At 38.5% G+C, this 144,179-nt stretch overlaps 1 protein-coding gene, 1 non-coding gene and 1 pseudogene across 2 annotated transcripts; all 3 read right to left on the reverse strand.

The window, feature by feature from the left end:
- Nucleotides 1-882: 882 nt before the first annotated feature.
- FAM81B (family with sequence similarity 81 member B) lies at nt 883-77,290 on the reverse strand. The gene is made up of 10 exons (XM_010340365.3): nt 77,217-77,290; nt 65,619-65,781; nt 62,651-62,715; nt 42,886-43,129; nt 31,696-31,814; nt 23,233-23,362; nt 15,949-16,055; nt 4,835-4,970; nt 3,039-3,234; nt 883-1,350 (listed from the first exon to the last, which is right to left on the reverse strand). Exons 1-10 carry the CDS (start codon nt 77,288-77,290, stop codon nt 1,217-1,219), a joined length of 1,368 nt encoding a protein of 455 aa, XP_010338667.2. The 3' UTR covers nt 883-1,216.
- Nucleotides 10,670-14,358, reverse strand: LOC120363370 (RNA transcription, translation and transport factor protein pseudogene; annotated as a pseudogene).
- Nucleotides 77,291-92,761: 15,471 nt separating the features above from the next.
- Nucleotides 92,762-92,868, reverse strand: LOC120365639 (U6 spliceosomal RNA). The gene has a single exon (XR_005580525.1). It is a non-coding gene; the product is annotated as a U6 spliceosomal RNA (small nuclear RNA).
- Between the last annotated feature and the right edge of the window lie 51,311 nt (nt 92,869-144,179).

Raw genomic sequence — 144,179 nt, forward strand, 5'->3', positions numbered from 1 at the left:
TGTCTTAGCATGATACTTGGTTACAAAGGACACTTACTATTGCATTATTTAATATTTCCCACTTTTTCACTGGACACAATATCATCACTGAAACTTGCATTTTAAACTTTTAAATGAAATTCTGCTCTGTAAATCCCTTCGATTATAGACCCAGTGATGCTGCATGTGGATTATTAATAGCAATAAAAGGAGATATTTCATGCAGTTAAAAAATTATAGAAGTGAGCATTAGTCAGAAATTTACTTAGGAAGTTAACTTGTTCTGTATTAGGGGAGAAGTTGTCACTTTTCTTCCCTAAGCCAAGGAAGGAGCCTAAGTCTGAAACAAAAGTCCCCTTGCCAAGCTTACAAAAGTTCTGCGATTAGAAATTAGTCCTTGTTACAGCAGAGTGCATACCATGAATAGTTCGTTTTTATTTTTCATGAATTTCCTGTTCAGTATTAGGCTTTACATTTAATGTTTATATCTAGAAAAGTTAAACAATTTTTAATTGTATAGGAAACTAGCATTTTTGAAGTACTTCTGAATTTAGCACCTAGGTCAAATTACATTGGATATGTTTTCATGGAAGCAGTTGTATTCTCTTATTTTGCATGGGTTGGCTCTTAATTGCTTATAATTCTGGTACATATTGAGTACAAGGGAAATATATTTTAATATGTGTAAGTTAGATTTGCTACAAACATTGAGATTAGAAGTTGCAAATTGACCACTGAGTATGTCTGCTTTACAAGCATGTCTCTCATAGTTTGAGAACTACTTTGATCTAGCTGCTAACACTTAAAAATGGAGAGAGTTCTCTTGAAAAATGGAACTTTGGATAATAGTGGATTACATATATGTTAGTCATGAACTGTAGCTACATAGTGGCTATTATTTTTAGACAGAGTAAGTGCTCTCCAATTTGCCAGAGCTCCTGTAATTCTGTAATGTGCTGCAGCAGGCCTACTTCACTCATGTACCTTATGGAGATTCCTCTTTTGTTATTTGTAGCTAAATATATAAAAGGGAAGATGAAGAAATTTCTTAATTTTTTCACTAATAAATTCAAGAGATCAAAAGCTTCTTTGCTTTATTGTTTTTCTGGTACATTCGTCACCTTAAAAGGAGACATTAGAAGCAGTAGACACCCCAGACATACTAACTTTCATCTTCAGAACTTTTCCCAACAAATCACTCCATTGGCTGGTGAAAAAAAAAGAAGATTGGAAAGATTTATACTTCCTGGAGTTCCACTATCTTACGCTGTAATTTCTTGAGGTCTTTCTGGACTTTATATTTCTCTAAATCCATCTTTGTTTTCTGTATTTGTTGGAGGGAGCTGAGAGAATCATGAATTGATTTAAATCCTGTGAGAAGGTAAAAGAATAGGTATACTTAAAACAATACATTAGAACTTAAAAAGCAAAACAAAACAAAACAAAAAAAACCAAAGTGGGTAATTGTCAGTCTTGCCATAATTATCATTTAATTGAAAGCGCATTAAATTCTATTAAGACCAGCCTAAAATTGTACATAATCTATGTCTTGTATGTCATGAAAATCCATTCACAATAGTGTTTCAACTTGTATCTGGTTATCTGGTTTCATTGTGAAATTTAATTATTTTTCTTCTCCTCTCCCCAAATATATTGCATAAATTTATATTGCAAGAATAAAATTTAAAATATTTTCTTCTTTCTGTGTGCTTTGACAAGAGATTTAAGTGATTTCTTTTTCAGTCTTGTTACCAAATTGAAGGCAAAGACCACAGATGAGATTTTAAAACTTCTCTGAAAGTAACCTATTTGAGGGACCTAAGAGTGGCCACCTGTTCCCCTCCTTTCTCCCAGCACTTTGTATCCGTCTTATGCATGTCTAGTCACTTATGACCACAGACCTACCAAACCTCAAGGTTTTGTTATTCACTGGGGTCTTTCATATAGTCGTTTCTCAACATATTTTTATTAAAGGCATAAAGCAGCAACCCATTAATTTGGAATTCCCCCTTTCTAGAACTCCTCTCCATAGTAAAATGAAAGAACTTGTAGATGGTAAATTTCTTTTCCAGTTGACCCTGAAGTTTTACTAATAGAATAAGTAAAATTAAATCTCTGATAGTTAAAGCAGGGCCTTTAAAAGAAGGGCCAGTTAAGTTTGGGACATGATTCCTGGCCAGATAATTCATTATTTTGATATGATGGTGGGAGTGGGTGTATTGTGAAGGTTGAATTTCCAGGTAGCAAACTCTACTTATATGCCAGGAACATCTGGCAGATTGAGACCATCATGTCCTCCCAAGGTACCTCCAAGGTATCTACACAGGACCAAATTTGGTAGAATTTACACATGAATTTTTCTGAGATCTAGAAAAAAATGACTTGGAGCTTTCTCTAGTAAAGAAACTCTCTGAGTCCTGGTAATTCCCTCAGAATTATGACTCAAGGCAGATGGTTGCTCTACAGCATCTATCCCATGTGCTTCCCTTTGACAAATTAGATGAGCCTTTCAAATTAATCCTCTTTGATGTTAGCTCAGCTTGACACTGCTGCCATTAGCCTCTTTAAAAGAAAAACAGTCATTATACTGGACTCTGCTAATTCATCTCTCTTTCTCACTTCTAAAGGTCAGGTCTCCAGTCTGACATCTGTCCCAGCTCATTATTTGTAGTTCAATGAGAAGGACATTTGATTTAGACTTCTAATTTCATAACATACCCACAAGTCACATCTTGGGTATCTCCAAGGATTTTCCAAGTCTGACAATTCCATGATTCTATGATCTTAGAGAGAAACAACAACAACAAAAAACAAACAAACAAAAAAACCCTCATACCAATGGCAGGCCTATAACATTGCCAAGTATGAATTAAGAAAGTTTATTTACATGCCTTCCTGTATAATAGTCACATTCTACAGGATATTTAGAAAAGTGCATTAAATACATAAGGATATCACTAAGGACAAGATTAATCCCTGGCCATTAGCTCAAAGTGGAAGACTGAGGGATTGAACAGAAAAGGACGATACTCTTTACTTAATAAAAGGTATCTGCTCACCTGATTGATATTCATTCTGCATTGTCTCTAATTCACCCCAGATCTGCTTTTCCATTAGTTCCATCTTTTTGGACAATTTATTTTCCATATGCTTTACTTTACTTAGTTGTGTTTCTTGTTTCTGTGTGTTAATGAAATTCTCTACTTTGCTTGAAAGCTGCAGCAGTTTTTCTTCCATTTTATTTTCAGACTTTTCCTGTAAAAGATTATGGGATAAAGCTTCAGAAAACTTACATGGATTTATCCTTCAGCTTAGAGAAAATGTTTTTGACATTCATTTTTCCATGCTAAGCATGAAAATTCAAACCAAGTTTTTTTGTATCTAAGACTGTGTTCATAAGTATGAGAGTTTTAATCCCTTTGGCCCCGTTCATTTGTAGTTTCTGGAATTCAGCATGTTATGGGATAAAAGAAAAGGGCTGTAGCATGGCTGAAATGTCTTGCGAATTTGGTGTTTTAGTCTAATGTTCAAAGACGTTTTAGATACCGCTTTTTCTGAGCTCTCTGGATGTGCCCCCTCAAATATCATACCTCTATGTGGAGAGACTTCAGCTACAATAGTGACTTGCCATGCCGGTAGTTTATTAGAAACACCTGGACTATACCCTACCCCCACAACTTAATTAAATCAATCAAATCCAGATTTAATTGGTCTGTGATGGAGCTCAAGACCTGATACGATTTAAACACTCTCCAGGTGATTCTAATGTGTAATCGAGGTAGAGACTGCAGAGGCAGCCTGTAGGATAATTAGCTGCTTTTCTCCTCACTTCACGGGGAATCTGGGAACAGAAACTGGGCATGGCAGGTATGACCCCCTTGGTTCTCCTCTCTTTGGTCCCATCTGCCTCAGGAATGGTGGATTCCAGTCTCTGTGTTCCTTATGGTGGGAGGTTTCTGCCTGCAAGATGACCCCATGGTTAACCTAGTGCTGCCTTTAACTGGTAAAGAAATCTGCCTAATTCAGGAGTGAAGAGCTAGCAGGCCCACCTGGCAGCTGCAGAGCTCACCACACATTCTTCGATAGCCTTACCAGTGATAAAGCTTTCTGTTTATGTCCAATTCTTGGACTCCTTTGTCACTCTATCAGCTGTTTACAAACTCAGGTTGGAGCTGGGGACATTATTTCCTGAGCTGCCTCTGCCTGTAGTCTCTCTACCTCAAGTTCTTGAAACATCTTATTTTGGTCATCTTCAGGGCTGGCAGTCATTTACCACAGTCATGGCGCTGTGCTGCCCTTCCCATTGGGTAAGATGTGCTGGTTGCAGTGGGAGAGGGGGCCCCTGAAATAAGTATATTTCTCATATACCTTGGTAGCCTCACCCCAAAGCTTGGGTTGTCTTTACATGGTCTGATCTGAAAAAGGAGTTTTGAAAACCTTTAATCTACTAACGGATCTCCAGAAAAGTGAAGTGACTTACCTGCAAATGACCCAGGGAGTGAGCCTATAACCACTGACTCTCAGGGGAGGCCCCGAGAGAGTCAGACTCCCTAGGTCTGGGATGGCAATCTGTATTTTTTTTTTTCTTTTTTTAAAAAAAACCTCTTCAGATTCTTTTGGTACAAGTAGAGCACACTCAGAGAAACACAGGTTTGTAGAGCTGGGCAGTAGCAAACAGGACCAGAAGGCAGGCCTCTGGACTCCTATTGCAGTGCTTAAAAAAAAAAAAAAAAAGTTGCTGAAGCAGTGAAGACTACCATAAATATGGAAGTGCAACCTCCCAAACCTTTACTCATTACTCATCCAGACAAGGACCATGCAGGTGTTTACTTCACAAAATAACAGAACGCCTCACCAGTTTCTCCTGTAGGACCTTCAGACATTCATTTATATGGCCCAGGTGGTCTTTTCTATATTTGATAAATTGGTTTTCTGTCCATTTTTTATTATTCTCAACTTCTTCATACAGATTACTTGAAAGTGAATTAAATCTAAGGGAAAAAATGTTTTGTTCCGTTTTAATAAGTGAATTTAAACATAAAACAAAAAAAAAATAGTGTTGAAAAAGTCTGCATTTTATGAGGCAATTGAGACTCCATGTGCCTAGCCAAGTATTTGTGGGGTGATATGGGAGGTGGAGAGGCAAGGTAAGTACACTCTGTGTTCCTGTCCTGAGCTTGAGTTCAGTCCAGCTACTGTTACATACCCTAAAATACATCATCACAGTGACAGGAGCTTTGCTGGCTAGGAGCTAACCACAGCCACACCAAAATTTAGTGTTATCCATGCAGAATTCCTCTCATGGCCTGGGGCTCTCTCATGATAGGAGTTGTCAGTCAAACGCCAGATAGTAAGTATTTTAGGCATTGCGGGTCATTTGGTCTTGGTTGCAACCACTCAGTGCTCCATTGCAGTGGGAAAGCAGCCACAGATAATATGTAAAGAAATGAGTGTGGTTATATTCTAATCGAACTTTATGTAATATTCACATGTCATGAAATAGAATTCTTTTTTAATTATTAGAAAGCATAGAAATTGTTCTTAGCTGTGGGTAAATGTGGCTAAGGGTGATAGTTTACTGGTGATAGTTTGCTGATTCCTGCTCTCTAAGTGCCAGTGTGTGGCTGGCTGGGAGATGAGCAGGGGCGGAGAGGATCTGCATTGTCTAGCAGAGGAGAGAAAGGTCAGAGGCAGGAGAGTGGAGGGAGAAAGCCCTAAGAGAACCTGGGGAAGGTGCCAAGGGGGACTTTAGGTTGCCTTTGTCGGGCAAAATCTTCCAGAAAGTCCCTGTTCTACCAATGGGTCTGTGTGAGTGGATTTTTTTTTTAGGGGGTGTTTAGAGAGGCCCTGAATGACTCATGTGGGGTAAAAACAGAAGTAAAAGGGGTACAGGAGAGGGACCTACGGGACTATCAAGATGATGCACCATAGAAGTGTTAAATAACAGGGAATGAAGGATTTTTAAAAATGGAATTGGATCAAAGGGTTGGAATCACGTATCATCAGTTGAAAAGTCTAGAGTGGCTGAAGGTTTGAGGAGAGGAAATTCAGTCTGAATTAAATGCAGTATGGGACTGGGAAGAGGTGGGATAGGGAGAGGACTTGTGAGTGTTTCTGTGTGTATTTTCTGCATATGACTTGTTCATGATAAGACGTTGGCTTCAAATTCCCTTTTAGAATAGGTAAACTATTAGGTTGGCAACAACGATGTGTGTTATTGAAAATATTCATTCTACCTTACAATGTATGGTACAGATAAAGTAATTGCTCTGGTGTTTTCAGGCAAAATTATATGCAGATAATTTAGTTTGCAATGTTTATCATCGGAAATTAATTGCTTAAGTCATGCTGGACTTAGACTGCATGTACATGCCTCTCTTGCTCTCTGGAAAAAGCATTTGGGCTAATAATTAGAAGATACAAGTTCCCTGAAATCATTGTTTTTAGACTAATAGCTTTCAACTGGGAGCAGTTGCCCCCTCCCACCTTCTCACCCCCAGGGGACATTTGCTAATGTCTGGAGACAATCTTGATTGTCACAACTGAGAGGTGTTACTGGCTTCTAGTGGGTGGACAGCAGGGATGCTGCTAAACATCGTATAATGCATAGGAGAGACCCACAACAAAGAATGATGCAGCCAAAATACCGACAGTGCCAAGGTTGAGAAAACTTGACTTAGACAATGAAACCAAGGAATGGGAAATGTAAATTAATTTTCCAATAGTTATATGAGTTACGATCTGATAGCTAAATTCTGATCTTTGTTCTCTGAATTCTCACATTATTTTGGACTCTCTGGTGATATTTTTCACATAGATATGAAAGATATCTTGATTGACTGTTGAATACTTCAGCACTGAAGATGAAATTGGTTTCTATTAGTGTTTTTAGTCTAATTATGATTCCCAATCACCTGTGCTGTTGGTTAACAGTTGCTGGATCTCAGACAAATAAGCCCACCCACTGAATATATAGGCTCCTTCATTTTAGCCAACTGTTTTCTCTATTCTTCTTCAGAATATCCATTGGCTCCTGCCCTCATTTCATTCAGATTTACATTCATACACCACCTTAAAAAAATAGAATTCCTTCTCCTTACTGGAAATTTCCTATTCTCTTACCCTGCTTAATTTTGCTCCAAAATTTTCATCACCATCTTACATACACTAATTTGTGTTCCATCTTCTCCACTAAAACTTAAGCTTCATTTTGCATTGTTGATGGCTGTGAGCAATGCCTAGAATATAGTAAGTGCTCAATAAATAGTTGTTGGCTAAATGAGTAAATGGACCATTCTTTCTCATTATCTTTTATTAGCATTGCTGACAAATAACGAATCAGGTTTGTCAAGCTATTTCGAAATCTAATCTGCTTTGGTTTTCATCTTCCTTTCCCTGTCTCTGGTGGCAGTATTGATTAATAGTCATAGGTAAGGGGGTCAGTAAAGAAATAGTTTTATAATTGAGAATCCAGCCTTCAGTGCTCACCTTTACTGTAGAATAAATAAATGAGAGCATTTACTCTTTTATCACTGAGACAATATTAACATCCTTTTGAAAACCAAGAAACCATTAAATATGCCCATGTAATATCTCTGGAAAGGCATATCAGTAATTGAAATTCTGAAATTAAAGCCATAAAGAATGAATTACCACTTATGATACTTTTATTACAAGATTTGCTTGCCATTGGGAATAATTTTCCTAGTAACACTCAGAAGTTGGACTCTGTTGGTAGTTTATTAAAATTTGGAAGTCTTTTTGAATCAGCTGTCTTCTTGAGAGATAGAAAGAATAAATAAAATAGAGGTTGGTATAATGCTTTTTCTTTTTCTTTTCTTTGCATAGGCTTTTCCCAGGCATAATGGACATGATTTGCCATAATATATTAATTACAGAACTTAGAAATGTATTAATTACAGAACTTACAAAATCTCAGCAGTATGAATCTATCTTAGATGACATTTACATTTTAGATCCCAAGTCTTCTATTTCAATAGGTATAAGAGTATTTCTATCAGCTGTAGATAGATACGTGATTAGATAGAGCTTTTTCTTTCCTTTTCCTCAAACGCAAAAGCCAGACATTTAAATTATAGCTAGAGACCTCACTAGAATGATGAGGGCTATGGGTTGTCTTTATGTTTTTGTTTTTAAATGTTTATGCTGATTTAATCAAGTTAAAATATACACCAAGAGCAATTATAGGGGAGAAAGTTACAAAAGAGTGAAGGAAAGCTGAATGAAGATCTACAGAAGGCATCCCCAAACTTTTTACACTGGGGGCCAGTTCACTGTCCCTCAGACTGTTGGAGGGCTGCCACATACTGTGCTCCTCTCACTGACCACCAATGAAAGAGGTGCCCCTTCCTGAAGTGCGGTGGGGGGCCGGATAAATGGCCTCAAGGGGCCGCATGCAGCCCGCGGGCCATAGTTTGGGGATGCCTGATCTATAGGCATAGCAGAGCACAGGGAAGAGAGCTGGGTGAGGGGTTGGTGGTGGAGGCAGCCAGGGTCTGCCTTTCTTGGTCATGGTTGACATACAGAAATGAGGATGTAGCTCCATCCTAGGCCAGTTTTGCCAGTACACTTACATCCCAAACCCAGTGTCGTGTGTTAAAAAAATCTACTGAATGAAGCTTTCCAAGAGTTTGAATTCTTGGAAATTATTACTGCTAGCAGGCACTCAAGAACTTAGATAGGGCTTTGACCAAGTGTGAATGTAAGAAGAATTAGTGGCTTTTCATTTGCTGAATAAAAATAAACAAGATATTTTTATTTTTTGTAATCATATTTGAAAAAGAGCTTAAGACCGTATGCTATTATTTCTTTAGAGTTTTGAGTCTAAGATTCTAAGTTTCACATCAGAAACCAAAAATTCTAAGACATGCTATTTTTCTACTGACTTTACACCTATAGATAGAACTCTCAAACTAATTTCTTCTTAATTTTATATGATTTCTAATTAGTGATACAAAAAATCAATTCTACCTCCACTCTGATAGAAAGACTTTTGTTTCTTGGCTGTTCCAAAGTGTTAAAATCCCAGTACATTCGTAGCCTGTTTCTCAGCCATCCAAGCAGGTCTGGTCTTTCCCTTTTTAAAATTTCTGTGGCAGAATTAGTTTACAATAGGTAGAACTGCGAGATGGAGACTTCATGAATTTATAAAAACCATTTGAGCTTTAGAGTCAGATACTTTCTAGCTATGTGATTTTGGCAAATTAATCTTCGTGATTATAAATCTCCTAATATTTAAGATGGGGACAAATTTCCTGGATGTCAGATGAGAATGAAAACAAAAAAAAAAAGATAAGGAAAAATAAGACCCACCCCGCAGAGCTGAATGCATTGAGTATCTTCAGTGCTAGTGGTTGGTAGGCATTCATAAATGACAATTACTATATTTATTATTTCTGCCTGTTGATATCTCATTTAACCTTGTCTTAACTTTTACTTTTCCTGTGTTTAGCTTTTCACTTCTGTTTTTTCTTCCCAAATATAAGTGGCAAGGATTATGTTTGGATATTCTAAAACACAATTTACATAATATAGGTGCTCAGAAATCTTTCATTCATTCATTGCCTTCTTCTTGTGTTTCAATGTGCTGGGTGCTAAAGATACAAAGGTGAATGTGGCATATCTCCACCGTGGGTAATGTTTAACTTTCTACTGTGGTAGAGTTTTCAAAGTTGGATCATATTATTTGGGTCTATGCATTTGCCTCATTGACCAAATACTTTTTATTTTCTCATAAATCACTGTCTATTAAACAAGCGTCAGCAGTAAGAGCTATCTAGGGAGTGACTGATAAGTGCTGTCCCCGCCAAACAAACCCTTGTTAAAAGACAGCTTTATTTCTTGATGGCCAAGACTCTTGCTATGTAAGCACTAAGTAGTTGGCTAAGGACATTACTTAGCAGAAGCTCTGAGGAGGAACCTTCTGAGGAGGAGGCACAGTGGAGGGGTTCAGTGTGTGTCCTTTGTCAGATCTGATCAGTGCCCAAATCCCATCAATTCACTAGAAAACCCTCAGAAAACATTGTAGCTTTTAAGTTCAATGTAAGTTTGGTTGGCCATTAAACTTGAATTTGTAAATGTTTCTAAATGGGAAGATTGCCTATTTAACCTTATTTTTATTTTTATTTTTATTTGCAGACACACTGTTTTGATTTTGAAAAATGCGCATGTAAACTTTGAGGTGCTGCAGCTGCGTTTCTGGTGCTCGGTCACCAGGAATGGTGGTGATGGAAGCCAAGGCTCTTTGTATATTTTAGCCACTGGTATCATTTTGACAACCTGTCTGGACAGGTTTTAATTGTATCTTGGCAAGTGAGGTGACATGAAAGCCATCATCTCAGGTTTCAATTTACTAATGAGGGTGGTGGTGGAGATGGAATTACCTCTGCATTTTGAAGGCATTTGCTTCTGGGGTCCCCGCCAAGACACCTGGGTGTAGGTAAGGTGTGGGGAAACTTTTTCAGTATTGCTTGCCTCTTCTCTACCACCCTCAATGCACCTGGGTCATTTTCCTTGATTGACATCTGGTAACTACAGAGGGATCCTAAGTGAAGGTGGCCCCAGCCTGCAGCAGCTCTCCTGTTTTTGTTTGTTTGTTTGTTTGTTTGTTTGTTTGTTTTTTCCTACTTTTCTAAACTTTATTAAAGAAAAGAGCAATGGTGGTAAATCTCTAGAACATAGTCATTTTTCTGGGATTCCTCCTCCCAAAATGTGACATTTGATTTCCAAACATGCCAGGAGTGTACATGGTTCCCAGTTGTACTAATAGGTAAGTTGTACTAAATAGGTCAGGTGTTTGTCTCTCAACTTTTCCCAGTCTGTGGTCTGTCCTTAGATCAGCAATAATTGTCTGAACAGCTACTATGGCTTCATTAATTTTTCTCTGTAGCTCTTTGAGCTCTTCTCTATGCAGCAATTGCAGAATTTGAGCAGCTTCATTAAGAACTGCATCTCCTGTGTCAAAACCAATAAATGTTCATCTAAACAGGCAAGCCCTCTTTTGTTTGATTTGCCTTGGTAACTGCATCCTATGTCAGGTGCTTCTGAGCCAAAATTCAAATGGTCTTAACCTTTATCATGTAATCATCATGACACTGAATCTGAAACAGTTTAGCCAAAGCCATCAAACCGGAATTAAAATCAGGATTATTTACATCCAAATTGATCAATGTTTCCGCATTTTTGGTTGCATTATCAGCAGTTTTTGCATTATCACGTACTAAGTCCTTGTATTTTTCAGCATTATCTCCATATTTAAGCCTAACAGCTAAACCAAGAAGCCTATCAATGGCTTCTTGCTGATCTTAAATCTTGAAAGGATAGCCAGCATCTTTCAGGTACTTTTCTTTTCCTTCTTCTTTTTTTTTTTAAATTTAAGTTCTGGGGTACATATGCAGAACATGCAGGTTTCTTACATAGGTATACACGTGCCATGGTGGTTTACTGCAGCCATCAACCTGTCATCTCCATTAGGTATTTCTCCTAATGCTATTCCCCCCAGACCCCCAACCCCCAACAGGCCCTGATGTGTGATGTTCCCCTCCCTGTGTACAAGTGTTCTTATTGTTCAACTCCCACATATGAGAACATGCAGTGTTCGGTTTTATGTTCTAGTGTTAGTTTGCTGAGAGTGATGGTTTCCAGCTTCTTCCATGTCCCTGCAAAGGATATGAACTTATCCTTTTTTATGGCTGCATAGTATTCCATGGTATATATGTGCCACATTTTCTTTATACAGTCTATCACTGATGGGTATTTGGGTTGGTTTCAAGTCTTTGCTATTGTGAACACTGCTACAATAAACATGCATGTGCAGTTGTCCTTATAGTAGAATGATTTATAATCCTTTGGGTGTATACCCAGTAATGGGATTGCTGGGTCAAACGGTATTTCTGGTTCTAGATCCTTGAGGAATCACCACACTTGTGAATCACCACACCAGCTTGATGAATCTTCCATAATTGTTGAACTAATTTACACTCCCACTAACAATGTAAAAGCATTTCCATTTTTCCACATTCTTCCCCAGCATCTGTTGTTTCCTGACTTTTTAATGATCACCATTCTAACTGGCATGAGATGGTATCTCATTGAGGTGGTTTTCATTTGCATTTATCTAATGACCAGTGATGATGAGCTTTTTTTCATGTGTTTCTTGGCCACATAAATGTTTTCTTTTGAGAAATGTCTATTCAAATCCTTCACTCACTTTGTGATAGGGTTCTTTGTTTTTTTCTTATAAACGTATTTAAGTTATTTGTAGATTCTGGATATTAGCCCTTTGTCAGATGGATAGATTGCAAAATTTTTCTCCCATTCTGCAGGCTGCCTATTCACTCTGATGATAGTTTATTTTGCTTTACAGAAGCTCTTTCATTTAATTAGATTCCATTTGTCAGTTTTGGCTTTTGTTGCCATTGCTTTTGGTGTTTTACTCATCAAGTCTTTGCCCATGCCTGTGTCCTGAATGGTATTGCCTAGGTTTTCTTCTAGGGTTTTTATCATTTCAGGTCTTACTTTAAGTCTTTAATCTATCTTGAGTTAATTTTTGTATAAGGTGTAAGGAAGGGGTCCAGTCTCAATGTTCTCTATATGGCTAGCCAGTTTTCCCAGCCCCATATATTAAATAGGAAATCCTTTCTCCATTGCTTGCTTTTGTCAGGAAAGATCAGATGGTTGTAGGTGTGTAGTGTTATTTCTGAGGCCTCTGTTCTCTCCACTGGCCTGAGATACTTTTCAAAGAACTTGGGCCAGTCACTGCTGTGAGTGTTTCTTAAATGACCTCTGTTTTCAATCTTGTGTCTGGTTTTCTGGTCTTCAAGCCAAACAAAGGTTAACCTCAACCTTTGTTAAAAGACTTTTTCAGAGACAGGGTCTTGCTTTGTCATCCAGGCTGGAGTGCAGCGATGCCATGACAGCTCATTGCAACCTGAACTCCTGGGCTCAAGTGATCCTCCTTGCCTCAGCCTCCTGAGTAGCTGGGACTACAGGTGTGTGCCACTGTGCCCAACTAAACTTAACCTTTAATGTTATTACAATGTTTTTATTTAAAAGTTATTCTCTTTATTCAGAGACAGTTCTTAAAAAAAGCAAATTCTATAGACTATCTACTTTATTTTTGAATTTATATGTACCTCAAAATCATAACATTAGCAGCAATTTACTTTTTTTTTAAAGTAGAACTACTTATTCTTATTTTTGTTCAAAGTTAACCTTGTTAAAAACTAAATATAGTATACTAGATTGAAACAGAAGTCCTCTGATTGAAAAAAAAAAAAGCCCTGTGTTACTTTCTCTTTGAGCAAAATACATTTTCAATACATATCTCAGTCAAATGGTTAATATCTCTAACATGAAAGAATCCTACAAATTGATAAGAAAATGACAAAAATCCCAATACAAAATTTGATAAACAATAATAGGCAATTCACGGAAAATTCAAATGGAAAAGGGAATGCAAATTAAAACAGATGCTTTTTCATCCTTTGGCCAGTATTAAGAAGAGAGCACATTCATTGTTGGTTAAAATGCAGAGACATATATTCTTTAACCTAGGAAGCTTGCCTATAGAAATAAAAGTGCCAATATTTAAGGATATCTAAGGATCTACACATAATACTTTTTTTGATTTTTCTGTGGTGGTCATAAACTAGAAATAATCAATTCGGCAATAAGATAAATGGTTGAATTAATTATGGCACATATGTAAGTTAAAAGGTTGTATAGCTATGAAAAATAATGTCGGAATAATATTTACTGATCTGGAGAGACATACAGGATGTACTAGAAAAATCAAATAATTGAGTAATATGTATAGAAATTATTTTTTAAATCCATGCTGCTTCTATACATATAATAGATACATATCCTTTCTCTGTTACATGTTTATATTAACAAGGAGGAAATTGAGTTAGGATACGTCCCTGGTGTTAAAGTTGATTACAATAGAAAGCTGAGATGATAATCTCTTTTTTCACTTTTTTTTGGTTACAATTAATGCATATTGTTAATTTTTAAAATTGAAGAAAATTTAAATATAAAAGAGTTAATTGTGTCACTAAATGATTTATTAAGCCTCATAAGTATTTGCCTGAGGAAAAGCATGGTTTATAGATTTACTGTCACCTACTGTAATACTACTGAAATGTTAAGACTTCATTACTTAAAGTGAGAAAAAAATTCAAGTTTACACTATTATTAAAAGTGTTCAGATTCTGATTTAACTACTTAGATGACTTTCTATAAGCCAAATTCCCACAATACCAAAGACAGAAAAAATAAGCATCATTAGTCCTGAAGCAGTTAGCCCTCGATCTCAAACATCTTTTTCTCTCTTTTCCACTTGTTCACAAACCTCATTCCTTTAAGTCAGCCTTTCATTTCGGTTTATCAATGCCATCCCTTCCCTACACAATCAATTCTTAGTCTTTATATCTAGAAACATATTACTTTTCTACTTTTCCTTTGGAGAGTGTTGTCTTAATTACAAGCTAAAGACATTAGATCTAGTATCACACAGCTATTCACTGAACATCCTCATTGTGCTAGAATTTAAGAATGTAGAAATGCTTTCTTAGAGTATTTTCTGTTTACTCAAGACAACTGCTTCTCCAAGTTTTAGTGATGACTATTGTTTTATATTGACTTCTAAGACACACATATTTCCCATTTTATCATCTCCAAAATCAAGAGATATCTTTAAATGATGATATGCTATGGTTTAATTGTTAGCTTCATATCTTACAGGTACAAAATTATAATGGTGCATGTTATATTCAATGGCACTTAGATTTAATAAAATATAGTAGTGACGGGGGAAAAATGGAGAAAGTAGAGTACTGTCAGGGTACTGGATTTGACCAGGGCATTAAACCCAAATGGTGTGAGACATAGAGGAAAAAGGATAAGAGCATAAGAGACAGTACAATAGTATCCAAGTAACTAGAATTTCCCTCTGCCTGCACCATGACCCTGGGAAATGATGATCATTTGAACAAAAGAGGGAGATTTGATAATAAGGAAGGTAGTGATTTGAACATTTGTGGAGCTCTGTCTCCTTTACTGCTTTCTCCATTGAGTGGGGGGGGGGGAATATTCAGTTTAAGATGGGGTAGAGACCAGTCTTAAAATGAAATAAAGTAGAGGAGTAAATAGAGGATCTTAGAAATACTCTTTTTATTATTATTATTATTATACTTTAAGTTCTGGGGTACATGTGCAGATCGTGCAGGTTTATTACAAAGGTATGTATGTGCCATGGTGGTTTTCTGCATCCATCCCCCTGTCATCTGCATTACATGTTTCTCCTAATGTTATCCCTCCCCAATCCCCAACCCCCTGCTATCCCTCCCCTAGCCCCTCCATCCCCCAACAGGCCCCAGTGTGTGATGTTCCCCTCCCTGTGTCCATGTGTTCTCATTGTTCAACACCCACTTATGAATGAGAACATGTGATGTTTGGTTTTCTGTTTTTGTGTCAGTTTGCTGAGAATGATGGTTTCCAGCTTCATCCATGTCCCTGCAAAGGACACGAACTCATCCTTTTTTATGGCTGCATAATATGGAAAGAATCTTAGAGGAAAAGCTTGCATATCAAAATTGTTTTTAAAAATATTTGATAATCTTGGAGAATGAAATTATTTTCTATAGTGTTTTACATTGAGACATTTTAATATGCAATTTATAATAAGTAAAAATCACAGGAATGCTAAAAATGTTTCAATTCAGTTGAGATATCGTGCAAAGTGAATGACAAGATTAATCTTCATAATTCTTTTATAAATATTATATAAGTTACTTTAGTGTAGAATATTCTCTGCATTAGTTCACTGCTTTATTTCTTGGCCAGGTTCAAATTCCTGGGATAGGTTTTTATTTCATGCCAATGCTTTCATTAGGCAAAACTCTTTGGAATGCACTTAACAGAATTAAAAATCTTCTATTCACTTACTTGAATTCCAAAAGGTTCATTTCGTGGCGATAATCCCCCTGGACCATCTTTAAATTTGAAGTTTGCTCAGAACTGGCAGTCTCTATCCTTCCTAAGAGCTGCATCACCTAGTGAAAGTACAAGAGAGTTTTTTTGTGTGTATGTGAGCAAAACCACCAGCATTCACATTAATATACTTCATTCCTTAAGGAGCCAGGAAACAGACTTGAACCTAAAGCATGATTACGCTTGAAAATGACCTGCGTTCAAATGAGTATTATAGTTACAGTATCCTCAAGGAAAGGATAATAGAGGTTGTTCCATTCTGTTGTCTAGAATATTCTTTTTGATCATAGGCCATCTAATGACATAACAAAAACATGCTATTTCTGTTAGTTTGTTTATTAATCTGTTAATCTGATTATATCTCTACTTCTCTATTGTTTCCTCAGTTACAATACAAGACACTGTATGCTATTACCACCATATCCTCAGTGCACATTAGGTGATCAATGGTAAATGCTCAACAAACACTTACTGAATAAACCTTTAAATGCACAGTCAGGCTCTGAGGAAAACACACGTGACTGGCCTAAGATTCCAGACAGCATTCTGACACGAGCACAGGTTAATCCCAAGTGAAATGACTTAGGGCATTTAAGGATAGGAAAAAAACAAATTCCAGTTTTAGAATTTAAGATTAGAGTATCTTCCAAATTGCCAGAAACATTGAGAAAGTTCTTTTACGTAAAAGAACTGGATTAAAAAATAGATGCAGAATTGCAGCCCATAATCATGTCTCAACTAGTCACTGCAGCTCTTAGGAAAGATAGAGACTGCCAGTTCTGAGCGAACTTCAAATTGAAAGATGGTCCAGGGGGACTATCGCCACGAAATAAACCTTTTGGAATTCAAATAAGTGAATAGAAGATTTTTAAATAAATGAAACTACATGATTGGCTTTGGTTAAACAGAATTGAGCTCCTAATATAGATGGTCGTATGGAGAAGAGTGGGCATTTAATAAAATCTGAGTTCTTATGAAAGAAATGCGAGTAGCTGGGCGCGGTGGCTCAAGCCTGTAATCCCAGCACTTTGGGAGGCCGAGGCGGGTGGATCACGAGGTCAAGAGATCGAGACCAGCCTGGTCAACATGGTGAAACCCCGTCTCTACTAAAAATACAAAAAATCAGCTGGGCATGGTGGCGCGTGCCTGTAATCCCAGCTACTCAGGAGGTTGAGGCAGGAGAATTGCCTGAACCCAGGAGGCGGAGGTTGCGGTGAGCCGAGATCGCGCCATTGCACTCCAGCCTGGGTAACAAGAGCAAAAACTCCGTCTCAAAAAAAAAAAAGAAAAAGAAAAAGATGCGAGTAATGGAAGGATTTTAATAGGCAAGTGTTGGATGGGCAATCAATAGCACTTGAGTGGCTATTTACAGGAGAAACATACACTTGAAACAGGCTAATGATGGAAATGTTTGAAACAAAATAGTAGGCATGGAAAATACAAGAAGGAAGGTAGGCAGCCTCTGGAGCAAGGAGCTGACAGACAGCTCCTTGCTGACAGCCTGCAAGGACCTCAGTCCTACAGCTGCAAGGAACTGGATTCAAAAGTTAGAATGAACCTGGAAGAGGATTCATCTCCAAAGCCTCCCCAAAGAAACACAACTCTGCAGACACCTCGATTTCTGCCTTGTGAGACCCTGAGTAGAGGTCCAGTCTAAGCCCCCCAAATTTTGACCTACGGAAAGCATGAGATAATGCATTTGTGTTGTTTTAAACCATTATGTTTATGGTAATTTGTTAAGGCAACAATGAAAAACTAACATACAAACATTTTAAAAGTAAATGAATAAAAACAAAAAGGTATGGGATTGATGTATAAATCCAAGGGCTGTTTTTTGAAAGGATAATAGACAAAGTTTGTTCTACTCTACACATGAAAAGAGAAAACTTAAGTATTAAAATTATGAATGAAAAAAGAGTAGTTGTGAATATCTGTAAGCCAAATAACAGCAGAAACATTCTCAAAACTGAAATTATAGATGAAATGGAAGTCTGATAACCAGAGGAGACTTTAATTGACCTCTCAATCCAAGACAGCAGTAGACTAAAAAATAAGTAAGAATCAGAAGATTTAACCATTAAATTATTCCCTATAGGTACTGATTAAAGTTTGTATCCTAATAATACAGAATATACATTATTTTAGAACATGTACAAAAATGGACTATCCAGCCACCAAAAACAACCCTCAAAATATTCCAAAAACCAGAACTTGTATACATGAAAATTTTTACTTACAATGAGATGAAACTAAAAATGAATACCATCATAACAAAACAAAAAGTACGTAACTCAGAGTGTGGGAAAGAAACTTCCTTGATATGGTTTGACTGTCTCCCTATCCAAATCTCATCTTGATTTTTAATTCCCATAATCCCCATGTGTTGTGGGAGGGACCCTGTGGGAGGTAATTGAATCAAAGGGGCAGTTACCACCCCCCCCCCCCCCCCCGCTCCTGCCATGCTGCTGTTCTCATGATAGTGAGTGAGTTCTTATGAGATCTGATCATTATATATGGGACTTTTCCCTCTTTTGCTAGGCACTTCTCTTGCCCGCCATCATGTAAAACATGCCTTTGCTCCTGCTTCACCTTCCACCATGACTGTGAGGCCTTACCAGCCATGAGGAACTGTGAGTCCATTGTTTCTTTTTTTAAATAAATTACTGAGTCTTGGGTATGTCTTTATCAGCAGCGTAAGAACAGACTAATAAACTCCTCTTAACTATTTAAGGGAAAATACCACACACAATTGCAGAATTTCTAGGAAATAATAATGAGAAAACTACATGTCAAACTCTGGGGCATATAAGGAAAAAGAATAACGGGATGTTCAGAAAAAATTCATAGCCATAAATGCTTATGTCAGCAAAAAATACAAATACATGTGGTTTAAAAAAGTTTTAAAATGTGCAACAGAACACACTGTAGGCAATAAAGATAAATGGTGAAATTGGTGAGCTAAAAAAGATAACAGAAGCAGAACTAAAAAAATATATAAAAGGATTGGTTCATTGTAGAACAACTAATTAAGGCACATCTAGACTAATCAAGGGGAAAAAAGAAAAGCACAAATATACAAAATAATAGAATAAATAAAAGCAGAGAGAATTAAAACCATCCTAAAGGCATTTTGCATAACTTTATACAAATTCAAAATCCGAAAGAAAGATTTTTTCCAAGAAAAAGCAATTTATTAAAGTTAACCCTGAAGAGATAGAAAGTTTAAGCAGACTAATCAACAGAAAGACACTTTGTCTCAAAAAAAATACAAAAAATGAAAGCTATCAAACAACTTCCTTCCTCATCAAATCATCAATCTCAGATAATATATCAGAAGCAAAGCTACGAAATCTTTAAAGTATATTTATAATACTCGAAACTATTTCAGAACATAGAAAAAGAAGGAAATCTTTCAAATTATTTTTGAGTTCTGCCTAACAGTGACTCCCAAATCTGAAAACAATGGCACATAAAATAGATTAATTTCACTCATAAGCACTAATATAAAATTCTTAAGTAAAATGTCAGCAACATTATCCAGCAGCACAACAAAATACATCATAATCAGTGTAATTTATTTTAGAAAACACGATAGTTTAATAACAGGAAATGATAATACTAGTATACCAGGAGAGAACACATCATTCCATAAATGCTAAAAAGGTATTTAATCAAATTCAGTAATTGTTTTTTATTTCTAAAAATATTTAAAATATAGGAATAGTTGGGTATTAAACATGCTTAACAGGGAAACTTACCTCCCCCACCATAAGAGGAACACAGGACAGTTCTGTTGACGTTAGGAACAAGACCAGGATGTCCACGATTCCCACACTACTATCTAACATTGTTTGGGGTTATTATAGTCAAAGCAATTAGAAAGAGAAATTCTGCATATGAAAATGAATAAAGATGAGCTAAAACTATTACCAATTACAGAGCCTATGATTGTGTTCCTAGAGAGGAAGGGAAACTAAAAATTTACTATAATCAAGAGAATTCACTGTGGAATATGAAATTAATATCGCCTTCATAATGCACAACTAACAATGAATTAGAAGGCATATTGAAGCCCCGTTACAATAAACTAAAAAGAAAAAGATTATAAAATCTCAAAATACATTTAATAAGAAATTATACCCAGTCTATAGTATTTGAAAATACTGCTGAGGAACATGAAAGCAAACTCGAACAAATGAGAAGCACACTACTTTCTTGGATAAAACAGCATTATGACGATATCAATTCTAAAATTTATTTACAAATTTAATATGATTCCAATAAAGACTGAAATAGAGTTTATTTGTTTTATTTACTGAAACGAGGTAGTTTGATTTTATAGGTAAAACCAACTAATTTTACCAGGAAAACTGAGAAAATAAAGTAATGGAAAGAATTAGCCCTAGCAGATATAAAAATACTATAAAGATTCAATAATTAAAACAGTAATTAAGACACATATTAGGAAAACTACAAACGGATCAAAAGTTTATGCATACACAGTAAAGCCATGATTCTTTCAAGCCTCTGTGCAGGGAAGCTCTTTCTAACTGATTTGAAGTTCCAGAAGCCACAAAAGAACTGATAAATTCAGCTACAACTAGAGAACTATTTGTGCACGTCAAAATCAAACACCTATGACAAACTGGGAAATGTATTTGCAATTCATGTCATAGAGAAAACAGCTCATTTCCCTGACATATAAAGAACTCCTAGAGATAAAGAGGAAAAATAGCCCTATAGAGAAGTTGGCAAAAGACATGAACAGATAACTCACCAAAAAAGAAATACAAATGGTCCTTAAATATGTGAAAAGATGTTCAACTTCTTCCATAATAAAAAAGGCCAATTAAAACAAAGATACTGCCTTTTTCCTATAAGAATGGCAAAATTCAGAAGTTGAACAACACTGCATTAGTGAGGCAATGGAGACACAGGACATTTTACATATTGCTAGTGGGTGTGCAATGAGGTAAAAGCTGTTTAGAAAGCAATTTGGCAAGATCGTTCAAAACAACACACATGGACCTTTTGATCCAGGAATCCAACTTCTGGATATTTATTCTACAGATACACCTATACACATACAAAATGACATATGTGCAAGGTTATTTATTGAACAAAATGTTTAAAAGAACCCAAATATCCATCTATGCAAGAGTGGTTAAATGAATTATTACATACAAAGGAAGAGTATACCATTGTAAAAAAGGGTAAGGAAGGTTCTCTATGTATCAACATGGAAAGATCTTCAGGATATATTTGTTTAGTGTTTTTTTTTTAAGGCATAGCTATATATATGTACATACATATATGTGTGTGTGTGTGTGTGTGTGTATATATATATACACACACATACTATCTTTTGTGCAATAAAGGGGGAATAAAAATATGTATTTACATTTGCTCATATCTGCAAAGGGCATACTGAATGCATCCACAATAGACTAATAAAAATGGTTACCTGTGAGGATCATGAAAAAAATGTGATGAATGGTTAAGGGGTGGGAATAAAAATTCTCTGTCCATATTTTCTTATGTAGTTTTGATTTTTGAGCTATATGTATGTGTTATCTTTAAAAATATATTAAACAGAGAGTAAGAAAATACAGTCCAATGTCACTTTTGAATCCTGATGCCAAATTAAATATTGAATTATTATGCAATAACTGTATAGCTTTCATTACAGAAATGCAAGAATGCTTCAGTATTGGGAAATGTATTAACACATTAGAAGGCCAAAGAAGTCAACAAACAACACACCAATCCCCAAACCAAAAAACAACCAATATGGTGGCTCTAGATATTCGTTGATATCTAAAAGGCATTTGATTACAGTAGACATTTGATTCCTATAAAAACCTAATTAGGAATCACTGGATACTTCCTTAACATGAATAAAAAATATTTCAAACCAATAGCCAGCTGCCAACAGCAAAGACATTTCCAGGATAATCAGGAAGGAGAGAAGCTGCCTTCTATGACCACTTCTATTTAACAGTGTTCTGGAATTTCTGGTCAAGACTTTAAGAAAAGCGATTAAGAATTAAATCAGAAAACCAGAGATAAAATTGCCATAATATGTTGTTGATATGATTGAGTATATTGAAAAACAGAGAATTTTAAAATTATTGGGCCTAATAAGATGGGTGAGAAGGAGGCAGATAAGGAGAGCGAGATGGGACTGGAGTAAATTGTGTACTCAGCAATACCTCCTCCGGACTAACGGGCTCCCACCCACAAATGATCAAACAGACTTTCATATTCCCAATTTCCAGAAGATTTCTACTTCATTCTGCCCAAATTTGTTATAACTCATATAACTAAGTTAATATCAAGCTGAAAATGTAAAATTTCCCTAAATTTACCACAATATCCCCATCTACACTATTTCAAGTTGTTGCTCTGGTTTGGGCCAATACATTCAAGCTGGTTTCTCTCTCATTAGAAAGAAAAGAGAAAAATGAAGGAGAATCCTGAATAAGTCCTCCTGACTTCAGAGGCGAAGTGCTTGTTGTGCATAAGATTTGCGACAAAGTGGAGCACAGAACACTTTGCATTGGGCTCCACTTTAGTGAAACCATTGACTGGGAAGATGAAAAAGAGACACTTCAGGCAGAAAACTAGGGGAAGATGTGAAAAAGAGACACTTCAGGAAGAAAACTAGCATGAACTAGGGGAAGATGTGTAAGATCTTGGTGTGAGTAGGGACCTACTTACAGGGAGCTCAGTATCACTGGGCATAAAGAGTGAGTCAAGAAGCAGGGGCCAGTGTAGAGATGGCTTTTAAAATCCAGACCAACCAAAGGACTTACATGTTGTTTTATAAGAGATATAACCTATTGCAGGGTTTTAAGCAGGGATGTGACATAAACAATTCACATTTATGTTGGACTTTTAATAATAATAGCTTCCATAGGAAATTCTTTAGTTTATATTCTTTGGTTCCATAGTCTTTGAGCAAAAATAGTTTTACTACTTCCATAGAGTAAAAAAATAACAGCAATGGTAGACTCAAGCAATGTATGCTTAGAGTAGATGGCTGTGTTGGAACACAACAGACATCCATTAAACATTTGTTGCTTAAACTGACTGTTCCCACAGAACATATGAGTTAGCTGTCAGAATTAAACCCTTTGGAAGAAGAGTTCTCTTAAAAAATTAGCACCTGATTGGGCATTTTGATAAGGTAGAATGATCTTATAACACGAAATATGAGTCCCATCTATTTTCAGTTACCTTCATGTCCAAGTTCTTGGAAAGAGTTTCCAGGGCGGGCATGAATTCTTGAATGACTTTCTCAATTTGCCGATACTCTTGCCTGATGAAGTGAATGTCTCCAGAAAGCTTCACAATGCTTGAATCACATCTAATGGCAAGATGGAAAGTGGGGTGAATTCGATACCTTTATAACATTTTTAGTACTATAGTAGACACCTGCACATTCATTTGATGGCTGAAGTTCTAAAGTCATTTGAAGAATGAGTTGGTAGATAGGAGTTTATTCAGGAATCTCCTTTATTTTTCTTCTCTCTTTCTGATGAGAGAGAAACCAGGTTGAATGCACTGGCCCAAACCAGAATAGAAATGGAAATAGTTTCGATGGGGCTATTGTGGTAAATTGAGGGAAATTTTAACATTTTCAGCTTGATATTAACTGAGTCTTAGGAGTTATAACAAACTTTAATGTTTCGGAAATACAGGCTGCTGCCTATGATTAGGCAAAATTAAAATGTGTTCCTCTTTTATATCACATTCTAAATCCACTTTCCTCTCTTTATCCTCTTTTCTTGGCCCCCAGACTATCAATTCTTCTTTGGCTAGAAAAGGTGTCCTGGCAAACCAAAATCTTCCAATCCATCTTCTCCAATTTTTCACCCTCTTAGCCTCAAGCAAAACTCCCGTTCCTTGAATGGTCTCCGTCAGGCATTGTCATATTAGGACAAAATCAATTCACACTAACATATGAATGAAGCTTTGGTCCATAAAGTTGCATGTGGTAATTAAGGGAAGGAATTCTGGTCAGATGGAGCTAGTGAGGTGAGCTGAAGATTAACTATCTTCCCAGTATGAAGCAAACACACAACCACATCCCACTACCATCACCCATGACCTCTCTTGAGAGACAGCAGATAGCACAGTGTATTAGTGGTCAGCTTCTGTATACTTTCACATATGCATGAAGGATAGGTTGAAGAGCACTGAAAGACTTTCTCTTTTGTATATCTGAGTTATCTGGGATCATTTTGATATTTGTCATTTTATAAAATAACTGTTTTGACTGTCATCAAATAATATTAGGAACTACATTTTCATATTATCATATGAAGTGCTATAAATATTGTTTGCTTCACGACGTCAACATTTTTAGGGTCCCAGAATGAATCTTTTTTCCTTAAAGTTTTTGGTGCTAAAGATTTGAGGTAAAGGTGAGTCGAGATGGCAATTTTGCCTAAGCATTCCTTTAAAAGGATGCTAAAGGTATTCCTTTAGCAATGCCCTTAAAGTTGACTGTGGTGGGGGTAAAGAGGCTGCTGGGAGAAAAAATTAGGAATTAATTTGATCAAGAATGGGAGATGGTATGCACAAAATTACTGGTCTAAAGCTATTTTACACCTTTGCATATACAAACTGTCATTGTCAGAATGGCACCTCTATTGTTGGTTAGTTAGAATGTCCTGATGTAAGTCCATATTAAGACCCCCAAAGACTACTCAGGAGTGGCTGCTGCTACCACCACTTCGTGACATCTCCCTTCCATCCTTCTCTTGTTTCCCATCTTCGAGGACAGCAGGGCCTGTGCAGTGGAGGCTACTGGTTAAAAATGTGGTTTCTGGTGTCAGATAGACCACACTTTGCATCCTGCTTCTGCTACTGCTACTTGCTAGGTTTATGATCTGGGACAAGCTTCTTACCGCCTACAAGTTTCACTTTTCCTCATCTGAAAAAAAAAGGGGTAATGATGCCTTGGTTGCACAATTTGTCTACCACACAACTCCAGGGGTGCCAGAAACACATGGTTGACAATGCAAGTAGTGTCTTCTAGAGGGCTCATCCTTCAAAACTGTTAAGTGGCTGTCCGGAATAGTATTACATTGCGAGGTTATTTAGGAATGGAAGGAAGTGATGCACGCGAAGCATTTAGCCAGTGCCTGACACAGGGGGGAGCACCCACACAAGATTAGCAGCTACGATTTATTTACTCATCTCGAGAGTTGCCGCCTGTTCATTCTCACCTCCCCTAACCACCCACCAGCTTAATCCCACATGTTGAAGTCAAGGATTCATTCACAGCTTTCCCAAGCTGCACTTTACATTCCAAAAAAAGTTCCTCTGCCTACGCCTTCTTTAGAATGATTTTATTGTTTCTGTTAAAATAGTACATGATCATTACAAAAAAATTTCATGCCTAAAAGAACAAAGAGGAAAGTTAACATCTTTCTAAATCCCTCTTAAAAATAACATTGTTAATATTTGATTATCATTCTGTTCATAATTATACATATATACTTAAAATATGTGTGTATAGATACACAGAGATAGGAAAAGAAACATAATTTAGAATACTGGGATTATATTATATTCATCAACTTTAAAATGTTACATTTAATTTTACTTTAACTTAGGAAAAGGTAACTTCTGTGGTTAATTTCTTAGTGAGAAATGAAGAAATTGTTGAATTTCAGTTATGTATTGCTTCACTATGAGAGAGATTTTTCTCTAAAAAAAAAAAAAAGGAAGCTATAAAAAGCTGTTATAGATTGGAATTGTTATACTTTTCACAACTACCATCTCAATACCAACTTTAGATATTACTAACTTTAGACATTGTCTGTTGACCATATGCCAAAAAATGAGAAAATAAATAAGTTTATATACTTGTGCCTTCAACATTTTAAAATATAATTTACTAATTTTAAAATGTTAAATTTTATGACATTTGCACGGTGTTCTGTCACTAGAATGCCTATGGTTATTTAATGTTCACTCTATATGTACATTATATGTTCATTGATAATCCTTTCAAACCATGACTTCTTTTCTAAAATCCTTATTTTGATTTATTCCATAGTTGGCCAGATTTTGTCATCCAGATTTTAAAATCAGGGCTCAGGAGTGCTACAGTTCTCAAGTTCTTGAGTGCTTGAAAATGCCCAATTTCTCTTGTAATTGAAAAGTAACTGGCCGGGCGCGGTGGCTCAAGCCTGTAATCCCAGCACTTTGGGAGGCCGAGGCGGGTGGATCACAAGGTCGAGAGATCGAGACCAACCTGGTCAACATGGTGAAACCCCGTCTCTACTAAAAATACAAAAAATTAGCTGGGCATGGTGGTGCGTGCCTATAATCCCAGCTACTCAGGAGGCTGAGGCAGGAGAATTGCCTGAACCCAGGAGGCGGAGGTTGCGGTGAGCCGAGATCGTGCCATTGCACTCCAGCCTGGGTAACAAGAGCGAAACTCCGTCTCAAAAAAAAAAAAAAAAAAAAAAAAAGTAACTTAGTTAAGACAACATTTTTTTTCTTTCATTTAGAACAATCAGTCCATTCTTTTCTGGCATTGGTTGAGGTGGACAAGTCTGAGGTGAGGACATTTCTTTCCTTTTTTTTAATGAGACTTGCTTTGTCTACCTGGATGTTCTGTGAGTCTTTATCCTTGCTGTTCAGCAAGTTGTACCAGGATATCCTGGTTTCCCTGTTCTTATATAATTTTTTCCATGGTCATAGTTTTTGCTTTTAATCTATAGACTCAAATCTCTATTTCAAGAAAGCTTTCTTCTCTTATGTCTGTGAATTTTTTTGAAGAATTTCTGTTTCTTCTTTAGGGCCTTGCATTATTTCTCTGTTGGATGAGTTTTCCTTGTCTATCACATAACAATTTTTCTACAATCACTTTTATATTGAAAAGTATCTATATTCATTTGGTGTGGTTTACTCATGTTTTTACTTTTTATAGCTTATTATTTTGGGTTGTATTTGTTTTATTTTAGGAGTTTCTAAAGTATATTAATGTTCATAATAGCTTAACTTTTTCTTTCACTTTATCCATGAGCAATTCCAGTTTATCTATCTCCTTTTGTTATCTGATAGTCTCTTTTGAGGGAAAGCTTTTTATACCTTATTTTAAAAATTATTATTCATTTTATCAAAGTAAAACATGCCTGTAATTTGAAAGATAGTAATAACTAAAAAACTAATAATAAACTACAGTGGTTTCTGACCCTTCCTCTCACTGCCTCTCTTTGTTCCTCTCCCTAGAGGCAAGGGCCTGAAGCCTTTTGAGAATTCTGTTGCACAGAGTCAGGTTGTTCTCAGCTTATCTTACAGCTTTAAAATTGGCCTTAATTCTGCTAAGGCAGCTTTCATGTTTCCATCTGCTTTCTAGGTTCCAAGACTTCTATGCTGACATCCCCTGTTTTTATGAATTTATATTTTAAAGAGAAAATCTTTTTACTGTAGATTCAGTGAGGCTTTTGGAAGGACCAAATTATATGTAACTGTTCACAAGTAACCTTATTAAAAAAATTCTTTTTCTTTTATTCTTAATTTCTTTGAAACCCGAACTTTTGGTTTGAACTCTTCCCATACTTTTCTGGTAATTCCTTCATGAAATGTATTCGCTAGTCTTTTGCCTATGTTTTTATCTATCTATTATCTGTCCGTCAATCTGTCATCTATCTGTCTTCTATTTATCTGGGGATGATAGTGGAAGTGATTCACATGCATGACTGCATTCTAACAATCACTATGACGTATTTGAATGTTTCTGGCCACCTGGAGAGGATCAGTGAGTGTGTTTGGTGGCAGGTAGATTGCATCCTCTATTCAGGCTTGCAGTATCAAATCTCTCTCCCTCCTCAGCCTGTTTCTCTCAGATAGAAGTAGGCAAGGAGGGAGGTTCTAGATGACAGAAATGATAAAGAACATGGTTGCATCTTTGGCTATACCTCCCAGCTGTTCGGTGTTGCTGACCTGAATCTCTAAGGGGACATCATGTCCCCTCTCTCTGATGACCCACCCGAGCCTCTAGGTAATGCTGCTCTATTACATTTTACCAGTGTTTCTCAAAATTATAACTGTTGACTAGTGGGAAATTATTATGTTTAAAATCTGAGAAGGACTGTATCAGTCCAAATGTCATAATATTTGATAAGTGTGCTCTGTTTGTGGTTTGTGGCTGCAGCAGCTTCCGTAATATATTAATAAGTTGGAGTTTTTGTTTTCCTTCTTTTATTTTTCACTGACATTGAATTGTCTCAAGTAAGAGAGTGGAATAAAATGTCTTTATTCTGCTCTATATAACCAGGCATGCCTCCTCTTACATTTTCAAAAGTTGATATTCAAGCAATTCTCCTGCCTCAGCCTCCTGAGTAGCTGGGATTACAGGTATGTGCCACCATGCCCAGCTAATTTTTTTTTTTTTTGTATTTTTTTTAGTAGAGACAGAGTTTCACTGTGTAGGCCAAGCTGCTCTCGAATTCCTGACCTTGTGATCCACCCACCTTGGTTTCCCAGAGTGCTGTGATTATAGGTGTGAGCCATTGCGCCTAGCCTATGTTTCTTTAAAGAACATGATTTTGCTTTTAATCACAAATTAACAAAATTTATCTTTTTTCCCTCCCACATGTAGGTTTGTTCTGGAGTCCTAAAGAGCCACATGAGGCTAGAGAGTTGGCCTCTCACTGCTGCTACGAATTGTAAGTCACATCCATCCCTATGGGTGCCCTTTGCATGCTCACCTTTTTCTTTGTTGCACTTGACACTAGTCTATCAAATAAAGGACAGGATGTCAAAAGCAGGCTGGCAACTTTGAGAAACTCATCTTATTGGGAGCACTTACTTTTAAACTGCAATGTATTACCGTAGAAAATAAGGTGTAAAATTCAAATCTCATTGTAGTTATTAAATATTGAGCTTGATTTATGAAGCAGTAAAATGTTTGCTAATAATTATGTTTAAAAAAATCAATTTTACTTATGCCAAAATGCTCATTGGAATTGAGGTCTGTCCCTCTATGTGGAAAGACAGTAATCAATCTGCCTTAGCTTGTCCATTAGTCATTTGCCTGGCAAAAGCACAGAAAAGAAACAGGAGAGGGAGGGTGAATTTAAGTCTCATGGCCGTTAGCCAAATTCTGTCTCAGATTGCCAAATAGATTTCAGAAATTTTCCATAAAAGGGAGACATTTCAAGGAAAAATAAGACCTTGTCCTGAAATCACTGCTTATGACTGAAGGGGAAGGTAAGCAAAAAGTAACAAGAGCAAAAAGAATTGCACATCTTCTTGATGGAATTTCATTGATCTCTTAGTTTCTTTCAGATCCATTTGTTATTTTGTCTTACAAATAAAACAGGATTTACAAAAATAAAATAATATGTTTGTAAGTGGTTTGCAGAAAGAAATAGTAGGAGTGTCACCACCATACCACCAAATTATATTTCATTTAAAACATGTTTGAAATTAGCCAAGCATGGTGGCATGCACCAGTAATCCTGGCTACTTAGGAGGCTGAGGCATGATAATTGTCTGAACCTGGGAGGCAGAGGTTGCAGTGAGCCAAGATTGTGCCACTGCACTCCAGCCAGGGTGACAGAGCGAGGCTCTGTCTCAAAAAAGAAACAAACAAAGAAGCTATGTTTGGTTTTATCTTCTTGAAAAATCTTGGCACACCTAAATAGGGTTGTGGGTTTGCTGGTATTTGTTTTACCTTGTTTCATAACTTACCCAAATATTATAAAACTTCTTTGGTATTGATTAAATATTAAATAATGATATATATATATTCTATTTATATGTTTATATATAATATAAATTCATCTGTTTATTTTCTGGACTGGCCAATGGCTATTTTTTTCTCTGATGAGAGTTTTTCAACCATACGTATTATTTCCTAGACAGTATCTCATCTTTTATTTTTAAGAGGAATGAAGCCACACTCCAGAACTACAAAGTCTTTCCCAAAGCCATTAAGTCATTTATGTTGTGGGCCAACCAGAAACCTGGGCATCCTTGACACCTCCTTCCTTCTTCCCCTTTGAACTCCATGCCCATTCCAGTTAATAACCTGATGACTTCTCATATACAACATGGTGGAAGCCAAACACATTATTACTCCCTGTTTCTCTTTCTACTTCCTTGTTATAACTGCTCTTTGTTTCCAATTTCCTTCTCTGTGGAATAAAATTAGTATTCAACCAGTCTCCAAGCCCAGAAACTTTGGTTGTTATCCTTGACCTCCACTGCTTAATTCATCTTCCATGTTCATTCATGCACTGATCCTATAGATTCTATTTCCCTGGTGTCTGTGTCGTCTGTCCTCTCCTTTGGGCTTTTATGACTAGTGCCTTGGTTTAGGCCCTGCTACTTCTCACCTGGATTAATGCAATAGCCTTCCTCTGATTTCCATGACCTTTTTTGTATCCTAGCAATTCAGCTAAAACTAGAATGTCACAAAATAATGATATGCCATTCCCTTACTTAAAATCTCCCCACCATCATTTATAACCTTCTACATAAAGTTCAAACTCTACCTTAACCTACAAGACCCCACGTATTCCAGGTCTGGACTGCTTCTCTGGCTTCATCTCCCAACTTTCTCAAAATTCCTACTGCAAAATACCGTAACTAAAATGCCATTCTCACAGGTAGCCCATGAATATGTCACAGTGATCCTTCCCTCAGTTCTTTTGCACATACTATTCTTCCAGGTAAAGTGTCTTTCTCACTCTTCCTTGTCTAGTTAACTGTTATAAATCCTTCAAAACTCAGCTCAAGTGTCATCTCCCCTGGGAAGCTTGTCCTCCACATGGGCCTGATTTGGACATTTCCATAGTATCCCAAACTTTTAGTACAGCATTCACTTCATTGGCTATTGACATGGCTTGTTTTCCCTGGTAGACTATGAACAACTATAGGAAGGAGTTGTTGATGAATTCAACACCACGTTGATGAATTCTAACACACTACCTGGCATAAGATGAGTGCTTAATACATTTTTGTCAAATCGAATGGGTAAATACCCTAGGAGAGCTTTGTCTTAGGTAGTAATTATCTAATTCTTATTTGGTCATGAACACGTCCAAGTGGATCAACCAGATGGAGATGCGAGTGTTACAGGAGAGAGGAATGAGGGGCAGAAGATGTAGAGAGGGAAAGGTGTCCACAGTCAGCCATTCACAAGTAATCTTTGATGCATCTGACAGAGTGGTCCTGCCATTCTCAATACCTACACATATTTGCTGAACTGCAGGCCATTAATTCTTTTGATTTAGAAATCATGTACAAAAGAGCTATTCAGAACTTTATCCATTTGGCAGTAAATCCCTTTTGTTAGACTCTTTAATATAATTCTTGTATATTTCCAATGTTTTACTCATTAAGATTTGACACATATGGGTATTTTGTACATGATTGTGAAGGTGTGTCTATGTATGGATGTTTGTATTTGCACAGTTGAGGATGTTAAGACAGAACTCTGGTCACTTCCATTGGAACCAAACTGTGTAAGGGGTCTTTACAGAAACTTTGAATCTGACAGGTAGCATGAGGCATTCGAAGGTCTATGGTACATTTTCTCAATTGCCATCTCATTAGTTTAGCTTAATGTGTAGACAATATCTTTTTTCTACAACATGGAACTTGTTTGGGAATGAGAATTCACTGGTCAAGAATTGACTGTTAAACATTAGTCAGTAGGCTTCTTCTCACCTGGCTACTCTTCCTCGAAGATCTCCAACTCCTTGTAGGTGTTTGAGGTTTATCTCCTGTACTGCAAAATTAGCTCCTGTGGCCGCCTGATCGCGAGCTCTTATTTGATCTTCTAAAATCTGTCATTTTGAATTAAATAGTCCATTAATTTTCCATCACACATAATAAGGAAACATCATTTAAAGCAGGGGTTACCTAATTGAATGCATTTTGTAGTTAGGCTGATGGTGTAAATGGATGAGAGAGTCCTATCTCAGATAGAAGTGATCACTGCCAATTTATCTGAGGGAAGCTGCAGTGGTTTGATTCTAGCTGATTATTGCCAGGTGGAAAAGATGTCTCAATAGTGTTTTAAAGAAAGCTAGAAATCCAGATTTTATATGAAATTGCTCAAATTAGCAATATTGGCATATTATTCAAGATCTTTTATAAACACTATATGGGCCAAACAGAGCATATTTATTGTGTTTATATGGTCATGAGTTGCCATTGGCCATCATTGACATAAAAGCTTTTCACAAAAAATGCATTTCACAATTGGTGCCATAAGTTTATAAAAGGATTTTTTTCAGTACGGCATCAGGCAAGATTTTTAACGGATTGAATCAGAACCACAATGAAGTTAATACAAAGCAATCAAATCTGAATCAATCTGTTTCATACACATTGAAAAAGAGTTTATCTAGATTTCTTAGAAAATATGAGAGATTTATGAATCACTTGTGTCCAGATTTTGACCATGAGTATTGTTAGTCACGTCTTCATTGTGTTTTGGCGTTCTGGAAATTGAGCCGACGTTCCTGTACTACCAGGCTGGTGGTCCTGAGAACCGTGGTTTTTAATTTTTTGGCACCCATTTATAAGTATTGATTTAAAAATAAAAAAATTATGTTTGTCCATAGAAAACATTATATTATACTTGACATTTAAATAAATTCCAATGTAAAGTGAAAACATATAAGTAATTGGTATTTATTAAGAAAAAAGTGAGAGTTCTGTGTAGGCCTTTGGAAAACACAAATCTGTTACTTGGGGAGACATTCCAGCTTAAGTATTGTGTTTGACAAAGTCCTAAATTATGTTTAAACTATGGTTATGAATTTTACTAGGAAAGGAAGAATTTTTGTAGCAAATAAATTATAGGAATTTCAAAGGCCAGAGATAGACTCTTGCTCATTTTTTAACTGGTAGACTGAGACAACCCAAGAATGAAAAAGCCTTAATTGAAGATGTAAAAATGTCAGAAACACTGACTAGAGTTTAGCTTTGTCTTTTTGCGTGTTTGCAGGCATTTTATTTTCTGTTTTGGTAAAGATAGTGATGAAAAGAAACTTATTCTACTATATACTAAAAGATTTTCTAAAATAAGGATGAGTAAATCAGTGTTGTAAAAGTATGTAGCTAACTGTAATGTAATGAAGATCTTGGTAAGCATAAGAAAGGAATATGTTCTACATGTGACTCACAAATCAATGGGGGAGTAATTTCACAAGTGGGTTGGGTCCCTAGTTACTTAGAAAATAATTAATTTAGAGCTTGGATCCAAGATGGTGGATTAGACACAACTCCAGCTTACAACACCCAGCAAAAGAGAAGCAGAAACCCAGAGATCTCCTAGCTCCAACTCAGGGACCACAACTCCTCAACAACACAGGATCACAACTTGACTGAGAAGGAGTGCAAAGAATTGACAGAAACAGGATTCAGAAGGTGGATAGTAACAAATTTTTCAGAGCTAAAGGAACACGTCCTAACTCAATGCAGAGAAATAAAAAACCTTGAAAAAACATTAGACGAAATGCTAACTAGAATAACCAGCTTAGAGAAGAACATGAACGACTTGACGGAGTTGAAGAACACAGCACAAGAATGATGTGAAGCAAATACAAGTTTTAATAGCCAAACCAATCAAACAGAAGAAAGGATATCAGAGATTGAAGATCAACTCATTGAAATAAAAAGAGAGGGCAATACAAGAGAAAAAAGAATGAAAAGAAATGAACAAAGCCTCCAAGAATTATGGGATTATGTGAAAAGACCTAATCTATGCTTGATCGGTGTACCTGAGTATGACAGGGAGAATGAATCCAAACTGGAAAACACACTCCAGGATATTATCCAGGAGAACTTCCCAAGTCTAGCAAGGCAGTCCAAATTTCAAATTCAAGAAATACAGAGAACTCCACAAAGATATTCCTCAAGAGCAACCCCAAGGCACATAATTGTCAGATTCACCAGGGTCGAAATAAAGGAAAAAATGCTAAGGACAGCCAGAGAGAAAGGTCAGGTCACCCACAGAGGGAAGCCAATCAGACTTACAGCAGATCTCTCGATAGAAACTCTACAAGCCAGAAAAGAGTGGGGGCCAATATTCAACATCCTTAAAAAAAAAAAAAAAAAAAAAAAAAAACTTTCAATCCAGAATCTCATATCCAGCCAAACTAAGCTTCATAAGTGAAGGAGAAATAAAATCCATTATGGACAAGCAATTATTGAGAGATTTTGTCACCACCAGACCTGCCCTACAAGAGCTCCTGAAAGAAACACTAAGCATCAAAAGAAACAAGTACCAGTCACTGCGAAAGCAACCCAGTTGGCAAAGACCAAAAATGCAATGAAGAAAATGAGTCAACTAATGAGAAAGAAAACCAGCCAGTAACAAAATGGCAGGATCAAATTCACACATAACAACATTAACATTGAATGTAAATGGCCTAAATGCCCCAATCAAAAGACACAGACTGGCAAACTGCATAAAAAGTCAGAACCCATCGGTGTGCTGTATTCAAGAAACTCATCTCACATACAAAGATACACATAGGCTCAAACAAAATAAAGGGATGGAAGAAGATTTACCAAGCAAATCGTTCACAAAAAAAAGCAGGGGTTGCAATCCTAGTTTCTCATAAAATGGACTTCAAACCAACAAAGATCAAAAGAGACAAAGAAGGACATTACATAATGGTAAAAGGATCAATGCAACAAGAAGAGCTAACTATCCTAAATATATACGCCCCCAACACAGGAGCACCCAGATACATAAAGCAAGTTCTTAATGACCTAAAACGAGATTTAGACTTCCACACAATAATAGTAGGAGACTTCAATACTCCACTGTCATTATTAGACAGATAAATGAGACAGAAAATTAACAAGGATATCCAGGACTTGAATGCAGAGCTGGACCAAGCAGATCTAATAGATGTATACAGAACGCTCCACCCCAAATCCACAGAATATACATTTTTCTCAGCACCACATTGCACTTACTCTAAAACTGACCACATCATTGGAAGCAAATCCCTCCTCAGCAAATGCAAAACAACGAAATCATAACAAACAGTCTGTCAGACCACAGTGCAATCAGACTAGAACTCAGGATCAAGAAACACATTCAAACCCATACAATCACTTGGAAACTGAACAACTTGCTTCTGAATATTGACTGGATAAACAATGAAATGAAGGCAGAAATAAAGATGTTCTTTGAAACCAACCAGAATGAAGACACAACTTACCAGAATCTCTGGGGCACCTTTAAAGCAGTATCGAGAGGGAAATTTATAGAAATAAATGCCCACCAGAGAAGAGAGGAAAGATCTAAAATTGACAGCTTATCATCAAAATTGAAAGAACTAGAGCTGTAAGATGAAAAAAACTCAAAAGCTATCAGAAGACAAGAGATAAGATCAAAACAGAACTGAAGGAGATAGAGACACAAAAAATCCTTCAAAAAAATCAATAAATCCAGGAGCTGGTTTTTTGAAAAGATCAACAAAATAGACCACTAGCCAGATTAATAAAAAAGGAAAGGGAGAGGAATCAAATAGATGCAATAAAAAACGATAAAGGGGATATCACCACTGATCCCACAGAAATACAAACTACCATCAGAGATTACTACAAACAGCTCTACTCATATGAAGCAGTAAACCAGGAAGAAATGGATAAATTCCTAGACACTTGTAATCTACCAAAACTAAACAAGGAGGAAGCTGAAACCCTGAATAGACCAATAACAAGGGCTGAAGTAGAGGCAGCAATCAATAGCCTACTAACCAAAAAAAGTCCAGGTTCAGACAGGTTCACAGCCAAATTCTACCAGACATACAAAGAAGAGTTGGTTCAATTCCTTCTGAAACTGTATCAAACAATACAAAAGGAGGGAACCCTCCCTAACTCATTTTATGAGACCAACATCATCCTGATACCCAAACCAGACAGAGACTCAACTAAAAAAGAAAACTTCAGGCCAATATCCATGATGAACATCGATGCAAAAATCTTCAATAAAATACTGGCAAACAGATTGCAACAGCACATCAGGAAGCTTATCCATTATGACCAAGTAGGCTTCATCCTGGGGATGCAAGGCTGGTTTGACATATGCAAATTCATAAATGTAATCCATCACATAAATGGAACCAAATACAAAAACCACATGATTATCTCAATAGATGCAGAGAAGGCCTTCTATAAAATTCAACAGCCCTTCATGCTAAAAACTCTCAATAAACTAGGTATTGATGGAACATATCATAAAATGATAAGCTATATATGACAAACCTACAGCCAATATCATATTGAATGGGCAAATGCTGGAAGAATTCCCTTTGAAATCAGGCACTAGACAAGGATGCCCTCTCTCACCACTCCTATTCAACATAGTATTGAAAGTTCTAACCAGAGCAGTCAGGCAAGAAAAAGAAATAAAGTGTATTCGAGTAGGAAAGGAGGAAGTCAAATTGTCTCTATTTGCAGATGACATGATTGTATAGCTAGAAGACCCCACCGTCTCAGCCCAAAATCTTCTCAAACTGAGAAGCAACTTCAGCAAAGTCTCAGGATACAAAATCAACATGCAAAAATCACTAGCATTCCTATATACCAATAACAGACAAACAGAGAGCCAAATCAAGAGCGAATACCCATTCACAATTGCTACAAAGAGAATAAAATACCTAGGAATACAAGTAACAAAGGAGGTAAAGGACCTCTTCAAGGAGAACTACAAACCACTGCTCAACGAAATAAGAGAGGACACAAACAGGTGGAAAAACATTCCATGATCATGGATAGGAAGAATCAATAACGTGAAAATGGCCATACTGCCCAAGGTAATCTACAGATTCAATGCTATCCCCATCAAACTACCAATGACCTTCTTCACAGAACTGGAAAAAAACACTTTAAACTTCATATAGAATCACAAGAGACCCTGCATAGCCAAGACAATCCTAAGCAAAAAGAACAAAGCTGGAGGCATCACACTGCCAGACTTCAAACCATACTTCAAGGCTACAGTAATCAAAACAGCATGGTACTGGTACCAAAACAGAGACATAGACCAATGGAACAGAACAGAGACCCCAGAAGAAACACCACATATCTACAACCATCTGATCTTTGACAAACCCAGCAAAAACAAGCAATGGGGAAAGCACTCCATGTTTAATAAATGGCATTGGGAAAACTGACTAGCATTGTGCAGAAAGCAGAAACTGGACCCCTACCTGCCACCTTACACTAAAATTAACTCCAGACGGATCAAAGATTTAAACATAAAACCTAACACCATAAAAATACTAGAAGAAAACATAGGCAAAACCATCCAGGCCATAGCATAGCAATGACTTCATGACTAAAACACCAAAAGCAATGGCAATAAAAGCCAGGATAGACAAATGGGATCTAATTAAACTCCAGAGCTTCTGTACAGCAAAAGAAACAATTATTAGAGTGAATTGGCAACCAACAGAATGGGAAAACATTTTTGCAATCTACCCATCTGACAAAGGGCTAATTCCAGAATCTACAAAGAACTAAAACAGATATACAAGAAAAAAACAACCCCATTCAAAAGTGGGTGAAGGATATGAACAGACACTTTTCAAAAGAGGACATATATGAGGCCAAAAAACGTGACAAAATGCTTATCATCACTGGTCATTAGAGAAATGCAAATCAAAACCACACTGAGATATCATCTCACACCAGTTAGAATGGTGATCATTTAAAAATTGGGAGACAACAGATGCTGGAGAGGATGTGGAGAAATAGGAACACTCTTACACAGTTGGTGGGAGTGTAAAGTAGTCCAACCATTGTGGAAGACAGTGTGGCAATTTCTCAAAAATCTAGAAATAGAAATTCCATTTGACCCAGCAATCCCACTATTGGGTATATACCGAAAGAACTATAAATCATTCTACTATAAAGACACATGCACATGTATGTTCATTTCAGCCCTGTGTACAATAACAAAGACCTGGAACCAATCCAAATGCCCATCAATGATAGATTGGACAAAGAAAATGTAGTGTATATACCATGGAATACTATGCAGCCATAAAAAATGATGAGTTCGTGTCCTTTACAGGGACTTGAATGAGTCCACAAACCATCATTCTCAGCAAACTGACTCAAGAACAGAAAGCCAAGCACCACATGTTCTCACTCATAGGTGGGTGTTGAACAACGAGAACATGTGGACTCAGGGAGAGGAGCATCACACACAGGGGACGGTTGTGGCGGAGGTAGGGGAGAGACAATGGGGGATGGGGAGGGATAACATGGGGAGAAATGCCAGATATAGTATGCACCTAAAGTAAAATAAATAAATTTTTAAAAAATGAAAATAATTAATTTAGATTCTTACCTCATTTCATATATCATTATAGATTTTAGAAAAAAATAGTCTTCGAAGTACAGCAGTTCCCGCTTATCCAAAGGGGATACGTTCTAAGACTCCCAGTGGATGCCCAAAACCTCAGATAATACTGAACCCTATATATATTCTTTCTTTTTACATACATACCTATGATAAAGTTACTTATCAGTAAGAGATTAACAGTATCTAAAAATAGAACAATTATAACAATGCACTGTAATATCACACACACTGTAGCTGTAACTTGAAGTTTGAAGTGAGAAAGCAAAACTAGCATGAATTTCTTTTTCTGTTTTTCACAATTGCATGAATACAAGATTTGTTCTTACCATACATTTTAGCAAGCTCAGCATATGTTTTTTTTTTTCCTTATTACATTGAGAACTTTAACATTGTCACGCAGAGAGAGCACTTTACGACTTCTCCTTGCCATAGTGGAATTGCCAGCATCACTGCTTTTGTGCTTTGGGGCATTATTAAGTAAAATAAGGGTTACCTGAACATGAGCATTGTGATATCTCATCTCAACAGCTGATCTGATAACCAACAGGCTACTGAGTGACTAACAGGCAGGGAGTGTTGACAGTGTGAATGTGCTGGACAAAGGGATGATTCACACCGTGGGTGGGATGAAGCAGGATATGCAGGATTTCATCCCACTACTCAGAACAGCATGTAATTGAAAACTTATGAATTACTTGCTTCTGGGATCTTCCATTTAGTATTTTCGGAAAAATTTGAAATCACAGAAAGTGAAACCACGGATAAACAGGGACTACAGTAATGAGAGAAATAAAAGAGCAAAATATTTGATTATTTACCTTACTGTAAAACTTGTGAAAACATTATAAATACAATAAGGCTAGAAAAAGCAAACTGGAAAAACATTTATAGCATATGCTGTTGCCAACGGTTTCAGTGATATACTGCAAGCAGCCTGCATCTGTCTGTGAAAGTGAATTATATACACCTCTTCTCATCTTTGTGGGCAGTGTCATCTTGCTGATTGTTTGAAATCATAGTAGGAGTATTTACACCATAGAAATAGCCAAATGCTACAAACCAGGCTTTCTTTTCCTGTAGAAAAGAACTGATTGTTGATTGTTAAACACTTAGTAACATATTACCAGTTATTATCTCTAATATGTAAAATAAAAGAACTCACCAAATCAACAAAAATTAAAATGTACTAAAACCCAAAAAGATAAATTAACAAAAGACATAAATAGATCAAGTAGATCATTAGCAGAGGAAATGAAACTGTCACTTTATTATTATTATTATTTTGGTAGAGACGAGTATCTCTCTGATGCTCAAGCTGGTCGCAAACTCTTGGCCTCAAGCAATCCTCCCCACTCAGCCCCCAAAACCACTGTGCAGGTGTGAGCCACAGCACTCAGCCAAAATCGTTACTTTAAACAGTCACTTAAAAAAGTGGACTCAACACTTTTTCACTAAGAAAAAGAAAATCTTATTTCTGTTCACTGAGGCTAGAAAACTTAAAGTAATAAATTTTAATTCTGGCATAGATAAAGTGAAAAAAGCACTCAAATAATGCTAATGAAAGTGCAAATTAGTATAAACTTTCTGGAAAACAATTTGGCAAGATGTATCAAGAGCTTTCACAGTATTCATACCTCAGTAATTCCACTTCTAAGAATAGATGCTATAGAAATAATCCAAATGCAGATTCATATTTATACACAAAGACATTTCTTTTTAAAATAATTTTTATTTTGAGACAGGGTCTCACTCCATCGCCCAGGCTGGAGTGCAGTGGCATGATCATAGCTCACTGCAGCCTTGACCTCCTGGCCTCAGGTAATCCTCCCACCTCAACCTCCCAAGGAGCTGTGTCTATAGGTGTACACTACCACACCCAGCTAATTATTTTTTCTTTTAGACAGGATCTCACAATGTTACCCAGGCTGGTCTAGAACTCTTGGGCTCAATTGATCCTACTGCCTCAGCCCCCTAAAGTGATATTTTGACATTAGGAGAATAATTAAATAAATCATGGTGTATGCACCATGCAAAGAGGTTTTAATGAGATATGATAGAGTTTAGGATAAATGTTATAATAAAAATCATCCTTACAAACATAGTCTCAGCCTCCTAAATGGAATATTTGGAAGGACTAGAGAGAGATTCATTTCGCTATTTGTAGACATCACCATTTGGTGGTAGAATTGTGAGATAATTTTTCCCCAAGTTTAAATTTTTTTTTCCTGAACTTTCAAAATAATTATGATGAACAGGTATTGCTTTTGTAAGTTGAGGAGAAAACCCATAGTAAAACAATGTTATACATAAAATTTTCTTTGAGTTAAAAATAAATTAATTTTAAAACTTGTAATCAACGGCCTCCTTTAAAAAAAAGGAATCATTTGATTTTTAAAAAGAAATAAGCACTTTGACTGATGCAATTATGGTAGATTTTAAAAAAAACATTTCTTTTAAGGACCTGTGTTAAGCTTTAGCTCACACTTGACTTAATCTGGCTAGCCAACTTGCAAATGGGCTGACTTGGTTAATGAGGTTAGCTTCCTTTAATATACTTGAATAGCATCCATTTCTCTATGAAGTGCTTACAGTTATTTACTAAAGTTAGCCCAAATAGTTTCTTCTTCATATGTTTTAACTATGTTATCTACAGCCTTTAATGTATTTTCTAGTTCAGTTTTCCATACACTCAAACCAGTCCTTTTTAGTTCCTCATATATGCCAAACCCTTAACAGGATTGTAGGTATTTTGAGGTTTTTGTCTTTGTCTTTTATTTTAGAAAATGTTTTAGATTTTCTTTTTCTTTTTCAGAGAGCTAATCTAAGATACCAATTATTATAAGAAAATAAACTGTTAACAAGATTTCTAGAGGTTTGGAGACTTTTTTTTTCTTATTATTGCTAATAGTGTTTTACTGGGGCATATTAATATGTATTGAATGAACAAGTCAAAGTGCATATCTGGGCGGATCTTGACCCAATGTACTGTAATCAACTATATAACAATCCAGATCAAAATATAGAATATTCGTAGAAACAGTTCGATGTTTCTAAGAATGTTGTTGGCTTTTTCAGTTACCAGGAAGTTTCAACTCCTAAATTGGAACCTTATTTTAGCACTATGCTATACTAACTTGGTTTTCTAGTTATTTCAAAAGGCACAGAGCTTCTTGCCTCTTGTCACTTTCATGATACTTCATTATGCATGGAAATACTTCCAATCACTTTTTGAGTGGCATTGACCTTTGAGGCATTGGGGTCAATTCAAAATGTGCTAAATACCAATAAAGTGCCTTTTAAAAGTTCACTGAGAGTTTTTTTTAACTTTTTACACTGCCCCCCATGTATAATGGGGTCTGCTAAACTCTGCAGATGGAAAATAAATTAATAATTTTAGTCAAATCCAGTATTCTCTCTGATAGTAGAAAAAGACAAGTATTGTGAGAGGGCACTGTGGTCAATTCTCATGATAACTCCACAAGTTTTGGGTCAGTTTCCTAAAGTATATTGTTTGCAGCCCTTGCATGAAAGTTGTTAACCCAGATTAATCACACACATTAGCACCTTAACAACTCTGAAAGACCTGTTGTACAAGTGTGTTTATCTTGATTTAGACAAAGAATTTTCTTTTTTGATGAGAAACTCTATTTTCACTTTAATGTCTTAAAAATCACTTATTTATTCACTATCTATTTGAGAAATATTTAGGGTGCTGGCTACAATAGCACTGTTGTCTGGTCTGGGATATGGGATTTAGCATGAAGAAAATAAACTCTATGCCTTTACAGAGATTATATCTTAGAAAGAGAAAACAAACAAATCAAATATAGACCACGGTAGTTTGCAATGAGTGTTATGTGACAAAAAAATAAAGTAGGCTTTAAGGTAGAAAGAAACCATGTGGGGAGAGGTGCTATTTTATAAAATGTCAAGCAAATCCTCTCTTATAAGGTAGTATTTGAACAGAGAACTGAAGGAATGAAGGACATTGCATAGGGGAAGATGATCCAGCCGGAGTGAATTATGAGTGCAAAGGCCCCAAGTCCAGAGAGTGTTTGGAATGCCCTTGGAACAGCTGGGAGGTCAGTGTGGCCACAGTGAAGGAAAGAAGGGTAGAAGATGGGGCCAGAGAAATTGCTGGCATCAGATTGCGCTGGCTATTCAATGGAACATAATCAATGTGCATCATGAAAACCTGTATTTGAAATTATAACATTAATATAATCTTGGAGATTTATGCTAACATAAGCACCTTAGCACAATGTCTGACATAATGGCTTTGCTGTCACAAAATAAATATACAGTAAATATTTCTTGAATAGATGTTCCTTCTACTTTTTGTTATATATGAGCAGCTGAAAAATTGAACTGTTTCTCTCAGGCCACTAAAAGGTAATTATCTAAATTTAAGCAGTAGCGACGTTTCTGCACTTGAAAAATGACACTGATGGTTAATAATCTTTATCAAGCAATGCTACCAAAATACAATAAACAAATAAATAAAAACAGAGAACTACCTCAATGTTTTGGCTGAGTTTTTTGACGATGCTGGTGATGGTCTGGATGTGGCTTTCCAGTAACTTCCTGGCGAGCGATTCTTCTTTCCGAAAGCCATGGGCCCCCTGTAGACAAGCAGAGATGTCCTCCTTGATGCGGAAGGCTTGTTCAAGGAGGAAAGCTACAGTACGCTCCTGGTTGTTCAGTCTGTCTTCTAGCTGACCTCTCTGGGTGTTTGAAATGAGAGGAAGAAAAGGATGACTCCTGATCAGAAAAAGGAAAAGAAAGCACCGGGGGCATTACAAGAATGAGCTGGAGGAGCCAGGAACCAGAACTAGAATGCTCACTTCTGCTCCTTTATTTTTTGCCCTGTGAGGAGTTCGATAGGACTTTAAACACTTGCCATGGTTAGAATTTGGCATATGTCTCATCTGAGAAGCAGATGTACTTTTCATGCTTTAAGCCAATTGGTGATAGGCGGATTCATGAAATAAGATACTAGAAGACTTCTTCCATGACTGACATCTTTATATACCCCTTATTAAAATTCTACTTTAATCTAGAAAAAAAATTAATTTTTTTAACTGTAAAGATGCAACAGTGACTGTGATAGAGAGTTTTCCAAGGTGTGAGTCCTGGAATAGCAGTCAGGAGGATAGGCTACCGCAAAAGAGTTCTATGATCAAATATACTTAGAAAACCTTGCATATATGTCTCTCCTTTGGAGATTCACATGGTGCATTTTCATATTGTCTAACAAAATTATTCTAATTTTATAGATAGGGAAAGCAGTTCATGAATGGCACCAATCATAACCCAAAAGACATACTCCCAAACACTGAAATTCCTAAAGTCTAAAATCCCTTGACTGCATTAAAGAATACCTAGAACCTGGTGAAGCAGTGTATCTGTGAGGGTGTTTCCAGAGGAGACTAGTGTGTGAGTCTGAGTGCACTATGCAAGAAGGACCTATCCTCAATGTTCTGAGTGTTTTGAAAATCACAGAAGTAAAAACACAGTTGAAAAATAAAAAGTCCCCTGCCAAATGATTCAATCATGTATGACTTCTGCCCCTTCACACATAGTGCCATGCTTGCCTTCCCAAAACACTCTTCATCGGAGAATAAAAAGAATTTCACAAGCCGAGCAACCTTCGGAACCAAAGACGCTTGCTGATATAGAGGTTCCTCCAGTGTTCTGAAACTCACAGAATGATGAAATATTCTTAGTTAGGGATTTGACTGTCAAAGAAGATAGATTTCCTATATTTGACACTAAATCTAACATAGACAAACTACTGCATGCTTTACTTTGGCTAAAGAATGGCACTTTCAAAATAGTCCCCATATTATCAACTATATACAATTCATGCCCCAGTTGGATCCAAATATTTTGGAACTTACGCTTGTTTATATGTTAATGACTGGAAAAAGTAAAGCATTTTATAAACAATTATTTGAAGATTTTGTGGACTTTGTGGAAGAAAAGGGATTTCAGTAGAATCCCCAAACCATAACAGATTTGGAATTAGTTCCCCTCAAGACTTCTAAATGTGAATCTCAAGGTGTCTTCAGTAAAATTTGTTTTTGTCATTCAGCCCAACTCATTTGGTGAAAAATTCAGACAAGTGAATTGGCCACCCCATATGGATTAAAAATACTTCATTTATTTGCATTGGCATTCCTCCTAGCTAATGACATTTTAGAGGATTTTAATGAATTAAAGCCACATTTGCCTGAAGAAGCCAGCAAAGTTACCAACTGGTTCAAATATAATTATGCACATAGTAAGATAAGAAGACACACAGTAATGTGACTATTTGGTTATCAGTATTGCTTCTGCATATGAGTGCATGTGGAATGAATTTCTGTGTACCCAAACACCATAGAAAAATTATGCAAAGATGGAAATATTTAATAGGAAATGCTTATGTTGGTGTATATTGAATCACAGAAGAATTTCAAAAAGAGCAGTGCTATGTCAAAAATGAATGAAATTATGAACATATTCTCTGAGGAAAGCCATGTCTTAAAAGAAAAAAACTAGCAATTCATTGCCATGCAAGACTTCAAAATATGAATGTGAAAGTTGGCCAGCTCTAATGGACCACCTCCATGCAATTATTCATAATGTAGCCCTGTAATACACTTTTTCAACTGTTGAATTTTCTTTCTAGTTTTTCCCCACTATTTAAAATGGTCAGCATTGTTATTTTTACTTTTCACAATTTGCTATACTATGTATTTCGTCACATCATTTACAATATTGCAGTATAAATTATATAAAGACTTTTAGAAAGTTCTAATTTGTTTCATGCATTTTTTGCAAACTTGACTCCACAAAAGTGCATCATCACAACATTGATTTTGTGTAAAAGCATTGTGTATGTAAAAATGTTGAAAGTTTCCCAATGAATGAAGAGATGTCTTTTTTGTACATCTGCATTTGTGAAACATAATATTTCTCAAGATCTCAGCTCTTTGGGCAATTGCATATGCCATGGTGACTCATTGAAGTTTTTGATCAGTCTTATGAAAAGACAGATTATCTGTCATGGTATTTCAGATGTCTAGTTATAAAGTGTCCACAATTACCATCATAGTGTTGTGTATTTATACATTTTGAATTTTGGTTTATTTATGAATATGGTTCATCCGCTCATAACATTATACTCATGTGACTGTTGTTGGTATACCCACGTGTTTATTCTTGTAAAAATGCAAATGTTACTATTGCCTATTTTATTGCGTAAAGTGGCCTGTGAAATGCTCTGTCATGTTTTCATATGACAGAAAACAAGTAAATCAATCTCCTTTTACAAATGTAAATAAATGTCTTTTAAATTATTTTTTTTCCAGAATTATATTTTGGGAATTTTGATCTTTTGAGATTTCAACACTTTTAATTACGGCATTCAGGATTGTGTTTTTTGGGAGCATCAATCCCATTAATGGGATAGTTAACTGGTCCTAGGTCATCCAAAGCCTATGTGCTAAAACACTTGGTTATATAGTTCCCAAATACAGGTCATTTCCCAAGGCCTGTGTGCACTGATTTCGGATCTCATACCAAGTCACATTTTGTATACATGAACATGGCAACTTTCCTTCAAATCTATGTAACTGAGTTAGAAGTTTACTTTAAATATTTCTGTAATGCTATTAAATTTCTTGGGGATTTCTTATTATCCTATGACCCACTAGAAGGGGCTGTAGGTTTTTTCTCTTCAATCTTACCTGCTTAGTACATTGAACTTCAGCATGAGTTTTTATTTGAAGAAATGTTTCACTGTCCCAGAACTGTTTATTTGGCAGAGCCAGGATTAGATCTAGGTCACCTGTAACTTAGCCTAGGATGTCTTCCATGTTTCCACCTCTGAGTAGTAGCAACATATGTTGTGAATATCACTGGGAAGAGAAGTCAGCTTTAAAAGGAAAAGGGGGCCTGAGAATAAAATGATGAATAAGACAGATAAAGCCCTTGCCTTCTTGGAATATATATTTGTATCTGTATACTTAAATAGATGTATACGTATATAGTATATATCTTTTAAAATAATGACTATTATATATGCTGGATCAAAAGAAGCCAAGGCCAAATAATTCATGCTTATTCTTACTGCATGAGCCAAAATAACTATTTGCTTTAGGTCAATAGAGATGAATTTTCTTGGAAGTGAAAATGTCCTTAGGACAGCAGATTTTAGGACCAGATTGTGAACATTAGCATTTTCTGGACTGCAAGTTTCAGCTGGGGTTGTGTTTAGCTATGTTTATGAGAAACCCAAAGAGAGTGACTTAAACAAGTAACTTTTATTTGGCTCTTGTAACAAGAAGTTGAGAGGTAGATGGACCCAGGGCCAGAGCAGCTGGCCAAGGAAGTCATTGGGTGCCCAACTCCTTCTGGCTTCCTGGCCCACTCGTAGTGTGTGACATTTACCCTCAGGTCTCAAGCTTGTTGTTCCACCTTGAAGTATTGTGTCTCTGTTCCAGATAGGAAAGACAGAAGGAAAAAAAAATGTGTGCATCCATTGAGTTTGTCCCCACCTGTCCTTTCAGGAATCAAGATAGCCTTTCTAAAAGACGCACCATGACACTTTTGTCTGTATTTCATTGGCTGAAGCTATGTCGTATGGCCACCTCTTATAACGTCCTTTGTTTTTTTGAACTATGTACATTGTAGCCTTAAACAAAATTGGGACTTCTATTAGCAAAGAGGAAGGAGAAAATGTGTACAGGACTGACTACTGGTGGTATTTGCCATATGCAATTTTTCTCCTTTTTATTTTTATTTTATTTACCATTGCAACTTTCTCCAATTTGATATCAAGTATCTCTGGCAAAGGAATTTAAAAAAGAAGAAGTTTGTTTCTTCCCTCTTGGTTGGTTGCTGTCTGAGGATTAATCTGCAACTAAATTTTATTGGGCAGTCATAGAAGCTGGCTAAAGTTGGCTGCAGTTATCATTATTATGACCCTAGTGATGGATGGTTGGTCACAAGGATCAGTGTGCCAACAGCAAGGCATTAACTGCCAGTGAAGGTCAACAGAAACCGGTTCGCTCATAAAGGAAGAAGAGGGGTTCATTCTATGCAGATAAAGAAAGCATAGAAATATATTATGTCTTTCTAATTTAGTAGCTCTATAATTTTATGTTTACAATTCCTCCCAAAAGAAATATAATGCAAACCTTATAGACAATTTTAAACTCTAATGGCCACATTAAGAAACATTTTTAAAAAACCAATGACAGGCCAGGCATGGTGTCTCACACCTGTAATCCCAGCACTTTGGGAGGCTGAGGTGGGCCAGTCACATGAGGTCAGGAATTTGAGACCAGCCTGGCCAAAATGATGAAACCCCATCTCTACTAAAAATACAAAAATTAGCCAGACATGGTGGCACATGCCTGTAACCCCAGCCACTTGGGAGGCTGAGGCACAAGAATGGTTTGAACCTGGTAGGTGGAGGTTGCAGTGAGCCAAGATTGAGGTACTGTACTGCAGCCTGGGCGACAGAGTGAGACTCCATCTCAAAAAACAAAAACGGATGACATTAATTTTAGCAATATAATTTATTTAACCCATTATATAAAAAAGTCACTGTAACATGTACTCAGTGTGAACTTTTTAATGAAATATGTTACATTCGTTTTAAAAATGAGTCGTCGAAGTCCAGTGTGTATTGTACACTCCTCAATTTGGACAGGCCACATTTTAAGTGCTCAACAGGCACATGTGGCCCGTGGCTACTGTTTGGAATAACATAATTCTAGAACCTGAGAATCGGAAAGAGGGAAGAAAACATCACTGAGCAGTCAAAAGTGTTACCACCATGTCCATACACTACTCCTGCACTTTACAAATAGTTATAGCTAATATCTTTGAGCATTTAATATAAGCCAGACCTTGTAGCTAGCACTTTCAATGATTCATCTATTGAATCTTCATGATAACACCATAAAGGATCTATTAATATTACCCCAGTTTTTACAATAATGAAACTGAGGCTTGAAAAGATTGAATAACTTGTCCAATTTTACCCGGCTAACAATGGTGGACTGGTATTCAAGCCTAAGCAGCCTGGAGTTCATACTACATTACACGCAGAGAAGTGGTCCCTTCCAAACTCCGCCTCCAAATCACCCTTGGAATGTACTTCCTCTTCAATGTACCCACTTTCTAACAAGCCAAGTGGGATGATTTCTGGATCCATATAAATGTAATACCTGATAATTCTATGTTGAGGAGAGGGCTGCCTACTAACAGCTGTCAGAAATCACAGATTAAAGGCAAAGATGAGCAAAAGAGTCAGAAGTTCAATGAAAAGTAAACAAAGTAAATCAAAAACTGGGAAAAGACAAAGGCCAGGGCTATCTTGTGTAAGAGAAAAGAAACATAAAAATCCTGATAGCCTCTCTTGGCATTAGTATATTACCCTTTCCCTTCACAGATCAGCTTCTTGAAGAAGCAAGCTAGTTTTGCTGTGCCTTTCTGTATTTGTGGTTTTCTCCTCACCCTGTGATAATCAGATTTCCCCTCTCTCTCTCTCTCTCTCCCTCCTTCCCTTCTCTTTCTCTCTTTCTCTCTCTCTGCCCTCATTCATTTTGGTGGAAGCCAGCTGCCATATTGAATAGCCCTATGGAGAGGTCCACATGGTGAGAAACTGAAAACTCCTGACAACAGCCAGCAAGAGTCTGGGGTGTCCTACCAAGAACTATGTAAGTGGACCATCCTAGAATTCCTGATCCTGAGAAACCGTAAGATAAATATTTGCTGCTTTATGCTGCTGAGTTTTGGGATACTTTGCTACACAGCAATAGATAACTAACATGGACAGTAATCTACATGAAAAAATGAGGAAAGTCAGAGACTCAGGGGGTGATCTTGGACATAAAAAGGGAGGATAGCTGTTACAGATATTATGAACCTAGAAGTTATAGAACTTTGAGATAGATTGGAAATGAACCTGAAGGAGGGAGAGATTCTGATGTTTTGGATTTGAGCTAAATGTATGATGCCACTCTTCATCAAGACTGAAAATTCCAACGAAAAAGAGTTAGGTTAAGGGGGAAGAAAAGAAATTTGAGATTTTGTATATAGTATCCATATCGAGATACCCCTTGAACAGTCTGAAATGTGTCTGGAGTTAGAGATTTGGATGTTATTAGAGAAATGAATGATGGTTGAAGACTTGGATGAAGAAAATGAGATTGCCTGAGTTGGCATGCGTGCATGCGTGTGTGCGTGCGTGTGTGTGTGTGTGTGTAATAGAGAACAGGCATTTTTAGAATCATTTAGGTAGCTTTCAAAAGGAAGAGTCATACCACTTCTGCCCGCCTTGGCCCCTTCCACATCCCAGTACTGTAACTGTCTTGTGGGATGGGGGCTTAGGACGTGAGAAATGATGGGGGATTCTGTGGGACTCACAGAGCGGACTTTGGTCCCATGGAAAATACTGCCGTCCTCCAGGCCCAGGGGTCCTGTTGTCTCTGCAGAGCCAGCCAGCACACCTCTGCTTGGCTCTGGCTGGGTCTTCAGAGGACTCACTCAGCTTCAGCCTCCTGGGAAAATGAAGCTTTTAACAAGGGACACAGAATTGAGGGTTAGCGAGAACATGAGAGCTAAGATAAATCGGCCCCAGAGGGATATGACAGCTCACGTGAGACAAAGTGCAGAAAGAAAGGAAATGAGTTACACAGTTATTCAGAGGTTAAAAAAAAATCCTGGGCTGACTCTGGTTTTGACAAAAATGTTAAATTAATGTGGCTTCCCATCCTCTCTGTCCCATAAAATCCTGGAGGACTTGGAGAAATTGAAAAACCCCTAGGGCAGTGGGGGCTATTTTAAACTGGTGTATGTGTGGGTGGTGCTGTGGTTGCCGTGATGTGCTACCCAGCTCCCTGTTCAAGAAGGAAGGACTTATCCCCCCCAACTGTTAGGAGTGCTGCCAGCTGGCGGACCTCAGCTGTTGGCTTTCTCTGGGAACTGCCTTGGTGAAGGGTGTTACCTTGTCAAGGTCATGCCCACTTTCTGGGGCAGCTTCATTCAGTGATTGGCCAGTGTGTGGGTATAAAGGCCTGGCATGCTCACTCTTAACACTGAACAACTTTGAAGGGCTGTCGCAGCTCCAGAGCTTCCTGTGAAGTTAGCTGAAGTCTTCATCAGCTCAACTACTGGAGCCACGGTACCTATATATATATAGTCTATATGTAACTAATTGAAGTGAGTTGGCTCAACTAACTTTATATCGTTCAAGTATTCCTTCTGCCCAATCCCACTCCTTTCCCTTCCTTTCCACAGGTGTTGATCCTAGTGTGCTCTGCAATAAGCCTTCTAGTCACCAATTTCCATCTGAGAGTCTATTCCCTGGGCAACCCAACCTGAGTCAGATGGCTGCATTAGCCTGGGGCAAGAGACAGCTTGGCAGGGCTGTGGGAGGATAAAATGGGGAAGAGGAACGACAACGTAAGCCTGCTCTTCTCTGTTGCCTTGGGACCAGTTGCTCTGACTCATGTGAAATGTCAAACTGTTCTAGGTGTCCTCTAAAGAAAGATCAGGCAGGGCAGATTGCCTGAATTGGCAGGGAGTTGAAGCAGTAATAATGACCACAAACTTGGGAAACAACTGACTTTGGGGAGTTGTTGCCACCTTGTTTCACTTCTAAATGCCCCCAAGGTGGGAAAGCAACTGCCCTCCTGAACCTGCTTCTTCCTGGGGTGCAAAAGGTGAAGACAGGAGAAGTTATTTTGTGGAGCACGAAGTAGTTTTCCGATGCCTGGGGCTCATCCACACCCCGCTCCTGGACTTGCTGGAGCTAACAAGGCTCCATTGGAGACCAGGGTCTGGCTGAAATGCCCAGGGGAAAGTGAGTTTAAAGGCCAAACTAACAGGACTTTTGAGGAGCACAGCCTTTTCAAAAGTAATTAACCTACAAATAACCTGCTAGATTACAGATTCCCACAGAAGAGAAATAATAAAATGTATACAGAAATGTTTAAAGGCTAATAAACATATTAAGAGAGAAGACAACAGAAGGTATTAGTAAAATAAGAAAAACTAGAAAACGTAAAAAGTAAACAAGTAAACATTAGGTATAGAAAATATAATTTAAATAAAAAATAAAAGATGGGATAAAAATAATAGGGGAAATAGCTAAAGAATGAATTAGTGACTTGGAATACCAGACTCAGGAAATTTACCAGACAGAACAAGGAATACTCATACAACTTGGAGATGTCAGGGTCACTATTTGAAGCTCATGGATTTTGAAATCAAATGTTAACATTAACGCCTACATTTTCTCATCATTCCAACAATAAGCAGGGGACACTAATACTACTCATGTGACCTAATAGGGTAGCTGCAGAAGTAACACTCAGAAGTGTTCTTATGCTCCAAAGGCACAGTTTGCTTAGTTCTTTCTCCTTTTTTTTTTTTTTTAAAGACAGAGTCTCACTCTGTTTCCAGGCTGGAGTGCAGTGGCATGATTTTGGCTCATTGCAACCTCCATTTCCCAGGTTCAAGTGATTCTCCTGCCTCAGCCTCCCGAGTAGCTGGGACTACAGGCATGCACCACCGCACCCAGCTAATTTTTGTATTTTTAGTAGAGACAGCATTTCACCATGTTGGCCAGGATGGTCACAAGATCTGCCCACCTTGCCTCCCAAAGTGCTGGGATTACATGCATGAGCCACTGTGCTCAGCCAGTTCTTTCTTCCTTTCTTGAACCTGGCCACCCTTATCTCTTCTACTTTTGCCTCCTAACAAACAGCACATCCTCCATACAGCAGCGAGAGTGGTCTTTCTAAAGTGTAAATGGTAGCACTTGACTACTTAAAAGCCTCCTATGGCTTATCCATTCTCTCAGAATAAAATCCTCTCTCTCTCCCTTCTAACAGCCCCTCCCACTCTTCCCTCCATTTATCTCATTCAACCACATAGGCCATACCCCATTTTATCTTCTCCGTAGCACTTGTCATTACCTAAAATTACCTTATTTACTTGTTTCTGTTTATTTTCTATCCTCCATCACTAGAAGGAGAGCTCCCTATGGGAGGCACTTTCTAACTTGTTCCACACAGTCCCCCAACACTGAGAACAGTGCATGACACCTAGTAAGTGGTCAATATATGTTTTTTGATTGATGGACTGATTTCTCTACCTGGACTGTACCTGTAAGGCTCAGTTGTTGGAAAACTGGACAAAAAAAATGGCTCTATGAAGTCATAGCTTGTTGGAGCCTCAAGACATAGTTTACTCTCTTGAGCAATATAAAATAGTCTCAGCCTGGGTGAGATTCCTCTTTTCTTTTTCTTTTTCAAATTTAATTTTTTATTAAAATAGTAGTTGTCTTTGTAACATGTGCACACATGCTCGCACATTCAGAGAGATTCTTCTTTTCTATCACCTGTAAATTTGAAGAGCAAAGAAAACTTTGCCAAGTGGTTTTGTTAGTCAGATTCCATTTACCACTCATTTGGTTCACAAATGTTCTTCTGGAAAATCACCAAATGGTACCTACCATATATAAAATCCATTCCTCTAAAACCCCCACCATGCTGATAGTGCTACCCTGGATTGGATGTATGAGTCAAAGGCAGAAGGGAAGAAGACACCAGGCTCTGCTGAAGGTGACACATAGCTTAGTGGTGGACTGCAGATTTGCTCATTATTTTCTTTGAGCCAGTGATGCTTTGTGCCCTCTAAACAGTCTATAGCCCACATTTTCCAGCAAAGCATTTGATCTCTTAGTTTTCAGTTCTGTACAGATACTATACTTATACATGATGCTGCATTTCCCCCAAAATTTAGAAATTGTTTTCTCCTAGATGTTCTCAGTATGGCAGATACTGTTGGTTACCCTCCCAAGAGCTACCCCCAACTTCTGCCTGACTTGGTTTATCCTTCCTGTCCCCCATGTCCTTCTGAGGGGGCAAACTAATGATGATTCCATTCTTGTGGATTGAGATGCAATTGGTTATGGTAAGAGCATGTGAAGCAATTCTGGCCCATGAGATGCAAAGAGAAACCTGCTATGGGGCTTCTGGGTAAAGTGTCTTTGCCTTCAAGAAGGGATATGTAATAAGAAACTTCCCCCTTCTTTGGTGACTGTTGTCCTGTCTGCGCACGATGCTTGGAACTACCAAAGCCATCTTGTGATCATGAGTAAAAAGGAAATGGCAGGAAAAAAGGATTAAAAAAAAAACCCACCTGGCTTCTTAATAATGTTCTGAAGCTACAAAATTTACCAAACTCTGGATTTTCTTTTGTTGTATGAGCTAATCAGGATTCTTACATTTAAACCATTTTTGGTTAGTGCTTCTATTATGTGCAGCTGAAAGCACTGTGTCTATATCTAGTCACTTACCAACAAATATGTCATTTAAAATAAAGATATATTAAGTGTTTACTAAATATTTACTCTAGTTCATATACAATATTTACTCTAGTCCACACCTGCAATACTACATATTTATGTACAATGGCTCTGTCCCTCAAGGAACTTAGATTAATTCAGTATTTCTCATACTTAAATTGGTATCACAGGGGAGGGTGAGGGAGGGAAGTTGTTAAAATATAGATTACTCCACTCTAACACAGACCTACTAAATCATAATTTTAAGGTAGGTGGAAAGAGTAAAAATATGCATTTTAAGCAAGCACATAGGTGATTCTAATGTATCCTAAACACCACTGATTGGTTTAAGATTGGTCATGTGAATCAGTGAATAATATAAGGCAGGATATATAATGAAATGCTGAAGTAGTGAAATATGTAATATGAGCTTTCAAATTCTGTTGACATAAGCAGCTTGGCAGATTGGAAAGCGAGGTAGACTGAGGGTAGAACACAGGCTCTGGCACTTACCAACCAAGTGTTCTAATTGCTTCATCTGCAAACAGGGAAAACATTTTGCTGTGTGGTTGTAAGTTCTGAGATAATAAGTGAGAAGTGCACAGTAGCAGGGGTTGGGCGGTGGTGAAACCAATCCCATACAACTATATGTCTGGGGTTAGGAGGGTCCCAGTGTCTCACTCTTGTAGGGTGAGGTGCTGTTGGCTAGTGCCAAGATTGTATCCAGAAAGGGCAATGAAGGGGCAAACGCAAGCTAGCAGGTCTGTGGTCCTGTCAGGGCTGATTTCAATGCTGCGGTTACTTGGCCCATTGAAGGAAGCCGGCACCCACTGCTATGCAAAGCCATTTGCTGGCAACCATGGAGACATGAAGTGGCATGCAAATGCTGGACTGTAGTTATTTCTTTTCCTTAATTTTAAAAATTTATTTTATATTTAAGTGGAGACCTTTCCTTTCAGAAATTTCTTTTCAAGCCTGGGATTTACTATTAACTGGAGTCTTATTATTACTGCTAATTCCTAACATTTAATGAAGCACCAAATGGTGGCTCTGTTTGGTTTTATTTACATGATTCCTGCAAGATCAACAGAGAGCTTGTATTTTTTCCCTATTTGCATTGCCACAAGGACAGAGAATATTGGTTTCCAATTGACCTTTCTACATCAACTGTGGAAGAACAAACACAGGAGCATGTCTTAATTTTCTAAGAGATATTCCGGATAATGCCATTATTCAAATCATTAGGGATTCCTAAGGGTTAAAAACGGAGGCCTTTCCCTAGTAGTAAGATGTAAATTTAAGAACCTCACTGCTTTCTTAGTATGTTATGTATGTCAGTGGGACCTATATCTAAATTTAACTATGAAAGGAAAGAAATAACTGAATATTCCAGACTACTGCAGATGGAGTCACTAATCACAGGAGGAAAAATTCCTAGGGGGCCTTTTCGGAAAGAGATTTGGGCTTCACTTAGATCATTGATTATGTAGCTGACAACTGAATCTGAACAGATTTTTCACAAACTCTGAGTTCTATTTTTCTGTACTTCGGTGTGACTTACACCAGCTGTGCTGTAGCTGGCAGACTGGCCGGTACATGGAGCCTCTCACTTCCCTGCCTGTTCTGTTCTTGTGAATAGAGCCCTAAATTTACTGCGGAGATTCTGATAACCATTTTGGCAACCTGTAATATTCAGACATCAAATTAGAAAATTTAAACCCTTTTCTAGAACACAAAAAGGCATACTGAAGAAAAATTTCAACATTTTAATGAGATCTAATATATGACTTGTTAGTCTGAGTGCAGAGTCCCACACACAAAAAAATGTAAAGTGAAACCTCAGAGAATATATTGATGCGTCACAAAAAGAATCTGTGAGTGTGTGTGGGGAGTGATGAAATAGAAAAAACCATTTTCTATAGTTGCCATGTTGCTTGTTTATAACCATCCTGGCAGATGGATGTTTGTAGCCGGAGAAGCCTCCACTGCTGAGTTTTAGGTAGGGCTGAATGCTCTGCGGGGCAATGAGCCCCATCCAGGAGGAAATCCACCAGGCCAAGGGGCTGGGCCAGCACAGAGCACCAGGAAGGACCCAAAAAAGAGGCAACTCCATTTAGTGGCACATTTCAGAAGAGACTGGAGAAAGAACGAGTTGTGATTCTTTTCCAGTGAAAAGTGATGAGCTCTATGAGACAGGCTGCTCATGTTTGGTAGAATTTTTTAATAAGATTGCAGAATGAGTGTTGTGCCTGGTATGATTGGTTTTCCGTCATGTGGAAGCATCAAGGTTGACAGTTTCCACATAGAGTCCCTGTGTCAGTGAGGGCAGGGTGGATGTTTGGGTCATACTTACAGGTAAAGCATATGCAAACTGCAGTAGTAAATTGTTTCGATGATGTTGGGAGCTCCTGTAGCATTTTGGCCCTCTTGAGATACCTTCCCCTATTAAGTTGCTCTCTGCGGGTAGGAGTGTTTAATGTGAGTGTCCAGGGGAAAGAACTCTGTACTCAGAGTCAGAAGACCTGGGTTCAAGTTCTATCTCTACCACATGCTACCTTCAACTTCTCAGAGGTTTCCCAGAAGAGGGCTGCCTCTCTGTCCTGTGGAGAGAATGATTCCTGACCCTCCCACCCAGCTGATGAGATCAAGTTAAAGGATGCGTACCTGAAATACTTTGCAATGTCTTATAAATATGTCTTGTATGATGTTGTACATATATGTTCTTATAATTATTTATAATTATTAAATGCTATTATGGATTGACTTGTGCCCCCCAAAAAGAAATGTGGAAGTCTTAAAGCTCAGTATCTTAGTATGTGACCTTATCTGGAAACAGAGTCTTGCAGATATAATTAGTTAAGGTGAGGTCCTACTGGAGTAGGGAGGCCCATAATCCAGCATGGCTGGTGTCGATCTGAACATGGCTGTGTGTATGTGTGTATGTATGTGAAGAAGGCTGTATGAATGTGTGTATGTATGTATGTATGCATATGTGTGTGTATGTATGTATATGAAGATTGGCTGTATGTATGTGTATGTATGTGTGTATGTGAAGATGGCTGTATGTGTGTTTATGTATATGTGTGTATACATATGTATGTGTGTATGTATGTATGTGAAGATGGCTACATATATGTATGTGTATATGTATTTGTGTGTGTTGTATGTGTATGTGTGTGTGCATGCATGCATGTGTGTGTGTGTGTATGTTTGTGTGCATGCATGTATGTATATATGTGAAGATGGCTGAATGAAGACAGAAACAGAGAGACACCATGTGAAGATGGAGGCAGAGATTGGAGTGGCACATCTAGAAGCCAAGGAGTGCCAAGGACTCCCAGCAGTCACCAAATGCTAGGCGGGAGACAAGGAACAGATTCCCCTCGGAGCCCTCAGAAGGAACCAATCCTGCTGGCACTTTGATTTTGGACTTCCAACCTCCAGAATTGTGAAGTCATACATTTTTATTGTTTAAAGCCACCAGTTTGTGGCAGGGAGTTCCTAGCCCAGGAGAAATGTAGGGAACTTATTCTAACACTATCTTATTTCTATTTAGTGCTTATAGTCAACGTATCATTTTCATTGCATTCCCGCCACTACCCTGTGGCATAAGTAAAACTGGTCTCTACTTAGGAGGAAACCGGCTTGGCAGCCATCAGTAACTCAGCAGGGAAACATTTTAGCCTCTCCTCTTCTCTTATATCACAGCAGCTTTGCTTAGGCCAGTTAGTGGCTCTTCCTGTTACATTTGCACTTTTCTCAGAGGAGAAAGGTATGTCTTTCCCTCTGCTTCTTAATATGTAACTTGCTGCCAATATCATGTAATTTTTCACCAAGTCACCTTTCCTGCCTGGCTCACACCTCTTCTTGGAGTCCTAAGGGTGCTCTCAGAGGCCCAGAGTGTGGAAGGGGCTCCCTCTCTGCTCTACAGAACTGAGATCCGCATCAGCCCAACCTCAGTGGAGTTCTCACACTTGAGCAGAAGGTCTCAAATGGGGCAAGAATCTAGACAACCTCCTGGGAGGGACTGAACATCATTTGGGCAGTCCCTGCCCTCACTAATTGGGGGTCACCATGGGTAATATCCAATTCCTGTGACTGTGTCCACTCACGGCAGAGCCTTGAGCATCACAGGTGGGGGGGCATGAAAAGAGAAAGAGAGAGAGTAGAAGACTGCACTGTGGCCGATAGCAGTGCCATCCAACCTAACATGACCTAGCCATAGAAAGTTCTACCAACAGAGTTTTATCTTCCTTTCTCACGTATTGTAATGTGAAATATCTGTCTTCACCATGTAGCAACAAAGGCGATGCACCACAGAAAAATCAAACGTTCGCCAATTTTTTCAGACCCTGAATTCCATATTCCACTCAAGAAGGGAAGTCATTAATCATTTATTATTTTGTCCATTTGACTTGCTGAAAGTTTTATGTATCCACATTTTAAATACAATTCTTTGGCTGTCAGCCAGACCCTCATCTTCACAAAGTGTACTCTTGAGATAATTCCTGAGATAGATATTGGCCGTAGCTCAGCCTGAAAAACTCCTCAATACAAAACATCACTTCCTTGGTCTCCTTTTTGTTCAGGAAAGTTGGAACTTGCTCCATGGGCAGCAAAAACTTAGGATTCTTTCTCTCCAGAGACTGTCAAACAGAATCCCAAATGCTATCATAGTTCAAATTTATATTTTCCTCCTTTTCACTCCAGCCACCCTTGCCCCCTTTCTGTTCCTGTGACACCATAGAACTGTTCCTGCCTTAGAAAGCTTGTCTTTCCCCCAGATGTTCTCATGGCCAAATTCCTCACTTCCTGGTCTTTTCTCAAATGCCGACTTCTTAATGAGGCCTACTCTGGTTAACTATCTGATAATTCATTTCCCTCCTTCCTGCTAGAATTGCTCCAAACGCATCATTAGATAGCTCCCCGAGGGAGCTTCTTGTCAAATTATTTTCACATTTGAGGATCTTTGTCTGTCTTGTTCACAGGTGTCTCTTCAAGTGCCTAGCATGTTCTTGGCACGTAGCACATGCTTAATAAATATATATTAAGTAAGTAAATGGTGACAACCAGTTTTTGAAGATCAAAGAATTATAAGGATGAAAGAGACCTTAGAAAGTATGTTATTCCATGGGGAAAAACTTCCCCAACCCCCAGGAGAGTCAGTTAAAGAAAAAAAAAAAAGAGATTTATGGGCAGCATTTATTTTCCATTAAAAATTAAATCCCATGGCGGAATAATGTACATTCCTAAAGCTTAACTACCTACTCTATTTCATAGGAGAATGTTGATGAGAAATTGCAGGCAGAGTTGAGAAGTAGCAGGTGCTCATCATTGATCACTTGAAACCCCCACCCCATTTTATAGCACAGGCAGATATTGCCAGAGAAGAAATTTTCTTTTTCTCAAGGTCATATAGCTGTTTAGAGACAAATTCAAGAGTACCTGAGGTGCCCTGGTCTCCATTTAGTGCTCCTTCCACCACCACCAGCAGCAGAAGAATCAGAAAAAAAAAGCTCTAGGTACTTTTCTGCTCAGTTAAATAAGCATTGGATAAACTGTCATAAAATTAGTGGATGTCTGCCCATTGTGAATAAATGAACACATGTGGAAATCATAATTATTTGTTACCTTTAATAGAATTTCACCGTAATTGTCCTATCAAAGACTGCAAGCATCCCTTCTCACCCTGTCCCATGGATTATTATGACCTAACATTTATCAAGTACTAATGATGCTTGGATGCTGCTCCAGCTGTCTTTGAGGCAGGAAGGGCTTTGTAAAAACATACCCCATCTACCTGTCTCTTAAATGTGCATGTCTCTAGCGCTAGCTTTTTCATTGGCTGGGAATTATCTCTTTTGTTCCTGGAATTTTACTTTTTGTGTTGTTATACTTTGTTGACAGTATTATCTGTAAATATACCTATATAGGTTTTAAGACCAAACCTCTGAAAACCTGTAATACATATTCAGGCCATTTGATGAATTGATAATGACCCTTACTTAAGTACTCTTCATGTCAATCCACTTGTCACCCAACGAAAACTATGAGTTGAAGGGTGAAGTTTTTTATTTCATATATTTATGTATTTATTTAGAGATGGAGTTTCACTCTGTCACTCAAGCAGGAGTGCAGTGGTGTGATCTCCATTCACTGCAACCTCCACCTCCCAGGTTCAAGTGATTCTCCTGCCTCAGCCTCCAGAGTAGCTGGGATTACAGGTATGTGTCACCACACTCAGTTAATTTTTGCATTTTTAGTAGAGACGGGGTTTCACCATCTTGGCCAGGCCGGTCTTGAACTCCTGACCTCAGATGATCTGCCCACCTCAGCCCCCCCAAAGTGCTAGGATTATAGATGTGAGCCACTGTGCCCAGCCAGTGAAGTTATTTTAAAAACCATTGCTCTTTAATTTTATTGGATTAAATACATCAATTCAAAATGTCCACAGTGATTACTGAAATGCCCAAATGCTATTTTGCTTTTCCAGTTAATCAGCTGCTTTAAGCAGAGCTCTAACAATTCAGTTGTTCTACCATTACTCTCCATTAAATCTGTCAACTATAGTTCATCAAGTATATTCAGTACACCATGATAAACTACTGGAGGTGTATCAAAAATCATAAGTCGTAGAGTGCCTGCCTATAGGAAGTTTGCAGCCTATTCTGAGAGACGAGAAGAGAAAGACCAGAAGAGAATTAACAATGTGAGGTCATAAATAGAAAGTTCTGAACATGATTCCTCAATGACCTGAAGATAGAAATCCCATTTGACCCAGCAATCCCATTACTGGGTATATATCCAAAGGATTATAAATCATTCTACTATAAGGACACATGCACACAAATGTTCATTGCAGCACTGTTTGCAATAGCAACGACCTGGAACCAACCCAAATGCCCACTGATGATAGACTGTATAGGGAAAATGTGGTACATATACACCATGGAATATTACGCAGCCATCAAAAAACGATGAGTTCGCATCCTTTGTAGGGACATGGATGAACCTGGAAACCATCATTCTCAGCAAACTGACACAAGAGCAGAAAATCAAACACCACGTGTTCTCACTCATAAGCGGGTGTTAAACAATGAGAACACATGGACACATGGAGGGGAGCACTACACACTGGGGTCCGTTGGGGGGAAATGGGGGAGGGACTGGGGGGTGGGGAGGTGGGAAGAGATAGCATGGGGAGAAATGACAGATACAGGTGAGGGGAAGGAAGGCAACAAACCACACTGCCACGTGTGTACCTATGCAACAATCTTGCATGTTCTTCACATGTACCCCAAAACCTAAAATGCAATAAAAAAAAGTTCTGAACACAGAACACGGTTTAGATAGTAAGAGAAGAGAGAAGGGAGAGATCAAGGTGGAGATAAATGTTAAAGTCAAGTAATCTTTATCATCCTTTTGCTTTGCATTACAGACTATTCTTTCCTCTTTGTCTTCATTTTAATTTATCTGAAAGCCAAGAAATCTAAAAAGTTTATCTTAGAATGCTTTAGTTTGTTACCATGTTCCAGGAATTTGTTTTCTTATCTCTTGGGATGTAGGTCACCAATTTGAGCTAAAGAAATCCACCTGTGTTTGTAACAGAATTTGACACATTAGAAGAATGATTTTTATTTTCCATTTGTCATGTAGAGGGTCAGGTAGGGACAAGTTTCCCATTTCTCCTTGGAAGATGAGGTTAGCTAATATATTTATTTATAATAATTAATTTTGTGCATACTACATTCATTGTCCTCAACTCAGAAAAAAATGTCATTTATCCAAATATTGTATTTTTTAAACATTTAAAACATATTTTTCCCATGCTTGGTTTTATTTTTTTCTAAATCATAGACTCATAGTTATATAAACAAATACAAGTTATGGGGAACATGAAAAAAGGGGCTGAGATGCTGTGATTGAAGTATTTGGAATGTATTAAATTTAACTGGCCAAGGGACAGGGGAATTCTTATGAAAAAATACAGTAAAAATTAGTGAAGAATTTTATCATCTTAATTGTTAAAGATAATTTTTTAAAAAATCAAAGTTTAATATGTATTTAGATTTTTCTCTTCACATAAGCTCATTTCATTCATTTGGCCGTTTTTTTCTTCTGTGGTCATGATTATTAAAATCAGAATTATTTCAAAGCTTCAGTAAATTCTATGGAGTTTCTAGTCCAACTTCTTTGTTTTCAAATGAAAAAACTAAAGCTCAGAGATGTTATGGGATTGACTAACATCACACAGCAAAGTAGTAGAAGGACTGAGACTAAATCCCCTATGCCCTGAAAACGGGAATGGCAGCATTAGACCAAATCCTGCTTTGACATACGGAATAGAAAACAACTCAAATTGATATGCATTGCCTCTACAATGCCACCTTCATCTGGCATTCTTGGGTATTTTGAACAATGTGCACATGTTAATAGTGTGTTACCCTATTTCCAAGTGCCCAGAGTTGTTTCTCTGCAGTACAGCTTTCCTGGGTGAGCTCCAGGTATGGCACTGTAAACAGCGGAAACAACATTTTTCAGTGATTAATGAAATATATTTCAACATTTCCTGAGTTTTTATCATGAAATGTTAACAGGTTTACTTGAAGTCATGGTTAGCTATACATGTCTGATGTTGCAATATGCAACATGTTGCATTGCTTTTCATGTAAATCCACGGGAACCTATAGAGATAATTTAAAGAAAAGGTAGTTAAATCTGCGTGTTCTGTCAATCAGAAAGGAGCAGGATCAGGAGGTTTGTCTTTCTGATACAATTTTGTCTCTTCTGAACGCAGAGAACTTAAAGGTCTCTTTCAGGCACATTAATCTCTGAATAATTAAATGCAGGGTTTTTTTTTCTTTTTTTGTGTTAAATTTGTCACACTAATGCAGTTAATAGTTAAAACTAGTTGTAATTTACACACTTACTTGTCAACATATTCAACTAGATCTGTAGAATTCTTGCTTGACATTTTGGCTGGAGATAGTCTTACCTAAAACAAAGGTTACAGATTCAGAATATATCATCTGTTTCTTTACAGATTACTTTTATCCAATTTATCTTTAAAGTGTTTTCATTTTAAGCAAAATATATACCATCAACCAGATAATCAGCCCAGTGAATCTTACACATGCCCCCTTTGCATTGCTAATGACTAAAACCAAAATTAAGTTCTGTGGAAATACTAGAGAGCTGTATTTCATAGATTTGGTATCACAGTCAAGAAAACCTTTCTGGAAAAGCCAAAGCTATAGATTATTCTTAGATAATTTTAAAATGAAATATCTAATGATTATTCACTCAGTTATTAAACATGTCTTCACAGAATGAATGATTCATAACATGCTGATTTCTAAGGAGAAACAGCTAATTTTCAAAATCAAACCTCTAAACTAGAAAACAAGCCTGTTCAAGTACCTGGATATCAGATTATAGTTAGAGCATAGTCATATACATAATTTACCAATATTAGGTATAGCTGGTCACATGTACACTTAACTGATAACTTCTAATTCAATAAAATGCTACTACTAGAAAGTTCTATTTTCATGAAAGTTGATAATTTGCAGCATTTTTATGATTTTTATGACAGGAAATAAGATACACAATGTACTCACTGTTTTGCATATCCCAAAAAGGCCTTAAATTCTAATATTCTTTTAAGTTTAAAAAATAAGACAGATTGATCCTAATTTTATCAGCCTATTGCTGAACTGGATCCAATATGGAGAATATGAGTGGTATCCCACCTTAGTTAAAAACTTTAACAAAATCTATCCCTAGGATATTTTTCTTGCTTTATGTTACTGTGTATTGTAATGGTGGGCAGAATAGGTTAAGACTCACTTACAGAAAGCATTCCTTTTTCAAATGCCCAAGAATTACTACTTCTTAAGTTCTAAGAAACTTCACTGGATACCTCCATCCTCCAAAAACACTTAAAGAAAAAAACGTTAAGTCCATTAACAAGGACGCTCAGGACGCTAATAATGCCCGACAGTGTCTCTCCTGATGCAGCCCTCTTAGAGGTGGGCAGGCAGCACAGGCTGGAGGCTCCCGTGAGCCCTGAGGAGAGAGCTTTACTCTCCCCCCATTACTGAATGGGGTCTGCAATGGGTCTGATGCTGTTAAGCTACATCTTCCCCTAGAGAATGGAGCTACAGATTCACTGGGCACTCAGGTGCCCACATTATGGAAACGGTCCTAAGTCTCAGAGGTCCTGATGCCTTCTGCCATGGGGCATTTTCATTTCTGTTTCCCACTGGAACAGTATTGGGTCCTGAGACCCTCACCCACTTCATTGTCAGTTCTTTCCTGGCTTCCTTTCCACTGCTCCCTCTGGTCTATGGGGGATCTATTTCTGGTATTTCCTCAGCAACCAGATTGGTACTTCCTTATATGTTTGCAAACAGTAGCCCTCTCCAAGTATTTGCGGAATTAAAGTGTAAGATGAATACTGTGTCTAAAGGCACTAACTCCTTTCTCCTTCTGGAGTGTAACAATTAGATCTATGTTTTATTTTTACTTTATTAATTTTTAAGTCTTATTTGAAAGACCATAAGAAGCATCTTCTTAAAAACACGCCTACAACACACATTTTTCAAGTGGCAAATGTTAAGCCCAACAATGGAGGAATATTGGACCAATATAAAAAGGTTGAAGATACAGAATAAAATCCTCACTTGTAATTTTGCTACCTAGAACAAAAGCCATTGATATTGGCTTTTGGTGCATTTTTTTAATTGTAATTTTTAGGTTTTAATTTAAATACCGTCTTTTAATCTAAGACAGTATTTAAATTTTATATCTTTGCTAATTAAACATAAGAGTCAGTTCTGTTTTGTCCTCATTCCTATAAGCTAGCATGTTATTATACATAAAATTGTCTTACAGTCAAATAACTTGATGGCTACTATGGGAATTTTTTTTCTCATGTATCAGTTTTTAGCCATTTAATAATAATACTTTAATATGTTACAGCTTTTTGGTTTTATGTGCTACAAAATACTTTTTTGTATATGACATAATTTTATTTGACATAATGCCCTACAAAGTGGTATCATTACCTTTACATTAGTGTAAGGATGACATTAGTTACCTTAAGTAGCTGAAACCCTTATTATGGAAAAAAAAACTAGGATGATTATCTTTATAGGTGAGGAGCTTCAGGATCAGAGAAGTACTGGACTTACCCAAGATCATCTAGATGATGAAGATAATCATACAACAGCCCTTCCTACTTGCTAAGCACTTACTTAAGTGACTTATTTAAACCCACAATAACTTTGCATGATAAGCCCGATGCACCCATTTTACAGAAGAAGAAACAGAGAGGTTAAGTAATCATTCCAAAGTCCCACAGCTAGTATATGGTACAGCCTATATAATACCTACTGAAAATCAGTGTTTCATATTGTGCTAGTTCTTTATGTAACAGGACACTGCATCTGCCTCTTGTTATATAAATTACAAGGTGTTAAGAGAAGTACAAACACAGTCTAAAAACACTGCTTTAAAAAATGTTCTTTTTAGCTAATAGAGAAATAGCACAAATTCTAAGGAACATTCTATTTCGCTATATTGTTTTTATGTTAGAGATAAAGTCTGCACCTTGAGTTTCTCATGGTTCCTTTTGAATCTACATAAACATACATCATGATTAACTCAAAACATTTTTGCCCCATGTATTAAAAATCAGTCTAATTAATGAATTTGTGAAGCGAGGCCGTTTTTCTTTTCAGCTATGTTGTCAGTAGTCGTTTTGCCGAGACAGAACAAACAGGAAATGTGGGAGAACTAATCTTCCAGGACTTCTTAAACTCTCTAAGCACTCTAAGCTTTAGAAAAGCTGAGCAAAGTATTCTAATGTTAATGTGAATATTGAAAAGTACTTGCTTTCTTTTCTTGGTCATTGGCTGAGCCAGGAAGGGGGCCATCAGGTTCATCTGGCTGTTCTTCCGCAGTCACAGTTGGAGAGGCACTTTTGTTTACATCCGTATCTAGGTAACCAGAATGCTGAATCAGGTCAGGAACTATGGCAAGTGCAATTTCTGCAGTGCTGTGAATTTTTTTTTAATTGAGGGCAGTTTCTGTACATATGGCTTAGCTTAAAGGGAGGCTTTCAAAGGCTTTCAATTTGTTTTACACTTCCCCTTTCCTCCCTTACCCCAATTCTCTCCCATCCCCCCGTAACATCTATAGTTAGCTAGAAAAACATATCTTTACAGATACTTCCATAAGACATTTAGAAACTTTGTTAAGATCAAACGGCTCTCAAATAATAGAGAATAATTTTTTTTATTATACTTTGAGTTCTAGGATACATGTGCAGGTTTGTTACATAGGTATACACGCGCCAAGGTGGTTTGCTACGTCCATCAACCTGTCATCTGCATTAGCTATTTTCTCCTAATGCCATCCCTTCCCTAGCCTCCCACACCCTATAGGCCCAGGTGTATGATGTTCCCTTTCCTGTGTCCATGTGTTCTCATTGTTCGACTCCCACTTATGAGTGAGACCATGCAGTGTTTGGTATTCTGTACCTGTGTTAGTTTGCTGAGAACAATGGTTTCCAGCTTCATCCATGTCCCTGCAAAGGACAGAAACTCATCCTTTTTTTATGGCTGCAGTATATTTAGTATTTAGTATTCCATGGCGTATGTGTGCCACATTTTCTTTAACCATTCTAACATAGATGGGCATTTGGGTTGGTTCCAAGTCTTTGCTATTGTGAACAGTGCCACAATAAACATACGTGTGCGTGTGTCTTTACAGTAGAATGATTTATAATCCTTTGGATGTATATTCAGAAATGGGGTTGCTGGGTCAAATGGTATATCTGGTTTGAGATCCTTGAGGAATCACCACACTGTCACCCACAATGGTTGAACTAGTTTAAACTCCCACCAACAGTGTAAGAGCGTTCCTATTTGTCCACATCCTCTCCAGCATCTGTTGTTTCCTGACTTTTTAAAGATCGCCATTCTAACTGACCTGAGATGGCATCTCATTGTGGTTTCAATTTGCATTTCTCTAATGACCAGTGATGATGAGTTTTTTTCATGTTTTTTGGCTGCATAAATGTCTTCTTTTGAGAAGTGTCTGTTCATATCCTTCACTTACTTTTTGATGGTGTTTCTTTTTCTTGTAAATTTAAGTTCTTACCCTGTGGTGCCAAAGCCTTCTGAGGGTCTTTATTGGGATTTATTATTTTGTTTATATGTAAAAATAAATATCAGAAAGGTAGTGAAGTAGGAGAAATTTAGAGACCTTGAATAGTCCCTAAGTACCTGAATTCATGATGCTTGATTTTCCAGCTTTATTTTTTGTTGATTTGATATTTAAAAAAAAAAATCTCTGATTTTTAAAATTTTTTCTCGGGAAGCCAGAGTACTAAGGAATCATAATTGCATCCTAAGTTATTTCTGTTTCTGGGGCATCTTCCCAAGGGTGACTTAGTAGCATTGTGACTGCAGGAAGGATCTGTGATGTCGATGTGGCTGGCCTTCACAATTGAAGTCATGAAGTCCCTGGGATTTAGGAGCTTTTAATATTTTCTGTAGTGCCCATCATCATAAAAATCACTAAGCCCTTCACTTCTTTGTCTCATGGATGGGAAGTGGTCATTGCCAAACTGATATTTGATACTCTTCTCCTGATTTCATCTTCACAGTTTGAAAAGAGACCAGTTATCATCGAGCTAGACAAACAGGAAATGAAATGCTGCAGTATTCCCAAATCTTTCTCCAAGGAGCAAACTGACTCTTCTGGGCCACAAAGGGACTCTCACAGATAGTGCAGCATTAATGAAAAAGGACATGGGTCAGAGTTTTACAGAAATAAAAATACTGAACTTTGCCTTTGTGAGAAAAATTTTGTTCAGTTACTTGGCCCAAAAGGAGTGGATTGTTTTAGCTCTAAAATGTCCGAATTTTAAAGTTAGAATTTGCATGTTCGTTAATGCTACCTGGCCTTCACATATAGATGCTTTGGCTAAGTTACTGTCAACATTATGGTATCAGATTCGCCTTGTTTAAAGGCACACAGTATTCAGGATGCTGAGTGACAAACTTTATCCCACAGATAAAGGCCACCCATGATTTTGGCTTCCATGGCATATCTCCTACTCCTAAGCTAAGCCCTTTAAACTCAAAGATGCAGTAGTTCATGGTTTGCAAGCAGTCCAAAAGGCTTATTACACTACCCTAATCATCATTTTATCTAGTGCCAAGGGAGACTGACACACAGCAGTGACTAAGAGCAGGTGGTTACAGATTCCAAGAGAGTGGGTTGGAACCCTGACTCCTCAACCTACTAGCTTTTTACTTTGGGCAAAATTATATCACTTCTTTAAGCCTCAGCTTTCTCCTCTGTGAAATGAGTTAATAATATCGATCCCATAAGGTGGCTGAGAAGATTAAATGTAATAATGTACTTACAGGGCTCAGCTGAGGGTGACGCCAGGAATCCACTAAAAGATAACTATTATTAGTGATTATTTCATAAGGTGCCAATTATCCAAGAAATAGAAACAGCGCAAGGTCTGTGTGAGAAAGAAAAACTGGATTTAACATTGCTTAACAACTTTTTGAGATTCTTTCTTTTCTTAAATTCAGCTTTTAATCCATGATATTTGGCTAGAAAAATGGGCCCTACTAAAATGGACAATTGTAGTATGTTTTTCTCCAAACATAAATGGCTATTCAATTTTAACACAAAAATACACATAACATATATGTATATTATTAATGTCTGCTCTGGTTTGAATGTCTCCACCAAAACTTACATTGAAATGTAATTGCTATTCTAATAGTATTAAGAGGTAGAGGCTTTAGAAAGTGATTAGGAAATGAGGGCTCTGTCCTCATGAATGAATTAAAGCCCTTATTGTGGGAATGAGTTAGTTATCCCAGGAGTGGGCTCCTGATAAAAAGGATGAATTTGGCTTAGTTTCTCTCTCTGTCTTGCATGCCTATTTCCCTCTGCTATGTTATGATGTAACACAAAGATTTATCCTCTCGATCTTGGACTTCCTAGCCTCCAGAATCATGAGCCAAATAAATACCCAGACTATGGTATATATGTATATATATACACATAAATATATATGTATACATGTATGTATATATATGTATATATATGTATAATATATGTGTATATATAATACATATATATAATGCATATGTATACATATGTGTGCATATATAATACATATATATAATGTATATGTATACATATGTGTGCATATATATGTATACATACATACACACACACACACACACACACATATATATATATATAGATAGAGAGAGAGAGAGAGAGAGAGAGAGAGAGAGAGAGACGGAGTCTTACTCTGTTGCCCATGATGGAGTCCAGTGGTGTGATTTGGGGTCACTGCAACCTCCGATTCTCAAGTTCAAGCAATTCTCATGCCTCCGCCTCCCAAGTAGCTGGGACTGCAGGCATGCACCACCAGGCCTGGCTAATTTTTGTATTTTTAGTAGAGACAGTGTTTCACTATGTTGGCCAGGCTGGTCTTGAACGCCCGACCTCAAGTGATCCGCCTACTTCAGCTTCCCAGACTACTGGGATCACAGGTATGAACCACCGTGCCAGGCCCCAGATTATGGTATTCTGTTATAGCAGAAGAAAATGGACTAAGACAGCTTCCCACTTGTCTAAAATGTATATGTAAAATCCTTCCCAGAAGCCAATAATCTTCAAATATGTTTCCTATTCTAGGGCTAACAAGAGCACAGAAATTAAAAATGTTCAATTTCAATCTTAAAAGTGGCCTTATACTATGATATGTTTAATGTAGACCTAAAGACATAATCCTGACATGGTGGTCAGCGATGTGGGATAGTCAGAGTTGAGGGTCATCTAAGACAGAAACACTGTGTGTTGTGCACTACACAACCCTCTGGGGTACCATTCTCATGGTAACACTGTAAATGTTCATATTTGTTACAATAATTTTTGGCGTATCAAGAAAATATTTTAACAAAGAAAGTCAAGATAGTTTTCTAACATGGAAGTAAAAGAGTCTTGAAAAAGGGGTACTTACTTTTAACTCACACAAGGAGTGTATAGTCAGGCGCTGTCAATGGCACACTACATATATGATGGTGGTCCCATAAGATTTTAGTGAAGAAGAAAAACTCCTATTACCTAGTGATGTTGTAGCCATCATAATGTTCCAGTGCAATGCATTACTCATGTGTTTGTGGTGATGCTGGTGTAAACAAACTTAAGGCACTGCCAGGTGTATAAAAGCATAGCACGTGCAATTATGTACAGTACATAATAGTTGCTAATGATAACAGACAACTATGTTACTGATTCATGTATTTACTACACTATACTTATTATTATTATTTTATTGTTAGTTGACACGTAACTGCACATATTTATGGGATACAGAGTGATATTTAGATACATATATACAATGTATAATGGCCAAATCAGGGTAATTAGCATATCATCACCTCAATCATTTGTCATTTTTTTGTGTTGTGAACATTTAAAGTCTTTTCTTTCAGCTTTTTGAAAATATACAGTAAATTATAATTAACGGTTCTCACCCTACAGTGCTGCAGAACACCAGAACTCATGTCCCTTTCTAGCTGTAATTTTGTTTTCATTAATACTGTCTCCTCATTCTCCTCTCCCCCTGCCCTTCCCAACCTCACAATTCTGTTCTCTATTTCCATGAGCTCAATTTTTTTTTCTGCCACACGTAAGTAAGAACATGCGGTATTTATCTTTCTGTTCTTGGCTTATTTTGCTTAACATAATGTCCTCTAGGCTCATCCACATTGCTGCAAATGACAGGATTTCATTCCTTTGTATAGCTAAATAGTATTCCACTGGGCATATAAACCACATTTTCTTTACCCATTCACCTATGGATGGACATTTAGATTGATTCCATGTCTCAGCTATTGTGAATAGCACTGCAATAAATGTGGGAATCCAGGTGTCCCTTTGGTATACTGATTTTCTTTCCAGTAGTGGGACTGCTGGATCTTATATTAGTTCTATATTTAGTTTTTTGAGAAACCTCTACAATGATTTTCATATTGCTTCTCCTCATTCACATGCCCACCAACAGTGCATAGTGTTCTCTTTTCTCTGCATTCTCACCAGCATTTGTTAACTTTTGTCTTTTTGGTAATAGGCATCCTAACTGGGGTGAGGTGGTACCTCATTGTGGTTTTGACTTGTATTTCCCTTATGATTAGGTATGTTGAGCATTTGAGCATTTTTCCATATACCTGTTGGCCATTTGTATGCCTTCTTTTGAGAAATGTCTATTTAGATCCTTTGCCCATTTTTTTTTTTTTTGGCATGGAGTCTTGCTCTGTTGAGCAGACTGGAGTGCAGTGGTGTGATCTTGGTTCACTGCAACCTCCACCTCCTGTGTTCAAGTGATTCTCCTGCCTCAGCCTTCCTAGTAGCTGGATGTACAGGTGCATGCTACCACACCTGGCTAATTTTTGTATTTTTAGTAGAGATGAGATTTCACTATTTTGGCCAGGCTGGACTTGAACTCTTGACCTCAGGTGATCCACCCACCTCAACCTCCCAGAGTGCTGAGATTATAGGTGTGAGCCACCATGCCTGGCCCTTTGACCACTTTTTAATCAGAGGATTTGCTGCTGTTGAGCTGTTTGAGTTCCTTGTATATTCTGGATATTAATCCCTTGTCAGATGAATAGTTTGTCAATATTTTTTCCCATTCTAATAATTGTCTCTTTACTCTTTGATAGCTTCTTTTGCTGTGAAGAAGCTTTTGAGTTTTATATAATCCCATTTGTCTATTTTTGTTTTCATTGCCTGTACTTTTGAAGTCTTTAAAATCTTTGCCTAGACTAATGTCTTGAAGTGTTTCCCCTGTTTTTTTCTAATAGTTTTATACTTTCAAGTCTTAACATTTAAGTCCTTAATTTGTTTTGAGTTGATTTTTTAAATGTAGTGATGGATAGTGTTCTAGTTTCATTTTTCTGCATATGGATATTCCATTTCCCAGCACCATTTATTGAAGAAAGTGTCCTTTTATCCTTATATTGTTCTTGGCATCTTTGTCAATAAGCAGTTAGCTGTAAATATGTGAATTTATTTCTGTTCCATAGGTCTATGTGTCTGTTTTTATAAAACAACAATACCATGTTGTTTTAGCTACTACAGGTCTATGTGTCTGTTTTATAAAACAACAATACCATGTTGTTTTAGCTACTACAGCTTCATAGTAGATTTTGAAGTCAGATAGTATAGTGTCTCCAGCTTTGTTCTTTTTGCTCAGGGCTGCTTTGGCTATTCAGGGTCTTTTGTGGTTCCAAATTTTAGGATTTTTTTTCTATTTCTGTGAAGAATGTCATTGGTAATTTGACAGAGATTGCATGGAATCTGTAGATTGCTTTGGGTAGCGTGGTCATTTTGAAAACATTAATTCTTCCAAGCCATGAGCATTGGCTGTCTTTTCATTTGTGTGTGTGTGTGTGTGTGTGTGTGTGTGTGTGTGTGTCCCTTCTTCATTGTATTTCATCAGTGTTTGACAGTTTTCATTGTAGAGGTCTTCACCTTTCTGGTTAAATTTATTCCTAGACATTTTGTCTCTTTGGTAGCTGTTTGATTTCTTTTTCAGCTAGTTCATTACTGGTATATAGAAATGCAACAGATTGTTGTATGTTGATTTTGTATTTTGCAAATTTACTTAATTTATTAAGTCTAAGGGTTAATATTTATTATTAAGTCTAAGAGTTTTTTGTGGAGTCAGGTTTTTCTAAATATAAGATCATGTCATCCTCAAAGACAGACAATTTGACTTCCACTTTGCCAATTTGGATATACTTTATTTCTTTCTGTTGCCTAATTGCTGTGGCCAAAACTTCCAGTATTATGTTGAATAGAAGTGGTGGAAGTGGGCATTCTCTTGTTCAAGTTCTTAGAAAAACGGCTTTCAACTTTACCCCATTTTTTTTTATTTTTAAATATTTTTGTTAAAAACAAAGACACAAACACACACATTAGCCTAGGCCTACTCAGGGTCAGGGTCATCAATGTCACTGTGTTCCTTTTCTTGTCCCACTAGAAGATCTTCAGGGGCAATAGCGTATCATGGTAGCTCTGAATTTGTCATATGTGGCCTTCACAGTGTGGAGGTATGTTCCTTCTATGCCTAGTTTGTTGAGAGTTTCTATTACGAAGCAATGTTGAATTTTGTCAAATATTTTTTGTGAATCTGTTGTGATGATCATATTGGTTTTATTTTCCTGCATTCTTTTGATGTGATGTATTACATTTATTGACTTGCATATGCTGAACCATCTGTTCATCCCCAGGATACATCCCACTTGATCATGGCATAGGATCTTTTTGACATGTCATCGTATTTGGCTTGTGGTATGCCTCATGTGTGTCGATGCAAAAATTCTCAACAAAACATTTTGGGACAAGAAATGGAAGGCAATATAGGCCTAGGCTAATCTGTGTGTTTGTGTCTTAGCTTTTAATGAAAATGTTTAAAAATTAGAAATCATAAAATTTTAAAAATAGAAAAAAGCTTATAGATAGGGATATAAAGAAGGAAAATTTTTTTCTACAGCTGTATGATATGTTTGTTTTAAGCTAGGTGTCATTACAAAAGAGTTAAAAAATTAAAATGTTTATTAAGTAAAAAAATTATAGTAAGCTAATGTTAATTTATTATCAATGAAAGCAAAGATTTTAAATAAATATAGTATAGCCTAAGTGTACAGCCTTACACCTGCAGCAGGCTAGAGTAATGTCCTAGGCCTTCACATTCACTCACCACTCACTCATAAGAAGCAACTTCCAGTCCTGCAAGCTCTATTCATGGTAAGTGCCCTACACAGGTATGCCATTTTTTATCTTTTATACCGTATTTTTTACTCTACCTTTTCTATCTTTAGATACATACATATTTACCACTGTGTTGCATTTGCCTTCAGTATTTGGGACAGTCACTTGCTGTACAGGTTTGTAGCCTAGGAGCCATAGGCTATGCCATATAGTGTAGGTAGGTGTTTGGTAGGCTATTCTTTGGTAGGCTATTCCATGGAGGTTTGTGTAAGTGACAATCACAAAACGATGAACTCACTTGACACATTTCTTAGAACCTGTCAATTGTTTGACCATTGTCAAGCAATATATAACTGTATTTGAGCCACTGACAGCCAGTACCCTGGGTGTCTTCTGTTGAACCGGCCTTAACTAACCATGGGCCAAAGCAACCAGTTGTCATTGGCAGGGTGTGTCCTCCTTGACTCCCTTTGCTTTCTTTTCTGCTTTTGCCTCATCTCCTACCTGTTGTCTCAGGAGCTCTTAGGCTATCCTTTGGGTCTCCCTTAGGGCTTCTCAACTTTCCTTGTGCTATTCTGATTTTGTCTGCTCTGGCCTTCTAGTAATCTCTAATGTGCTTACTACTTAATATTTAGGAGACATTCTTTATGATTCACTTCATGATTCTTATAAGGGAGGCCGCACAGGTGTGAATATTCTGATTTTACAGATAAAAATACAAGGAGGTTCAGAGAAGTCAAATGACTCTCTGAAGAAACTGATGAAACTGACCAGACCTCCGGCCTGCTGACCCTTAGTCTTGTGTACCATTCCTCCTGGGATGCATCATACTGAATTCCGCTCAAGTGTGGGGGTTTGACTTCCATTCTCTTCCATTCTATGTTTGAACTCAGTGGAGAGACTAGGGTTGCTGTTTCAGTGAATGGGGTATTTTTGAGGCATGGCATATTTTCATTTCCCTCAAGCTGAGTGACTGACTTCTCTAGTCTCGAGGGAGATGATATGGATCACCTGGTAAAGTAGTTAGAAATTTGGTAGTCTGGCACCAGATTACCAAATTCATCTCTCCTCTCTGCTGCTTACCAGCTGGATAGTCTTGCAAAATGCTATAATCCTGCTTTCCACCTATAAAATGGATGATGATAATAGCACAATACTAATAATTCCATAGCAATATAAGATTATGAAAATTAATCAGATATGTAAAGCTGTTAAAATGGGCTAGAGCACAGTAAAGCACTCAATAAATGTTAGCTTACATTCTCTTAGGTCTAACCATGTTTGTTTCGCTGAATTTTCTAGGTAGGTTTCTTAGTAGGGACTCAATAGCTGTAAATGAATAAATGAAAGCCTTTGTGCTTTAGCTGTGAAAAGCCCTGCCTGTGGAAGGAGGCAGAGGCCAGTTTCCACATACTGTTTCTGAATGGCCTCAGCCGATCTCCTAGTGCTTGGAACTGGCCTGTTTCCCGTTACCACAGCTCTCATTCTAGGAACCTCTACCACTGACTCAGCGTCAGGGGAATTCTCTATGATTTCTAGAACCATTTATTTAGGAACAATTCTCAGCATCTCCTAAGGCATTGATTGTTCTGGGAACATTAAGAAAATATTGAAAGTCTCCTTTTCTCAAGCAACTTCATTTCTCTGTAGGGGAGAGGGCTGAGCTCACAGCTGACTCTTAAATCAAGGCAGCCAGGGCTACATTATATAGTCAGACAGTTTCACCATCCTGTGCTTCTCACTCTTCTTCTTGGCTAAACCAAACCCAGGCTAAATCCATCTCTCTGTTTACTCTGCCTGTATTTTTGCAGCAGAACATGGCTGGGAGAAAACATGCAACCATGTTGACTGGTCTCAAAATTTACCACCACAAACCTTAAGTGGGTCCTTGATGCTTCCTGGCAATGATAGTATCAGATTTCCTTAGTTCATCACTCTTCTACTTGCCTATGTGGCTCTCATGCCTTTTCCTCTGACCTCAAACTGCCATCAACTACCCTGTCACCTGCTAACCTTTCCTTTTTACTTCTCCAAGAGAACAGAAATAATCAGAAGGAAATTTTGACAAGCTTCATCCCCACTGCCACATCTTTCCATGACATATGTGCACTCCTGTCCATATATTCTGCCTCCTCTTGTTTCAGCAGATGAACCATCTGTGCTCCTCATTAGGGCCAATGGCCCAGTGGTCCTCAGATCTTACTCCCTCTCAACTATTCAAAGACATTGCTCCAGGGATTTTCCCATCTTCCCTTTCAATTAGCTCATTCTCATTGGCATGTAAACATACATTTATGTCTCCCACTCACCTTAAAACAAATAAACAATCTTCTCTTGATCCTATAATATATCCCCTTCCAGTTATCACTCAATTTGTTCCTTTTCTGCACAGGAACATTCCCTGAAGTCTTGCTTATATTTTTCTCTTTGTAGTTTCTCTCTTTGCTACAGTCTGAATGGTGTTCTGCATTCTTATGTTGAAACCCTAACCCCCGATGTCACTGTACATGGAGATAGGGCCTTTTTGAGGTAATTGTATTTAAACAAGGTCATGGGGGGGGTCCCACTCTGACAGAAGCCTGGCCTTAAAAGAAGTAGGAGGAGGAGGAAGAAGAGTCTTGGTATCCTGGCTCACCCTCATGCCTATAATCCTAGCACTTTAGGAGGCTGAGGCAGGAGGATCACTTGAGTCCAGGAGTTCAAGACCAGCCTGGACAACATAGTGAGACCTCATTGCTACAAAAAAAATTAATAAGTTAGCTGGGCATGGTGGCAGTGGGTGCCTATAGTCCCAGCTGAGGCTGAGGTGGGAGGACTGCTTGAGCCTCGGAGGTCAAAGCCGCAGTGAGCTATGATTGCACCACTGTAGCGTCTCCTGGGTAACAGAGCAAGACCCTGTTTCAAAAAATAATAATAAAATAAAATAAAAAAGAAGGAAGGAGAAAGAGAGATCACTAGCCCTCTGCCATGTGAAGGCACAGGGTCTGCAAGCCATGAAGAGGGCCTCACCAGGAAACAAACCTGCCAGTACTTTGATTTTAGACTTCTGAGCCTCTAGAACTGTGAGAAAATGAATTTCTGTTGTTTAAGCCAGTCAGTTTGATATTTTGTTGGGGCAACCCAAGTAGACAAAGATGCTCTTGAACCACTGTTTTCCCCAGCCATGTTCTGCTGTACAGATACAGGCAGGAGTAAGCAGAGAGATGCATTTAATCAGGGTTTGGTTTAGCCAAGAAAGTATGAGGAAGCACGAGAAGCACAGGATGATGACACTGTCTGGCCATGTAACGTAGCCCTGGCTGCCTTGATTTAGAGTCAGCTGTGGGCTCACCCTCTCCCCTACAGAGAGATTAAGTTTCTTGAGGACAGGGGCTTTTTTTTTTTCATCCTTATATTTCTCCTTACATTTCTCAACTATCTCAGCACAACTGATACATTAAATCAAGAGGTGCTTGAAATACTTCTTAAAGAAGTCCTAGAGAATCTCCGGACGCTGAGCCAGTGGGTAGAGGCTTTCTATCTATCCCTTGATACTGCTCTCTTGTCAAGATCCCCTCTGACCTGTTTATCATAAATCCAGTGGTTAATTCTCAGTCCTCATCTTACTTGCCCCCTTAGCAGCTTTTGACAGAGTTGACAGCTGTCTTGTCCCTGATACTCTTCCTTTACTTCTCTTCACTTTTCTGCTGCTCCTTTGAATGGATTTCTCGTTCATCTCCCTGACTTCTGAGTGATTGATCCATCATCTCAGTTGCCTAGACCTTTCCTGAAAATCCTGCGTTCTTGGAAACCCCTCACCTACCTCTGAATGTTGAAATGCCCTAGAGCTCAATCCTTGGACTTCTGTACTTGTTACCTTGATGATCCCCCCCAAACCTAATGGCTATAAGCTGATGTTCTCTCAAATCCTCTTCTGCCAAAACCTGCTCCCCTGTATAGTGTTTCCCATTGCAGTAAATGTCAATAGCCTTTTTCTAGTTTGCTCAAGCCCCAAACTTTGGAATCCTGCTTCACCCCTCTCTTTCTTTCATATCCTACTTGTTTACCCCACCTTTAAAATATATCCAGAATTGGGACATTTCTAGCTGCCTCCTCTGCTAGTCCAAGCCACCATTATGCTGGCCCAAGTCATCATTCTTTCTCCCCTGGATTATCACAATGGCTTTCTAATGCATTTCTTATTGCAATGGCTTTCTAAAACCAAACTTGCCCCCTCTTATAAATTATTCTTAACAAAATAGTCAATGATGTCAATGTTAGGACTGAATATGAAACTCATGTATTCAAAATCCTTCAAGATTTTCTATCTTGCTCAAAGTAAAGGGCAAAACTTCTCTAAGATCTGCAAAGCCTTCTGAGGTGATGTGACAGGGTCCTCCCATAGCTGCTGACCCCATCTCCTGCTACCCTTTCCCTTGCTTACTCTCCTCCAGTCACAGGGGCCCCCTTATGATTCTTTGAGCACACTGGCAGGCCCTTGCCTCAGAGCCTTTGATCTTGCTGTTACCTCTGCTTAAATGCACTTTCCCTAGATATTCCCTCTTTATCCCCTTACTTGCTTTTGGACTTTACTGAAATGTCACTTTCTCAGATAGCCCTCCCCCAGCTATCTAAAACCACTGTTTCCTTTCATGTAACACATACTTTCTGTTACTATTTCCCTCTGAGTATTTACCTACCTAATATATATAAGCGTTAAAGAAAGAGGAAAGAAACACAAAAAGTGGCTCAACAGTCAAAGATGGGTTTATTTTGGAGAATAAATCTGAAAGGGGCTTCTGGAGCCCTCTCAGGAGCATTTGGTCAGGAGCACTCTCTCATACAAAGAGTAATCAAGAGTTCAGGTGAGAGAACTTATCACAGGCTTGGAATGTTTCTGTGAGGAGGAGAAGTTTATTGTGATGTTGCAATGTCTCTAGTCAGAGGGGAGGTTATTCTGGGACTGACATCTCTCTGGTTGGAGGGGTTATCTTGGGGCTGGCTTGTCTCTGGTCAGGGAGGGGTTTATATTAGGGTTGGAATGTTTCTGGTTGCAGATGTCATTTGTGGTTAATGGTCATGCTGACATTAGCCATTACGCTGATGCCCTTTGGGTTGGATTTAGGTGGTTTTTGATCAAGGGGAGCTTTAAAATGGCAAGATAGTGATGCTCCTGCTCTGTCAATATACATTTTACTTTTCTTTTTAGTCGTTTCCCCTGCTAGAATCTAAGATCCATAAGAGGAAAAATTTTTATCTTTTTATTTCACTGCTCTGCCTCAATGCCTGCAATGTGTCTGGCACATTGTAGGTGTGCAATAAATATTTTAGCAGAATGAATATATTACCCTGTCCTTAAAAGGTGTAGACAAATTCTGGCTGGGCGTGGTGGCTCATGCCTGTAATCCCAGAACTTTGGAAGGCCAAGGCGGACAGATCACGAGGTCAAGATATTGAGACCATCCTGGCCAACATGGTGAACTCCGGCTCTACTAAAAATACAAAAATTAGCCGGGCATGGTGGTGTGTGCCTATAATCCCAGCTACTCGGGAGGCTGATGCAGGAGAACCACTTGAATCTGGGAGGCAGAGGCTGCAGTTAGCTGAGATTGCACCAGCCTGAGAAAGACTCTGGAGAGAAAGACTGTCTCAAAAAAAAAAAAAGTGTAGACAAATTCTACAGAGGAGTTCAGAAGCACAGGTGACTTCTCTCTGGGGTCAGATCAATCAGTTATGGAGGATTTGGCTTTTACCTGAACTATGAAATATGCTCAGACTGGAGGTCTATAAAGTCTAATGACTTATTAATGATTCACTTATGATTGCTTGACTCCTTCCCCACAAATCAATCCTAAGGATACTTCCAGGAGCTCCTACTGCCTAGGACCCTCCACTGACACTTGGAGAGAGGGAAGCCCTCTCTTCTTATCACCAAAAATTCTTTGTCATATTCTCTTTCCTGTCTGGTTTTCAGCCAGTTGTCTGTTAGAAAGAATCCGATCAATTCAGTATAGACTTTACACCTGACAAGGGACACTACCTTCATCCAGGCATTTCAAACATTAGTGTGTATAAAACTCACCTGGAGAACCTCTTACACCATAGATTTGTAGGCCCCACCCCATGGATTTCTAAACAAGCTCATTTGGATCCAGAGATCCAGGGATCATACATTGAAAAACTCAAAGAAAAGAATTTCTAAAATGGCATCCCTGAGACCTATAGAGAAGATAATTTTGGCCAGAGGGCATCTTTGGTGTCCTTAAAATTGCTATTACATTTTTATAATTCTGTCATTATCTTTATCTCTATCTCTGTTTATCCACCCATCTATCCATCGTCTGATTCAGATTCCGTGTTTAAATGAATTTTCATATAGTGTAGAAGTGCTAGAGAAGATCTTTCCTTTCAAAACAATTTCCCTGATCCTGATTACCATCTGCATCTTTCCCAAGACCATCTTTCCCAAACCACATCCTCTGTGCAGTCCCCCTTCCTTGCCAACAAGCAATTTGCTTTAATTCTTGCATTGTATTTATACCTGTTCCTACCCCTTCTTCCAACCATCAGTGAGGTACTCTTTTTCGTTTCTTTTGTTTCCTATTATTATTTCTATCTCCCCTGCTTCTGAACAAAATCTTCTCCCCAGACACATAATTGTAGCCAAGCTATGACGTTAAATCCTACCTCCCTTACCTCCCATTTCATTTCCTGCCTTCAACTCCCATTGCCCTTTATCCGGCTTTGGCTAGTAACAGCCAGATGAATTGAATAACCAAATTAACATGTGCAATTGCATTAAGATATACTGACCTTGATAATTTTCAATGAATAAAATGCAAGGGAAAAACATACTCTGGAGAAATGTATTTGTCTTTGGCACAGTCTGTCACACATATTCACATGTGCAGAGTGAAACAAATAAAAAATGATTAAAAAACAGACAAAATCTCATGTGATAGCAAATGCCATACAAAGATAGGTGAACTAACAATTCAAAGACAATGACTACTCCTGAGGCTATTTATTTATTATGTTGCCACCAGGTATAGGAATCATAGGCCTTTGTGCGGTCAATAAAAGCTGTGCTCATTGTTAAATTAGTTTACAGGATCTCTAAAATATGGCAGTAGGAATATTTATTCTAGCTGCAAAAATTCTTTTTCCTGTGGAGAAGTTTCTTACTTTGCCAGAGAGGCTCTGAGCAAGCTTCGTGGACCTAGCAGTCTGCTCGGAAAAACCCTGAGTCAACATCCCTGAGACATCAGCCTACCAGGACCAGGCTGGTGGTAGGCAGCCATCCTAGATTGCTGCTCTAATAATGATGATCCTATTTTTGTTGTGTAGCAGACTGGTGTCCCCAACTCTCCAGCCTGACAAGAGCACCTGTGCTTCAAGGTGACCAGAAATATCTGTTTGAAATGCATATAAACAGATTCTAATTCCAAAAATCAATGGATGTATTTTTGGCCCTAGACATCTACACATTTAGGCAAATGGTTCTAGGACAGAAGTTTATTTTGCCTCTGTTTTGTCTCATCAAGTGAAAGAATAATGTAAGCCATAAGAGGGAAGTTTTCCTGTGCTCTGGGAATACCCCTTTATCCCACCATTAAAATATATGATTCTTCTGTACAAAACTTACTTCTGAGAAACCGTCTCTTCTTGAGAAAGGCCCATTTCAGTAGAGACTACATACTCACACCTCCTTATGGCCATGATTACTTACCTTGTAAGAGTCTGGGTATCTTCCATTCATTATTGGTGCTGTCTAGCATGACTTACCTTTTTAAAAGTTGAAGTAAAAATAATTTTGTTTAATGTGTTTCTTTCCCTGGAAAGGTGTGATTGTTTTTCATAGGTATAGAAACACCTAGGCCAAATTGTAGAGTAAGAAGATAGAAACAAATCAAAAATTTTACTGAATGCCTACTATGTACAAGGCGTTCTACGTGTATATTCAAATACTTAAAATTCAACCATTGTCACGAAACTCAATGAGTACACTAACCCACTTTACAGGTGCAAGCTGAGAAACTTTCTCAAAATACGACAAATCCATGCTCTTCCCCCCTTTCCAGGCTCCTTATCATTGTCTTCTATCTTGTCTTCTTCTGCCCCCTTCTTTTTGGACCCACTTCTGCCCTTTGCCAGGCACCTCGTGCTTAGATATTCAAGTTCCCCACTGAAGCCTTGCTATCATTCATTCTCTCACTCACTAAGGCATACAGGCATTCAAACATTTATTGGGTATCTTCTATGCACTTTTCTAGTTCTTGGGGATACTGCAATAGCAAAACAGAAAAAACATCTCTGCTCTTGCCAACATTCTAAAAGGGAATGGTTAATAAGTACACAGACAGTTAAAATGTAATGTGGTGAGTACAATTATAGAGGAAAGTCTCGAAGCTGCTGGAGTGGAGAGGAAGAGCACATAGAGGCCTGCAGGGAAGAGAAGGGGATTCGACATCTTGGAATCTGTGACATCTAAGGGGAGTTGCATGGCCCTATGAGAATTAGCCTCATGCAGTGGACAAAGCATTTCTGCTCAGTGAATGCCCATTCCCATAACAGGTATTGCAGGGTGGCAGGACCAGAAGGTTGACAATCAGAGATGAGGCTGTACAACTGAGTAGAGGCAAGACTCTGAAAGGTCTCATATCATTGTAGGCATGATAAAGAGTTTGGAATCTTTCCTGAAGGTGTTGGGGAGCTGAGTTGTCAAGTAGTGTTTACTGAGTCCTTGAGTCCTGCGGATGCGCTCATGTACTAATACAAAACCTAAAAAGATGCTGATGAAATGCAAGCATGGGCAAAAGTAAGCACTCTGATTCTACTTTGGACTAAAGGTAAACTTAAGACCTCACTCAAGTCAATAATGTAATATATGATAAAAACTTAAGTCCTTGTGGAAAATTCTGTTGTAATTCTTCCTTGTGTCCAAAACTGCTGTTTGTTGTTGTTGTTGTTTTTATTGCATTTTAGGTTTTGGGGTACATGTGGAGACCATGCAAGATTGTTGCATAGGTACACACATGGCAGTGTGATTTGCTGCTTTCCTCCCCATCACCTATATCTGGTATTTCTCCCCATGTTATCTCTCCCCAACTCCCCACCCCCCACTGTCCCTCCTCTATTGCCCCCCACAAACCCCAGTGTGTGATGCTCCCCTCTCTGTGTCCGTGTGTTCTCATTGTTCAACACCCACCTATGAGTGAGAACATGTGGTGTTTGATTTTCTGTTCTTGTGTCAGTTTGCTGAGAATGATGGTTCCCAGGTTCATCCATGTCCCTACAAAGGACACAAATTCATTGTTTTTTGTGGCTGCATAGTATTCCATGGTGTATATGTGCCACATTTTCCCTGTCCAGTCTATCATCGATGGGCATTTGGGTTGGTTCCAGGTCTTTGCTATTGTAAACAGTGCTACAGTGAACATTTGTGTGCATGTGTCCCTATAGTAGAATGATTTATAATCCTTTGGATATATACCCAGTAATGGGATTGCTGGGTCAAATGGAATTTCTATTTCTAGGTCCTTGAGGAATCACCACACTGTCCTCCACAATGGTTGAACTAATTTACGCTCCCCCCAGCACTGTAAAAGTGTTCCTATTTCTCCACATCCTCTCCAGCATCTGCTGTTGTCTCCAGATTTTTAATGATCGCCATTCTAACTGGTGTGAGATGGTATCTCAATGTAGTTTCGATTTGTATTTCTCTAATGACCAGTGATGATGAGCATTTTTTCATATGTTTGTTGGCCTCATGTATGTCTTCTTTTGTAAAGTGTCTTTTCATATCCTTCGCCCACTTTTAAATGGGCTTGTTTTTTGCTTGTAAATCTGTTTTAGTTGTTTGTAGATTCTGTATATTAGCCCTTTGTCAGATGGGTAGATTTCAAAAATTTTTTCCCATTCTGTTGGTTGCCAATTCACTCTAATGACTGTTTCTTTTGCTGTGCAGAAGCCGTGGAATTTGATTAGGCCCCATTTGTCTGTTTTGGCTTTTGTTGCCAATGCTTTTGGTGTTTTGGTCATGACGTCTTGCCTATGCCTATGTCCTGAATGGTTTAGCCTACATTTTCTTCTAGGGTTTTTATTCAAACTATTTGGAAACTTGGGACCCTGAGGCCACAACTGCTGAGGAGTTTCACAGCACTTTGTCAGAGAAATGCCTATTAATTACAAAGCTATTTCATTTTTGTGATATGGAAAATTATACATATGAATTTTAAAAGTCTCTGTGCAAAACAGAGACCAAAAAAAATCAACTTTGAAAAATTACTTCCCAGAATTGGGGTGTCTCTGTAATTATTTTTATGTTTTAAATGTTATATCCAATTTTCATACATATATAATTTTGCCTAAAAGCATAAATGTGATATAGCTTAGAAATACCAGAAAAGATTAGAATTCTGAATATATAAAAACATATTCCAAAGTATAAAGGCATGAACACCTATAACTATCCCTTCTGAAATAATCACTGTATATATTTTTACGTATTTCTTTCTATTTCTATGAACGTGTGTATGTGTGTGTGTGTGTACAGACACACACACACATATATAATTGAGATCATATTATATATAATTTTATATCTCAATCTTTTACATTTAATCTTAATGAGAGGCTATATTTTGACTTCTCACCTATTATTACATATTTTTCAAAATCTGATTTTATTGTCTTTATAAGATACATTCTATGGAAAATGTGATTACATTTTTGTTTATCTGCTTTTTTATTTTAGAGCCTTTGAATTGTGGCCTGTTTTGTGGAAGTAATACTTTAATAATATTGTAAACAAAATCTTTTCATATATTTCTGATTGTTTTCTAAGGAAATAGTGGACTGATATGGTTTGGCTGTGTCCCCACCCAAATCTCATCTTGAATTGTAGTTCCCATAATCCCCATGTGTTGTGGGGAGAACTTGTTGGGTGACATCTGAATCATGGGGATGATGGTTTTATAAGGGACTTTTCTCCCTTTGCTCAGCTCTCACTCTTCCTCCTGCTACCCTGTGAAAGGTACCTTCCACCATGATTGTAAATTTCCTGAGGTGTCCTCAGCCTTGTGGAACTGTGAGTCAATTAAACCTCTGTTCTTTATAAATCACCAGTCTTCATAGCAGTGCGAGAATGGACTAATACATGGACCTAAAGTTAGAAATATTTGTGAGGATATTGTTACATACTGTCAAATTGCTCTAAAAGAGATTATTTTATTTTTGCCAAGTAAATTAAATATATGCAACAAGAAAAATTTTTATACCCAAATGCAGTAATTACATATCTAAAATTATGTCCTAGGGAAATAACCCAAAATACAGAAGAAGACATATATCAATGTATTCATCACAGTGTTAAAATTACCAAAACGTGGAACTAGCATTATTGCCTGAGACTAGGAAATCTGAAAAGTATTACTTCTGAAAGACTTAGTTATAATATGACCAACCATGAAAAAATATTTATTATTTATAATATGGAAAATGTATATGTTACAGTGCTAAGTGGAAACTCAGGATACAAAATGTTATATACAGTTTATTGTATTTTTATTGGTATGAATTTTTTTATATTTAAAAAAATGACTGAAAGACAACTCTTTCTTTGTTGTACAATTATACTTTTGTGTTCAAGTTCCTTACCATTGTCACTGTTTGTATAAAACTTCAGTCATCTTCTCATTTTCGAATGGTGTATACCAGTCTTAACATTTTGCTATGTCATGATAGAAATCACAAGAATTTTCTAACTGCAGCCTGCCTTGAAGTGAACAGCCTGAAAATTTCTGCAAATTCCGGAATGCTTTCTCAGATCCTAGCTGACAGAGACAGATGTTTCAAATCAGGAATTCCGATTTGATTCTTGACTTGCCCGACTCCCTGCATCTATTAGAAAGCAGCAGCGGGGAATTTAGTCTGGTCTGTGATGCTCTGTGAAGCATGCAGGAAAGCACTTTTGGAGGAGAATGTTCAGCTTCAGACTGAGAAAGCACTTTTCACTCCAAATCTCAGACTTGATTTTCATCAGTCAATCATACATTTTAGATATAAGTATGTTTTTATTTTTTAAGATGGAAGAGAAAATTACTTGATGTGACAAAACGAGAAATGTTTTGAAGGCTATTCAGCAGGAGAGTTCTAAAATTTTTGTAAGATATACAGTAAGGTCACTGTAACTATTTTTATGTTTTAAATGTTACATTCAATTTCCATATATAAACATATAATTTTACATAAATAGTTAAATGTGATTTTTCTTTTTAGTAGAGTCTTATTTTCTTTCTATTTTTATTCCCTTTATCTCCCAGCCCTCTTACCCATGTAGCTTTGGTAGAAGACCTTTCAAACTTCAGAACAAACACCCCTACTTGAATCATATTTTGGGGTGGATATTGCACTTCAAATGTTAGCCAGGTTTGGAAGCTTTGTAGCAGCAGCTTCTCATTAGTAGCTAGTCTGCTAAGCCTATGCTTAGAGAAGTGTTATCTGATTTGACACAAAGAATTGAAGACCTAAATGTTGCTGGCAAGTAAACAGGTTCTTTTTTTTTTTTTTTTTTTTAATGTTAATTCAGAATGCAGAAATAGTCCAGGTGCAGTGGCTCACAACTGTAATCCCAACACTTTGGGAGGCCAAGGTGGGTGGGTCACCTGAGGTCAGGGGTTCGAGACCAGCCTAACCAACACGATGATACCCTATCTCTACTAAAAGTACAAAAATTAGCTGGGTGTCATGGTGCATGTGTGTAATCCCAGCTATTCTGGAGGCTGAAGCAGGAGAATTGCTTGAACATAGGAGGCTAAGGTTGCAGTGAGCCAAGATTATACCATTGCACTCCAGACTGGGCACCAAGAGCAAAACTCTGTCTCATAAATAAATAAACTGTGGAAATAAACATTATGTGACCTAAAAGATCATCCTGTGGGCATTGACAGGGAAGGGCACAAGGATACTTTTTGGGCTGATGGAGATGCTCTAGAGCTGGATCTAGTGGTGGATACATGAGTGTATAGCATTCATCAAACATGGCCCAACTCTGTGCTTAAAATAGATGCAGTTTATTGTAGGTAAATTGTGTACAAATGAAGTTTATAAGACAAAAATATTTATATTCATTTACTGTCTGGGTTTTGAGACTTGCTGTGAAGTCTTTTAAAGAGAGCTCCATGGCTGGGTGTGGTGGCTCACGCCTGTAATCCCAGCACTTTGGGAGGCCTAGGTGGGTGGATCACAAGGTCAGGAGTTCGAGACCAGCCTAGCCTAGCCAATATGGTGAAACCCTGTCTCTACTAAAAATACAAAAATTATCTGGGCATAGTTATGCACACCTGTAGTCCCCGCTACTCGGGAAGCTGAGGCAAGATAATTGCTTGAACCCAGGAGGTGGAGGTTGCAGTGAGCTGAGATCATGCCACTGCACTCCAGTCTAGCAACAGAGCGAGACATAGTCTCAAAAAAAAAAAAAATAAATAATAAAAAGAGCTCCAGAAACTTGATAATAATGTTAAGGATATACCTACGTCTTTATTTTCACTACAGTCCTCACCCCTCCTCCATCGGTGGTAACTTGTGGGTTTTGGATGATTTATTATGTGGAGCCATTTAAGGACTAGGAAGGGAGGGTGTAGCAAAAGTGTCTCTGTGGGTGACCAGGCGCCACTCAAGGAAATGTCAGCAGCTGTAGGCATTGCACCCTCATTCTGCCACAGAAGCAGCTTGGCTCTCTGTTCTTCCACAAACATCTCTCATGTGGTAGCAAAAGATGTAGAAGGAGGCAGTTCTTGCTGTGGTATCATGGAGACAGAGTCCAGTTCTCCGTCTCAATTTCTTTTTCTCTCTCTCTTTCATTACTATATAAAATATAGGTCAGGCAGAACAATTGGTATGAGTTAATAAGGCCTAATTGTTTCTGATGCAAGCCACTCTCCAACTGTTTGTTACCATTTTGCTTAAGGTGGTTTTGGGCTAAACTTAATTATGCTTTTTGTTTTGTTGTTTACTTTAATCATGATAAACAGTAAGTTATACTTCAAGGAATGATTTCATAATATGTCCACCCAAAAGTCCCCTTGGTTAGAAACAGTGAAATTTAGACCATGAAATGGGCAAAGCAGACAATCTCATTTCTCCTGGGCTCCCAACATTTAGACTTTCATTAAACACTGTTCTCCCTCTGTGTTATCAGGGAGACCCTGCCTTCCATCTCAATTTTTGTTAAATACAACAATGCCTATGTTCATGTGCGCTCTTCATCTGCTATTACTAAGTCCCAGAGAGGGTCCAGTAGTAATTCTGGCTTAAGCCAAAGCAAAGGAGCAGAATCAGGGAGATCTGGTGGGGCTCAAAAATGCAGAAGGTGGGGGAAAGTGTGGCAATGACTGAATATGATAGACATCTTGGCTGGGAACTGTAAGAGAGTTGGGGGGATCTGGGTGAAAGTGTGACTGGCATGGGAAAGCACACTATCTACCCAAATGTCTCCATCACCTCTGCTGAAATGTGTAAACCATGTTTCCCAATTACTTTTTAATATTCACAACTTCAGTTCACAAATGTAAAGTTTGAGATGTAATGCAAATTTGTAATCTAATATTGGGTGTGTAACACTGAATCAATGAATCTTTTATGCTCATAACCCAGAGAAAAACTTAACTAATTCCAACTGGTTGTGTAGAATCTGTGATAGTTTATGGCAGGTGTCCCCAAACTACGGCCCGCAGGCCACATGCGGCCCCCTGAGGCCATTTATCCGGCCCCCTGCCGCACTTCAGGAAGGGGCACCTCTTTCATTGGTGGTCAGTGAGAGGAGCACAGCATGTGGTGGCCCTCCAACGGTCCGAGGGACAGTGAACTGGCCCCATGTGTAAAAAGTTTGGGGACGCCTGGTTTATGGGGTTTCGGTTGAAGTTTTTTATAGTGTTATCAACTCTTTTAAGAAAAGCTCTAGGACCTCGATAATAACGTTTAAGGATATACACAAAGTTGAAATTGAAGAAAGATACTATAGATACTTATGAGGAAAAACTTTACTTTCAAGAAAGTCAGAAAAATGTATTTATGGATATATGTCTGATGTGTATATATGTATGTATTTTAAAATATCTCAACAAAGTCCCTGGGAATTCCATTGAATAATTATTTCTTAGCCTAGTTTAAGTAATAAGTAACAAAACTATATATTTCAATAATGAAACTATTCAATAACACAATTTTCATTTTATCCAAACTGAGAGAAAGAGACCAACAGATATTTACATTATAACACTTAATAGATACAATAATGGCACTGACCAAAGGAGGAAATCTGTAGGAAGTCAATTATCACTAAGATTCTGTTCTGCAACATTTCTCCAGGTGGCACACCCACAGTAGGAAGGACCCGGAGCTGCTACCACACTTGGTGGGAGGAGTGGGCCAGAGGGGAAACGATTGCCCCTCTCTAGGCCCCTAAGCCTCAGGAGAATATGATATGCCTTAAATGAAGATAACTGCTTTTTAAAGGAAAATGCCAGCAAGTGCTGTCAGCGAGATGACAAAATAAGACTTCCCAGCTCTCCCCTCTTGCAAAAACATCAATTTGAACAACTATCCATGCACAAAAATACCTCCGCAAGAGCTAAGGGATCCAGGTAAGAGATTAAAGCACTTTGAGTGTAGCACAGAAATAAGAAGCTGCTGGGGGAAGGCAGGAAAGATAGTTTCACATTACCCTTGCCACACTTCACACAAGCTCACACAACGCAGTGGAAAGATACCGTCTATGTGATCCAATTTTGGGCAAAACCAAACTTTTGTCAGCTTTAGGATGACGTCAGTTTTAGGATGACACAAAAACGTGAGAGACACAGCAAAAGATGAAAAATACAGGATGCTGGGTGACTTCACTGAGCTACTAAGTCAAACATTTCTTAAAAACTTTCTTACTTTAGCTTTTCAAGTTTTATAAAACATATAATCCCTTATGGTATAAATCAGCTGGAATACAATTGTTACTTGCAAAAGAAATATCCTAATATATATTTTTAAAAAGAGTATTATTACCTCATATATGGCTCATACTCTTTAGATCTTAGGTATAAACATAAGTAAATGACAGGATTATTTTAAAAAGCTTTGGACAAGCAAATCAAAGTTGTAAAACAGACTGCTGACTTAGTAGTATTTTATTTGTGAGATAGACACTGAATCACTTGATGTAGAATAGTTTTTAATGTTTTTAATATCTTTATGAAAGGGATTCGAACATTAAAGAGTATAAAAATTTTACTTTGTCACGGAAGCATGTTTAGATCTCAATACCAAATTTATGTTTGTGTGTGTGTATATACATATATATATATATATTCATAGTTTAAAAATACATATTGATAAAACATGGTCAATCTAGTCTGGAATAAACTTAACTTTCTCTTTACAAAAAGCAAAATTATTTCAGATTATTTCTAATTCCTCATGGACCTGCCATGCTTAAGGGTATTAGTCAGGGTTTTATAGAGGGACAGGACTAATAGGATAGATGTATAGATAAAGGAGAGTTTGTTAAGGAGTATTGACTCACATGATCACTAGGTGAAGTCCTACAATGGGCTGTCTACAAGCTGAGGAGCAAGGAGGCCAGTCCATGTCCCAAAAGTAGGGAAGTTGACAGTGTAGCCTTCAGTCTGCTACTGAAGGCCCAAGAGCCCCTGGCAAATTGCTGGTGTAGGTCTAAGAGTCCGAAAGCTGAAGAACCCAGAGTCCGATGTTCAAGGGCACAAAGTATTCGGCACAGGAGAAAGATGGAGGCCAGAAGACTAAACCAGTCCAATCCTTCCATGTTCTTCTGCCTGCTTTTATTCTAGCCATGCTGGCAGTTGATTAGATGGTGCCCTCGCCCCCCACGCCACCAGATTGAGGGTGTGTCTGCCTCTCCCAGTCCACTGACTCAAATGTTAATCTCCTTTGGTAACACTCTCACAGACACACCCAGGAACAATACTTTGCATCTTTCATTCCAAGGAAGTTGATAATATTAACGATCAGAGAAGTGAAAAAATTTCTCCAAAGTACAAACTTAATCTTTTTTTTTTCCCTCTTGTGTCTTTTATAATAACTCAGATTTTTAAAGTTCGAGGAATGAAAATATTTTAACTAACCAAAGAGTTATTAAGCTCAGAACATAGATAAAATCTTACTATTTCAAGTATAGCAATTTAATCATAAACCACTTGAATGTTATCAAGCTTGTAAAAGTATCATGTATGGCTGAAAGAGCATGCCACAAGTTGTCGTGAAAGAATAAGTTAGAAATATCAGTTCTTTTCATGTAAAGTCATCTTTCTTGTCCCTTTGATTTTTTTCACCTCCAAACAGGAGAAGCAGTCTTGGGAATCTGAGCCTGTCTGAACCATTTTCCTTCCAGCAACTTTCATTAATCTTTAAGATTCTTTTTCTTGTTTACTAAAGAGCTGTGACTTGTCCTATCGAAATCTTGCTCTTGCCACAAGTCTCTGTTCCTGCCTTCTTCTGAGAGACTTGCTACAGCAAGAGAGAAAGAAATGGATAGAGAGAAGTCGATATAGATGTGCACTGTGTTTTCTCTACTCAGTAAGCATCTGTTGGTAGAACATAGCTAAATATTTCTCTGTGTACATGCGGAACGGTGGATTCAGGAGCTGTGAGACAGCAAGGCGGTTCTGGAAGGAACTCTTTCAGACCAAGAGGACTTTTTGGCCCCATTGATCACACAGGGGTTACTGTGAGAAGAAACATATATCAGCCCACCCTAGGGCGCATCTGACTGTGCTGCCTTCTGTCCCGACTGCAGGGAGATAAGGTCTTTAGGTAGCTCTCCTCATTATAACAAGATACTAATGAGGCATGATGACCAAAATAGTAAACAAAAATGGGACACTTGTGACCAAGACTTGGAGGGGCATGGAGATGGAAAAAGGAAGCTTTAGGGGAGAGTTTGGAGGTACTGACAGGGAGGAGGCAGAAAAGGGAGGAGCCAGACTCCTCACCAGTCACTGAGTCTTAGCCGGTCTCCAGCTGCTTAAGCAGGAATCACAGGAAAGGAGGTTCTGCTACTCTGACTCTGTGCTTTTACTGGGAAAGATTGCTGCCAAAGACTATTTGGCTGAGAACAGGCAGACCAATCCCACTTTGTAAAGGACTTTCCCGGTTTTAGCGCTCACAGTCTAGGGAAACTTCTCAGTGATTGGCCACCCTAGAACCCTCTGGAATTGGAGTTGGGCCTGGTGGTTAGTGACCTTGCAGGAGAGTGGTGCTCTCTTGGATGCCATATTACTGGCCAGCACAGGTCAAAGGAGGCTCAGTGGGAAAAAATGTGAAAAGCATAGTTTACATAGGAGATTTACTTTCCTCTGCATTTTAATTTGGATTCCAGGTGCCGTTGATCCAGGGAAAGCAGGTCATTTACTGTTGAGGTTCCAGATCATATTTTCAGTCTTCCTCCAGGCTGGGTAAGGCTTCAGTGATCAATAGACCTGTACTCTGGGTTCAGGGGACAGAGATGAAAGGTTTAGGACTATGAGGTAGAAGAGGGTGGAAGTAGATGTCTGGCTGTGGAATAGGTTTCTTTTTTCACCCACCTCTGCCACAGCAAGAAGCTCACTATTCATTTAACTTTACTCTGTCTCCTGATGGGAAACAAAGTGTATGTTGGAAGTAACCATTACTATTTTAAAATATGGAAGAGGAAATCAAATTATACAAAAAAAATTCCACTGATTTCAACTCAAAATATATGTGTATGTGAGAAAAACAGCTGGGGGAAATATACAGAGATAAAATAGTGCCATGGAACAAAGAAGAGTCATAGTAACCTGTAGAAGCAGCTACCTGGCCTTGGTGGAAATTAGAAAACGGAACAGTAACACTTTTTTACACTCGAAAAGGCTGTCCAGCAGGTGGGTGAGCCCCTGCTGATGTGAATTCATGATGGATACAGAGCTGAAGAGCTACTAAGGGAGTGGGACATAGAAGAAGGGGTAATTTACCTTTGAAGCCTTTGAAGCTGCTTCAGTGGCTTCAAATTCTTCATTGGGATGTAATGATTTTTCCTTGACAGAAGAGTTCATGGCCAAATAAGTTTGGAAAACACTTTTCCCTTAGCTCTCTTTTCAGCATGTACTTTAGCACGTCAAACTACTTAGATTTGTTTAGCTGTTTCCAAAAGTTATTTGAACTGGTAATCTTGTTTTATTTATTTATTCTTTTAAAATATGGAATGCTTCACGAATTTGCATGTCATCCTTGCATACGGGCCATGCTAATCTTGTCTGTATCATTCCAATTTTAGTATGTGTGCTGCCGAAGTGAGCACCTTGTTTTATTTTAAATTGGGAAGCAATTATTATCATCTCAGTGATATAGTGACCTACAGCACACAGTTTCAGAAATACTGTCTCAGAAGGTTTGTTTCTAGAATTACACCAGTAAAAATATTAGAAAGGAATGTCCTTGAAATTCTTTTAGAGGGCAGTGGTATCTTCACTGGTAAACTTGCAAAATGGGACCCTCTTCTGCAATCAGAGGTATCTGAACGCTGCCTTTACCAACTGCTCAGGAAATTCGGTCCCTCCACTTCGACCCAAGTTTGACATTGGAATGCCTGAATTTGCAGAAAAGAAGCATTGTCTTATTTCACTGGAGCTCTGAATCATTGAATCTTTGTGAATTCTCTTGTTGAATAAATATTTTTAATCCAAAATCTGAAATGAGACATCTTTCAGAAATGTTGTAAATAAGGAAAAGGTTTAAAAAGCAAATATAATTAAAGTGACCATTTTAAGGTCTGAGTGATAATTTTAAAAGAAGCTTTATTACTTAAGACAATTGTTGAAATCCTTTCTAAAATCTAGATAGAAGAAAAAATAAAAATTATCATGTTGAACAAGGGCCTACTGGGAAAGGTTGCTATTTACTTGGGGGAATGGTTGAACTAGTAAAGTACAAATATAATGTCCACTCAGAAAACTACTCTTACAATTACAAACTTGTTGAAAGGGCAAAACATAGGAAAATTACTGTATTAATATTTTATAACTAGAGAACATTTTAGCTGAGCAGCCTAAACATAGCCTTTTAGGTTAGAGACAATATACTTTCATTTTCATATGATGTAAATAGATCATCCATCATTATCTGAGAGAATTCTTTTGCATTTAACTAAAAAAAAAAAGGCTTTGTTCAGATGAAACAGCAGGCACTGATTAATAATATTTAGAAACAAGATATATTATCTTTCAAAAATTCTTCTCGGGAATCTGTCTCTATTGAGTTTTCCTAAGATGTATGAAGCTTTGTAGAGATTTATTAGACTTGACTGAAGTCTTCTAGAAAAGCAGTTTCTCTCTGAGAGTCATGAGACACAGGGAAAAGAGTAAATATGTGGGCCTTGGATGAACCTCTGTGTTCTTTCTGGAATTGCCATGTTCATACACTGAACCATGCCTGGGAAAATTTGTGAATGGTGTTTTTCTTGGGGACTTCCACACCCCCAAGATATTTCCCCTTCCCATTTTATAGTCTCAGTGGGATCCAGCCCTTTAGTTCCTTGGCTGCCCAGAGATCCTTCTTAGGTATTCTACCCTGGCCTTTCCTATATGTCACTGAAACCTCACATCTTACCCTCCTACTTTATTCACCAGAGCAAAATGTTGGAAACAAATGTGAAACAGTAAGAAAATTCTAAAGATGGATTCTTATGAACTACTCATAATCAACTGGGTATTTTGATCACTAAAGAAATGTTAAACAAAACAATTCAGACCTCTGAAGATAAATGCCACATGTTTTCACTTATAAGTGGGAGCTAAATAACATGTACACATGGAGGAGAATATGGACTGATAGGCACTGGAGACTAGGAAGGTTGGGGGGACAGAAGATTGGTGGATGATGATAAATTACTTAATGGGTACAAAGTGCATTGTTCTAGCAATGGATACACTAAAAACTCTGACTTCACCACTATGCAATCTATACATGGAACAAAATTACCTTTGTACCCCATAAATATATACAATACTATTAAGATAACAATAAGATATAAATTCCATGTATTCTATAGTTCATATATTAAAATTACTTTTAATATATTCTACATATGTGTGTATATATGTATATAAAATATATAAATTCCACCTAAATACTCTCTCTGTGCCCATGTATCTATACATACATGCACACACACTGTTTATAGCACGTATCTCTTTACAGTTGATTTTTTGTCTTCTTTTATGTTTCATTAATTCCAATTTCCTACAATGAATGTATACTACTTTCCTAGGAAGAAAAAAACGAAAATGGTTAAAAATAATACAACTGTATTCTCTGTGGTTCATGTATTTGAATCCTTGGTTTTTGTTAGAGGAACTGAATTTATTTCTGTTTCTCTAGCAAACTGATGTTATGTTAACATCTGTCATGTAGACCTTGAATTTTGTGTCAAGAAGTCTAGAGAATAGACTTGGTTCTCTGCTGATTGGCTCTGTGACTTTGAACAAGTTCCCTGGCCTCTCTGAGCCTCAGTTTCCTCACCAATAATAGAAGTGGTTTGAGGGGGGGGGATAATGGTGAACAGGAGGCAGGACTAGATTGCAGTTCCCACTTGGACGGACAGAGCAGTGTGTGGAGATTCGCATCATGGAACTTTTGCTCCAGAACAACTGCAAGAATAAATCAGGAAAGTCAAGAGAACCCACAGACCCTGTGAAGAAAACAGACTGCTCCTGCAGGACCCAGGAGACACCCCAAATACTGTGAGTGCCCAAACTGTGGAAGTGGGAAAGAGGGATCATCCATTCCTGAACACACACCCTCCTGGGGAACTTGAAGATCTAGATCATGGGAGAAGATTCTGACTTTACATGGAGCTGAGTCAATCCAGAGAGCCAAGCAAAATACAGGGGTAGAAAAAGCAGGGGGAAAAGCCCTGTGGGCTTGCTGGGTTCCCTAGCAAGCCATTTCTGCCTTGCCTCACAGGGGTGCTTGAGGAAGGCTGCCAGAGGCACTGGGAAAAGGCCACTGGGAAAACCTGCAGCTGAAGTTTGTAACAATTGGAACCAATTGAGAAGTCTCCTGGCCAGAATCTGGGGAGAGGAAATGAATCCAGTGTGCAGACTCCAGAGGTTGGGGAAGCACAAAAGCCCGATTTACTTTCACAGCTGGGAGGCAGGTAGCAAGTTCTCAGCCCTGCTCACCCAGTGCCTGGAAACAGACTTGGTGCTGGTGGGTGTGGCATGGTGGGAGTGGTTATGTGGGAGCTGGGTGACACCTGTGACTGCTGGCTTTCTGTCACTTCCTTGACAACCTGCATGACACAGTAGAGGCAGTCATAATCCTCCTAGGAACACAGCTCCATTGACCTGGGAACCTCACCCCCATCCCCAAGAGCAGCTGCAGCAAGACCTGCCCTAGGAGAGTCTGAGCTCAGACATGCCTAACTCTGCCCCACCTGATGGTCCTTCCCTACCCACCCTGCCCACTGCCTGTTCCTCTCTATACTACCACTCCTAATGCTCTCCTGAAGGCGCCGCCTCCTGGCAGGAGGCCAACCAGCACAAAAATAGTGCATTAAACAACCAAAACTAAGAACCCTCACAGAATCCATTTCACTCCCCTGCCACTTCCACTACAGCAAGTGCTGATATCCCTGGCTGAGAGACCCACAGATAGTTCACGTCACAGGACTCTGTGCAGACATCCCTAGTGCTAGCCCAGAGCCTGGTAGACTTACTGGGTGGCTAGATCCAGAAGAAAGATAACAATTACTACAGCATGGCTCTCAGGAAGCCACACACCTAGGAAGAGGAGGAGAGTATTATATCAAGGGAACACCCTGTGGGACAAAAGAATCTGAACAACAGCCTTGAGCCCTAGACCTTCCCTCTGGCAGAGCCTACCCAAATGAGAAAGAATCAGAAAACCAACTCTGGTAATATGACAAAATGAGATTCTTTAACACCCCCCACCCTGATCCCGCCATCCCGCCCGAAATCACACTAGCTCACCAGCAACGGATCCAAACCAAGAAGAAATCCCTGATTTACCTGAAAAAAGAATTCAGGTTACTTATCAAGCTAATCATGGAGGCACCAGAGAAAGGTGATGCTCAATTTAAGGAAGTCAAAAAAATGATACAAGAAATGAGGGTAGCAATCTTCAATGAAATAGGTAGCTTAAATAAAAAACAATCAAAACCTCAGGAAACAACACACACACTTATAGAAATGCAAAATGCTCTGGAAAGTCTCAGCAATAGAATCAAACAATCAGAAGAAAGAACTTCAGAGCTTGAAGACAAGATCAAATTAATCCAATAAAGATAAAAAAAAAAAAGAATAAGAAAATATGAACAAAGCCTCCAAGAAGTCTTGGATTATGTTAAATGACCAAACCTAAAAATAATTTGCATTCCTAAGGAAGAAGAGAAATCTGAGTTTAGAAAACATATTTGGGGGAAAAATCGAGGAAATCTTCCCTGGCCTCACTAGAGACCTAGACATCCAAATGCAAGAAGCTCAAAGAACACCTGAAAAATTCTCCACAGAAAGATCATTACCTAGGCACATCGTCATCAAATTATTTAAACTTAAGGAAGGAAAGAATCTTAAAAGCTGTGAGGCAAAAGTACCAGGTAACCTATAAAGGGAAGCCTATCAGAGTAACAGGAGATTTCTTAGCAGAAACCCTACAAGCTAGAAAGGATTGGGGTCCTATCTTCAGCCTCCTTAAATAAAACAATTATCAACCATGAATTTCGTATCCAGTGAAACTAAGCTTCATAAATAAAGATACAGTCTTTTTCAGGCAAGCAAATGTTGAGATAATTCACCACTACGAAGCCACCACTACAAGAACTGCTAAAAGGAGCTGTAAATCTTGAAACAAATCCTGGAAACACATCAATACAGAACCTCTTTAAAGCATAAATCTCATGGGACCTATAAAACAAAAATACAATGAAAACAACAACAATAAAAAACCCAGCATGATGAATGGCTACCTCACTTCTCAATACTAACATTGAATGTAAATGGCCCAAAACTCCACTTAGACACAGAACTGCAGAATGGATAAGAATTCACCAAACAACCATCTGCCTCCTTCACGAGACTCACCTATCACATAAAGACTCACATATACTTAAGGTAGAGGGCTGGAAGAAGACATTCCATGCAAATAGACCCCAAAAGCAAGAAGGAGTAGCTGTTTTGTTTGTTTTTTGAGGCGGAGCCTCACTCTGTCACCCAGGCTGGAGTGCAGTGGTGTGATCTTGGCTCACTGCTACCTCCACTTCCTGGGTTCAAGTGATTCATTCTCCTGCCTTAGCCTCCCGAGTAAGTGGGACTATAGGTGTGTACCACCATACCCAGGTAATTTTTTTTTTTTTTTTTTTTTTTGGTATTTTTAGTAGCAACAGGGTTTCACCATTTTAGCCAGGCTGGTCTTGATCTCCTGACCTCATTATCTGCCCACCTCAGCCTCCCAAACCACTGGAATTACAGGTGTGAGCCACCGTGCCTGGCTGCTATTCTTATATGAGACAAAAGGAAAAAAAGCAATGACAATTAAAAAAGACAAGGAGGACATTATATAATGGTAATAAGCCTTGTCCAATAGGAAAATATCATAATACTAAATATATATGCACCTAACACTTGAGCTCCCAAATTTATAAAGCAATTACTAAAAGACCTAAGAAATGAGATAGATAGCAACACAGTAATAGTGGGAGACTTCAGTACTCCACTGACAGCAGTAGACAGGTCATCAAGACAGTCAACAAAGCAACAATGGATTTAAACTATACCCTGAAACAAATGGACTTAACAGATACTTACAAAACATTCTACTGAACAACCACAGAATATACATTTTATTCAACAGCACATGAAACTTTCTCCCACCTAGACCATATGATAGGCCACAAAATAAGCCCAATAAATTTAACAAAATTGAAATTACATCAAGCATGCTCTCAGACCACAGTGGAATAAAACTGGAAATTGACTCCGAAAGGAATCTTCAACACTATGGAAGTACATGAAAATTAATCTGCTCCCAAATGATCGTTGGATTGAAAATGAAATCAAGATGAAAATTTAAAAATTCTTCAAACTGAATGACAATAGTGACACAACCTATCAAAACCTCTGGGATACAGCAAAGGTGGTTTTCAGAAGAGAGCCCACAGCCCTAAACGCCTACATCAAAAAGTCTGAAAGAGGACAAACAGACACTCTCAGGTCACACCTCAAGGAACTAGAGAAACAAGAACCAACCAAACCCAAACCTGGCACAAGGAAGGAAATAACCAAGATCAGAGCAGAACTAAATAAAACTGAAACGAACAAAAAAATACAAAAGATAAATGAAACAAAAAGCTGGTTCTTTGAAAAGATAAATAAAATTGATAGGTAATTAGCAAACTTAACCAAGAAGAGAGAAAATCCAAACAAGCTCAATTAGAAATAAAATGGGATATGTTACAACTAACACCACAGAAATACAAAATATCATTCAAGGCTACTATGAACATCTTTACATGCATAAACTAAAAAACATAGAGGAGGGGCATAAATTCCTCGAAAAATACAACCCTCCTAGCTTAAATAAGGAAGAATTAGATACCCTGAATAGACCAATAACATGCAGTGAGATTGAAATGGTAATTGAAAAATTACCACCACCAACAACAAAAGTCCAGGACCAGACAGATTCACAGCAGAATTCTACCAGACATTGAAAGAAGAATTGGTACCAAATTGATTGACACCATTCCACAAGATAGAGAAAGCGGGAATCCTCCCCAAATCTTCCATGAAGCCAGTATCACCCGAATACCAAAACTAGGAAGGGACATAATCAAAAAAGAAAACTACAGACCAGTATCTCCGATGAACATAGATGCAAAAATCCTTAACGCAATACTGGCTAACCAAATCCAACAACATATCAAAAAGATAATCTACCAATGGGTTTCATACCAGGGATGCAGGGATGTTTTAACATATGCAAGTCAATAAATGTGATACAACACATAAACAAAATTAAAAACAAAAATCACATGATCATCTCAATAGATGCAGAAAAAGCATTTGACAAAATCCAGCATCCTTTTATGATTAAAATCCTCAGCAAAATTGGCATACAAGGGACATACCTTAATATAATAAAAGCCATCTGTGATAAACCTACAGCCAACATCATACTGAATAGGGAAAAGTTGAAAGCATTCCCTCTGAGAACTGGAATAAGACAAGGATGCCCACTCTTACCACTTCTCTTCAACATAGTACTGGAAGTCTTAGGCAGAGCAATCCGACAAGAGAAGAAATAAAGGGCATCCAAATCAGTAAAGAGGAAGTCAAACTGTTGCTGTTTACTGATGATATGATTGTTTACTTAGAAAATGCTAAAGACTCCTCCAGAAAGTTCCTAGAACTAAGAAAAGAATTCAGCAAACTTTCCAGATACAAAAATTCATGTACACAAATCAGTGTAGCTCTTCTATTCACCAAACAGTGACCAAACTGAGAATCGAATCAAGAACTCAACCACTTTTCAATAGCTGCGAAAAATTAAAATACTTGGGAATATATGTAACCAAGGAGGTGAAAGCCCTCCACAAGGAAAACTACAAAGCACTGCTGAAAGAAATCATAGATGATACAAATAAATAGAAACACATCGAATGCTCATGGATGGATGGAATCAATATTGTTAAAAATGAACCTGCGGCCAAAAAGCAATCTACAAATTCAATGCAATTCCCATTAAAATACCACCTTCTTTCTTCATAGTATCACCTGAATACCAAAACCAGGAAGGGGCATAATCAAAAAAACTAGAAAAAAAAATTCTAAAATTCATATGCAACCAAAAAGAGCTCATGTAGCCACAAGCCAAAAAGAACAAATCTGGAGGCATCAGATTACCTGATTTCAACACCGAAACAGCATGATACTGGTATAAAAATAGTCACATAGACCAAAAGAACAGAATACAGAGCCCAGAAATAAACGCAAATACTTACAAGCAGTGATTTTCAACAAAGCAAACAAAAACATAAAGTGATGAAAGGATATCCTTTTTAACAAATGGTGCTGGGATAGTTAGCTAGTCACATGCAGGAGAATGAAACTGAATCCTCATCTCTCACCTTATATACAAACCAACATGGACTTAATTCTAAGACCCGAAACTATAAAAATTCTAGAAGACAGCATTGGAAAAATCCTTCTAGACATTGACTTAGGCAAGGATTTCATGACCAAGAACCCAAAAGCAAATGCAGTGAAAACAAAGATAAATAGCTGGGACTTAATTAAACTAAAGAGCTTTTGCACCACAAAAGGAACAGTCACAGAATAAACAGACAACCCACAGAGTGGGAGAAAATCTATACATCTTATAAGGGACTAATATCCAGAATCTACAACAAACTCAAACAAATTGGCAAGAAAAAGCAATCCCATCAAAAAGCGGGTTGAGGACATGAATAGACAATTCTCAAAAGAGGATATACAAATGGCCAACATACATATAAAAAAAGCTCAACATTGCTAATGATTGGGGAAATTCAAATCAAAACCACAATGTGGTACCACCTTACTCCTGCAAAAATGGCCATAATCAAAAAAATAAAAAAAATAGATATTGGTGTAGATGCAGTGAACAGGGATCACTTCTGCACTGCCGATGGGAATATAAACTAATACAACCACTGTGGAAAACAGCGTGGAGATTCCTTAAAGAACTAAAAACACAGCTACCATTTGATCCAGCAATCCCACTACTGGGTATCTACCCACAGGAAAAGAGGTCATTATAAGAAAAAGATACTTGCACACACGTTTATTGAAGCACAATTTGCAACTGCAAAAATGTGGAACCAACCCAAATGCCTATCAATCAACAAGTGGTTAAAGAAACTGTGGTATACATATATGATAGAATACTACTCAGCCATAAAAAGGAATGAATTAGTTTTTGCAGCAACCTGGATGATATTGGAGCTATTATTCTCAGTAAAGTAACTCAGGAATGGAAAACCAAGCATTGTATGTTCTCACTCATAAGTGAGAGCTAAGCTATGAGGAGGCAAAGGCATCAGAATGACACAATGGACTTTGGGGACTCTGGGGTAAAGGGTGGGAAGGGGGTGACAGATAAAAGACTACAAATGGTGTGTAGTCTATGTTGCTCAGGTGATGGGTGCACCAAAATCTCACAAATCACCACTAAAAAATTTACTCATGTAACCAAACATCGTCTGTTCCTCAATAACCTATAGAAAGAAAAAATAAAAAAAAAGAGAGATTTGGAGGAGACAACCCTTGAGGCACCCCTCTAGGTCTGTGAGTCTGTGGCTGTAACTCCCCAACTAAGATATGGCTACTGGAAGAGGCTTGTGCTTTGATCCCAAGGAATAAATTTAAATGAGCAACGGTTTTGGTTTTTGTAACATAAATAGAAGTTTTTTGTGAGGAGTATTTGTGGCCATGTGAGCTGTTCTGGGTCTGTACTTCTTACTCTAGGATAATAGTTCTCAAACATAGGTGTGTATCAGAATCACCTGGAAGCTTGTTAGAATGCAGATGGCTGGGTTCCAACATAAGAGTTTCTGATTCTATGGGTCTGGGGTGAGGCTGCAGAAACAGCATTTCTACAAGTTACCAGGTGATTACTAAAATCTGTGTTTTGGATCTCTCTCTCTCTCTCTCTCTCTCTCTCTCTCTCTCTCTCTCTCATCTCCCCCTTCCTCTGCCTCTCCCTCTCCCTTTCCCCCCTTTCCCCCTTCCATCTTTCTTTCCTTCTCTCCTTCCTTCCTTCCATCCTTCTGTCCTCCCATTTTTCCTTCTGTCCTTCCCCCTATCCTTCCCAGAATTCTTAGAAAAGTGTTCTGAAAGTTACTCAAGGATACCTTCAAGGACCTTTTTATTTAACAATAAATGTATTTGAAAACATTCCTCTGAACGCCCTAAGTAGGAACAAAGGAAGGGATTAATGAGAGTTTGGGGTCTGAGCGTGGAATAGGGAAGAGAAGGTTGTAGCTGACTCCAGTCTACAGCACATAAATGTCACATAATTTCTTTGACTAATGAATTAAACAAGAGAGTGAGATGGCTTTCTCTAAGGTGCATGTTTAACCTAAACACCAGGGTGGTTTCAAAATGTCACAGTTACTTGATGAGCACCTGGGTAAGCCCTCATGGATATTTCCCTTTTCTCGTTACCTGACTTAAGAAATCCATGGCAGCCTAGAAGTGTGTGCATCAGAGTCAGCAAACACACAGGGATGCCGACAAGGCGGTCCCCTCTGCCTATGGAACGAATTCCCATTTCAGAAATAAATCATGTATTGTCACCTCCTATATTGTTGCACACTCCACTCCCTTTTCCTAGAGTGCCTAAGACTAAGCAACTTCTTTTTCTTCGTTTTGTTCTAAGAGCTCTTTGTAAATCACTTCATTATAGTACTTACCACATCTTACTGCCATTGCTCAATGATGAACTGCAGATATCTCAAGTGCAGGGATGGTCTCTGTATCTCCAGAACCTAATGGAGTATCTAGGAAGCATTTGCTATTGAAAATAGGGCTATGGATATTAACAGACACAATTTTATCTTTAATATAAGTCGAATGATCAATAAACAAGACCACAACTTAAGAGTAAGCAAAATGTGAGAGATCAAATACTCTTGTACAATTTTCCTGTTCAAATAAAGCGTAACCACAAACTTCCTCTGGTCCCCAGGTACCCTCAGCTCTCCGTCTCACACAGTCTCTCTCTGCTCCAGTACTGCCAATGCTTTTGTGGAAATTGCAGAAATTGCCTTGGATTTCTCGTCTAACTTTTCCTCAGTTATCTCTGACGGGGATTCCCTTTTTTTCTTTTTTCCTTCGAGACAAAACAGAGCTCTGATATTTTAAATGAATAAAATGCAGTATAGTGTAATTAGTGCTTAGAAAGAAGCTTGGATATATTTGATACTATTTTCAATTTTATTCTTGATTTTAAAAGAAGGAGATATTTCTTTCCATTTACCTATCTAGCTATTTAAACTAGCTATCTATCATATATTTGCATGGATAGAACCATGACTGAAATGACATTTATCTCCTTTTAATCACGGATATTTTAGATGGTAGAATTCAACTGTTTATTTAAGACACTGTTCTTTATCCTGGACGGCATTTGTACTTAATTAGTGAGCATGTGTTACTTTTATAATTGCTGTTCCAAAATAATTGAAGAACCGAATGCTTCTGCAAGTATTTAGAAGACTCCATGCCTCATCCAATGTTGAACTATGGATTTATCTGCCCTGCTATTTAGAGGTCCCCAAATGCAAAGATGCATAGTCTTGAATTACCAAACTTCAGAGTGGAAAGACGTCTTGTATTTATTTATAGCATTTTCGGCTGTTGAAATGCTGCTGAGCTGAACTTGGGTACCTTTTTAATCTGTGGTACACGTGGGGCATGAATCTGACACCATTCACCAGGTAGATCAAGGAGAGGTGTGTCAGGCAGCCAAGGTGATTTGTCTTTAGAATGTCAAAGCAATGGTGTTCATTAAGCTGTGTCCCCAAAAGGTATGTGGCTTCAGAGATTAAAAACAGTGTATAAGGTGGTTATGAAGTGATTGTTCTCCAGGTAAGATATTATGAAGAGTTATTGTTTTAAATGTAGTCGGTAAACAATCTTTTTTGTTGTTGTTATCTTGCTGACTTTATAGGGTTTTGGTGCTGCTATAAGCTAGCTGTTAGTTTTTTCTGCGAACCAAAGATGGAAATTTTGGCTGAACCCTCAGGTGATAGACATCACATCGAAATATGAGCGGTGAGAGCATCCTATAGGAATATATAAGCAAATACCCTAAAAGTAGTTATAGGATTCTAACATATCTCATTTACCTCAAGGATAAAGAAGGATCCGTTGTTAGACATCATGGAGAATTCGTAAAAAGAATTTCGTTGGACACCGAGTAGCCCTCAAGGAGGAAAGGTTTGTGTTTGTTACACAAAACACAAACCTGTACTTCTCTTGCAGGCTGAGTCAGGAGAAAAGGGCTTTGATGGGATCTCTTGGAGAATATGATGTGTCCTCTTAAGTTAGGAGGACACACTGAACTGGTGTCTGACTCCTTCCTAGGAAATATTCAGGGTGAGGGAGGGGCTGAGGACCCGCTGTGGTTCACTGCGCCTGTGGGAATGAATAAAAGACACACACTAGAATGACAGGGGAATGAAGGTGGTCCGGGGACAGAGCTCTTTGGCTCCTTTTGGGATAGTGGCAGAATACACCTACCACAGAAAAATAATCTTTTGAGTTATGACCCAGGGATGATAGCTACCCTCGTACTGAGATTCAGTCTATGAAATGGTCTGCTCCAAAGGGATGACAGGTCAAAGGTGGGATAAGAAAACAGGTCAGTTGAGTCACTAGTTTATAAGCCATGTTAAGATATACTTGGGATAAGTCAGAATTATGGCACCAGTGACTTTGGGTTTCCATATGCAACCTCTTACATAATTCCTGAAATATCAACTGGCTCCATACCTGCTGAAGAAATCAGTACCCTCAAGTGGAAATTAACAACAATTACAAATGAAACCAAGCACACCATAAACAAAAAACACTTGCTGATAGTTCACACATCACTAAATGCTGAACAAATTTAAGAAAGATTGGTTAGAAAGGGTACTAGAGGATTAGTTTGACCTGGGACACCCCCATGTCATGGTTTAGCCTTGTGCTTGGGATTTTGGTGACTCTCATAGGTTGGTCCTAAGCTTGTTCCTTCACTCTAGCACAGGTCTTGTGCCTAACACCACATCCCACACTATCTGCTTCACAGAGAAAACACAAAATTTGGGGCATTTTGAGTATAAATCTGTAAAATCAGAAAACTATAAGCCTTATTTTATTTAAATCGACTTTAGTTAAAGAGTGTAACTGAATTTCACAGATGATCAGTTCCAAATAGCAGTTGTTCATAAAGAACTAGGAAAGAATGGAAGTCTGTTGACACATGAGATTTGTGAAGATAAGTTTTGAATCAGCCATTACATTTTAGATAAGGTAAGGCAACAAATATTTTCATAATGGTTACTATAAAATTATAGTTAAAGATAAACTTATTCTGCATCTTGTCATCATAAAACTGAATATTTGTCTCTGTTTACTATGAAGGACATTCAGCTTTCTTAAAATATTGAGATGCTGATTTAAGTAATTTCAAGGAATGTTGACTTTTAAGTTCCAGAGTAGACTATGATATGCATAGAAACCCAATTTATTAGAGTATTTGTTGCAGAAAACTATGTTTTACTTATATTTGTAATCTATGTTTCTCATGAGAGGTTGGTTTACCATAGAAGGTTAAGTGTTGGTGATTATTAACTAATGGTATTATTAATGTAGCACAGATTAACTCAACAAGAAAAAAAGGACTGTGGATTTTTTTAAATTAGGAACATAGTTACATGCATAACTCTTCTTTATGACGTTTATTTACAATTAAAATTAAGAGTCTAACATACTAACTTTGAAACACCAAGAATATCTTGAGTTCTTTCTGTATCTTATAGTAACCTTTAACCCCGTCTAACCAACCAAGTCTTCCTCCAGGGTAGAGGTGGTAACAAGATCTAACCTTGAAATCCAGTCCATTTTTGCCTCTCCATTTGTCTATTATTCAGAATTTTTGTTACAATTTATCAATAATTCAACTCAAGATGACCCAAGCAAAAGAACTTAACTCACACAACTGTAAAGTCTCGGCAATACGTTAGGCAAGATCCCCTATCACTGGGATTGGCTCTCTCAATCTCCGTTCTGCTTCCTCATGTTGGCTTTGTTCTCAGGCAGCTTCTTCCCTCAGCATGGTCAGGTGGCCACTAGCAGCTCGTGCTTTCCTTTGAACAGTTTAGTGGGAAGAGAAATGATTTCCTAACACTTCCAATAAAAGTCCTGGAACTGATGGCTGTTGGTTCTGATTGGCCCAGTTTGGGTCCAGCCCAAACCAATCACTGTTTTAGAGAGATTCAACACTCCAGTTGGCAAAGTCTGGGTCATAGCTCCCCTCCCTGCCAACAAGAGGAGTTCCTACCTATTAGACAGACCTAGAGAGCAGTGTGAAGAGGGTGTTTCGAGTAAGAAACAGGTCTTTCTGGTTTATGCACAGCCTTGTGAGGCCTGGCTTACTGTTCTTTCTTTCCTGACAAACTAGTGGAGTTGGTCCGTGTGCACACACTGTGCTCTCACACTATGCCTGGCCCCTGTCTGCTCCATATTTTCCTCATCTCTAAGCCCTCATAACCTTAGCCCCACATTAGAAGCTACACGAGACACTTTAACTTTAAAAGATAATGGTACTCAGCCCACCTGAGGGATTCTAATTCAGCTAGTCTATGGAAGAGCCCTCTTGGCTGGGTTTTGCACAAGCTTCCTACGCAATTTTAATGAGCAGACAGTGTTGAGAGCAGCTTCCTCAAGGTAAACTTGATGCTGGCAAGAATTTGTTCACCATTCACAGAGAGGAAAATTCCTGTCCTAGAAATTTAACCAGATCTAACCCTTCAGCTGAGGGAATGGAGCACTAATGGTGACATTACAGTTATTTACCAGGACAGAGAAAAAATTTGGAGAAGCACGGGACCTTCTTATTATTCTTGAAATAATACTAGAAGCTGTCCCTTATTTTGCCCTTTCATATAGTTTTCCCAGTCTATAATTAACCGGCCAAGATGAATTATCAAATAGATGTCGTTCATTCCTTTTTAGAATGAGAGATGTTTTAAAGTGCAGGATTTGTGTGTGTGTGTGTGTGTGTGTGTGTGTGTGTGTGTTTCTTCCACACACAAAAAATAAATAAATAAATAAAAACAAAAAACAAAAAACAAAAAAACAAACTCAAAGAGGAAGAAATCTTATGTACCGTTGGTTGTTTTAATACTGATTCTTTTTTCATTTCCTGGCCCAAGATTGAATTGTCATTGCTTGGCTCTCAAGAACCACGTTGTATATTTTCTGCTACATGAATCATTATAAACAACAGCTTTGGGAAGGCATTCCAGAGCCAGTAATTATACTGATGAAACAGAAAGACTGTATTCCAAGTAAGGTTAATTTTAGCAGAAGTCAGATAAAAATGTTGTCAACTAACAGCAAACATGCTGGCAATGGAGCCAAAAGCGCTGGTAGCAGAATCCGCCTGTTTGGACTGAGCAGTTTCCAGGGTCACCACAGAGAGCCAGAGCGGACCTCCGGGCAGCCCCAAGTTGCTTAAAACTTTGAAGTAGGCATAATTAGCTGACTATTAATAATCCTGAGAAATTGCAAGTGGAATGTTTTCTGAATTAGAAATGTAATCAAGAGTATTTATTGCTGACCATTTTAAGTTATGGGTGTGAGGTGGGGTGGGGGTGGGGGGCAGCAAGGCTCAGAGACCTCTGTAGCTGAGAGCTGATCCAAACTTAAAACATTTATTTCTCCATGGACTAAGCTATTCTGTGAAGAAAATCCCTGAATAGAGAAAAAGAAAAAATGTTGCATCTTATTAGGAAAGACATTTAGATGTCTTTTTTTAAACACCCATGCTTAAACTTTGTTCAAAATTATGTTTTCTGCAAGAAATACAGTTTCTTTAAGAAATCACATAGGCTCCTTGTAGCCAGTATCTATCTCAATTCAGCGTACAGAAATGAGTTACTGGATAATTAAGCAAATGAGTCTTTCCAGAAAAGAAAAAATTAAGGCTAAAAATGCAAAGGCAATTGGTGAAGAAGTCTGCCACTGAAGAGAATTTTGGCATAAGGAGTTCAAAGCATGACTTAAAAAAAGCCTCCAGCAAACTCAGAGATTGCCTTTGGAGGATACAAGAATATAAACTCATTTTAAATATAATAAATTCAGAGACTGAATCAAGCATCTACCTTAATTTTCCTATAAGAATTATCCCTGAGAGTAACCAAGTAGCAGATGAAGAATAGTTCCTCTTTAGAAAATGTTTTATCTAATGAGGAAGGAATGTTACAGTTAGGAAATCCCCATTTTGCCATCCTCAGTGAATTAGTGGATCTGTGGACTGACCATCAACAGCTCCTGACAGTACGTTTTAAAAAGGCAAACAGAAATCACGTGCCTCCTAATGGCTGTATACAGCACCACCAATCAAGTGGTCTTGCCAACAAAAAAGAGAAATATCTTTATTATCCTTATTTTTACCTATCTATCCATCCGTTGTATTATCTATCTGCCTACCTATCTGTCCATCCATCCATCCATTCATCCTATCAATTTATTATTTAGCTAGCTAGCTATCAAACCTGAATGTGATCAAACCTCTAAATATTACTATCAACTTATAGGAAATAAAAGAGATGGGGGAACATGTTCAAGACACCTTGAGAATAAAAATAGCAGAAGTTAGACAGATGGAAACTCTATAAGACAAACAACTGGGTTTCTTTGGTAATAAAATTGTAAGGAAAATCATTAGATATAGTAGAAACCTGTAGACTATTAGAGGCATCATAATCATATTAACTAACTGTAATTATGTCTCTTGTTTGGATCCTAATTTTAACAAAAACAACTTTAAAAAAATACTTATAAGCCAATTGTAAAAATGTGAGCACAAAATGAATATTTGATAATATTAAATAATTATTCTTAATTATTACAAGTAAACTCGGTTTTTTAGATAGATAGTAAAATATTTACAAATGAAATACTCGAATGCTTAGGAGCTACCTCAGAATAATCTGACGTGAGTGGGGAAGTGGTAAGTCGTTCAGAAGAAACAAAATATTATATGAAAACATTTGAAGCTATGTGATGATTACAAGGGGGCTTATGGTAGATTAAAGATACATTCGTCTGCTTTAATATATGTGATGCGGAATCTAACGTCATTTTTTGATGTTTGACTGCTGAAAGCTTTTAAGCCTCACCCTTCCCTCATCCCCTTGTACCTCACATCTGAGCAAACGGATAAGGAAGCCGGGTGTTCCCTTCCTTGTTACAGGTGGGAGAGTCCCCTTCCCAAACATGCATACCCTCCTCCTCTCCCGACCAGTTCAATTCCTGGCTCTGTCAAGCCATTTCAAACCTGCACTCAAGGCCTGCCCTACTCTCCCCAGGTAACTCCATTATGTAGCCAATTGGTCAAATACATGGGTGGCCAGGGGACCCCACTTGACACCGGCATCTGAAGTAGGGGCAGTCTCGTTGGAGATGCTGCTCTTTAACTTGTGCAGTCTGCACTAAATCTGGGTGGCTAAGATCAGAATTGTGCTGCAGTCCATAGTACACCAGTTGGTGTCAGATAACTCTTCATTCACTCCTCCCTCGGAAACATCTAGGAGGAAGTAATAAAAACCCATCTTCTTCTCTAAATACACCTCATTGAGCCCCTGGGATGTCTCCTTTATACAAAAAAAGGAAGGTTTGTGTAGATTGAAAATGATAAAAGCAATTAAATGATTCTAGAAAGCAAGCCATATCTGAGGAAACGAGGCAATTTCTCAGCTAGGAGAGAATACCATTACACTCACTCCACTCAAGCGCAGATTACTCTTGTCCGGCCCTGCTTTCTTTCTGACAAGCCTAGAGCTATTTTTTGAACACACTAAAGACTTCTGTATTAAAAATAACTTCAAGCTGAAGGCACATAAATTAATCCATTCATGCAACATATGTGTTTATCGAATGCCTGTGTATGCCAGGCATAGTTCTAGACTCACTCTGAGCATCTAACCATGGCCAAAGGAGACACGGTTTTTCCCCTTACAGAGCTTACAGTCTAGAAAGGGCTTGGATGGGGGAGATCAGAAAAAGTAAGCAAATAAATAAGTTAATGTTTAAAATTGTGGTAAGTGCCTTAAAGACAAATTTAAAAGTTAGCTGGAGGAGAGGAGCTGGAAATGATGATCTCAGTGATGACAGCAGCTATGTGAAAAGCAGAAATGAAAATGGATCTAAGTCTCCTCCATGTAAAACCCAGGCATTGCACAGCGCCCTGTGCTCAGCAGGGTCCCATGCTTGCCGTAAAGCTCAGTTGGCACCATCCTGAAATTCTTAATAATGAAAAAGGACATCTGAATTTCAATTTGCAGTGAGACCTGCAAAGTATGTAGCTAGTCCTGGGGAAAAGCAGTACAATGAGAAAGAACGAAATTTTCCTCAGACTGAAACAAGGAAGAATAGGTTGTATGAGAAAAATTGAAAGACAGCCAAGAAGGTTGAGGAGAAAGAGTGAGGAGCTGAGTGGCAGGAGACGAAGCCAGAGGGAGGCAGAAGCTTAGGCAGTTGTGGGAGTGGCCTCTCTACTATGGCCATAAAACTCGAGTGAGTCCAGTGATACCGTATTTGTCTATTTTCACCCCGCTGATAAAGACACACCCAAGACTGAGCAATCTACAAAAGAAAGAGATTTAATTGGACTTATAGTTCCATGTGGCTAAGGAAGCCTCACAGTCATGGCAGAAGGCAAGGAGGAGCAAATCACGTCTTACATGGATGACAGCAGGCAAAGAGAGAGCTTGTGCAGAAAAACTCCCGTTTTTAAAACTGTCAGGTTTTGTGAGACTTATTTACTAGCATGACAACAGCACAGGAAAGACTTGCCCTCATGATTCAGTTACCTCCCACTGGGTCCCTCCCACTGGGTCCCTCCCACAATACATGGGAATTCAAGAAGATATTTGGGTAGGGACACAGCCAAACCATATCAGGCACAAAGACCATGGCCCTGAGAAATTCTCCTGGGGAGCCCTTTCTGACAATCCATTCCTAAACTGGGGTTGAAGGCTTGTGACACAGGCCAACAAGGGATAATAAGCAGCTGGAAGAGAGCCAGATGACTGGAGGCTTCCTTTTGATGTTCTCATTTGGAGGCAGAGGGCAGCTGGATCTGGAGGTGGGGACCACTGGGGCCATTGCTGGGATGATGGGGCTTCTGCCAACCATCACCAGGGATCCAGGAAGCTGCAAGCACCAACTAGAACAATCCTTACATGCCTAGGAATTATTTTTCTCTACATTCTTGCTTTAAAGTAATATATCAAATTCTGTATTCTTTCCTCAAAGAAAATCTGGCATTTTCAACAGAGTCTATTTTGACTTGATGAAACAAATTCAATTTATAAGTCTGGTCAGCTGTTACTAAGTTATGAATAGCAAATAACACCATCAAGTGGTGAGTATCTGAAATCACTTGTAAGTTTCAGGTATTTTCTATTATGTGTAAGGTATTACAGGCTTTTTATTGTGTTAGACAAGCAGCTACTTTTATTTCTCTCAAACCTTGAGATCACCAGATATGCAGGAGACAGGGGGTTATCTTCAAATTGATTGGAATCAGGAAATTGCTACCAGCTACTTTTCTCTCCCATCAGAAAATCCAGAAGACCTTAGGAGAGAAGCCATAAGGCAGTACAAAGGTCATGCTGGAACTGTTATTTAAAGTGTCTAAAGTGTCTACACCTTTTCCTCACCAGTGGGGGCCCCTAGGCCAACAGGTCCTCCTGACCAGGTCGTAGTCTTAGACAAGGGTCCCAGGGTGGATGTAGTGATTGAATTGGTGCAAGATGGCCTTGGTAGACAGCTGACTTTATAGACCCTTGACACCCGCCGTGTCTGTTTGGGAAAGAGAAGATGCTTAGCAGGTCGGCCTTCCTCTGTTCACCTGAGGAATGGAGCTTATTAATTAGAATAAAGCGATTATCTGCAGTCATTGAACACCTACAAAGTACCACACACTTTACGTGTATTCCCTTACTTAATTTTCACTACATGACTGATAAATAGCTCTTCTACAGTTGCTAAAAGTGATGCTTGAAGCAGTTATGTAAGTTACCTAAGGACTGGTGTCTTAATGCTCATGAGTGGAACCCTGGAATTTGTGCTTTAAGTCTCCCTGAAGTCAAAGTCCACTCTCTCAATGTTTACCTTATTCCTCCCCAAGGAAGCCCCTTCTTCCATTTGCCACAGAACTGGAGCAGAGCTGGGTCAGCAGTCAGCATTTTGTCCTTTTCAGACAGGCTGATTCCTCATTGGCCCAGTGTTTGCAAGAAACAGATGGAACAGACACTGGGATGCTGCCGTGCTCAAGAGACAGTCAAACCCTGCTCCAGGAGACTTTTCTACATGACATTTTGTTAGATAGTTTGTAATGTTATTAAAACCAGGGCATTAACAAGCAAACATTAGCACAGCCTGGTTCAGTGGCTGTGTGCTAAGATTAGTTATTATGTTAAAACTGAGATTCATTGTTATGTTTTTAAAAGACTGTCCAGTTCAGCACAGTGGGTTTTGCTTTAAATACCAGATGGCTCCAAATATCTAGCCAGATTCTCTCAGAGTATGAGAAATTTCTTGGCAGTAAAATGGGCATTTGGGGAGGAATATTAACTCTTTCTGACTTTTAATATGCTGACTGTCGAAATGTGTCTTTAGTGTTCTCAAAGTCTTAAAGAGACTCATTCAGAGAACTAAAAACTGCCTAATGCATATGAAAAATAAGACATTATTAAAGAGAAATGACTAACCAAGAAACTAAAATAATGCATTAGATTAGAGAGACAGTACAAGCAGTACTGGCTCTACATTGGGTTTAACTATGACCACTGGGATGAGTGAAAAGAATGGTCTAGCCACACTGGTCTCCTTTCCCACTGACTTTGGTGAACCCTTTCCAGCCTCTGGACCTTTGCAAATGTGTTTCCTCTACCTGGACGGCTTTCCCAATCCAGCTCCGTAGTGTGGTTGTCTTTTTCTTATACTCTTGGCTTCATCTTAGATGTTACATCCTCAGAGGGCACTTCCTTAGCGGTTCTCTGTCTGTCCCTTTGTACCCAGTTTATTCCCTTGGCAGCATTTATCACAATGTGGCATTTTTGGGGGTGGGGGGTGGGGGTTGTTTGTGTGTTTATTTCCTGCCTCCTCCTCTGGAATATCAGCTCTGTGAGGGTAGGATCCAGCATGTTTGCTTTAGTGATGTTTCCCCAGCTCCTAGATCATAATGCCTGGCACTTCCAAAGAATCAGTAAGTATTTGTTAAAAGAATTCATGATTAACTATCCCTTGACATTTGACCATAATTTTGAATGTCAAATTTCTTTAGTAAAAGCAAAATCTAAATTTTGTCTTTATAATTCATCTTCCTCTTCATAATTGTGAATACTTTATTCCCAGGACAGAAGTTGATATACATGTAATACATTAGAAATAGAAAGCAGATATATGGGACTATGCTTTTTTCCCCTCTCTTTTGGAAGGAAAAAAAAATGATAGTACAGTGTTACATGGTAATTCAAGGCAGAGATAGTCTTGAAGCAATTAAGAGATTGACTGGCCTTCATGTTTGCCTAGGAGAGAAAAGTATGAGCAGAAAGAACATAAACAAACTTAACTTATTACTATATTGAGAATTCGTTTTGAAGAATTTTTGACTGAATTAGTAACAGCAGAGAGAAAAAAGAAAAATAGCTCAACAAACATGATGGAACAGAGTCATACTGTGGTTTTTATCTGAACGAGGTTTGAAAATTATTCATTGTCTAATTATTTCTGGAAGATGTATGCTGGGTTACATTTTATGAGACTTTAGCTAGATTGTTGGAAACAGGAAAGTAAATGTATCATTCTGGTATAATTAGAAAAAAAGAAAAAAATGATGGCACAGGACTTTCAAAGGATTTGGAGAGAGAATAAATTCTGTGGGACTTGGATTGAAAGCCTAAAACTTTGTACTAAGTTGGGTAAGTAAAAACATATATAATTACCTAAAATCCACAGTTGAGAAGGAGGAAGGGCACTAGATTTCAGGAGGAAAAAAATTATGTGGCCTTGATAATACTAAATACTAGATGTCTTTAAGTCTTTAATCACAGATGGAATGATACTAATCGCATATGAAAATATTATGATGGGTGGAGAAACTGAGTTTTTAATTATCCCAAGTTTATATCATTTGTTCTCATGCTCCTAATAAAAAAAAAGCTCACATTTTAAATTATTAAGCCTACCTAACCGCCAGAATTTGACATCTGCATCTATTTTAGTATGGGTGAGAACGCATTTTATTTACAGTATGTTGCTTGCTTGATTATTATTCATTTTCCTTTTGATTGTCAAAGTGCTTCACTGCAAACCAATTATTCTCTCACACTTTTTAAGTCCCACTGCGAGCCTGGGCACCCTCATTTAGATTTTCTGCCGCATTATGGCACCCCCAGGGCATTACCCTAGGCTACTGTGATGTTCTCCTCTACTTTGGCGTCATGGAGCTCATTCTCCTTTTTTTGGGTAACAGAACTCTCATACTGTCCTTGGGGACCCAGCTGTGACTGTGACCCCAACCTGGCCACATGGCACATCTTGTCCTCCTGGCTCCAGTGTTTGGTTGAGAGTAGGCACTTGAACCAAGTTGATCTAATCAGAACTGATCCTGGAACTTTTACAGGAGCAAAAGAAAGGTTTTTTCTCTCTTGGGCTTTCAGCTATTGTAGGGGTTCAGGAGAGCCCTCAGTTCCCCTGAGAGGAGGTTTCTCCAGGTTCTTGGTCTATCACTCCCCAAGAATGGGAGCGGAGACCATGGCACAGCGCTATCCTAAAAGTAAATGCGAGACTCAAAGGTGTTTGTAGAAAGTGATTTATTTAGGTAAAGAAAAAGGAGAAGAATAGAGAAAACTTCCACAAAGAGTGTGTGGAAGCGGGACCCCAGAGGGGAGATCCAGGAGGGGAAATAGAGCTCCTGCTATGTGGGAGGGGATTCCAGAGAGCTGGAAATCTGATGTGGGTGAAGGAGCAGGGGAATTTATCCTGGGAGAAATTCCCACCTCCCCAAGTTCCTCTGGCCAATGAAAGGAGTTCCTTTAAACTTCCACTCAGGTGATTGACTCTTTACTTTCTTCCCGGGCTCGTGAAATTTAAACATAAACCATTAAATTTCCCAGATGAAGACGGATGGGAGTGGGGCATGGCGCTGGGAAGTTCTTGCCCTTAAAACTACGCCCCCTTGTGGACCCGGAAAGAGAACACATTCCCTCACTATGACCATGTTAACTTGGAAAAAGGAAGCCCACCATAAGCATTGAGCTTGCCAAAAATAAACCCACAGAAAGGATGATGGCATAGTCCCCAGATGGACAGAGGCTCCTCCCTGACAACTGTTCTGAGCAGGTGGATTCAGCCCGTGACTTGCCCTCTGATTGGATGGAGAGTCTTCTGTCCTAGAGGTTCATTGTCAGTTCGTGGGCCAATGACTGTTTCTTAAAAAGTTATCATTCACTCATGGTGAAAAGAGAGAAATCAGGTTAAAGCCAAGAGTTTTCAAAGAAGTTAGCTTTTCAAGTTGAAGAACTGCTCCTGTTTCTAAGACTGTAGACTTCGTACATTATTAAATGTTAAATGGTCCTTCATTTGTGATAGTAGATGCTATTTTTTAATGTCCATATTTGGAATATAAGTACATGATGACAGCTGCTGTAATCCCAGATATTAATAGATTAACCCAATAAAATCATGTCTTCCTCAAGTAAAATCTGAATATAGGAACTATCCCCATGTTCACTCAGGGACCCAAGTTGGCTTCCATATTGTGGGTCTGCCCTTACCTAGGTGCCCCAAGGTCTTCTCTGTCCAGCTGGCAATGTAGGAAGAGAAGGAAGATTGCTAGAGGGAGATTTTTATTGGTCAAGCCTGGAAATGTGATGTACAATTACTTCTATTCCTATTCCATTGCTAAAACTCACCATGTGGCCAAACCTGACAGCAAATAAGGCTGGGAATTACAGTTTAGCCGTGGGCCCAGGAGGAAGAGGAAGTAGGATTAGTGACAACTTAGCCAATCCCTCCCACATTTGGCAAAATTAAGTTTCAAGCCTTCTGTTATATATCTTCTTTTGTTCTGTAAAAGTTTAGGAGTCTACAGAAGCCAGAAAAACTTGGTTACTACTGATCTAACTTCAATTCCTTTATTCTATAAATGAGAAAACTTAATTCTGAAAGGTAAAATGAATTGCCTAAGATAGCACAGCTGTAAGATGACACATCTGTACTTAAATGAACCGAAGCCAGGATGAATAACTTCCATTAAGCCAGTGTTACCCAAACTTCAGTCATTCAAGGCACTCCTTCGTTATCAGTTTAACAGCATCAGCCCTACAAAAGATATGTTAAAGGCCTCCAGAATTTCAGCAATGTGACTTTATGTGGAAATAGAGTTCTTATAAGAATAATATAATTAAAATGAGGTCATTAGGGTGGGCCCTGATCCATTATGACTGGTGTCTTAATAAAAAGGGGCATTTGGACACACAGACACACCAAGAGGAATATGACACGAAGATATAGACAGAACATTATTTATAAGCCAGGCATGTCTGAGGCTACCAGAAACTAGGAGGCCTGGAGCAGATTCTCCCTCATAGGCCTCAGAAGGAATTGCTTGCTGGCACCTCGATTTCAGGGTTCCCAGCTTCTATAACTACAAGACAAGTTTCTGTTGTCTAAGCCACTTGGCGTGTGGCATTTTGTCATGGCAACACTAAGCAACTAACACAACCTTCACAATTTTTGCCATATTTGTGAACCTCTTGTGCTTATAAATTTATTAGTTACAGGGTTTTGTTCTAAGATGACTCACCATTAAAATTTAAATAAATTTGCTACCCTGAGTCCCTTGGCATACAGATGGGCTTGTCTACATCTTTATACCCCTGTGTCTTCCACGTGAGTTGAGAGCCCTCAGCTGGCCTCTTTCGAAGACAGCGTGGTGGGAGCTGGGAGGGACCTCCAGTAATAAGAGAAATACAGCACAGTGGTTGATCTAACCGTGGGGCAGTTTTGTTGCTGCACTCCATCAGAATGTCCTTGGTCTCTGAACTTACTTGGGTGCTGAGAACGCTACGTGCCATCTGAGCTAGAGATCACCGTGGAAGGCAGGAGCTGAGGAACAGGACTCCTCATTTCTCCCTGTTTGAGATAAGTCTAGCCTCTCCTCACCTGTGTAGTTTTTGACTATTAAAATCTAAAATGATTGTCCTTGTATTAACTGAAATCATATTACATGACCCACACTTTGAGAAATATTCCCCAAACTGACAGGTCTGGCTGCTTTTACTCATCCTGACTCTTGTACCTGGGGTGTCCTCACCTCTTTATTCCATCATCAAAATATTTTAATGCCCAATAATATCTCTTCCTTCATGAAACCTTTTCATGCCCCGTGATCAGAGCACTTCTTCCTCCTGTTGGCCCGCAGCATCTATTTCTCTCTTCCCTCATTGACTCTGACTTTTGGACTGCACTGCTTTGCACGGAGTTGGATGTCCTTGGCTTGTATTATTATTTGCTTTTTCATTGACCCTTGTCATACACATCTCTGTATCCTTATGTATGTTTTCATGATTAAACGTTTATTGACCCCGAACATGATATATATGATAAATGAAGTCAAAAGAAAAAAAAAAGCTGTGATATTTCAACTTCGATCTATTTTTTTGAAGTTCAAAGACCAACACTCATAAAAATGGAAGGTACTATGAAGGTGACTAATCTGAGAACTGAAATAGGTAAACACCAAACAGGTCAAAACGATCCCAGTATCTTAAGACTCTGAACAAATTTTAAAATGCTCCAAGAAACAGAGAAGTGAAATATAGCTGATAGGGGGTAAAGAAGGATTGCATTAGTCATATAGAAAACTTGGAATGCTGGGCGCAGTGGCTTACCTCTGTAATCCCAGCACTTTGGGAGGCTGAGGCAGGTGGATCACAAGGTCAGGAGATCAAGATCATCCTGGCCAACATGGTGAAACTCTGTCTCTACTAAAAACAAAAAAATTAGCCAGGCTAATTAGGTGGCAGGCACCTATAGTCCCAGCTGCTTAGGAAGCTAAGGCAGGAGAATTGCTTGAAACCAGGAGGCGAAGGTTGCAGTGAGATCGTGCCACTGCACTCTAACCTGGGCCACAGAGTGAGACTCTGTCTCAAAAAAAAAAAAAAAGAAAAAGAAAAAGGAATAAAATTAGAAATATAATGTAGTCAAATGATTCTGTTCATCTTCCCAAATGTGTGGATTATTCAATTTGTAGCTTTTTCGGCCTTTTCCATTTTCTGGAGCATTTCCTTTCTCATTGGCAGCTCAATTAGGGAATTTCTCTTTGCTTCTCAAAGGTGACTTTAAAGGTCAGGTGGGGAGAGCAGGCTGAAGTTAAGCAATGACGTGGCTCAGGATCTGCAGGAAGAGATTTCACCTTGTTCCCTTTCAGGAGGTACAGAGGTGTCTCAGGCTTATTCTCTCATTACTAATGTCCTTTAGTTCACTTTGCCATTGAAATGGGCCTTTTTTTTTTTTTTTTTTTTTTTTTTGAGAACCAGAATCTGCTGAAAGATACAGTATTTTATTTCATCCTAATTGATGCCATGGGAAAATATGGATTTTTAAAAAACTGGCAGATTTACTGTTCATTTTATTTCATGTAGGGAACTGAATACTTAAAATGATTGGTAAAATTAGAAAAGGGCTAAAAAATCTGTATGTTTAGCTTTAAAAATAGGTGGAGGAGTGAAAAATAAGAGGTAAGCATTTCTGAGCATATATTTTATGCCAGATACCGTGATTTATGCATTTATTTTTCAAATAGGCAATACATTTGTTAGTTCTCAGTTTGAAAGACACAGAATGGTACACAGGGAGTCTCCCTCCCATCTTTTGCCTTCAGCACCCCCAGTTTTCCTCTTCAGAGTTCACCAAAGTGAAATGATCCTTGTGAGTCCTTACAGATATATTTCATTCATATTGAACCTAATCTTTTTTCTTTTAAAAAATGCACAAATAGGGATATATTACATACTTTAATTTTTGGGGGGTGGGGGACGAAGTCTCGCTCTGTCACCCAGGCTGGAGTGCAGTGGCATGATCTCAGCTCACAGCAAGCTCTGCCTCCTGGGTTCAAGTCATTCTCCTACCTCTGCCTCCAAATAGTGAGTAGCTGGGATTACAGGCGCGTGCCACCATGTCCAGCTAATTTTTGTATTTTTAGTAGAGATGGGGTTTCACCATGTTGTTCAGGCTGGTCTTGAACTCCTGACCTTACGTGATCCACCCGTCTTGAGCTCCCAAGATGCTGGGATTACAGGCATAAGCCATTGCACCCAGCCTACATACTCTAATTTTATACCTTTCTTTTTTGCTGAACAATTTATTTTCAAGATCATTCCATATAAGTATGCAAAGAATGCCTCATTTATTTTATAACTTTAGAAATTTTTGTTGTATAGATGTGAATTTTTTGAACCCGTTTCCTACTTTAGTTTATTTAAGGTTATTTCTAAGCCTCTGTAATTACAATCATATAATGAAAAACCATGCATGTGTTATTTCTTAATTGTGTGAGACTGTATGTGTGATAAATCTCTTGATGCGGAATTGTTTGTTCAAAGTATATATCCATTTTATGTGATAGATGTTGCCACATATCCCTTCATAGATACTGTACCAGTTTTCATTCCCACTAGCAGAGAGTTATTAGGACCTTAATAGAGTAGTTTAATTAATCTTTCCACAACTCTATGAGGCCAGTATGATTATCCCATTTTGCAGATGGAGAAACTGAGGTTCCAATGAATAAACATACTTGACAAAGATGGCATAGCTAACACCAAGCAGTGCCAACATTTGAACCCAAGCTTATCTGAACTCAAATACATAAATCTACCTTCTTTCTGCCATGCCATCCTCTTGTACCTTATTATTTGTATTGGATTATAGGCACAAATTTCTTTAGAAATCTTTGTAATCAAATTCACGATTGTAACAAAAATGCTTATGGCAGTATGCATCTTTAGTATAGCACTTAACTTTTAAAAATGCTCTCATGTGGGATTGTGCGTGGTGGCTCACGCCTGTAATTCCAGCACTTTGGGAGGCCAAGGTGGGTGGATCACCTGAGGTTGGGAGTTCAAGACCAGCCTGACCAACATGTAGAAAATCTGTCTCTACTAAAAATGCAAAAAAATTAGCTGGGTGTGGTGGCTCATGCTTGTAATCCCAGCTACTCAAGAGGCTGGGACAGGAGAATAGCTTGAACCCGGGAGGCAGAGGTCGCAGTGAGCCAGGATTGCACCATTGCCCTCCAGCCTGGGCAACAAGAGGGAAACTCTATCTCAAAAAAAATGCTCTCATGTTTGTAATTACATACTCACAAAAAGACTCGGGAAGGGAGGTTATATATGTTCTGCATGTGAGCATTTTGACACTGGTAAATGAATTTTTAAAAAACCTGAACATTTAGTTACTTGCGTAAAGTCGCATAATGAGTGAGTGGTAAAAGAGGGTCTAGAAACTTGCCTTTCTTATATTTAGCACCATGTTAGACACAAGTATGCAGGTGGCTGACCCTGCCTCAGAGAAACGGGACAGACAGGAAGACAGGCAAGAGCACCCACCTCTCTCATTAGACAGTGGTGATCCCTGGTTCTTTGAACCAGGATAGGCAATAACATGTGAGTTCAAAATGTTCTTTCTTCACTATTTGTTTTTAAATTTAAAAGCATATAGTTTGGCTTTTTTCCTAAAAAGAAATGACAGACTTGTAAAAATGGAGGGCATGGGAGAAGATGGCTACAGTCTAAGATACAAGAAATAATCAAGTTCTGGGGACCACACAAGACTACAAACTCAGTAATGCAGAGATTGGTTTTTCTCTTATAAAATGAATATCTGATACAAAAAAAAAATATGTCTAGCATAGTACATCATCAAGCATAACAATAGAACAAACATCTGGAGAAATATCACCCAACCCAGAACTCTAACACTACCCATACTACTGAAGCTACCTGTATATTCTTCACCCATCCTATCTCCCTACTTCCTCCAAAGGTGGCACTATTCTGAATTTTAAGTGTTTTAAAATCAATTTCACCACATGTGTATATAGTCCTAAATAATACAGAATTTAGCTTTTGATAGAGTTTCATAATTCCTGGAACATTGCAGGCAGGCAGGCAGGCAGACAGGATGGAGGGAAGGAGGGAGGGAGGGAGGGAGGGAGGGGAAATGAAAGAAAGAAAAAGGAGAGAAGAGGGGAAAAAGAGAAAAGAGAGAGAAAGAAAGAAAGGGAAGGAAGGAAAGGGAAGGGAGGGAGGGAGGGGAAATAAAAGAAAGAAAAAGAAAAGAAAGAAAAGGGAAAAAAGAGAAAAGAGAGAAAGAGAATGGGAAGGAAGGGAAAGAAGGAAGGAAGAAAGGGAGGTAGGGAGGGAGGGAGGAGAAAGAAAGAAAGAAAGAAAACTGAAAGGAGAAAGAAGAAAGAAAAGAGGGAAAGAAAGGAAGGGAAGGAAGGGAAGAAAGGGAAAGAAGGGGGAAGGAAGGGAGGGAGGGAGGGAGGGGAAAGAAAGAAAAAGAAGAAGAGAAATGAGAGAAAGAGAAAGAAAGGGAAAGAAGGGAAAGGAAGGAAGAGAGGGAGGGAGGGAAGGAGGGAAAATAAGAAGAAAAGAGAGAAAGAAAGGAAGGGAAGGAAGGGAAAGAAGGAAGGGAGGGAGCGAGGGAGGGAGGGAAGGCAAATAAGGAAGCTCAGTCCATTCTGTTTCACCAACTGCTGAAACAAGCAAAGATGTAGTACATTGCTAAAGCCTCTTTTTCAAATAATGCTCTTTGGTATTTGATTATGTATATTGCTGTCAGTTATTATAAAAGAAATTCTTCCTCTTAATAACCATTAGAAGAGTGAGACTGTTGAGACTAATGCAAGACCAGCTCTTTATCATGCTTTGCAGGCATGAAGATGGATGCCGTTTACATTTGTGATCTCTAAGAGGATCCCAGAACCTATTAAAAATAAAGGGACTTTATGTATGTTTTATGTATCTAACAAAAATAATCTTTTGTGACACGTTTTGGAAAAAGTAAATTATTTAGTTTAAGTAATACAACACCAGTACATTTCCCAAATAAAATAACTAGATATACTGCAAACATACTGAATATATCAAACACAATAAACTTTGGAAAGAATAAAAATTTAGGAACTACCAAAATCTCTAATGCATATCAGGTCACTGGCAAGTGTGGTTAATTTTATCCCATTGCCATGGTGCACTTTAAAGCCAACAAGCTAATTAGGGAATGCACTTTCATTCAGTTGTATCAAGACCTGAAATGACTGTTTATTTCAAGGTCTTGGTTTCAAATTCAAAGTCATCAACCAGTGGCACTATAATTAAGTCGTCAAGAAGTAAAGTTCTTTTGAAAAATGGTGTTAGCACAGCTTGTTCTAGCAAGTTAGAAACAAGATGAGTTCCCTGTTCAAGGCTAAAAACAAAACATTCTAAGAAGGTACTCCAGGCAAGCCGAGCTTTGGCATTAGGCTATTAAACATTTAGTAGACATTTTTCTTGTGCTGTTTAAATAAAAAGGAGAAAAACATATATTTGAAATATATTCTTAGGTAAAATCTCAAGATAAAAATCAAAGAGAAATATAAGTAAAGAACAGCAATGAAAAATAATGACATTTAACATTTGCTGAACACTTACTAGTTGTCTGACATTATTCTAAGTATTCTATGTATTACGTAATTCAATCCTCAAGTAGATGGTGTAACTAGTCTCATTGTACAGATTAATATATAGGAATAAAAACATTAAGTAACTTTCCCAAAGTCCCGCAGGTAGTAGATGATGGTCAAGATGGGAACCATGTAGTTGGTATTATTTTTTGCTGCTATGACAAATGGCTACAAATTTAGTGGCATAAACAACATAAATTTTTTATCTCACATTTCTGTGTTCTGTAGGACACAAGTCTGACAGAGGTTTCATTGCACTAAAATCAGAATTCATCAGGGCTGCATTCATTTCTGGAGGCTCTAGGAGAAAATCCATTTTTCTTGTCTTTTCCAGAATGCCCACATTCTTTGGTTCATGGCGCCCTTCCTCCATCTGTAGAGCCAACAGAGGAGAATTGAGTTCTTCTCATGCTGCGTTACTCTGCCCTTCACTTTACCTCCTTTGTTTACTTTTAAGGACCCTTGTAATTACTATTAATATATTGTCCACACATATCATCTAGAATAATCTCCCTATTTGAAGGGCAGCTAACTAGCAATCTTCATTCCATCTGTAACTTTAGTTCCCCTTTGCCATATAAAGTAACACCTTCATTTTCCAACTTTAGGAAATCTTTTGGAGGCATGAGGGTTACACTTCTGCATAACACACAATCTTATTAGAAAGCTCATGCTTTTCATTTCACCTGCTGGCACTGCAGATATATTAACATTTATTATTTTGAAAAACCTAGTTTGAAGATTTTTTTGTTGTGTATGATCCACAGTGAATATATTTTAAGAAAAAAGCACTTGACATAATTAATTTGGTAATGTTACCTTAATATTATTTTATTCAGACATGTTGATTTGTTGTAGGCATCTATGCATTAACTATTTTCTGAGTGTTGTTCACGAAGTGTAGGGATGGAGCCCTCACCACTGGATTGAAAGCCAGGGGCAGTCAGGTTCTTCTGTGGGAGAGGGTTCTGTTTGTCCATCTGAGCAAAAGCAATTGTGTGCAACTGAGTTATAGATGACCTAACTCTGTACCTTCCCCTGGTTGGGCTGATCTGAACCCACTCTTCTCCTGCGGGCCCCCCTCCACCCCCACCGCTTTGGACTTTGCTTATATGGCAGATCCTGCTTATGTGGTAGATTCACCCCTGCAGATCCATCTCCTCTTTGACTCTTCAGTAACTTCTTGGCAATTGCCCATCTTCACTTGCCGGTTGTGGCAACTAGACTCTGTTTAAATAGGGATCTCCCTATCCAGTACTCCCTGGTCCATTCCCACATGCACAATTGCCTTGGAACCACAGTGAAGAGGTCCTTTGCCTGGGTTAGTTCACTACCTTGCTGAACACTGAATGTGGACATGACATGTGTAGACTATCCCCAGGAAGTATGAGTTTCACAAGGAAAGAATTAGGGCAGTAACTTGAAGCTAAAATAAAAGGAATAGGAATGAACCTGTTTGTAAGTTGAAGAAAGGAGCCAGGAGAGAATGATAGTGACTGAAGATGCAAAAATTTCAAAACCTCAAAAGAAGTAAAAAGGGATTAGATTAAGAAGGGTAATTCTAAAAAAGATGAGATGGTCAGTGTAGCTAGCTATATCACAGGGGAAGTTGAGATTGAAGCCAATGGAAAAAAATGGTAGAGGGACCAGTTTCTCTGAAGTAGGAAGCAAGATCACCTGTAAAGAGAGAGAAGAAATGGGAGAAGTTGAATAGTGCCAAGTAGAAAGTACTTTTGTTTAAGTTCTCTATTGCTTTGTAACAGATTACCCAAAATTTTGTGGCTTAAAAACCAGCCGCTTATTATTCATGATTCTGCAGTCTGGGCTAGGTTGACCTGGGCAGTTCTACACAGTGTCAGCTGAACTGTCCAAGGTGGTTCCTGCACTTACGTGTCTGGTGCCTCAGCAGGATGCCTGAACAGCTTGGGCTCCCTCAGAGCCTGATGTTCTCAGGACAGTTAGACCTCTTACATGGTGGCGGGATTCCAACAGGGAGGAAGCAGAAGCTGTTCCGTGCCTGGAACTGGCATGTTGTCACTTCCAAATAATTCCATTGGTCAAAGCAAGTGATGAGGCCAGCCCAGAGTCAAGAGGAAGAAAAATAGATTCCACCTGTGGAAGGGGAGAGCAACATGCACATACAGAGAGGGAAGGAGTGATAGCAGCCATCTTTGGAGTAATCTACCACAATCTGAAGACTCCTCTGAGCCTGGAAACCATTCAGTTTCCTATTGCTGCTGTAATGAATTACCACAGTCTTAGTGCTTGCAGCAACACAAATGTATTATCTTATTACAGGACTAAACCAAGGTTTCAGCAGTGCTGTGTTCTTTCTAAAGACCCAGGGAGAGAATTTGTTCCTTGCCTTTTCCAGCTTCCAGAGGATGCCTGCATTACTTGGCTCATGATCCTTCCTTCATCCTCAAACATCACACCTACCTCTGCTTCTGTTGTGACTTTTTTTCCTGATCTTGACCCTTTTGATTGCATTGGACCCACTTGGATATGAGGGTAATCTCCTCATTTAGAGGGTTAACCTAATCTTATCTACAGAGTCCCCTTTTCCATGTAAGGTCACATATTCACAGATTCTGGGGCTTAGGGTATGAGTACATTTTGGGGAACATTATTCTGTTTATGCAAACTTTAATTAGTAATACTATCAATATGTAAAGTTCTGAGAGTGTCTCCATTGGTATTCAACTTCCCAGCAGTAAGGGTAGATGATAAATAAAGTAAGAAGTTCTTCTTCAAAGCTTAGCTCATTTAAGTTTCCTTGTTCTTTGTTCCCTGCTTTCAAGGCCAGACTTCCTTGTTCTCTGTATCTCCCTGCCCTAGTCTCAAAAAGCTACTTTTCTGCCGGTCCTTATCTATAAAGCCCACATTCTACTCTGCAAATCACTCTTCCTGCCACAACAGGTCCTCCCGCCAAAACTGTCCTTCCCACCAGTGTAACCCCCTCTCTGCACCCTTCAAATTAGCCAACAAGACCAATTTAAATTGTGCAGTCTGGTTCCAGCCAATGGAGACAGGACACAGTAGTAGAAACCCATTATATTAAGAATAAAAATCTCTGTTTTCCTTTGTAGTGCTCTTGCCAATGCTCCATCCATGAGATGCACCCTTCTGCAGAAGTAAATTTGCCTTGCTAAGAAAACTTATGTTCAAGTGCTATTGCTTTTGAAGCACTGAAAATTGGTTTCTCACAATAAAGTTGCTTATTCTTGTGAGATGCTGTGTCATACCCTGTGCCCAAAAATTAATACAAAAGCTTATTAAAACAATTCTCACCAAAACTGCCCTCAATCTTCCTCCTCCTTATTTAAATAAGCTTTTTTCCTTTAAAAGACCAAATAGAACAACAGAGCCAAATTATGTTTAAAAAGTTTGAAGAAGTACTATAAAAATTTAAAAAGAATTTTTAAATACTGTAAGAAGTTCTTCAAATGTTTAGCTTGTTTAAGTTTCCTTGTTCTTTGTTCCCTGCTTTCAAGGCCAGACTTCCTTATTCTCTGTGTCTCCCCGCCCTAGTCTCAGGAAGCAGCTTCCCTGTCAGTCCTTGTCTGTGAAGCCCACATCACACACTCTGCAAATTACCCCTCCTGCCACAACAGGCCCTCCCCCAAAAACTGCCCTTCCTGCCTGTGTAGGGTTCCCTTCAGCCTTCAAATTAGCCAACGAAGACCAGTTTAAATTGTGCAGTCTAGTTCCTGCCAATAAAGACAAGACATAGCAGTAAAAACCCATTACATTAAAAATAAAAACCTCTGCTTTCCTTTGTAGGGCTCTCACCATTGCTCCATCCACAAGATGCACTCTTCTGTTGAAGTATATTTGTCTTGCTAAGAAAATTTATATTCAAGTACCATTTCTTTTGCAGCCCCAAAAATATGTTTCTAACAAACCGAAAGTAAATTATTGAATTGACCCAAGTTTAGGGATTAGTAGAGCAGGATTAAGGTACAGGACAAAGAGGTAAGTGAATTATGGAAGCTGATAGAGGTCATTGAGTTGATTGTTCCTAGGTCCTGGTAAGAAGAGAAGAGAACTCAGGAGGTCCTGATAGGCTAGGAGGGTCAGTAGATCTCGGTGAAGTTCAATAAGATTATTTTGGATAAAGACAAAGGAGATGTGGAGGTATAAAAGAGGGATAATGACTCTTTCCCTTCATTTTGTACCTACTCACTTTCCTCCCTCCTTTCATTCCTTTCTTGTTTTTTCCCTCCTTCCTTTTATTCTTTCTTCCCTTCTTTACTTTCTTCTTCCTTCGAAACAAATCAGGATATCTTAACCTTCTTTGAAGAAAATCCAACACAACTAAAAACAAAACTGTATTAGTCCATTTTCACACTGCTATAAAGATTCTACCTGAGACTGAGTGATTTATCAAGGAAAGAGGTTTAACTGATTCACAGTTTGGCATGGCTGGGGAGGCCTCAGGAAACTTACAATCATGGTGGAAGATGAAGGAGAAGCAAGTACCCTCTTCACAAGGTGGCAGGAGAAAGAGCAAAGGGGGAACTGCCAAACACTTTTAAAACCATCAGCTCTCATGAGAACTCACTCACTCTCACGAGACCAGCATGAGAAATTGTAGCATGAGATTATCTTCCACCAGGTCCCTTCCTTGACACCTGGGGATTACAATCTGACATGAGATTTGGGTGGAGACACAGAGCCAAGCAATATCAAATACTTTCAGAGAGAAAGAATATTTTTTCTTTCTAAAACGTAAGCTAACACATACCTTTGGGTAGGCTGCTCCAGTCATATCAGCAATACAATCTGTAACACTGATACCATCAGACAGATGTTTCAATAGGAAATCTAGTGAAAGGGATTGATGGGTCTAAGAATAATGGCACTATTGATTTGACAATCAAAAAAGGCCAAAATTTATTAGTATTAAACAAACAGAATAGTTTATGACTAGATAAAAGTATTTTTAGCAATATTCCATGTTGACAATATTTTGGTTTCTTTTAATTTTCTAGAACTCTAGGTTGAAAGGATTTAAGGTGGGATCATCATCATCCCAAAATAGTGTTTTAATCTACTGCTTTGATGGAGGCAGGGTTTCTACATTTACGATTTCAGGGGAGGAGTGGTTCTGGGGGATAATCTGGGTAAGATGTGACTATGAGATTGGATAGCTAATGTAGATTGAAGGGGGAGGTCATTGGTGTGAAGGGGGCCAAAGAGGGAGCCATTCCTGCAGGACTCAGGAGGAGGCAGAAGCTCGAGGAACAGCAGGCAGTGAGTGCAGAAGCCAGGCCCTTACCGACTGTCAAGGTTGTTAGAAGAAGAAACTGGGAATGAAACAGTGCCTCAAACAGCAGTTTGGAGAGATTAATAAAAATAAAAATGTCTTATGAAAAAGGTTCTGTAGTCCAGTCCATTTGAAAACACTGAGGAAAACACATTAAGTTGGCCTCTGCCACATGGTCTCTCTGAGCCTTTGGTACACTCATATGTATTCTGTACCCCAAGTTAGGGGAGTGGGGAGCTTACTCACAGTCTTCAGAATTTATCAGAATGATTTGACCACAGAACAGCTGCAGAATGTCTTGAGGAATCTGTGCTTCCTGGGAAAATGCTACTGTAGAAATTCTGGGTGAGTCTAGAGAGAAACATCATCTCTCTTCTGTGCTGGCCCACACACTGTGCTGTGCCCATCTGCTGCGTATCTTCCCCATAATTTTTGAAAGATTCTTCTTCAACTTTTCTTTGTTTTTTCTTTGAGACTGAGTATCACTCAGTTGTTCATTCTGGAGTGCAGTGGCATGATTGTGGCTCACTGTCTCCTCGACTTCCTGGGCTCAAGCAATCCTCTTACCTCAGCCTCCATTCCAGCCATGAGTCACCACTGTGAAGCTAACTTTTGTTTTTTTGTTTTCTTTTTGGTAGAAACAGGATTTTGCCATGTTGCCCAGGCTGTTCTTGAACTCCTGAGCTCAAGTGATCTGCCTGCCTTGGCCTCCCAAAGTACTGAATTACAGGTGGGATCAGCCACCAACTGAGCCCAACTCCTTCAACTTCTTAACTCCATTTCCTCTTCTATATGGCTTTTACATTCATCAGTTTCCCCTTCAGAAAGTTGCTGAATTGATGCAGTTAAAGGGCTTTGATTGCCATCACGCAATCTTTTCCTCTTTATTGGTGTCTTAGATGGCTAGGCTGCTACAACAAAATACTATGAACTAGGCAGCTTAAAAACAACAGAAATGTATTTCTTATGGTTCTGGAGGCAGGGAAAGACCAAGATCCAGGCACCAGAAGGTTCAGTGCCTGGCAAGGGTCTGCTTCCTGGTTCATAGATGGTAATTTCTTGCTGTGTCCTTACATGGTGGAAGAGGTGAGTGGCCTCTCTTATAAAGGTACCATTCACATGACCCTCTTTTATAAAGGCACTAATTCCATTCACAAGAGCTCCACTTCCATTACCAAATCATCTCCCAAAGGGTTCACCCTGAAAACCATCTCATGGGTGATTAGGTCTCAACATATGAAGTTTGGGGAGACACAAACATTCAGACCATAGCAGCTGATAATCACTGCAAATGCTTGTTCAGGTTATAGAGGCTATTTTTGAACTCATGGATAGTTTCTGTGGAAGACTGTATAGGGTGAGAGATTATATACTCTACCCAGCACAGATTTCACTGTGTCCTAAGAGGACTAATGAGTTTTAGACAGGGGAACATAGTTATTTTGCTGGACATCATGTTAACTCTTTTCAGAAAGTTTTCCTCTTAGGAGGAAATCCAGTAAAACTAGAACATATTGACAGATGTCTTATGAATCATAAAAGGTTAGTTTGCTGCCAGTTTCCTATAATCTTGACCAAAATGGCCCTTACTTTCCCCTCAGCTTGAGTAGATTTTAGACAGGCTTCTTTCTGACTCTAGGCCCCAGACATCCCTTCTCTTAGAGCATTTACTTTAGAAAACTTTCATTGCAAATTTTTCTTCAGCCCCTCTGAGATGTGATTTTTTTTTAAAGAGTCTCTTGCCAGTTTTATAACCTGGGAATATCTTCTTAAGGACCAAGGAGCAAACCAACCCCTTGAAATGTAATCATTAGTCAAGGAAGACAGTATCTCATCTCTTAATGTCTATAGGGAGTCTAACTTTGGTGGGCTCCTTTCTCCAAGTTGTAAAATTACTTCCTTGCAGAAAGATACGAGAAAGTTTACTTTTCCCTTGGGGAAAACCAATTAGCATACACAAGTGATCTGTAATCTACCCACTCCAGTAACTCTTCAGCCATTTTTCTCTATGAAAGGGGTACAGTCTTGCCCTGTACTTTCTCCCTGATGGCTAGCAATAGCATCAGAATAAAATAAACTTCAGTCTGCTTATCTTTTCTAATGGGATTTTTTTCTTTAACAGTCTGCAGAGAGGCCAGGTATGGTGGCTCACATTGGTAATCCCAGCACCTTGGGAGGCCAAGGCGGGTAGATCGTGAGGTCAGGAGTTCGAGACCAGCCTAGCCAACATAATAAAACCCCATCTCTACTAAAAATACAAAAATTAGCCAGGTATGGTGGCAGGCACCTGTAGTCCCAGCTACTCTGGAGGCTGAGGCAGGAAAATCGCTTGAAACCAGAAGTCAGAGGTTGCAGTGAGCCAAGATCATGTCACTGCATTCCAGCTTGGGTGACAGAGCAAGACTTCATCTGAAAACAAAACAAAAACCAATCTTCAGAGAAAGCTGATTCAACAACTGTAAGGGATGAGGGTATAAAGAGAGAAAATGCAGAAGCTCTTTAGTTTAATTAAGTTGCATTTGTCGATATTTGTTTTTGTTGCATTTGCTATTGGGGTCTTCATCATAAATTCTTTGCCTAACCCAAAGTTCAGAATAGTTTACCCTAGGTTTTCTTTTAGGACAAGCTTGTTTAACCCATGGCCCACGGGCTGCATGAGGCCCAGGATGGCTTTGAGTGCAGTCCAATACAAATTTATACACTTCCTTGAAACATTATGAGACTTTTTTGTAATTTTTAAAAACTCATCAGCTATCATTAGTGTATTTTATGTGTGGACCAAGACAATTCTTCTTCTTCCAATGTGGCCTAGGGAAGCCAAAAGATTGGATTCCCCTGTTCTAGGATTTTTATAGTTACAGGTTTTACATGTATGTATTTAATGCATCTTGAGTTAATTTTTGTGTATGGTGAAAGATAGGAGTCCAGTTTCATTCCTTTGTATATGGCTAGCCAATTTTCCAGCACCATTTATTGAATAGGTTATCCTTCCTCATTGTTTATTTTCATCAACTTTGTCCAAGATCAGTAAGTTAGTTCAATCTCTATGGAAAACAGCATGGAGATTTCTCAAAGAGCTAAACATAAAACTACTGTTCTACCCAGCAATCACTCTGCTGGGTATCTGCCCCAAATAAAACAAATTATTATATTAAAAAGACACCTGTACTAATATATTCATGGCAGCACCATTCACACCAGCAGTCACAGAAACAACTTAAGTGTCCATCAATTGTTGACTGGATCAAGAAAATATGGTACACATACACCGTGGAATACAATGAAGCCATAAGAAAGAATGAGATTATGTCCTTTGCAGTAATATAGATGGAGCTGGAGGTCATTATCCTAAGTGAAATAACTCAAAAACAGAAAGCGAAATACTGCATGTTCTCACTTATAAGTGGGAGCGAAACAATGGGCACACTTGGACATAATGGAAAACAAAAGGTACTGGGGACTCCAAAAGGGGGTAGGGTGGAAGTGGGGTGGTGAGGGTTGGAAAATTACCTAATGGGTACAATGTTTATTATTTGGGTAATGGGGGCCCTAGAAGCCCAATCCCCACCAGTATGCAATATGGCCATGTAACAAACATGTATCCCCTGAATCCAAAACAAATAAAATATTTTAAAAGTGGGAAAAAACATTTTCAAAAAATAAATAAAGTGACCAAGTGGTTGAATTAGTTGTAAGTAGCAACAAGGCAAGGAAAGAGCTGTAATTTCTAATTCAAGTCACACATAACTGCACGTTGATTTACTGTACCCATTAAAAGGGGAAGTGGAATATTGTGCAAATGGATGAGCATAGGCTTTGCTAAGGGAGGAGTAGCTATTTTGAGGGGATTTTTAAGAAGGGTGGATTTATTTAGAAGCATGGTAACGCAGTTAGGACCTTAGTTGCCAGTGACAGAAACCTGACTGCAAGTGTCTTGGCCAAAAAAGAAAATTTACTGGTCTATGTAATTGGAAAGCCTAGGGATAATGTATATCTGGGGATCAAATGATATGTTCAATAATATTTATCAAGTGCCTCCTATGTCTTTGACATCATTATAGGCACTAGCGATGCAAATTTTTGCCAACCAAAACAGGTAGCATTCTGTGCCCTCACCAAGCTTAGAGTCTAGTGTCAATGTCATCAGGACCTCATCTCTCTCCATATCATTATGGCTTTATCCCTCTCCATTTGTTGAGTCAGTTCTGCTTTATTTTCCTCTGTACTATGTCTTTCCCATGTGCTGGCACGATGGCTACAAGATCTCAGTCTCACATTACCATAGGTTCATGTCTGGACAAAAAGAGAGCAAGAAGCTTTGCCAATAGCCTCTGAAAAGTTTGAGGGTTGCTGTGATTGAACTAGCTTGGGACATGAGTTGGTCCCTGAACCAATCACTGACCAAGGGGTGAGACTGTATTTGGATTGGCTAGGCCTGGGTCACCAGTTGACCTCCAGTTCTGGGATAGAACTCTACCTAAACCATTTGAACTGAGAGTGGGTAGAGGGTATGGGTCCCCAACATGAGTCTTGGCGGTGCTACTACCACCAGAGGGGATATGAATGTGTGAGAAGTAAAATACAAATAACCCCTACAGGGCAAAGTGGTTAAAAACACAGAACCTGGAATCAGACTGCCTGAGTTGGAATCTGTCATACACTAGTTACATATCCTGGGGTAAGTTACTTAACTTGTTCGTGTGGCAGTTAACTGATCTGTAAAATAATGCCAACCTTATTGGGTTGTTATGAGGACTAAATGAATTAGAACGAGAACAGTAAGTTCATATTCTAAAAAGAAAGTGAGCAGAGATCTTCTCTCAAGGATCCTATTGAATAAATGGCAGAGAAGAATAGTTTATCCTGCCTTAGTCAGGTACTCATCCCTGTAGCCAGACTTGGGGAAGGGGTGTATGTAATATTCTAGTTTGGCAGTCCTGATGCATTTAGGTAGTAGGGAGAAGGGAGGATTAGTGCCACCTCAACACTGTGAAATGGGCTTGAGTTACCAGCAGAAGGAAGAAAGGGATTCCGGACAGGTAAAAACAATAAATGCCTACTCTACTAAGTTACACTAATCTGTTAGCAGCTATGCCATGAACTTTAAATAGCTCATTAAATGAACTCGAGGACTGCATGGGGATGTATTGCAAACAGACTCGGACACCTAGGCTCTGTCTAGACCTGTCTCTCCACAAAACCTCTCTTGGTCAGAATTTCCTTATGAATGAAATAACAAAGTCAGGCAAGATGATATTTAAGGTAGCTTACTGCTCTAATATTCATTGAATATCCATATGCGTTGTTTTAATTTTTAATTAAAATTTTAAAAAATTACTTTAGAAATCTAAGTTATGTGTGGATATGGTATAAGTGGTTGAAGAGTCCAACATGATTTGTTAGAAAAAATAGGCTCCTTCTTTCCTCTTCCCAACATTTCTATTCACTAGTGGTAACCAATTTTAACACTTTTACTGACTATTATGCGATTTGCCTCTGTATTTCTAACTAATCATGCTACTTTTGCTAAGTTATGCTGTTGCAGGTCTATGTGCTATCCACCGATTTCCCACTGTGGAAGATGAAGATTTATTCCTCTTTTAGCAATCCCCTCTTCTAAATCCCACATTACACACACTCAACCCACACACTATTTTTTCTGCTTTTCTGTCTTCCCAGGAGTTTATCGTACTTTCAGTTAAATTGATATTCAGTGTTTATATTACTATGGCTAAGTAAATCACAGTGTATATTTTGTATACTTGTCTTTTCGCAAATAACTTTTTGTCTTATCTAGAATTAATTGCATTTTTTGTGTTGTTTACTTGCCTGTTTTCTATGTCCTTTATACTGATTCAAACCCAAACACTCCCCTAATTTTAAAAATATCTTCTTTTTTATGTTTCTGGGACAGGGTCTTGCTCTGTCACCCAGGCCAGAGTGCAGTGGTACAATCGTGGCTGACTGCCCTGGGCCCAAGTGACCCTCCCACCTCAGATGACACTATAGGTGTGCAGTACGAGGCCCGGCTAAGGTGCCCAGCTAATTTTTGTAATTTTTTTGTAGAGATGGATCTCCCTACATTGCCTAGGCTGGTATTGAACTCCTGGGCTCAAGCTATCCAACTGCCTTGGTCTCCCAAAATGTGTTTCTTACAGGTCATTACAGGCCACTGTACCCGCCCAGAAATATCCTCTTGATGGCCAGATTCATTAGACATTTTCTCCTCACCAGTCTGAGCAGTTTGCTCTCTTCGTCTGGTTCAGGGCTAACATCCTGTACCAGTTTGCCTCCCTCTTGAGTTGAATTATCTTTTTCCTTTACTTTAAATCTTCCTTTCTCTTGATTCACTCCCTTATTTTGATGGAACACACCCTTAATAACTTTCTGAGAAAGGGTGTATGAGAGGAAGCTTCTTTAGATATTGCAGGCCTGAAAGTTTTATTTTGTTCTTTGTGTGTGCTCTGTTTTTTCTTCCTAGAACAAGAATGCACAATCTTCTGTAAAGGGTGGGATGTGTGTTTCACAACTCCACTGTTGCAGTGTGAAAAAAAAGCCATTGGTGAGGCACAAACAAATGAGCATGGCTGTGTTTTGATACAATGTTATTTACAAAAACGTGGTGGGCGTGTGGCCATAGTTTACTGCCTCCTGACCAGAAGCTTATAGGATTTTCTCTAGTGTCCATTGTCTGAGATGTCACTTAATATGTCATAAGCTGGGCTTTAGTCACCTCATCAGCCTAGTAATTAATGCCCTTCAGTCCTGTAGAAGAATTATTTTGAATTATTTCTTTGATAATTTATTTTTCTAACTTTCTCTCTCTGGAACTTTTATTGTTCAGATGTTGGATTTTCAGGACTGTTTTTTTCCTAATGTTCTTAGATTTTTTTCTTCTATTTTCTGTAGCTGTATCCATTTCTACTTTCTGAGAAGTTTCCTCAACTTTATCTTCTGCCTTCTCTTCTGTACCTTCCATTTTAAAGACTCTTTTTGTTCTCTGAATAGTTTCTTTGCGTGTGTTTTAAATATCACTTTCTTTTTTAATGGATGCAACATTCTCTTCTGTCTCTCAGAGAATCTTATTAATAGTTTAGTAATGATACTTAACAATAGCTTTTTAAAAACTTTTCTTTTTTAAAATTTATTTTATTATTTTGGTTTTTAGGTGGTTTTTTTTTTGTTTTTTTGTTTTGTTTTGAGGTGGGGTCTCGCTCCGTTGCCCAGGCTGGAGTACAGTGGCGCAATCTTGGCTCACTGCAACCTCAGTCTTTCGGGTTCAAGCAGTTCTCCTGCCTCAGCCTCCTGTAGCTAGAATTACAGGCACACACCATCACAACCAGCTGGTTTTGTATTTTCAGTAGAGACGGAGTTTTGTCCCATTGGCCAGGCTGTTCTCAAACTCCTGACTTCAAGTGATCCACCTGTCTCGGCCTCCCAAAGAGCTGACAGACGTGAGCCTCTGCACCCAGCCAAAAAACCTTTCTATGCCCTTACGCCTTGGTTTCCTCCAAGCTGCTTCTTTCTCTTTGTTTATTCAGGTTCCTACCTTTCATGTTAGAGGCTTCCCTCAGTTGTCCGTGTCCTTGCTTGTCTCATCGTGGAACACGAAAATCTAATTGGAACCTCTGGCAATGTCGCACCCTATGGTTCTGTTGCTGGGCTGTTTCAATGGGAAAAACCCCGGCGTCAGTAGTTCTTTCTTTTTGTCGGCTCAGAGTCCACAGAGAATTCTCTATGCTCCTGACTGCCATTGTTGTGTGAGCCAAGGGAAAGAAGCAGGCTGGGGAGCTCCTGATGTCACTTCATTCATTCCCTGTTTGTTCAAGTTAGCCCTCCTTTTATCTGTACCTCTATCTCCCAATCAAGAGACCTAGTTTTACCCTCTCCAGACACTCCACTTCCAGCCTTCTGCTAGTATCAAGGAGAAGGGAAGCTGTGCTGTGCAGAATGGGGAAGGAGAGGCTCAGGGGCCCCAACTTCCTAAAGCGACCCTCAGGCAGTCTTTCTATCATTAGGGATCCCTTTGTCTATTCCAGAGGTGCCTGGTGCATTTAATTCCTGAGACTTTGGGAATCTCTGTGATGTAAAGGTGATTGCTGTTTGGCTTTTCCCACTGTTGCTTTAGGATGTGGCCTGATCCTATTAGGTCTGTCACCAATGGCTTAAATGCTTTCCAGCTTCCAAAAGTTTGTGGCTCTTGTCACTTCTCTTTTTTCCTTTGTTTTTGTAGGTTTATGCCAAAAACACTCCCTTTTCTGTCATTTTAGTGGGGTCTCAGGAGAGAATGAAATAAAATGCATTTGATAAATGTATTACTGTCATCAGAATGACCACTAATTTATTTTAGTAAAATTAAATTCATTTATTTAATTGATAAAAATCAATAGTTGCTTATTGTAGATAATATGGAAGGGTATGAAGAAAAAGAATGGTCCCTCTAAATCCCAGAAATGCCGTAGTTAACTGACCACTCACCTGCGAGCCTTAGGTTATTTTCAATTTTTCCATGTTACTGACAACATGCATTGAACAGATTTATAGGGAAATCTTGGCAACATTCACAAATATTTCTTTAGACCAATTTCTAGAAAAGAACTGCTGTGTAAAAGAGACTGCATAATTGTATTGCCTTTATTCCCTTTGAGGGGGAAAGATTGTACCACACATTAACTTCTAACAGTGGAATTTTCAAACCACCAGTGGATGGGGTAGCATCAAATAACATGTAAGATCAGTTTTTATTTTTGAACAGCTTTTATAAAACTTTTAATGTGGCTGGCATATTTAAAATTTATTCTGAATAGTAAAGAGAAAATTTCAAATGATTATAATTAACCACAAGAAAGGAAAAAATATGTTTTAGTAGGAGCAATTAAAATAGGAACATAAATGAATATTTCAGCTTTTGTATTTTAATTCTTTACTAGTTATTCATATAGTATGAGTCAAAATAGGAACATTAAATGAATATGTTAGCTTTTGTGTTTTGATTCTTTACTATTTATTATTCAGATAGTAAACTTTATCTTACTTTAGAAAGCTACCTTTTGTTTAGCTGAGGAGCAAAACTTCTCAACCTAGAGTAAGTACAGGATGGGTGGGATGGGTGCCCCTTGGTGGAATGTGTCATTTCTGAGACAGCAGGAGCTGCGATGCGCTTTCTTCATCAACCCCTCCTTGTTATCAACACCTGTTTTCAACAGTACCCCTTACATTTACTTCCACAGTCATTATCACTTTTTAATCTTCAGCACAACCTCATGACGGATTATTTTATAATTACCATTTTATGAATGGAGACCAAGAGCGACACAAGATTAAACGATTCATTCTCCATCTAGAAAAAAACAGGAAAGATTGTAATCGGAATCTTCCAGCTTCAAAAGTCATTGCTATTTCTATGACGCAGTGTGTTCTACCTTGCCTAGCACCAGAGCTTCAGATAATTATTTTGAATGAATGCATCTGAAAGGTCCTGTAGTCAGAACTGGTGTTCAAAAAGCAATAACAACCAGAAGTTAAGTGAAAGAGGGCCAAACCATAAACTGTACGATGTTTTCCCTGGCATCTCTGTTCCAACCGATTGTCTGTATTGGCTCCAGGAATATCATATTTCCTAATAAATGGCTAAAGCTGAAATTACTTCAAATTTTATGCAGAACACTATTCCTAATGGTGGGAGGAATGCATCTTTTCTCTTTTAATTATATTTGTCCTTTTCATCTGGAAAAATTGTCTGGAGAGAAAATCCGTTTTTATAGAGACTAACTGCTGTGTTAGAGTCGATATGCCAAATGGTTTTTCTAGTTGGTAACCAGTTCCTAAAAGGTGTAAATATGCCAAGGATGCAATTCTCTTTGGGTTTGCACAGATTACAAAGGGGTTTTCATTTGTTACCACTGATTAATAGATTAATAGATTGGTGGCAAAGGATGAATATCTGAACTGCCTCTGTTCATGGTGGGACTGGGCTCCACAATCAGTCTCATGAAGCTTCTGAAGGAACATAGATATTAATTGCCCATGTGTTACCAGTTAGCTGTTGTGCACGTGATCAAATCAGTCAAAACAGTTAACTATTACTGCTTCAACAGGAATGCCACACTGTCTTCACTGTGGTAGAAATGTATGCAATTTGAAGTATTTCAGAGTGTGAGTAGTTCCACACTAAAAACATGGTTAAGTAGGAGGACCTCTAGGACCTCCAGCTCCAGAATTCTTTGAGTCTCAGTGGAAATGTTCCTTGAGCTGAGAGCCTCACACAGAGAGAATTTTGTGCTGGAAAACAAACAAGAGACTTGATAGAGGACAGACCTGAAATTGAATCCGATCTATTCATTTACTGATTGTAGCCACACTCAAGTGCCTTCCTTTCTCTGAGAATCAGTTTTCTGTCTTTAAGATGGGTTTGCCATTATTTCATTGTGTTGTTGGCAGAATAATTGAGATTATCCATGTAAAGTACATAGCAGAAGGTCTGGCACATGGTGGGTGCAGAGTAATGTACGTCAAAAACACATAGGCCACCCCAATTTTAGGTGAGGACTTGGGTCATAGTCAGGGGAAGGTCTGTAACACTAGGAGTGATCTTGGAACATCTAAAAAGGACACAGGAGAGAAAAAGAGAGAGAAAAAGAGCAATGGAGAAGGAGAAAGAGAGAAGAGAGAAAAAGGTGAGAGGAGAGGTGAGGGAAGAGAATAGGGAGGGGAGGGGAGGAAAAAGAAACCTTTGTCTAGAGAGCCTTGGGTGGCTTTGATGAGAGGATACTTGGGAACAAGGAGTAGGCTGATGGGACTTGATTCAAGCTGACCTTCTAGTTTTTGCTTTAAAGTTGGCTCTTAGGAGATTTTTCACTAACATTAACTCATTCGTTAGCTGAAATAATTTTCAGATTATCTGTAACCAACCTTTGTTTCACTGGGAAATAAAAATCCTTGTAAAACTGTGACTGCACTTTATTCTCAGAGCAAATACATGATGGCAGGCAATGGATTGCAGAAGCGTGTGGCACATAGCTGGGCTCCTGTCCAGCTCTGTTCTCCTCCCTGAGAGAAAGAAGCAAACAACATAAGCGAGATAGAACACCATCCCTTACTGTTGGGGCGGGGGGAGGATATTTTCAGCTCTGGAATGTGAGGATCTGCCTAATATTTCTAACTATGTATTTGCCAGAAAATGTGGCATCTAGGGAGATCAGGAAATGCAATGACTGTGCCAGAATGTGGTGCCCTCAGCTTCAGTTTGGCATGTCAGCTACTGGCTGTGGCTGTTGGCTAATCCTGCTCAGTGACCTTGTTAATTTCCCTTCCAGTAGAAATTTCCTGTGGTTAATATCAGCAGCTGCCATGTAGCAAGCGTCATGCTGGCTTTTACATTTAATCTTCAAAACAACCATGTGAGGTAGGTGAGGAAACCAAGGCTCCCATAAATCCATTGGCTTGCACACACATGGTAATTGTCATCCAAAAGATTAAATATTACTCAGAAGGATGACCGTAGTCACTGCATTAACATTCCAAGACAGCAATATAAATCAATTTCATGAAGAGAGAGCCTATTTTTGGTTGTGTAAAGGAACCAACAACCAGTCGAGGATGGAGTCTGAGAAATTAAATTGCTCTGCATAATAAAGTAACAAAAATGTTTGGGTTGCCTGCTGGTGGCTTCAGCAGAAGACAGAATTTCTGGAAGTCTGAGAAAGGAATAGAATGGAGAGTCTTTTGTAGGCGGAGTAGGCTGGCCGCCTGGTGGCAAGTCAGAGACTGAGGAAGAAAAAGACCCTCCTTTGATTGCAAATGGTCTATTTCTAGGGACAGAGGAAACTGTATTCAATTCAAAGCTGGTTTCTACACTGTGTGGGATTACCCTTCCTCTAGGCAAAACTTCCTAAAACTTTGTTACATTTGAGAGTCTTGTGTTGATAGCACTTTGGTTGTGGCCCATGTTTGGGGTAAAGGGAAGAAGAGAAAGAATAGCAGTTACTTCAGAGAAGATATGAGTGGGGACTGAGAATTAATCTGGGAGCAAGAACTGCGAGGGAGAAGAAATGGGAAAATGTATGTCCCTCCTTCTAGAATCCTCCGAAATACTGAGGGGGTGCTGAACTTCTCTCAGCACGGGGTCATATAATGAAATAAAGGCTAATCCCAGAAAGTGAGTGATGTGGTTTGGCTGTGTTCCCACCCAAATCTCATCTTGAATTGTAGTTCCCATAATCCCCACGTGTCAGGGGAGGGAGCAGGTGGAGATAATTGAATCATGGGGGTGGGGCTCCCCATGATTAAATTGGAAGGACCATGTTGGAGATAATTGAATCTCTACCATGGGAGGGACCAGGTGGAATTGAATCATTGGGGCAGATTCCCTCTTGTTCTGGTGAGTGAGTTCTCAGGAGATCTGATGGTTTTATAAGGGGTGTTTCCCCCTTTTACTCCAAACTTCTCCTTGCTGCTGCCATGTGAAGAAGGACGTGTTTGCTTCCCCTTCGGCCATGATCATAAGTTTCTTTAGGCCTCCCCAGCCCTGTGGAACCATGAGTTAATTAAACCTCTTTCCTTTATAAATTACCTAGTCTTTGGCTAGGCATGGTGGCTCATACCTATAATCCTAGCACTTTGAGAGGTTGAGGCAGGCTGGTTGCCTGAGCTCAGGAGTTCGAGACTAGCCTGGACAACATGGTGAAACACTGTTTTTACTAAAAATACAAAAAATTAGTCAGGCGTGGTGGTGCGCGTCTGTAGTTCAGGTACTTGGGAGGCTGAGGTATGAGAATCTCTTGAACCCAGGAGGCGGAGGTTGCAGTAAGCTGAGCTCACCACACTGCATTCCAGCTTGGGTGACAGAGCAAGACTCTGTCTCAAAAATAAATAAAAATAAATAACCAGTCTCAGGTACGTCCCTATAGCAGCACGAGAATGAACTAATACGGTGAGAGTCTTGGGGCTTTTTGAGATTATTGAGCGACTGTGAAGATTTGGGACCCAGATGTGCCTGGCTCCAAAGCCCAGCTCCTTTCTGGTTGCTCACTGCTCTGCACTGTGTTGACAGCACTACAACTGGTCCAGCTGCACTAGTCTCAAGTGCTCTGTGTTGATATTCCACGCAGAGTGTACCCAACAGTGGAGACTGTCTTTCCCCTCCCAGCATGTAAGCATTCTTGGTCTTTTATACACCCCTCCAGTGTCAGTTTTTTATTAGAACAACTTCCTGTTGTCAAAGGAATTTTTACTGGAGTGTCAGGAAAACCTGAAGAAATAGTCATATACTTTTCAGATGGTCTGAAAGCAGGTTTATTTGCTGGAAGTGCATTTCTTGTCTGTGAGAAAGGCCTTCTTTACCATTGAGTTTGTTCCATTATATTTCTAGTAGAACCCCTACATCTCAGTCAAATATGAACTGATGCTGCGCTGTATAAAGTGGATAGACCAAGAGGACAGCAATGACTTGACTGATGAGAGTATCATGTGGATAACAAATAATTTTCCTAGGATTGATAACAAATATGAGCTGGATACTATGAAGTAATGTCATACCTTCATTTTCTTAATAATTATCTCTTACATAGCAATGTTTCTAAGGCAATGTCATTGTAACCCTTTCTTTAATTTTACAGATATATTTTATACTACATGTTGTCAAGGGACTATTACAGTTATCTCTCATTTATTTCGTATTTATGTGGAAATAATATCTTTTTACAGCCCAGTTGTGAGATAGAAACAAGCAAGGCACATAAATAGTCAAAACAGATATAACTCAAGCTTTTACTTTATGTGACAGCTCAGAGGAAACTCAAATACATGTTGGTTGAATAAACAAATGAATGAGTGAATGAATAAGCTTACTTAAGAACGTATTTTAAAGAGAATTCTAATAAACTTGGATATTTATTTTTTCCAGTCAATGGGAAACTAGAAGAAACCCTTTACAAGGAATCAAAGAAATTAATACAGTCAGACTGTTAGGAACAAATATACTGATAAATGGAGTGGCAGGGTGGGCCAGTGGGCAGCTAGAACCTGATGCTGAAAAACTAGAAAATGCAGACGTAAGAATGGAGAAAGTCACAGCTGTCTGAGATTACCACTAAAGTATAGTGCAGTGCTTCTCAAACTGTGGTCCCTGGACCAGCAGCATCAGAATCACTTTAGAATTTAGAAATACAGATACTCAGGCCCTATTCCATACTTAGTGAATCAGGAACTCTGAAAGTGGGGCTCCTCAGTCCATTTTAACAAGTCCTTTAGGTGATTCTGATGGCTACTACAGTGTGAAAGCCACTGATCCAGTGGCATAAAACAGCAGTATCCCAGTATTCAAAGCTATTGTCAGTGATAGAGAAAAACTAATAATCAGAACATCTTACCTATCTCAGTAAATTCCAGATCCCCACATAGGCATACTTTCTTCCAGATAAATGCAGTCAATTAACTCTCTTGCCTTAGTTCTTCAATCTTCAATTTCCTCCTCATATCTGATCAGATAGATTCTTCCTAATGTCAAAATAATAGACGGACCTGGTTAAGATGGGATTGCTTCATTCAATTAGCTATTAAAACTTATTTATTTTAGTGCAATTTGTATAGATAGAAGGGTGGAAGTTTGAGAGGATCAAGTTCAATTCTATCACTTTACAGATGTGGAAACTGAGGCACAGAAGGGTTAAGTGACTTGCCCATGGCCACGCACATGGTTATTTAAGAAATGAGATAAGAACCCAGGCCTCCGGACATGATTTCTTCTCCTACTCTTACCTGGATGCCCAAAGGAGTTGGTGAGCAATTCTATGGTTACCTCAATTCTGGCTTAGAAGGTGAAATGGGCGTAAAATGTTGAAAGTGGAGATTGAGGAACAGCTTTTATGGGTAAAGATGTGGGAAGACTTTTCTGAAGGCTCTTTTGGAATGATAAAAGTGGAAACACCATTATATAGAAACTTATTTTTAGTAAAAATTTAAAAAAAATCTGTTACTGTTTTAACAGAATATACTCTGTAGTGCAGTAGCCTTCCATGTTCAAATGAAACAATAGAATAAGTTTATTTATGCACATTTTTTACATCTCCCTTTATAGGAACAGGAATCCTATTTTAGTCCAATGTGTATTTTTTTTTAAATGAATGAGGAACTCTTCCCACTTCCGGTGAAAAAAAGGCTGCCCATTTCACAGTCAGTGCTGCCAAGGAGGCTCTGAGAAAGCAGGATGGTTTGGTACTTAACAATAGTGATGCCAAATAGCAGAATTTCTGGGTTTCCTCCACCAGCTGCTGGGTCTGGGAGGATGGGCAGCTGTTCCTCAAGAGAGCTGTCACTTTGGGTATTTCTCTTCCCCAAAGGTAGGAATAGACAGTGCAAGGGCATCATTCTGCACTAATAGAAAACAAATGGGAGCAAGGATTGGGATAAAAATATGGTTAAAGTGTGAAGTTCCTTTTTAAAAAGAATTTTTTCATTTTAGGTTTGCGGGTACATGTGCAGGTTTGTTACATGGGCATATTGGCTGATACCAAAGTTTCGGCTTCCAGTGAACCTATCACACAAATAGTGAACATAGTATCCAACAAGAAGTTTGTCAGTCTTTCCCCCGCTTTCACTCTCCCCCATTTTTGGCATCTCCAGTATCTCTTTTTTCCATCTTTATGTCCATGAGTACTCATTGTTTAGCTCCCATTTATAAGTGAAAACATGTGGTATTTGGTTTTCTGTTTCTGCATTAATTCACTTAGGATAATGACCTCTAGCTGCGTCCATGTTGCTCCAAAAGACAC

The sequence above is a fragment of the Saimiri boliviensis genome, chromosome 1, assembly GCF_048565385.1.
Source record: "Saimiri boliviensis isolate mSaiBol1 chromosome 1, mSaiBol1.pri, whole genome shotgun sequence".
NCBI lineage: Eukaryota > Metazoa > Chordata > Mammalia > Primates > Cebidae > Saimiri > Saimiri boliviensis.

What these genes read in the sequence shown, in the direction of transcription:
- FAM81B (XM_010340365.3), bottom strand. Translation starts at nt 77,290, where the DNA reads ATGGATCAATCACTCAGAAGTCAGGGAGATGAACGAGAAATCCATTCA. An exon ending in CAGCAGAAAAGTGAAGAGAA is followed by an intron (nt 65,782 to 77,216) that starts GTAAAGGAAGAG and finishes AAAAATTCACAG; the next exon opens with CACTGCAGAAATTGCACTTG. An exon ending in CCAATGACCAAGAAAAGAAA is followed by an intron (nt 62,716 to 65,618) that starts GCAAGTACTTTT and finishes CCTTTGTTTTAG; the next exon opens with GTAAGACTATCTCCAGCCAA.